Source organism: Castor canadensis, chromosome X, assembly GCF_047511655.1.
Source record: "Castor canadensis chromosome X, mCasCan1.hap1v2, whole genome shotgun sequence".
NCBI lineage: Eukaryota > Metazoa > Chordata > Mammalia > Rodentia > Castoridae > Castor > Castor canadensis.
The window spans coordinates 130,308,476-130,452,654 of record NC_133405.1 but is presented as its reverse complement, the minus strand read 5'-3'; the positions used below and the strand labels follow the sequence as shown (position 1 = coordinate 130,452,654).

At 37.4% G+C, this 144,179-nt stretch overlaps 2 protein-coding genes and 1 pseudogene across 5 annotated transcripts; 1 reads left to right on the top strand and 2 right to left on the bottom strand.

The window, feature by feature from the left end:
* Positions 1-28,942: 28,942 nt before the first annotated feature.
* LOC141419739 (ATP synthase F(0) complex subunit C1, mitochondrial pseudogene) lies at positions 28,943-32,514 on the bottom strand (annotated as a pseudogene).
* Positions 32,515-32,598: 84 nt separating this feature from the next.
* On the bottom strand, positions 32,599-63,764 carry Fancb (FA complementation group B). 2 transcript variants are annotated; one of them, XM_074062560.1, is made up of 10 exons: positions 63,511-63,764; positions 58,574-58,768; positions 56,765-57,786; positions 53,502-53,651; positions 52,678-52,770; positions 48,603-48,731; positions 46,450-46,616; positions 41,122-41,444; positions 40,662-40,899; positions 32,599-40,080 (listed from the first exon to the last, which is right to left on the bottom strand). In XM_074062560.1, exons 3-10 carry the CDS (start codon positions 57,695-57,697, stop codon positions 39,681-39,683), a joined length of 2,433 nt encoding a protein of 810 aa, XP_073918661.1. In that variant the 5' UTR covers positions 57,698-57,786; positions 58,574-58,768; positions 63,511-63,764; the 3' UTR covers positions 32,599-39,680. The 2 variants fall into 2 exon arrangements, with proteins under 2 accessions (XP_073918661.1, XP_020038903.2); XM_020183314.2 differs by having other exon boundaries at positions 41,014-41,444; positions 63,511-63,763.
* Positions 63,765-63,866: 102 nt separating this feature from the next.
* Mospd2 (motile sperm domain containing 2) lies at positions 63,867-107,484 on the top strand. Of its 3 annotated transcripts, none has more exons than XM_020183313.2 (15): positions 63,871-64,086; positions 64,239-64,308; positions 79,453-79,608; positions 81,242-81,328; positions 82,877-83,031; positions 85,787-85,847; positions 88,448-88,486; positions 91,386-91,510; positions 94,616-94,792; positions 95,688-95,800; positions 98,257-98,353; positions 99,599-99,695; positions 100,129-100,258; positions 104,075-104,177; positions 104,867-107,482. In XM_020183313.2, the coding sequence occupies exons 1-15, from the start codon at positions 64,078-64,080 to the stop codon at positions 105,002-105,004; spliced, it is 1,557 nt and encodes a 518-aa protein (XP_020038902.1). In that variant the 5' UTR covers positions 63,871-64,077; the 3' UTR covers positions 105,005-107,482. The 3 variants fall into 3 exon arrangements, with proteins under 3 accessions (XP_073920026.1, XP_020038902.1, XP_073920025.1); XM_074063924.1 differs by having other exon boundaries at positions 106,557-107,481; XM_074063925.1 differs by lacking the exons at positions 85,787-85,847; positions 88,448-88,486; positions 91,386-91,510 and having other exon boundaries at positions 63,867-64,086; positions 104,867-107,484.
* The last annotated feature ends 36,695 nt before the right edge of the window (positions 107,485-144,179 follow it).

Sequence of the window (144,179 nt, the reverse complement as noted above, 5' to 3'; positions counted from 1 at the left end):
ACCTGAGGTCAACCATAAAGTTGGTGTCAGGAAGTGTTATTATAGGACAAGGTTTCAGTCTTATCTATTGTCTTGAATTCCTTTTGCCACTCAATATTTTTAAATGACATATTTGTTTCTTCACCAATGAGGAAATTACTCTTTGAAATGTCCTTTAGAGGGAAAGTACATAATAATAACTCTGGATGCAGATTATATGCTTATGTTTTTTTGGGGGGGTGGGGGTGCAAAGGGTGTTAGAGAGAAGAAACTCCTGCCAAGTTTTTTTCTAGTGGGAGGGAGAAGCATCATGTAGACATCAACAAAGTTAAAAGATGAAAATTCATATCAGAAGTGAAAATTTAGCAGATGTTCTGGCTTCAAATACCATGCATGTGTTCTACCCATGGCATGCAGAGATAACAAAGGTATAATTCGGCTGATGTGGATTAGATTTTATCCTCTTTTTCAAATTCATTACTCACTTTGATCCCTTTGCAGATTGTCAAATACCTGACTCTGCCAATTTTGATGGCATACCTGTACAAAGTAGAACAAACTCCAAATGCTGGAGCCGGCTTCACAGCTTCATACCACTTAACAGAGCTAAGAAATCAAGGGATGCAGTTTAGCAAATGAAACTAGACTTATGTTTACCTAATCTATACCTCCAGTCCCGGTATCACCCAAGCTCCCATCCTGATTTTTCAGTGGCTTTTGCATATGTCCCCTGAGCATGACTCACTCCTACAGAATTTCACATGCTTGAATTGTATTCATTGTCTACTTCTCATCCTACTCACCCCCACCACTTCTCCATTTTGTCCCTGTACCCATAGTTTCTGAATTTTTTCTATTCCCCAAAAAGTAGATATGTGAGCCTCACTCATACACTACGGGATTCATTCTTAAACATCAATTTTTATCATTAATTCATGTTCACACTTTAGTGATGTCAAGACCCTCAAGAACATTCAAAATCAAGTGTGTTAAATCTGGGCACTAGAGCCTGAGGGTTTATAGCTACCTGCTCAACTTCTTTAAAAAAAGTCTTACTAGCTCCTCAAATAAACCTCAGGCCTAACTGAATCCATGATCTCCTTCATTCCCACCCCAAACTGCTCCTGCTTCTTGTTCTCTTATGTCAGAGAATGAACCATTATCTCCCTAAATTGCTGAAGCTGGCTTCATCCTTGTAGTGTCTTATTGGCCCATCCAGCTACAAAGCTCCATCAATCTTACCTCAACAACTGTTGAATCCATTTTCCTTCATCACACCTACTCTGCCTTAGCACAGTCATTTAGCATGTCCTTTTGAACTAAAAAATTTAATAACTATTCTCTCTGACTCTATTCTAACTGTGGCCAGAGTGATCTTTCTAGAGTATTTTTGAGTGTTATGCTTCTTTGTTTTTGTCCTTATTCTTGAGATGAGGTTTTGCCTCAGCTTCCCTCAAACTCACAATCCTCCTGCCTCAGCCTCTTGAGTACTGGAATTACACTACACATGGCTGAGCATAATACATCTTTACAACTTTCAACACCTTCCTTCTGTCCACAGGATACTTCCCCAAATCTTCAATTACATTGTATATTCTGACCACTGCAATCCCATGGCCTATAATATAACAAGATTCCTGTACTCTCACGTGCTACTCCTGTCCACAAAACAATCTACTTCTTCTTATTCTTTTTGGCTGCATTGAAACTTTATTTTTTTTTCATTTTTCTTTTATTATTCATATGTGCATACAAGGCTTGGTTTATTTCTCCCCCCTGCCCCCACCCCCTCCCTTACCACCCACTCCACCCCCTCCCGCTCCCCCCCTCAATACCCAGCAGAAACTATTTTGCCCTTATCTCTAATTTTGTTGTAGAGAGAGTATAAGCAATAATAGGAAGGAACAAGGGGTTTTGCTGGTTGAGATAAGGATAGCTATACAGGGCATTGACTCACATTGATTTCCTGTGCATTGAAACTTTATATTGCTTCCTCCTTTTTCTAAAAACTTGTGAGTAGGCGTCCTATTTCTAATGATGTAATCATATTAAGGAAAATGCTAATCTGAAGTATATGCTTCTAAAGGGCATCTAACCAGAGTAGATGGCTCTGGCAGAATGCCTGGGTGATATTCATGAAATGAAAAGGTAAGACCAGAGTTGAGCTCAAGATTGGGTTACACAAATTACACAAGATACTTGAATGTGGGGAATGAGGAGAGTTTGATAGAGAGGGAGTGATGGCCCAGAAACAGGAAGGAAGGGAATTTTGTGAAGGGAGTGTGAAAAGGAAAGAGAGCCCAGTACTGTGCTAAAATGCTGTGGCTTAAGAAGGAAGACATACATGGAGAAATTTTCAGAGATGAGGATTCTAGAGAACTAGAAAGCCTATAATTCAATTTACATGGCTTTTTCTGACTATTCTGAGTTGTGAGCTCCTCTTGGACCCCTACACCTTCTGTGAAAATCTGTTACAATGGCAATTTGTGTTGGTTAAGAACAGTGCTCCACGACAGAGGTGATAAAGAGTGTGGAGAGAAGACAGTAGCTGCCAGTGTCCAAGGAGTGACAGAGAAGCAGGCCACAGTGTGGCCCAATCCTTAAAACAGTCAGATGTACAAAGCTAACCAGCTAACATCTTGGCCAGCACATTTGAATTTCTACCATCTGAGAGACTGTGTCTCAGGGTACTTTATTGGACATCGGGAGAAAAGGAGATTCAACTCTTCTAAGACTGAAAGAATTAAGTATTTCCAGGCAGGTGACATTTCAGTTATATTTATAGCCCATATCAAAAAGTTGTAGAAGTGCTATGAAGTAGATAGATACTTTTGAATAGATTAATATAACAATCACATAAAATATAAATTAAATGATTATAGAAAGGGGTTGGTAAAATCATACTAGATTAGGGATATGAAGTAACTTTACAAGATCACTAATGATAATTTAAAAAGAAAACACAGGTCTGTATTCTCTGGCTCCTTAATTTACAAAAAAGTTATATTTTTCCAATGGGTCAGAGAAATAATGATGTGGTTATGATTCAAATTAGGGTGAAACATGATAAAAGCGAGAGCACACAAGGGAGGGGTGAGGATAGGTAAGACACCTAAAAAATTAGCTAGCATTTGTTGCCCTTAATGAAGAGAAACTAAAGCAGATACCTTAAAAGTAACTGAGGCCAATAGGAAAAGGGGACCAGGAACTAGAGAAAAGGTTAGTTAAAGAAGAATTAACCTAGAAGGTAACACACATGCACAGGAAATCAATGCGAGTCAACTCCCTGTATAGCTATCCTTATCTCAACCAGCAAAAACCCTTGTTCCTTCCTATTATTGCTTATACTCTCTCTACAACAAAATTAGAGATAAGGGCAAAATAGTTTCTGCTGGGTATTGAGGGGGGGGAGAAGGAGGGGGCAGAGTGGGAGGTAAGGGTGGGGGTGGGGGCAGGGGGGAGAAATGACCCAAGCCTTGTATGCACATATGAATAATAAAACAATAAAAAAATTAGGGTGAAAGACAGGGAGAAGTATGTAGAAGAGAAGAGAGACAGGTTGATTATAACTGTCCTAGAGTTTTCCTGATTTCTTATCCAGAAATTCAGGAAACTAATTCAAATTTCTATTACATCTTACATAAAAGATTTTACATAATAGGTAGGTAATCGTTGTCAAGGATGAGCTGTCATAATTCAGGACATATTTTAATGCCAACATAAATAATTTTAGACATAAAGTATATTTCCAAAGCTTAAAAAGCATTCCTTCACATGCAACCCCAACAACTATATGTGAGAACATTTGATACTTACTGAAGACTCACTGGAGCTTTATAGAAGCTAACATCTCTCCAGGACCTCTACGTTAATCAGAATTTAAGAAAGCAGTGTGAATCAATATGTATGTAACATTCTGATTCCCAATGCAGAAATATCCCAGAAATTTGTGGGGTCCAAGAACTCCAAAAGTTGCTGCTAATTAACTTTAATATATTATGCAGGGTAAGTTAGGATTTCTATAGTGATGACTCCTAAATACTTAGAGATGTATCACAGCAAAATTATTTCTTTCCCCTATAAAACCTTTAGTAGATCTAGGAGACTGGACATGAGCAGTGTTTAACACGTATTGACACGGTTTTCCATGTCACTTAGATTTTATTGTTCTCCATATTAACACAAATTTCCAGTGATTATGAATGAAAAGACTAAGGGTAACAAAAGAGAGATTATATTCTGAGGAAAGAAAGAGAAGAGCATTGGAAAGCAAGAAAGCAGTGACAGAACAACTAAAAAGCATGGAAAGAAACAGAAAGGCAATGCAGAGAAAAGTAGGAAATAGTCCACAGATCCAACCTCAGTTCCACGAGAGAAGGGGAACTGGAAACCACAAACACAAGGTAAGTCAGGTACTGCTGGCAACAATAGACTGGCAGTCAGTCTTACTTTCAGGAGAAACCAACAGTTCTCCCAAGCCTTAAATTTAGCATAGGGACATAATTAAGAGAACAAATTTACAAATGTAGAAAAAGGAACTGAGATACAGAGTAAACACAAAGAGAAACTATTCAATGAAATTATAGCAGGACATTTGACAAACCTAAGGAAAGGAATGAACATTCAACTACAGGAGGGATTTAGAATTCTAATTACACATGACCTGAAAAGATCCTCTCCATGTCATATTACAGTTAAAATTCCTAGACTACAGAAGAAAGTATACTGAAAGTTGCTAGAGAGAAGTGCCAAGTTATTTACAAAGGCAAATCTGACATAATAATAGCAGTAGACATCCCAGCAGAAAACCTAATGTCAACCAAAATTGTCATATCCAGGAAAGTTATGTTTTAAAATGGAAGGAGAAATAAAAAGTCTTCCATGATAAGCATAAACTAAGGCAATTCATGACTACTAAGCATTGCAGAAGATACTTAAAGGAATAGTAAATACAGAAGAGAAAGAAAGATCTATCGAGATCTATAATTATCAATGAGACAGGAGCAATGATGGTCTCCAAACAAAGAAAAGCTCAGGACTGGATGGATTCATTGCTGAGTTCTGCCAGATTATTAAAGAATAACTAACACCAGTGCTTCTCAAATTATTCCATAAAATAGAAAAGGAAGAAACACTTCCAAACGCATAATATAAAGTCAGTATTACCCTAATATCAAATCAGGATAAGGATAAAACAACAACAACAAAAAACTACACAACTTTGCTTGATGAGCATAGATGCAAAAATCTTAATATTTACAATCCAAATTCAATAATACATTAAAAAGATCATACATCATGATTATATTGGTTTCACTCCAGGAATGGAAGGACAGTTAAACATATGCAAATCAATAATGATAATACAGCACATAAATAGAGTCAAGGGCAAAAATTATAGAATTGTCACAATAAATGCAGAAAAGCCTTTGACAGAAGTTATCATCCCTTCATGATAAAATCCCTGATGAATTAGTAATAGAAGGATCATGTCTCAACATAATAAAGGCTATATATGACAAACTTATAACCAACATTATTCTGAATGAGGAATAACTGACAGCATTGCCTCTAAAATCAGCAATGAGACAAGGGTGTTCACTCTCTCCACTCTTATTCAATCTCATTATTGAATTCTTAGCAACAGCAATAAGACAATAAAAAGAAAACATGATATGAACAGGAAATAAAGAACTCAAATTATCTCTATTTGCAGATGATCTGATCTTATACGTTAGAAGACCCTAAAGGCTCCACCAAAAACTTTCAATAAAGTAGCAAGATACAAAATCAACATAAAAAAATCACTAGCTATTCTATATACTAATAATGAACAGGATGAGAAATAAATCAGAAAAACAATTCCATTCACAATAAGCCTAAAAATACCCTTAGGAATAAACCTATTAGGAGGTAAAAGACCTATACAATGAAAACTATAAAACACTGAAGAAAGAAACTGAAGAAGTCACTCGAAGATGGAAACACTTCCTCACATACACACTATACTCATGGATTGGCAGAATTAATACTGGGAAAATGGCCATATTTCCAAAAGCAATTTATAGATTCAACGGAATCCCCATCAAAATTCTAATGACATTCTCCACAGAATTAGAAAAAGCAATTCTAAAATTCATATGGAAACACAAAAGGTCCCCCAAACCCAAAGCAATCCTGAGCAAAAAGATCAATGCTGGAGGTTTCACAATAATTGACTTATACTACAGAGCCATAGTAACAAAAACAGCATGACACAGGCACAAAACTAGATATATAGACCAATGTTCATCTAGGACCCAGAAATAAACCCATGCAGTGACAGCCATCTGATTCTGAATAGAGATACTAAAAACATGCAAGAAAGACAGCCTCTTCAACAAATGGTCCTTGGAAACCTGGGTATCTGCATGTATAAAACTGAATCTAGATCTCTATCTTTCACTCTGTACAAAAATCAATTAAAATGGATGAAAGACCTTAATGTAAGACCTGAAACTTTGAAACAACTAGAGAAATACATAGCAGAAAAAAACCTTCAAATATAGGCACAGGCAATGACTTTCTGAATAGGATGCCTATAACCCAGGAAATAATAGTAAGTATTGACTAATCAGATGGCATCAAATTAAAAAGCTTCTGAACAGCAAAGGAAAAAATGATCCGAGTGAAGAGACAGTATATAGAATGGGAGAACAATCTTTGCCAGTTAATCACCTGACAGGGTATGACAGTTCTTAATCTATAAAGAACTCAAAAGATTAACAATCAAAAGAACAAAAATTCCAATTAATAAATGGGCAAAAGAATTATAGTTTTCAAAAGAAGTACAAGTGACCATTAAAGACATGAAAAAATCTTCATTCATCAGGGAAATGATAACCAAAACTACACTGAGATTCCATCTCATCCCAGTCAGAATGGCTATCATAAAGGAAACAAACAACAACAAATGCTGGTAATGATGTTGGGGTTGGGGGAGGAACTCTTATACATTGTTGATGGAAATGTATATTAGTACAGCCACTGTGGAAATCAGTCTGGAGGTCCCTCAGAAAAACTAAAAATAGAACTACCATATTATCCAGTTATACTATCTGAAAAAATTAAAGTCATCATACAATAGGGATACCTGCATACCCATGTTTATTGCATTTATCCATGATAGCCAAGTAATGGAATTAGCCTAGGTACTAATAAACAGGTGAATGGATAAAGAAAATTGGCATATATACACAATGGATCATAGTTTGGCCATAAGGAATGAAATTATGTTATTTTCAAGAAAATGGATGGAACTAGAGATCATCATGTTAAGAAAAATAAGCCAGACTCAGAAAGACAAAGTTCACATGCTTTCTCTCATATGCATAGTCTATATTTTTAAAAGACTTGAAAGTAGAAGGGGGATTATTTGGAAAAAGGAAGGGGATGAGTGAGAGGAGGCAGTGGGAAAGAGAGGGTAATATGGGAGGAATATGATCAAATAATATTATATACATGTTGAAAATGTCATAATGAGCCAGGTGCAGTGATGCACACTTGTAATCTCAGCTATTTGAAAGGTGGAGGCAGGAGGATCACAAGTTGGAGGCCAGCCTGGAGAAAATAAAAACTACATAAAAACTAAATGCTTGGGGGCATAGTTCAAGTGGTACAGCACTTACTTAGCGAGTGTGAGGCCCTGGGTTCAATTCCCAGTACCACAAAAAATGTCACAATGAAACTCATTATTCTGTATAATTAATATGTACTAATTTAAAAATCATTTTAAAAATACACACTTCCACAATTACAAGTTAGCCTTTAAATGCATCTATCTGCAACTAATATTGCAGGCACATGACCACACCCAATTTCAAGAAAAACATGTACACTGAAAAAAATATATTTAAGTTGATCTATGGTGTGAAATAAGGGTCCAAATTCATTTTCCTGCTTATGGATATCTAGCTTTCCCAGTACCTTTTATTTGAATGGACAGTCACTCAAACATTGTATGTTCTTGGCACCTTTGTGCATTGTATATTTCAAAATTGATGAGAGAGTAAACTAGCCAGCATTCTCCAGTGAAACAGAATAGCATTTATTAGGAGACTGGTTCACAAGATCACAGAGGCTGAAAAGTCCCGTGATAGGCCATATGCAAGCTGGAGAACCAGAGAAGCCTGCAGTAGTATGAGTCAGTCCAAGAAGCTTAGTGCCTCAGAACCAGGAAGGCAGATAGTGCAGCCCCTAATCTGTGGGTGAAAGGCTAAGAGTCCCTGTCAGGCCACTGGTGCTAGTCCCAGAATCTAACCTGGAGTCTTCTGCCTATAACAAGAGAAATGCATCCTGCTTCTGGGAGAAGCCAGAGAGACAGCATCCCCTTTTTTTCTTTCCCATTCTATCCAGCCCCTACTTACATTAAGAGTGAGTCTTCACTACTCAGTTTGCTGACTCACATTCCCGTTTTCTCTGAAACACCCTGACGGACACACTCAGAAATGATGCTTTACCAGTCCTCTGGGCATCCCTCTATCCAATCAAGTTGACACCTAAAATTAACCATCACAAGTAAATTGATGGATTTCTTAATCAGCCCAACTTAATCATTCTACATTGTAAACATGTATCAAAACACCACATTGTACCCCCCAAATATATAATTATCATTTGTCAATTAAAAATAAAAGTGTAAAAAATATAAAACAATAAAATGATACTTATAATAATTTTAAAAAGGAAAATCAGAAATGTTGGTAAGCTGTGCATAGTGGCATGCACCTATAGTTGCGGACCCCAAACTTAATAGCAGACCCCAAACTCTGAAGTTAGTACAGGAAAGAGCAGGAAACACTCTGGAAGTAATAGGTATAGGCAAGGACTTCCTCAATAGAACCCCAGCAGCTCAGCAACTAAGAGAAAGGATGGATAAATGGGACTACATAAAATTAAAAACTTCTGCCCAACCAAAGAAATGGTCTCTAAACTGAAAAGACCACCCACAGACTGGGAGAAAATATTTGCCAGCAATACATCAGACAAAGGACTGATAACCAGAATATACAGGGAACTTCAGAAACTAAACTCCCCTAAAATAAATGAACCAATAAAGAAATGGACAACTGAACTAAACAGAACTTTCTCAAAAGAAGAAATTCAAATGGCCAAAAAACACATGAAAAAATGCTCACCATCTCTAGCCATAAAGGAAATGCAAATCAAAACCACACTAAGATTCCACCTCACCCCTGTTAGAACAGCTATCATCAAAAACATCACCAACAACAGGTGTTGGGAGGATGTGGGGAAAAAGGAACCCTTGTACACTGCTGGTGGGAATGCAAGCTAGTGCAACCACTCTGGAAAACAATATGGAGGCTTCTCAAAAATCTAAACATAGATCTGCCATATAATCCAGCAATCCCACTCCTGGGGATATACCCAAAGGAATGCGACACAGGTTACTCCAGAGGCACCTGCACACCCATGTTTATTGCAGCGCCATTCACGATAGCCAAGTTATGGAAACAGCTAAGATGCCCCACTAGTGACAAATGGATCAAGAAAATTTGGTATTTATACACAATGGAATTTTACTCAGCCATGAAGAAGAATGAAATCTTATCATTCACAAGTAAATGGCTGGAACTGGAGAACATCATTCTGAGTGAGGTTAACCAGGTTCAGAAAGCCAAAAATCATATGTTCTCCCTCATATGTGGACTTTAGATCTAGGGCAAATGCAGTAATGTTGTTGGACTTGGGTCACACACTAAGGGGAGAGCACATACGGGAGGAATGGGGAAAGGTAGGAAACCCAAAACTTGAAAGTGTTTGACGTCCCCACTGCAGAGGAGCTAATACAGTAAACTTAATGCAACTGAGGTCACTATGGGAAGGTGAGAGTAGTCTGGTAGAGATGAATCAATTCGGGTTGTAATACACTTGTTCATGGAAGCAATGCTAGGAACCTCTCTGCATAGCTATCCTTAACTCAACTAGCAAAAACGCTTTGTCTTTCTTATTATTGCTTATGTCTTCTCTTCAACAAAATTGGAGAAAAGGGCAGAACAGGTTCTGCCTGGAAGCGAGGGGGGTGGGGCGAAGAGTGAGGGAGTGGGGGACAGGGGGGACAAATGGCCCAAATAATGTATGCACATATGAATAAATGAATAAAGAAAAAAATGTTAGTGTGACCCCATTTCAACAAAAATGCTGGGCATGGTGTTACACTCCTATCTACCAAGCTACAGGGGAGGCATTAGAAGGAAGACTGTAGTCCAGGCCTGTCTGTATAAAAAAGCAGGACTCTACCTGAAAAATAGCTGAAGCAAAAAGGGTTGAGGATGTGACTCAAGTAGTAGAGCTCCTGCCTAACAAGCATGAGGCCATGAGTTCTAACTCCAATACTACCAAAGAAACCCAAAAAGATCAGAAGCAAAGCTTAATTAAAAATTAAAAATTAAAAAAGAGGAAATATTTTTACTACAAATACATAGCAGACTTTTAATTTCACTTGTATTCCTACAGGAAAAATAAAATTAAAATGTTTCTAGGTATTTTCAAACACCAAAAGTTGTTGCCCACCTCCCTTCTACTTCTTCCTTGTTTCTGTCTGTTATAAACAAGAAAAAAAGGGAGAAAAAGTAGACTTCAAATATGTTCTTTATTTTAGTCATATCCACATCACTAGTGAGGAACTAAAAGATTTTTCTAACAGGGATTTTCAACTATAGCATTATTGGGATTTTCATCTAGAACATTGTTAGGCACTGTTCTGTGCATTATAAGATGTGTTAGAAGCATCTCTAGCCTCTATTCATCAAATGCCAGTAGCACCTCCCCCACTCCAGTTGTGACAATCAAGAGTCCCAAGACACTGTGAAATGCTTCTAGTAAAGTCAGGGAATTACACTTGGTTGGAAATCACTTTTTTATTTGCTTCCTTTGGCCACAAGAGGAGTATAGGAAGGGTTAAAATGATCTGCCACATGAAATTACCCAGGATAGAGGTCAGGTAGAAATAGACCAAAGATGAAACACATATTCTGAAATCTACCACTTATTTCTCCTATGAATTTGGGCACATTTCTGTACCCTTCTTTACCTTGTCTATAAAATGGGAAGAACAACGTTACCCAGTTCATAAACTTATTAAAAGAAACCAGTAAGACACTTTAAAAACATCTTTTTTTTTCTGTTTTTGGAAACTTCTGCTATTATATCCTCAGTCCTTATATATTCAGGAGTTTATTTCTGGACTTTCTGTTCTATTTTACTTTTCTCTTTTCATATTTCTATGAGAGCTCCTCACTGTGTTCCTTAAACATTGTTAAGACCTCTATCACCCATAAATGACTTATCTGGGTAACTCAGATATCAAGAAAGGGACCAGAAACAGAGGAGTATAAAAATGGCCTGCAGAAGCCCTGCACTAAAGTTTGGGTACATTTCTCCCTGTAAAGCTCCTGAAAGTGATTAAGATGGTTTATAGACCTTGCACTATCCTGTCTCTTATACACAGGTATAGGCACCTGATACATGGTTGCTAAGTAACTAAATGGGATGATCTAAACAATGTACAATATAAGCCTATTTGGAATTGTCACATGAATCCCCCTGTACAATGAATATATCCTAACAAAAAATAATTAAAAACAAAGAAAATAAAATCCAATAAATAAATAAAAATAAGCTTAACATTGACGGGTTCCTCCACATCATCATAGGTTTGAAGTCCCAAATTAAATGGGATAGGGACAAGGAAGGTATTCAAACAGGCAGGACTGATGTTAGTTGTAAGAAGTGACAAGTAAGAGTCTGACATTAAAAGAGGAAATTAAAGGGCAGGTATTAATTTTAAAAGAACCACATGCTCTGGAGAGTAAGCAGCTATATACATCACAATAGCCCCTTAGCTGCATTATACTGTCAGTGAATAATAACGGACATTCCTAATAATGACTTTGACATTTTTTAGAATGCTAATTTCTGTTCAGCATGTTCTATTTAAAAAATCCAGGGTAGTGTATAAAGAATTCAAGAAATATTTCCATAATTGATATAGAAAATATGTGATTTTCAGTGTAGTTTTGGGCTTATCTAATCTATCTTCTAAATAAAGAAAGTCAGTCCAAGAAAAGTGAGGTGTACTTACATCGGAGAAGCAGCATTAAAATAAAAGCCTTAGTTTGTTGACTCCATGGCAATTGCTTTTTCCACTACTGTGCATTTTTACAAATATATACTTTATATTTGGATTCACAAATTTAATATTAAGCCAACTAAAAAGAGGTATACTTAACTATATGGAATTTTTCCCTCACTGAGTTATTATTAATCAACTGGTCCTTACTGAGCCTTTATGATGCTCAAAGAAAAAAAACAGATCTTATGGGTATGTCAAAGAAGGAAGAAAGAAATTTCTAGAAGGAAGAGGAAGATTTACATGTAAGAAGTCAGAGTGACATAAAGCAACACAAGTGATGTGTCAAAGTGTATGGCAACTTACTCTAGGTAGTCGGGGAGTTAAGAAAGAGAGGAAACAGCAACCTATGTCATGTGGTCAAGGAAGGAATGGGCATGTGGAAGAGGGAGGCACTAGGATTGGGCCCATGAACGGGGATAGGCTTTGTAAAATAAAACAAGGAAGTTTTGGATCCAAAGATCAGCATGAGAAGGCACTAGAGGTTGGGGCTGCAGTGCTCAGTGGTAGCGTGCCTACTTAGCACGCATGGAGCCTGAGACTCTCAGTTCAATCCACAGTACCACAAAAATAGAAAGAAAAAAGCCACTAAGAGGTTGTAGAAACTTGTATCATATTTTCCAAAGTATTCATGCAAACATGTCATTTTATAAGATGAAGTTATTTATGAAAATTTACTGGTCATATAAGAAATATTAAAATTGAGCATTCCCTGGAAAATCAAGTTGAAGGGATGAGAATAAGGAAAATAGCACAACTGCTGTAGATAAGCTCTGCCTGACAGAAATATAATACAACACATGTTAATTTAAAGTTTTCTAATAGCCCCATTCATTAAAAACTGAAAAATCTCCCACGCTCATCAACCCTGGGGACCACCACCACCATTGCTAAAAGCCCCAGCTTACAAGTAGTACTCACCCTTGTGGGTTCTCTGAACATGTCCCTACTTCCCACCACACTTGCTTGGGTGACTAGACTGTCCCAACCCTCAATTAGTTCTCAGAGATGGATTGGCTTTCCTATACTACCATCAAATGTGCTGCACCCAAAGTCTTCAAATATAGCTGAAGAAGCTATTGGGAAACTATACTATGGTTCTCAATTGAAACAAAAGTCCACATAGCCTACTAAACCAACTCACCAAGACACATCTTTGGATGAAAGTCTTTTACTATGAAAGCTGCTTTATAAAATTCATAGAGACAACTGATCTATCAGATGCAAAAATATCAATATAGGGATGCAAGAGGTATGAAAAAGTAAGGCAACATCATAGTTCCAAAGGAACACAATAACTCTCTAGCAGCAAACCTCAAAGAAAAGGCTAGTAACAAAACATCTGATAAATGAGAATGCAGACAGAATATTCAATGGAATTAGGGCAAACAATTCATATGAATTAAAAATCTAGGAAAGAGCAATCATGAATAAGAACCAAATAGAATTTGGGGATGAAGAACTCAAAAAGTCCATTGAAAAAGAAATTAGAAAGCTCAAAAAACAGACTAGGTTAAGTAAAAGAATTTCTGAACTTGAAGACATGTCTTTTGAAATATCCCAGACTAAAAAAAGAAAGAAAGAAAAAAACGGAGAATGCCTCCAAGACCTATGAGAAAACTTTTAAAATAACATTCAAATTACAGATGTTCCAAAAGGTGAAGAAAAGGATAATGTAGAAAAAATATGGACATCCCAATGGAAAAGGCCCAAAGAACCCAAATACATTTAACAAAAACAAAAAATCCTCACCGTGGCATATTATCATCAAATAGGCAAAGAGAGAATTCTAAAAATAGTAAGAGAAAAGTTCCAAGTCACATTTAAGGGACCTCTCAGACTAATAGCAGACTTCTCAGCAGAAGCTTTACAGGCCAAGAAAGGTATAACATATTCAAAGTTCTGAAAGAAAAAACAAGTTTCCAGCCAAGAATATTATAACCAGCAAAGCTATCCTCCAGAAATGAAGGCATAGTAAAGACTATCCAAGATAAGCAGCAACTGGGGGAATCCATCATCACTAAAACAATTCAACTAGAAAGGCTTAAAAGGAATCTTAGATCTGGAAACAAGAAAATGATAACCACCATAATAAAAACATGTGAAAGGATAAAACTCACTAGCAAGGCGGATATACAAATAAAAAACAGAAAAGAATCAAAGCCATTAAAGGATGAAATCTTGTCATTTGGGGCAACATGGATGGAACTGGAGGATATTATGTTAAATGAAATGAGACAGGAACAGAAAGACAAATACTGCATGTTCTCATTCATTCGTGAAAGCTAAAAAGTTAATCACATAGAGAGTAGAATATACATAGTTCACTAGAAGCAAGGAAGGGAAGGAGGGTGGGGGAGATAGTGATAGCAGGAAAACTAGTAGCAGATTTGAGTAGTTAGAGTAAAATAGTTCTAATGTTATACAGTATAATATGGTAATTATAATGTGCAATAGTTAACTATAAATTTTAAAATAGCTGAAGGGGAAGATTTTGAAGTTTCCCAACATAGACATGATAGTAATATTTGAGGAGACAGAAATGCTAACTGCCCTGATTTGATCATTCCACATTATATAGACGTACTGAATTATAATAATGTATCCCATAAATAAGTACAAATACATGACAATTAAAAATACAAAAAATAAAATAGAAACAAAAAGCCACAGGTGACATTCATTTTATAATACATTTTAACTAATTCAATAAATCCAAAATGCTATTATTTCAGTAAGTAATCAATATACAAAATTTTTTGAGATAAAGCCTCACTATATAACCTAGACTAGTCTGTAACTCACCATATTGCCCATGCTGGCCTCGAAATCAGGATCCTTCTGTCTCATCTTCCTGAGTGCAAGTGCTGGGATTACAAGCATGTGCCAACACAAACAGCTACAAAACTTATTGAGATATTTTATATCCCCTTACATGTATGAAGTCTTTGAGATCTAAGATACATTTTACCCTTGAGCATATCTCATTGAACACTAAGTTTTCATCAGAAACATTTTATCTACATTTCAATATTGTAAAACTGACAACTGAAAAAGTAAATTCACATACCCAAGTTGTTCTTAACACACTTAAAAGTAGTCCAGCAATCCAATCAGATACCAAAAAGTCATTTTTCATTAATATTCACTTCCACACTGACAAAACTGCCTCAGTTTTTAAATGTAAATGCCAATTAATTAAAAGATCTATTCTCAGGGCCAGTTGTGGTAGTGCACATCTGTAATCCCAGCTACTTTGGGAGGCAGACATCATGAGTATCACAGTTTGAGACTAGCACAGGGAAAAAGATAGTGAAACTATATCTCAACAAATGATCTGGACATGGTAGCCTGCAGATTGCCATTCATGGCTTGTTCAGGCAAAAACATGAGACTCAAAAAAATAACAAAAGCAAAAACCAAAGTTTAGCTCCCCAGGACCTTAGGGAAAAACTTCAAATATTCAATCATAGATGTGGCTAGTGGCTATGCATCAAGCAACTCAGTGTATGGAAGGTGGGTTTTGGGGGTGGTAAGAAGGGTTGTCTTGTGACTTAAGGCCCTTAGAAGGCAGAGCTAGAGTACCTGGAGGGAGCCTACACATGAACTAGTCCATAAAACAAAGCCATTCTACACTATCTAATACTCAAAGGAGAATATCAAGCCAAAACCAGATTTCTAGGAAAATCAATCTAGAAAAAAAAAAAAAAGAAAAGAAAAAAACAGCCAGGGAGACCACTGGGCACTTTATTGTGGTAAACAAAATGTGAAGTAATGAGATCGTGCACCAGAAGCAGGAAGGAGAAATGGAAGGGAGCCAAGGATCTGACATACAGCTGGATGGAAGAACTGACAAGACTGTAGATACGATGTTTGCTTCTTTTGGTTTTAATTTGGGTTTTTATTTCTGGGCTTGTTTTTTCTCTGTACTCTCTTCTACATGCATTTTATGGAGAAAATTATATAACCAAAGGAATTCAGTAAAAGAAGATCTGTTTCAAGGATGCCACCTGTCAAGAGCATCTCAATCGGTTTCTGCCTTAAGCAGCAATCTATTACACAAGCACTCACACAGTTCTGCCTTTTTGGATGTCATAATATTTCTCAATTCCAGTTACTTGCTTTGCCAGGCCTTCTATTTCACCTGGGTTATTGCTCCAGCATCCTACAGCAGCCTGTTTGGTATTGATCCACTTTCTAAATGGTAGCCAGGGTGCTATTGCCAAACACAAATCAGAATATGTCACCTCGTCTTTAAAGCAAGTCAGAGGCTTGTGTATAATAAGAACTCTGTCATTTTTACAACTCTTCAGATGCAAATCTAAAATGGTCTCAAATTTAAGTCTTTTAAAATGCTTTTTATGCATGCATCCTCTCCCTCTCAGCTATGTAATCCCCTTCAAAAAAGGAACTTCAGAAAAATTTCAAGCCAAAAGAAGTGAGAATATGAACATTTTCCAAAATAAATATTGAGGATTTCATATAGATACTCAGAGTGCCTAAAATATTCTTTTCATTGCATTACTAAATGTGTCATGATGAGTTTGGTTTGTTACAATTTTCTTTTATTGCTTGAAGATAAAAAACACAGAAAATTAAGATTATTTTTTACCACAAACATCTTTGACTCTAAATATTCCATATAATGCCTATAATGACTAAAATACTATTTTAGTTAATTTAGTTGAAATGCACTATAATTATGTCACAGTTCAGTAATAGGTTATGTGTTTCAATTACAGAAAAACTTTATGAGGAAAAAATTATATGAAAAGCAAAGCCCAATGCTGAGAGTATAAGCTTGATAAAAAGCCAGTTAAGAAGGGGAAAAAGAGTCTAATTTAATTTAAAAATATCTGGTTAGAAACGCTGATCTCTAAACAACAAATCAACCCATAGCCATATTGCAGGCAAATAGTTATGACATGTGACATGACATAGAATCTAACCAAACAAAACATTTCATCTAATTTGTGACACATATATATCCTAATTTTTTAAGCAGATGATTATTCTGGTTCTCTTTTGGACTACTACAAATTCATATGCTGCTTTTCTTCTTGTCTGGGGAGTCCTGTTAAGACCCCAAAGCTGAAGCCTATGATGCAGATTCCATGAGAATAAACTGGTTCAATAAATACTACCTACCTTTAGCTTAGTTAGGAGAAACTCACAGACATTTTAGAAAAAAAATGAGAAGAGAGGCAATTCCTCAAAGTGAGAATAAATGAGAGCATCTGGCATTTTTGTTTTCTTGTTCATGAGGATATACTGTCCTCCCTCAAATAGGCTAATGAGACAGCAAACAAATCCTTTGTCAGAAAAGAAGGGCATCTCACTCCACAGCTGATGCCGCTGTACCATACACAGCCACAGGATTGCCCTGCACTACCACAGTAGAATGCAAGAGGGTTCTTGAGAAGCCCTGACAGAAACCTAGGACCTTTACAGAGCACCAAGACTAGTGCCAGGTTGTCCTTCAAAGGGGTCTTATACCTGCCACCCAACAATTGGAAGAGAAAAAAGTGGTGGAAGTAAGTGTACTTCTAAGATTAGTGGGTACAAATGTGATACTTCCCTGTAGGCCAAATAGATTATGTGGAACTAGAGCCAACTAGCCAAATATAGACATTTTGAAATGATCTTGTCTAAAAGGGCTGCCTGCCAGAGAGAAGTTTGACCCAAGAGATATAAAGCCAAAGGACAGGAAATAAAGGGAAGTCATGAAATGCAATAATGCAAGGCCTCTAACAGGTCTCTGAGGTCAGACAAGCCGTGAGATAAAGAGCCTGCAGCTGGGCTTCTGCTACTATGACAGAGCTACCAACATCTAGATAGTGCCAGGGAAAATCAACAAGGATTGCTGTTTGTCACGTCTCTACCTCAGGAGCCAGCCAAGAGCAGTAGAGGGAAGTCCAGAATACAGCAAGTTCCCTTTAACAATGGCTGCTCTGCAGAATTTGGGGCCAGGCCTTAGCTAAGAGGGGGAAAGGTTTTAATCAAATGGAAATTAATTTTGTAACAGATTAAATTTTAAAATGTAAATGTATTCATCTTCTTCTGTTGTCTAAAGCCATCAAATTTTGTTAATTTGCTACAACAGAAATGTATTCACTCAAATTTCTAGAGGCCAGAAGTCTGAACTCAGTATTACTGTGCAAAAAGCAAGGGGCTGGCAGGGCCATGCTTGCTCCAGAGGCTCAAAGGGAGAGTCTGTTCCTTGCCTCTTACAGCTTCTGGCAGCTGCCTGAATTCTTTGACTCACAGCAGCATGGCTCCACTCTCTGCCACAATGCTCACACTGCCCCTTCCTCTTCTGTGTGTAATCTACTCCTGCCCTTCTCTTATAAGCATACCTGGGATAGTATTTAGAGCCCACTCATGTAATACAGGATAATCTCTTAAATTTAATCATACCTTTTACCATTAAGGTAGTATTTATATAGGTTCCCAAGAGTACGAAGAGGATGTATCTTTGGGAGGCATTATTTAGCCTATCAGCACATATCTCCAAAAATAAACCAATGCAAGCATATAGAAAAGTACATTCATGCTTTTTCACTTTCTTACACAAAAAGTAATTGATCGTACACTGTTCTATATCTCGATCTACTGATCTAACAATATATGTTGAAGCCATGTGTAATGCCAGTAATTGTGAGGCTGAAGCAGGATTGCAGATTCAAGGCCAGCCTGGGCTACACAGAGTTCCAGACCAACCTGGGTCTCATAGTGTAAGTCAGTCTCAAAAACCTAAAATAAAGCTGGGTATGGTGGTGTATGTCTGTAATCCCAGATATTTGGAAGGTGGAGGGAGGCCCACGGTTTGAGGCCAGCCAAGGCAAAAGTTAGCAAGATCTTACTTTAAACAAGCCTGATGTAATGGTTCATGCCTGTAATCCAAACTACTCAGAAGGTGGAGGTACCAGGATCACAGTCCAAGACCAACTGGATAAAAGCACAAGACCCTATTTGAAAAACAAGGTAAAAGCAAAAGGACTGGGGACATGGCTTAAGTGGTGGAGCACTCACTTAGCAAATGTGAGGCTCTGAGTTCAATTCCACATACTGCAAAAAATTTTTAATTAAAAAAGAAGAAACACACACCAATGGAGATCTTTCTACATCTACACATAGAAAAAATACTCCATTTTTATTCTGTACACCTACAGAATACTACTGATGGACATTTATAATTTGTTTAACTAGCTCCTTTCAGTTATTTTCATTTATTTGCTATTACAAACAATGGCAATGTAAACAACTTTGAATGCATGCATACACATATATTTGCAAATATATTTTAGTATAATTGCCCAGAAGCAGAATTTCTTTGTCAAAGGGTATAAGCACTTGTAATTCTGTGTAGTTATTGTCAAGTTGCCTCCCTAAAGTATCCATTGACACTCCCGCCCATAGAGTATGAGAGTTTCATTTTCTCCACATCCTTGATGGCAGAATGCACTGTCAAAGAATGTGTGGATTTGTGCCAATCTTAAAGATGGAAAATATTATCTTGGTGGTTTGTGTATATGTGTGGCTATTATTAAGAATTGCAGGATATTCTATCCTATGAATGAAACAAATTCTAAAAGCATTTTCTTATAGTCAGTCATATTTCATTTTTATTGTTTGAAATAGTACAGTGATCATCTGTAAGCACAGATCTTTTCCCACATATTTGACTGCTTTCTTACATCTCTAGCAGTGCATTTGCAGAGTTGAGTATTGAAACTCCTTGATACATATTACAAAATAGCCTTGTAGAGAAACTTTACCTGTTCTATTCTCACCAGTAGCATATGAGAGTCAGATATCACAATTTGGATTGCAATCATTTATAGGGATTGCTTATAATACTAGTAAGGGGTTTTTGGTCAGGGATGATGATGATGATAACAATAATAATAATATACACATTTACTGGGAGCTTATTCTGTGTGGGTATTTTCCTAAACATTTTATATGCATTTTATCATTTATGAACCTCATTTTATAGTTGAGGAAATTGAGAAGTATAGTTCCTAGCCAAAAATCTATTTATGTGTGAGTTTTCAGGCCCAAGTATAGGGGATTACAAAGGCTTCACTTGGTAGGCATCATAGGGAAAAGGAAGGCTGCCCTTCCCAGACAGACAGTTTGCCGGTACACTGCAGGAGTTGTACTGGCAAAAACGCTCAAATGCCTTTATCTGTGGCCTTTGGAGACCTCTTTACCACAGGGAGAAGAGAACCCTGAAGACCTTTTTATTGATATTTCTGCTCCCAGTACTCTCCCTCCTGCTACCCCTGGCCCATGGCTGCATAAAACTACAGTCCTTTGTTTAGGTTTACCTCAGCAGTGAGATCACTACCACCCGTGTGCTGAGTCTCCTGGTCCTCCATGCATGCGCATGCTCTGCTTCATGGGGTAAAATGGAATAGGGAGGAGCTGGCTCTTTCTCAGGTTTAGCCTTCCCTTAGATTATACAGTAAACACCTACTTGAATACTCCTTTCATTTTGATTTGTCTTAATCAGCTATTCTGAAACCAGGCAACTCAGTTCTCTCCAGCTAAAATGAGCTCCTGACAGAAACTAAGGCCAATGAAGGTTAAGAAGCTTGCCTAATATTCCTAGCTAGTAAGTGGTGGATCTCAGATTTGAACCCTGGCTGGCTATTTATAAAAAGTATTCTTTATAATATACGTGGAATGAGCCATTCCACGCAGAGTTCGCAAAATGGTATACTCTAAAATAATACTTGTTAATTGTTGCAAATAATATACAGGTGGCTGGTATGAATTTTTAATCTGAACTCTCCTGAAGCCAGGTGTGTGGCTGAGGAAAATAACCTTCTCCTGCATCTATAAATTCTAGAAAACTCCCATATTTCTAGATTTGCTTCCCTCTAATGACTGAAAAATATTGCCTGCTCCTTTTATATGAAAAGTTTTTTTTTACACTCATATGAAACATGCTGGTTTTTCATTGTGAAATGGGCATCCCATTATATTTGGCATTAACATTATATTCTGGTGTATTCAATAATTTCTAAATAAGATGTAACCTGAAACATGATTCTCCTAGTACTGTCTGCAGATTTAATGTCACTATGTTAGTGTTGGGGTGTGGCTGACTGGTAGAGTGCTTCCTAGCACACACAAAGCTCTGAATTTGGACTCCCAGCACCACAAGTGAAAACAAAGATATAAAATTAGGCTAGCTTGATTTGGTTTAAGTTTTGCACGGTATATTTTGTCTACCCTAGTAACTTCCACCTTTCTGTGCTTTACTATTTAAAGCATTAGGGCTACAGGCATGGCTCAAGCAGTAGAGTGCCTGCCTAGAAAGTGTGAAGTCCTGGAATAAAATCCCAGTATGGACAAAAAATATTTAAAAAAAAAAGTATCTCTCCTCTATATAGCACAGAAAAATCGAAACTAAGGAATATAAGTAACTTGCTCTTTTTAGCCTGGGATATTCAGTCCCTTCACATTTAATGTAATTACTGATATAGTTAGGTTGAGACTTGGCTTATTTTGTCTTCCTTTCTTCCTCTCTTCCTTTCCTTCTTTCCAATTTATGTGCCATATAATTTAATTATTTAAAGTGAACAACTCACTGATTTTAGCATATTCAAAAGTACATAACCATCTCATTACCACAATCTTTCTCTCTTCCCTCCTCGCTCCCTTCCTTTTCTTTCTTTCCTTTCCTTTCTTCTCTTTCTTCTCACTTTTGCTCTCCCCCTCCCCCCTCTTTCACTCTCCCCCCTCCTTTCTCCTCCCTCCTCTCCCCTTCTCTCTCTTTTGCTCCCCCCCTCATTCCTCTTCTCTCTCTCTCTCTCTCTCTCTCTTCCAGCAGTACTAGGAATTGAATTTATGACCTCACACTTGCTAGGCAAGCACTCTACCACTTGAGCCATGTCCCCAAGTCCTTTTGTTTTTTTTTCAAATAGGGTCTTGTGCTTTGGTCTGGGCCAGCCTTGGACTTAGATCCTCCTATCTTCACTCCTAGAATAGCTGGAACCGCAGGCATGGGCCACCAGGCCCAGTTAGTCTCACTAACTTTGGCTTGGCATGGTCTCAAGCCACAATTCTCCTATTTCTGCCTCCTGAGTAGCTGGGATTACAGACACTACCATGTCCACCTTGACTCCTTTTTGATCAATAACATTATTGCTACTTTTTCCTTACATTGACATTATGTCAACAACTTAGATAAATTTACATAAAATGTACAGATTTTAAAGATATAGTTTGATTTTTTGACAAATGTATACACTTCTGAAACTACAACCTCAATGAAAACAGAACATTCTCTCAGCCCAGTTTCCATGCACTTTTCTGGTTAAGACCTTTTCCAATCATATATTAATTTTACCTGTTCTTCAACTGCATATAAATGGAATCATAAAGTACTTATTCTTTTTTGTTGGAATGGATTTGGACTCAGGATTTTAAACTTGCAAAGCAGGTACTCTAACATTTGAGGCACACATCCAATCCATTTTGTTCTAAAAATTTTGGAGATGGGGTCTTGCAAATTATTTGCCCTGGCTGGCCTCAAACTGCAGTCCTCCTGATCTCATCTCCCAAGTAGCTAGGATTACAGGCATGAGCCACCAGCGCCTGATAATTCTTTTTATTTTTTCATATATTATGTCTATGACATTAACCCACAATCATTGTTCCTTTTCATTTCTGAGTAGTATTCCATAGTATGGATGTAATACCACAATTTGTTTATAGATTCTATTATTGAGGGACATTTGGTTTGTTTTATTCAGGAGCTATTATAAATGAAGCTATCATGACCATTGGTGTGTGTTTCTCTAGACAATTTTTTTCATTTACTAACTAGAAGCTTCTATTAACTTAATGTTAAATTTATAGATTACAAGGCAATTTTTGCTTATTATATCCTAGTACAATTTTTTTTGTTTTTCTGATACTTCTAGAACTTAGTAACTCTTATTAAAACTCATTTACCCTCCTAAATTGCTTTCATGCATTTTTGTTCTACAAATAAGTTAAGACATAACAATTATCTTGTACAGAAATTATCCATTTATATTTATACATTTTCATACATTCATTTCCTCTTGCATTTCCATGTTCTATCCAGTATCATTTTGTTCATGATTGTAGAAATTCTTTTAATATTTTAGAGGAGACCTGCTAGAGAGGAATTTCCTTAATCTTTGCCTGAAAATTTCTATCTTACCCTTTATTTTTGAAGCATATTTCTGCTAGACCTACAATTCTAGGTTGCTATCTTTAAATAAGCAGTACTTCCACTGCTTTCTAGTTTTAATTGTTTCTAACAAAACATCTGCTGTCAGTTTCATTGCTGCTCCTTTGAAGTAATGTATTTATCTTCTGTACCCCTTTTTAATATATTCTTAATTAGTTTTTGTTTATTAGTTATTTATCCATGATCTGGTTTCTTATTTTTTCCAACTTGGGATTTTGTAAACTTAAATCTTTCGGTTAATGTCTTTTCTTCAGTTTTAAACAAATTATCTACTATTACCTCTTCAAATACTGCTTTTACCTCATTCTCTTTTTTTTCTTTTCTTCTGAGACTTCAAATACATTTTCAGGCACAAATGTTAAGCTATTTGAGTATGTCTCACATATCTAAATCTTTTTACAGTTTTTTTTTTAGTATTTTACATTGTCCCCATATTCCAGTTCACTAAGTGCATTCTACTATGTCCCATTTGCTAAACTCATTCAGTCTTTAACTACAGACATTGCATTTTACAGCTCTAAAAATTCTACTTGATTATTGTTTAAATATTCTAATTTTTTTATATTTTTCATTTTTTGTCCTGTTCCTCTATTGTGGATATCCTATTTAAAATATTACCTGAAAGTTATGTGCTAATTTCAACATTTGCCACATCTATGGATCTACATCTATGTCTCATGATCATTACTAATCTTTCCTCATTACATATTTACAATTATTTTATTGTGTGCCAAGTAGTGAATATAAAAGAATCATAGATATTTAAGACAATTTTATCTTCCAGAGAGTACTGTCTATTTACTTCATTAAGTGGTAAGGATGAGTAGCTAGTAAATTCAAATAAGAAATTGTGTTTGAGACTAGGTGCAGTAGCTCACACCTGTAATTTTAGATACTCAGGAGGCAGAGATCAGGAAGATTGTGGTTCAAAGTCAGCCAGGAGAAAAGTGACAACCTATCTCAAGAAACAAGCCAGGTGTAGTGATGCACACCTCTAATCCCAGTTAAGTGAGAGGTGTAAGCAGGATTGTGGTCCAAGGCCAGGCTAGGAAAAAAACACAAGACCCTATCTGAAAAACAGCTGAAGCAAAAAGGGCTAAGTGCATGGCTTAAGTGGTAGGGTGCTTGCCTAACAAGAGCTAGGACATGAGTTCAAACCCTAGAATCACCAAAAAAGAAAAAAAATCCTATCTGATCGGGAATGTATTGCAACTTTAGTAACACTCAATCTACCTCTGACATGTTCCTGTTCCCAGATCCTGGAGAGTATAGTATATATCAGCTCTTAAAGTAAAGACAGTTTTGACCTTCAGATGTTTTCAGTTTATCTCTTTAGGCTCTTACATCATTCAGTTTCAAATCCTGGTAAATGTCTTGAAAGGGAAAACAGCCAGTTGTTGTAAGTAAAGATCCTCCCTGTCAGCACTGTTAAAATTTATAGATTTCAATCTGCCTTTTAGACATTTTGGAGCTAGCTACTGTATTTCTTAGGTAGCCACAGAATTATGAAAATATTCCAAAGCGAAAAATCTCTGAATTTAACCCCTCAATATTTCAAATTGTCACTCTGGCACCATGGAACTGCTAAAATTGCTGATTTCTTTCCTCAAGCAGATTTTTTTTGTTTTTTGCCTGGACCAATACTAATTCAAAAAAACGAAGAGATGACAATTATCAAGTAATTTTAAAACAATTTTCCTTTCACTATAACTTTAGTTTATTTAATCCTTGTATCTACAGTTCTCTGATGTCTTTAAAATGATTTGTTTTGGTGCTAGGGATTGAACCCAGGGCCTATATACTCTAAGCTCATCCTCTAATTCTGAACCACATCCTCAGCCTCAGAATGACTTTTGTAATGTATCCAATTTAGTCTAGTGGTAGAGTGGGTCTGTGAAAACCTATTTCATTTTCATTTTAAGTGAGAGTTATTTTTTTCAATGCAATTTTAACTAGCATTTCACTTCTGAGAAGTTGCATGTATCATTAAATGTTTACTTGCATCTCCTTTTCTGTTAACTATTTTGTTTCTTTATCCCTTTTTCTATTGAATATCATTCTCAAGACATTTTCTCTGTGAAGAGCCACTGATTTCAGATGTGAGTCACTAATATTTTGCCAATGTGTATCTTGTGTTTTGACTTTTGAAATTTTTTAATGAAGATATTTTAACTTTTGTTTTTGTTTTAGTGCTGGACATTGAACTAAAAGCACACACTCAAATACTGAACTTCATCCCCAGGCCTTGACTTCATTTTAAATGTAACTGAATTTTTGCTCTGAAAAAAGGCTCACTATGGTAGGTCTTGAAATTGTGATCTTCCTGCCTCATCCACCCAAGTGCTGTAATTACAGGTATGCACCACCACACCTGGCAATGTGATCCAACCTTATCATGGCTGGATTTTGGTGACATAGGCTAGTAAATCTTTCCCACTCTAAGTTAATAAGGAAATCAATCCCTTGTTTTCATCTAAGTGTTTCTTTCTTTCCTTATATTTGAAACTTTGATCTCATATTGATCTTATTGATAGGCACATTCTCTCTTTTGTCCCCCAGATGGCTACTTGGATTTCATAAAACCATCTTTTCCTCATTGAAGTGAAGTACCATCATGTAACAAATTCTCAAATGTAAATTGTCCTATTTCTGAACTCTCTATTCTGTTATGGTGCATGTCTATCTGTGCACTAGTAATAAGCTTTTATTAATTGATATTTTACTATGTATTTTAATACCCAGTAGGGTGGATGCCATTCCTCCCATGCTTTTCTTTGTTTCCATAGCTTTTCTGATTTGCAGATTTTTCCACCAGAATTTTACAATGAGCTTGACTAATTCCTTAGAAAGTCTATTGATATTTTTACTGGGATTGGATTAAATCCACAAGTGAACACAGAGAGGACTAACATATTAGTGACATCTAATTTTCCTATCCAAGATTATGGTATGTATTTCTTAAGTCTTTTTGGAATTCTTTAATAGTGTTTAAATGCTTTCTTCATTTAGATCTTGTAAATTTAGTTCTTGTTATGGGCATTTTTCTGTTGTTATTGTCATTATGATAATTGCTTTCCTCTATAGTCTCATTTTGAAGACAATAGACTGAAATTTTCAATATCTGAAAACAAAATTGTTTTGCAATAACTAATAAGTACCAAGGAAGCTGTAGGGATGAGCCAGAATTACTGTTTGAGAGTAGAGAAAAAAAGATTGTTTTCACTGAGTTCATTCCATTTAATGAAAAACTGTTCTCACAAAATGAGATATATTCATTGAAGGAATTCAAAGTATTTTTTTTCCAAAATCCTCTATTACCACTAATCCAAAATAGAAACTAGAGTCTTCCTTGCCTACTCCCTGTCCTTCCATTGGTCATCTATCCATGGTTTTTAACTCAGGGTTAGAATCTGTTTGTAACTTTAAAAATGCACATAGCCAGGCTCTACACTTGATGATTCTAGTTCAGATCTAGAGGATGATTAGGCATAAAGTATGTGTGTTTCTGTATATACACACACACACACACACACACACCCCTCACCCTGTAGGAATCACTAACAAATTATAAATGAAGTCAATCATACATCTTAAGTATCTCTGAAACACATTTCTTAATCTTCAGAAGATTGCTAAAATTTAACTCTACCATCTTGCATCTAGATCACTCTAACAATGTCATTTGCTCCTTACAATCCTGCCTTCAAACAGCTTGACAAGACCATCTATGTAGAAAAATATGAACATGCCACATGCCAACATAAATTCTTTCAAAATTCACATTCATGATTACTAAACATTGATTCACTAAATAGAGTCAGTTCATACATGTCCATTGGTGGGTTGCACAATGAGACTGAGAAAAATATTTAAGGTGTGATTTTTTTCCCTTGAAACCAATTTGATTTTAAATGATGTTTACGCATAATTCTGTATTTCCTATCAATATATTGTTTAATTAAATGATAGTGGCAGAGTTGCCACTTTTTAGTGTTCTGACCTGAGAAAACAAAAAGTTGTGAAGTCTATTTTTAAAAAGTATACCTAGCTGGGCACCAGTAACTCACACCTGTAATCCTAGCTATTAGGAAAGCTGAGATTGGGAGAATCATGGCTTGAGGCCAGCCTGGAGAAATAGTTCAGAATTCTCCATCTCTAAATTAACCAGAGGAACATGGACTGGAGGTGTAGCTCAGCAGGTAGAGTGACTGTTTTGCAAGCTTGAAGCCCTGAGTTCAAACCTCAGTACTGCCAAAAAAATTACAAAAAAAAAAACTATACCCAGCCACATCAAAGTCTGGAATCACTGATTGCAGAATGAAGTACAAGCTCCTTACCGTGATATGAAAGCCACCCTTCACCCCTTCCACTATCTAAGGGCAGCTTCTTACTTTCTTAAAACTATATTTCAGGGCTAGCAGTGTAGCTCAGTGGTAGAGTGCATACTTAGCCTGCACAAGGCCTGGGTTTCATCCCAGTACCAAAGAAAAAAAAAAGAAACTACATTTCATTCATTAATGCTTCCTTTAAAATATTACATTGTTAGTGTAATATGTGCAATATACTGTGCTAGATGAAATAAAAGGGGAAATCAGAATAAAAATGGGCTCTGCCCAAAAGGAAATTAGAGTACTGGGAAGTTTATATTTTGGAATAATAGTTGTGATTTCAAATTGGTATTAACTATAGTACCTACTTACAAATAGTTAACTATTGAATTGTAGTTATGATCACTAGAAAGTAGCAAAGTGTACTACAAAGTGTATTCCAGGGGGACTTGACCTGGTTTTGGAGGATCAGTTTTCCATGAGGAATGAATAATGAACTGAGCTATGAATGATGGATGGGCATAGAACAAAGTTAATGGTAAAGTAGGATTAGAGAGAAAGCAGTATATATAGACGATGGAAATAGCACATGCAGAGTTTTGAGTAAAAAAGTAAAATTCTGTGCTTGAAGAATTGATCGGATGTCGACAAGGAATAGAATCCTAGTGAGGCTCATGATATAGGCTTTGACACAGTATGGAACATTCTAAAAGTAATGGGAAATCACTGAATGAACACTGAAACAGAGGAAAGACAATGAGTGGCTTTTCAGCAGTGGATGACTAGATTTGTGCTTTGACAAGACAACTGTGGCTGCTGTTTGGAGAAGAGAACTGAAAGAAGGCAACAGTAAAAGCATGACAACAGTTGGGAAGCTGCTGAAATAGTACAGGTAAGAAATAATGTAGCATGAAGTAGAGTTAGCAATGAAGGAAACTCGATAGAATTTAAAAATAGCTAGGAAAACGGAGTCCTCAAGAAACATCACGCTGTTTCCCTTCTCCCAACATACCCTTGATTTTCTCATTTTTAAAACTAATATAATGTATGATACATGTTTTATTAGTTTTATAGAGCTGCTGTGACAAAATACCAAAAACTCAGTAACTCAAACAACAGAAATTTGATTCATAAATCTGGAAGCTGAAATCCAAAATCAAGGTGTTGGCCAGTCCAGGTTCTGTCTGAAAACTGTATGGAAATCCTTCCTTGCCTCTTTCTAGCTTCTGGTTATTATCAGGCAATCTTTGGCTTGCAGTTGCATAACTCCAATTGTCACATAACTTCATTACCACTGTGTGTCTCTGTACTCATGTGACCATCTTCTTATAAGGATATCAGTCACTCAATTGAGGGCCCACCCTACTCCTGTGTGACCACATCCCAACCACATCTGTAGTGAGCATATTTCCAAATAAGGTAACAATGTGAAATACTAGGGATTAGTGCCTCAACATACCTTTTGGCGGGGGGAAACATATAATTCAAACCACTAACACCTACATAAAATATTTTAGTAGTAAATGGTAAAATGTGATGTCTCCCTCTCCATCTCTAGGTCTAAGCCAATCAATAGAGAATAAACAAGTTGTCACAGGAATTAGTTTCTGATTGAATGTGTAAAACATGAGGGGAATTTTTCTTTTGGAAAAGAAGGTTCTTCATGCTTTGGTAAGCTCTCCTCTAGATGGAGTCATGTGTAGACATGTACACTGGAAGTGTTTCAGCTTCTCTGTACCATGTGGGAAGCTAATCTTAGAATGAAGCTGAGTATATCCTTGAGATCCTGCTGAACTGGTGAATCAGAATGACTCAACCTTTAATATCTTCCAACTGTTACAATAACGATTATACCTCCTTCATATGTAAATTGTTGAATTGGGTTTTCTTTCAGTGTAATGCCTAATGGATAAAGTGTGTCATCAGGCACTGTATAGTCATCATCTTCACATTGTTTTGGTATTCAGAGTAATTTTTCATTTTAGGAATTAAAGAAAGGATTCCCTTCCATAATGACTACTGATATAAGGAATGGAAGATAACATAAGTGATAAAATGTCAAAGAAGAGAAAATTTAATCATATCTATATTTTGGTCTTCCTTTTATCACCACAGATGTCAGAAAACAGTTGGGGATGTAGCTCAGTGGTAGCATGCTGGCCTAGAATGCATAAAGCCCTGGGTTCAATACCCAACACCATAAAACAAACAAAAAGACATGTTGGAAGATAGATAATACAGGGCAATACTTTTGTGCAAAATTTGTAACAATCAAAGTGCAACAACAGCAAAGATGGAATGCCTTGTATCTATCCATTCAGAAGATAAGGAGTTTTTGTAATGATAACGAGGCTCTATTTGAAAATCTGAATTTTCCAGAACTCATAAGCCTTGACTTTGGTAGTGCTGTTTATAACCACATCTCCCAAAACTAGTCCATCAACCAGCACCATCAGCACCAACTATGAGCTTGTTAGAAATGCAGTCTCAGGCCCTACCCTTGACCTGCTTAATCACAATGTGGAGCTCAACAAGATGCCCAGGGGATATGTAAATACATGATTAAAGCTTTATACACACTGGCATATTTACATAGTCAGGAGAAAGACAGCCACTTACATGAAGTCATGCTCTCTGAAATGGTCAAGCTGATTTGCTGCATACTATAAAGCAGTGTCTCTCAACCCTGGCTATGTATCAGAATCACCCGAGAAGCTCTTGTTTGTTTTGCTTTGTTTTGTTTTAAAGAAATATTGTGTTTAGTGGTAAAGCTTAGCACACACCAGAACCAGAAATGGCATGAACATGGAGCAGCATGGGGTGACCACCACGTGAAGAGGATGAGAATACGAACATCAAATAGAAGAATCCCATGATCTCAGACAGGGAAAACCCGGAATGGCATAGGAGAGGAGCTGGAAGAAGAGAGGAGTGCTGGCATAGCCAATGATCAAGCTGATAGACATGGTTCTAATGCCAGTCCTTGATCCAGCCACACCAACTGTGGCAGCCCCACTACCAATAAACTTAGTGGCTATGTCAATGTCTCAGGAGACAATATTGGGTTCCAATTCCTGTCTGACCACCTGGAGTGGGGTGCTGTTACAGAAAGGCTGTTTAGAGGGGGCCTATGGCCTACTCAAGAGGAGGTAGATACAGGCCTGATTAGACCCCTGGATAACAGTGGATCAGAAGTGGGAAAATGAGCAATTGCTTGGTACTCTGCATTTTTCAGTCTCCCAGCTTTAGCCCTTGGTGTTCAACTTCCCCACCCGCATCACCTGAGGAGCTTCTAAACTAATGCCAAAGCTCAAGGTAGAACCTTGACCAAATAGACCAGAATATTTTCAGTAGGGCATAAGATCAGAAAAACATTTTAAGACGCCTAGGTGATTCTTACATATAGCTGTCACTGAGAATTATTAGTGCACATGAGAACAATCTGGAGCACTTGTTAAAAAGCAGATTACTAGGCCCTACTCCCAGCTTCTAATTCAGAAACTCAGGGGTAGGGCCCAAGAATGTTCATTTCTAACAAGTTCCCAAATGTTGCAGATTTGTTCCTTTCAGAACCACACTTTGAGAACTGCTGATACAAAGAAAGAAAATTGAATTGGAAACTCACGTGGCTACCCAGGGTCTCTTTAACGCAAAATAATTTATCACGTCACACCCACTAGGATGGCCACTGCCAAAGGAAGGGAAAATAGCGTTGGGGAGGATGTGGCAAAGTTGAAACTCTTGTGCGATGTTGGTGGGAATGTAAAATGGTGCATCTATTATTCAAAAAAACTGTACAGAGGTTCCTTATTGAATTAAAAATAGAATTACTATATGATCTAGCAATCTCACTTCTGGGTATAGAGCCAAAAGAACTGACACAATTCATAGCAGCCAAGAAGTAATTTCTGTGAATAAACAAAATGTGGTATATATACACACAATGAAAACTTATGCAGACTTAAAAAGAAAATTCTGTCACATGCTACAACATGGATGAAATCTAAAGGACATTATATGACATGAAATAAGCCAGGCAGAAAAGGACAAATACTGTATGATTCCATTCATATGAAGTATCTAAAGTAGTCAAAATCAGAGAAACAGGTGGTTGCTAATGGTTAGTGGAGGTAAGGTTAGAGTGAATTAATGATTAATGGGTACAGAGCTTCAGTCTCACAAGATAAAAATATTCTCACTCTTCAGTAGTGAGATATCATAACACTTATATATAAGTGTTATATATATAACAAATATACTTAACATCACCGAATTATGTACTTCAAAATAGCTAAAATGGTGAGTTTGCACAATAGCCAAGTTATGAAATCAGTCTAGGTGCACATCAATGGATGAACAGAAAGAGACGTTACGGTATATATACACAATGGAGTACTATACAGTCATAAAGAATGAAATTAGGCCATTTGCCGGAAAATGGATGGAGATCATCATGTTAAGTGAAATAAGTCAGACTCAGCATATGCATGTTTGGAAATATCACAGTAAAGCCCCTTTGTACAATAAATATACACTAATAAAAAATACGCAAGACACACTTAGAAAGACAAATATGTTTTGTCTCACATGCAGAATGTAGATCCCAAAACAAACAAACAAAAAGACATGAACATAAATGGGAACTATTGGGGGGTAAGTGGAAGGGGGAGGGAGACAAGAGAGGGTCATGAGGGGTAAATATGATTAAAGTATATTGCACAAATGTATGAAATGTCATAACAAAACTTGTTATTTTGTAAAATAAATTTAATGTTTGATGTTATGTGATTATAATAAATATATAAAGCAAAATACTCCAGGTAACTAATTTGAAGAAGTTATTTGCTTTAATATATACGTGTTACTTTAATTTTTAAACAAATTTTATTTCTAAAACAGTTTGAATATATTTTATAGGTTCACCAATGTAATAAAGCTAATTTTTCAATCAAGAAATACTTCAAAAGCAGGCTGGGGTATAATGCTCGGTGGTAGAGTGTGTGATTAACATGCATGAGGCCCTGGGTTCAATCCCCAGCATACAAAAAAGAAATATTTCAAAAGTATGATTTATAAGTATTATACCCTTTATGGTGTTCAAAGTGCTTTGGTTTGAACTTCTTTCTTTGTGTATACATTTCTTTCTGTGATCCTCTGTGAACCATGAAGTAAAATAGCACTCTATTATAATACCACTTCAATCTTAAACACACCTCCACCACGAATATCCTTTAGCTTTTATCAGATCCCAAAGAATCCCCTTACCCCAGATTAAGACCTTCTCTCTCTGACATTGTTTCTACTGGGTATAGTTCCCTTTAAAATTGTTCTCCTGGAGCCCCTGAAATACTTGTAGTATATACTGTGCCACTGTTTCTCCCATTAAGATTGTAAGCTTTTTAAATGTCAAGAAGCAGCTTATTTGTCTTTGTATTTCCAGCACCTACACATGAACAACAATATAGTCAATGAAACCTCAAAACTATGACTGAATGACACATGTCTGTATCTCCTTCCATTTCACACCACTGGTATTTTCAAAGGGGTGACATGGACATGATTTCTACAGGCATATCATCTGAAGGATTAGAGTGGGCAAAGGGTGAAAATGAAAAAGCAGAAATCCATTTCCCTTTCTTTTCAAATAATATACTACTCATATAGAATAAACATGTGTTCTAGAGCAGACAGCTCACAACATTTCCTGAAATTCTGTGCCTTCTATCATAGTGATGACCAGCCAACAAAAAACACTTCACAACTTCACAAGACCTACATACCTCAAAGACAAGCTACTTAAGAATTATTTAGAAAATTGACATTTTTGTTTAAGAAATCCCCCCAAATAATAATGCAATAAATATGGAAAGTACAAGTTCTAAGAAAGACAAGTGAAAGAAAATGGAGAACTATATTCTCTATAGTATTTAGGTACTGCTGGAAGAAAGTAAAGAGATAAAACTCAGCTCAAGAAAACTCTAAGAACTTGACCATTACAGGACAATGTTTTTCCTGATATTTCAATTATATTAAGAGATTTTTGCTTTTAGAGGATTTTATATTTCTTGTATGTACTTTTTCTTAAGTAATGAATGTATTTTGTTAAGATGACACCATCAGGACATGACATTATTTTATTATGAACTGACTTAATAAGAAGAAAGGCATAGTGATAAAAGAGCAAAGGTTCTGGAGCTAAAATGAAGGATGTGAATCTTGGCTCTATTCCTTATTAGCTACGTGACCTTGAGTATATTATTTCACTTGTCTGGGTCTCAGTTTCTTTGATTAGTAAGAGTCAATTAACAGTATACATCTTAGAGCAGCACTAATAGAATTTTCTGTGAAAATTTCTATGAACATGTTCTATTCTGCACTGGCCAAATGATAGCCACTAGCCCCATGTGGCTACTGAGCATTTGAAATATGACTAGAGCAAATACAGAATTAAATTTTTTAATTTCATTCTATTTTAACCAATTTAAATGTAAATATAAATAGTTAAAAGACTAGTGGCTGCAATCCAAGAAAGTAGTTTTATAGGATTATAAGGATCATATGGGCAAAGCACTTAGATCAATAAATGTATTACCCAACATGTCAAACTATAGAAAAGTGGTATGTAAGTATAGGTTACAATTTTCTTCAACTCTTCCTAAATCTTACGGACAATTATTTTTCCTACTATTTATAGTTCTTGGCTCATTCTATCCCCTTCCACCTAGCACTGGTTTCATGAAATGCTAGATTAGGCTGCATACCAAGCCTCATCTGCCCCTCCTGAGCCCAACACATGTATTGCATATTTAGACTTTTTTGAGGATTTTGCTGCCTCTAATACATTTAATCCTGGCTTCCTTCACCACTACACAAATACTTTTACTACTTTTATTGGAATCTTTTAAGTGTTAAAGCATATCAATTTCCTGTTTTGATAACTTGAAAGAGGATATCATTATAGCACTTGACATAACCAAATTACTCAGTCATTCTAAACCTTAAAACATCTCATCAAGCTCACAAAAACCACCCCAAAATTACCATCACCTTGTTTTTATGGCAGGATTAGAAAGGGTTCTTTCACTCCCTAGTACATGGCTCATATCTTTGAAAAGGCTATGAGCTCTAAATTAATAATGCGGTGCCTCTCTTTTGATATAGCAGTATCGCTCTATTTCCCTAAGAGTCCTATGTACCAAGTCAGTTTTTTCTAGTACAGAACCTCCTAGAACAATAAAAATTGGCAAAGATTTCTTCATCTTCATATTGGAAAGGATATAGCTGAGAATATTGGAACAGTTGTCATAAGAAATGAGTCTGAATTCTTCAAATATCTAAGAAGCACTAGACATATGGTCCTTGTATTTATAATTTTATATTTTAAAAAAGGAAATACTGAGAAATAGGTTAAGTAATCTGACATACATCTCTAACCCAATGAGAAAGGCAAAAGAAAACTACTGTCCTAGTGTAATACCAGAGGGAAGCTAAGGGGCAAGTGTGGTGGTATATGCCTGGAATCCCAGCACTTGGCAGGCTGAGGCAGGAGGAACGTGAGTTCTAAACAAGCCTGAGCTACATAGCAAGATTTTGTCTCAAAAGAAACAAAAACTTAGAGGCCTGGGGGTGTGGCTCAAGTAGTAGAGCACCTGCCTATCAATACCACTAAACAAAAATAGAGAAAAGAATATAAATAACAGAAAATGAAGCTTTTATTAAAAAGTATATACTGTTATCATAGCAAGCAGTTATAGGCAATTACATCTGCAAGTAACAAAATCTTTCATTTCTGTTACAAGGAATTTTTTTCTCAAGTAACTAGCATTCCAGGGAAAGAGTAGAATTTAGTTTTTATTCAGAGGCACAAAAATAAAAATGTTGTAGTCTACTTTCAAATTCATTGTAAGGCTTAATATCTTTGTCATTATAAGATAAATCTCAACTTTTTAAATTTAGGGTGACCAGTAGGACATAGAGAGTCTTTTTTTCTTGACAAAGAGCCAAGTTCTTTCTTTCAGTCTAATGAGGCCCAATTCGGTGGTCTTGTACAGGCCCCAGAGCAGTAATGGCTGCCAAGGAAAGATCTCACATTTATTAGCTTAGAAAGAGTGAGGACTAACCTCTGGAACTGGAGATGAGATTCACCTCCCTAATCACATGAAGTGGGAAATTTTCCTAAACAAAATGAAAGCTCTGGTATAAAAAAGAAGGAAATTGATTTGGAAAAACAACAAAGCGCACCGTACTTCTACCTCCTGAATGACCTGGTACCTGGTGCTAAATGTCTTCACCAATTACTAATGGCACATTTTACTGACCATAACACCACCTATATTTTAAACATGAAGTTAAGGACGGTTAAGAAACTTCCTACATAAACCCAAGACCATGATGTTGAACCACAGTTACATACACAGGTACTTTTATCCAGCACAGCTGCTTATAAGTGCACTGTATGTGCTTGATTTACTGCCCTTATAAGAGTTCAGTACCTAAATTTGATCTGGCATCCAACTCAATAAAAAGCAAGACAGGATTATTGAAATAAGTACCTAAACTGTGACCAGACTAAGGACTGAAGGCAGATAACTTTCATTTTAATGGAGAATGTTATGAGCATTTAAAAAGTAAAACACATATAGATGATAAACAAAGGCCCTTTCTGTAATATTCCAATAAAAACTATAGGTACTTTGTATTTATCAATAATTAAGTACAAATAAAATTCAGTCTTAAAAAAAGTAACCAGACTATTCACATTAAAAGACTACTCACCACAAAAGGATTTTATAGGCTATTTTGCTAAGGCCTTAACCAACTCAAGTAACAGATATAGATAACCCAAAAAATGGAAAACAGAACAAACCCTTGAAGAATTCAATTAAGTATACTGCTTATGTGTCAGAATTTTTTCCATTGGACAACACTGCCTTTGGAGGAAAAAGCTTCAAATTCTTCTGATGGGGTTGCTCAAGAAAGAGCATTCACTCCCAAATTCTGAGAATAGGGAGTAATGTTTCTGTAATTTAGAGGACAAGGAAGAAAAAGAATTCCTCTCAATATCTGGTATTGTCCAAGAGGAAGAGAAGAGAAGGGAAAAAAAAGGAAGGAAGGGAAGGAGGGAGAGAAGAAGGAAGGGAAAGCTTTACATTGGTTTCTGTCATAAACAGTTCAATTTTTTATTTTTATTGGGGAGAAGAGGTAAAGATACAAGTTAATTTCTTTTCCTTTCTGGGACTGGGAAAAATGTACCCAATTCTAAATGGTATAAAGAGATGCTGTCAGGATAATAAAATATCCCCTTACATTTATTAGAATTCTTAAAGTATCTGCTAGTGTAAAATTTACAAGTTGTTTTTGTGGATTTCCTTAGTTTGGTTTAACTTTTTTTTCTTGTTGTGAACATTAATAACTATACTTCATGAGTTTCTGTGAAAAGTTAACCATATGTACAGATATACATATGAATGTGTATGTCTGTGTGTTTTGAGGTTACTGTTTGCCATATAGCTTGCACAGACAATAAATGTTATTTCTATTTCACTAAACCTGATCACTGAACTGAACAGCGTCACATCTTAAGCTGGTATGAACATATTCCTTAGTTAAGGGTCAAGAGGTCAGGGACCAACAGATAGTGCTCTGTTCCCAAACAAAACTTGTTTTCAATTTAGTAGTGTGGATTTGGGAGGACTGTGTTTTTTAGGGGAACCTTGAACTTGTGACCAGGACAGTGGTCACTGGAATTTACTTGCTGATACTGACAACTGAATCATAAAAGTGGTGACTGTCTTTTCCTCAAACTTAGGTTTTTCTAGTTTGTAGTAAATAGGGAAAACATGCTGTAAAAAACTCACTTGCAAATACATTATATGACTTATATAAACACTTTCAGTTGTGGTTGTATTTATAAATAAAAAGTCAGTAATGTGCCAACAATTTTTGTATCCTAACTCCCCTTATAAACTATTACAATTAAATCATGCTTAGTCAGTTGACAACGTCCATTTTACAATTTAGTTACTATATTTATACTTGGTTGTTCGTTCAGAACATGTCATGGGCAGTTTCAAAAGACAGCATGTGGCACACACGGTTTCCAGATTTTTACAAGTAATCCAGAATATACTCTATTTCCATTTGAAGAAAGTCTGTAATATTGCCCATTGACATTTTATAGATATAAAGTTGTAGAGTTCTACCTCAATTGGCAACAGATTGCTAGAAAAAGAGGTAGCATATTATATGGACCATCATAAAAAACAAGACAAGAAACTAATAACCTATAGTCTCTAAGAACCACTTATATCACCAGATATTAGGTACAAGCACTTCTAAGGCATGGGGGAAACTAGCACTACTTAGCTGCAAGCCTGAGATGCCATTTTCTGTAATCAACTTCATTTCTTTCGACTGAGATGGAAACTTCCATCTTACTTAGGGATTTTAGAGTAAGAAGGATCAGGAACATTTCTTTTTGCCTATATCCTTTTTGTCCTTTTCCCTCTCCTGACACTCTGTTATTAGTCCGGAATTCTTTCTTTTCAAAAAGGACTAGGTTGAATTTTTTATCCCTTTGAAAGTTTTCTCACTGAATCTCTTATAAATCACTTCTTTACTAAAGTGAATTTTCACTTATTTTTAAATTTCTCAGTCCTAAGGAGCACCATATTCTTTAAGCTATTTTAGTTATAATTTTATATTTTAGTTCTTCCTAGAGTTGGCCTTTTGAAATAGATGTACTTTTCAGAAAAAATGCCCTAAAATTTTCACATTCCTAAAGACTTACGCAATTTTAGAGCAGCTATCTAATAACTTTTAAATTAATCAGGGTTTTAAAACTGATCTCACTCAAACACTGCCATTTAAGTTTCCAGAGGAGTTTGTAATTTACGGATACTTGTGAACCCTGACTGTCTTGCTTAAAGTTATTCATTTGAAGTTGTTTTTTACATGAAAGGTATTACAAGCAGAATATAAGATAAAGACTGGTCAGACAGGGTGACTCATGACTGTAATCCTAGCTACTTGGGAGGCAGAGATTGGTTGGATCACAGTTTGAAGCCAGCCTGATCAAAAGTTAAGTGAGACCCCCATCTTAATCAATAAGTTGGATGTGGTGATGCTGTGCCTGACCAACTATGTGAGAAGTTGAAGGTAGGAGGACCACAGTACCAGACAATGACGTAACACCCTACCTGAAAAATAACTAAAGCAAAATAAATAGTTTAGCAATGTTGCTCAAGTGGTAGAGCATCTGCCTAATAAGAATGAGGGCCCTGAGTTCAAACCCCAATACTGCAAAAAGAGAGAGAGAGAGAAAGAAAAGAGCTAAGTTTTTAAAAAAAGATTTAGATTAAAATATTATTTCTGTCTTCACTTAAATAGTAAATCTAAGACAGGATTTTTAAACCTCTGAATTACTGATATTTTGGGCTGGATAATTATTTGTTGGGTGGGGTCAGGGGGTTGTCCTGTGCATCATAGGATGTTTAGAAACATCCTTGCCACTTCTGCCTACTAGATGCCCATAATAACCTCCTACTCACTCCTAGAGGGAAGAGGAGGCCACAGATGCTGCTAAACCTCCTACTATGCACAGGACAGCCCCCACAACAAAGAATTATCCAGCGTACAATGTTACTAAGACAGGTTATTAGTTTCTTATCTTAGTTTTTTATGATTGTCCATATGACATGCAGTCCCTCAATTCTGACAACTAAAACATGATCCAGACATTTTCAAATGCCTTTTGCAGAGGGGGAATGAGAACAGAGACAGGCAAAACAGCCCCACATGAGAGTTGCTACTCTATAAGAAATACTACTTTCTGCAAGCATCAAAACCAAAGATTATAATAGACTACAAGCCTCAATCTTTATTTTTACAAAGGAGGCATATAACAAGTGGCAATGCATTTCAGAATATGATCAAATTGAAATTGTAATTATAAATGGGTCAGTTTCTTTGCAACAAGGTCTGATTTCAACTGAATCTCAGTTAATTTCAAAGTCATCTCTCTATAAGGGGCACCACTCACTTTTAGGTTTATTTTCAACATTTTCTTCTCTCTCTGAATTTCATTTCTGTATAGATGGATTTTGTGCTCTCTGTCTGGTGAAGTAGTTATGGCACTGCTTGCTTCACACCTCTGCACAAAGTTGTTTTCAACCTCAGCTAAGGCAAAGGTAGAAACAGAACTAAGGATAGCCAGTTCCTGCTCCAACATCAGTGCCAAATGATTAATTAGGAAATCCTCACTTCCTATTTTTAGATTTTGGAGGAAACATTTTATAGGGAGAACTCTCACAAAATTATGAAGGCACTGGAATAAAACTGTTTGATTCCTGAAATAAAAAAAAAGCAAACATAATATTACAAAATTGGGACAACACAAAGCAGTTACATACAAAATACTGTAGTAACATTCGTTTATAAACATTATAATCATGAATTAAACAAAAATGCAAGTGATCACTGATAAAATTCCAAATACAACAATCGAATATATGTACTCTAACGATTCAGTTAACATTAATCATGCTGCTTCCTTAATAAATTTCTTTTGCTGAGTAGTAAGATCATTCTAACATTTTCTTACTTTTTTGGCAGTACTGGCCTCACACTTGCTAGGCAGGAGCTCTACCACTTGAGCTACTCCACCACCCTGTTTTTTTAAATTTCACTATGGAGAAGTGAAATTAAAGTAATTAGCAGGCTCTTAGAAAGAACAAGACACAAAAAAATTGAAGCAGGTATCTCCAGTTTCTAAACGAGGCCACACATCCAATTCACACTATACTAGGCATGGCTAGTATATGTCCTACAGTAGCATAGAACCCACATGGCAATCACTCCTGGGCCATACGTTCACCACATTCATACACACCAATTTCTCTTGACTGATTCTAATTTCATGTTACATTACCTGGAATATATTGTTAAAATTCCTTCAAATGGTGTTCTTTGTTTCCAATTGAAAAGTGTCCCATAGATATTACTTGGCTGTTTACAAAAGCACATTTCTGGAAATTCTTTGATTATTTCACATTTCATGTATTCTAAGAGCCACACCTTCATTAAATTCAGGGAAGAACCAGGTGATGTGACTTGAAAACAAGATTTGTGCAACACTGCAAGATGTGCAAAAAGATCTTCTACGTGTTCTACAAAAGAAATATGTCACAAGTTCTATCATTAAAATTGTTCATTATCAAACAGTTTTTAAAAATGTTCTGATTCAGTTAAGTATATGATTAAAAACTACCCACAAAAATTACCTATTGGATTCTTCTTTGGAAATGTCAGTAGGTATTTCTCACTTGAAAGATCTTCCAAACTTATAAAAAGTCTGCCACATGGAATACAGCGATCTTCAAGATACTTACCATTTTCTCTCAATCTATGTTGTAGCAGCACAATGCAACAAAATTTACTGAATATTAAAAGCGGTGAAAGAGATGTTACACCAGTAATTATCTGTATACACTCTTTCTTAGATGGTCCTTCACAAACAAAGCTTTTCTCTTCATTGCTATGAGGGGTCAACTTGATCCTTTTTGCCTCTGATCCTATTTCATGTGGCATCAGGTGTGTTGCTGAGGAAGAATATGTACTCAACTTAATCACTTTATTTTCACATTTAATAAGCCGAAAAATGGAGCTATATGCTCGATCCACTAACAGTGATAAAGTCACATCATTCATGGATCTGTGAAAAATACAGAGTTTGGTTTATTATAAATATAAAATATTTTTAAAATCAACTAGATGATTAAACACTTATACAAACAACAAAATTTTATTCTCTCCTTTCTTAGAAAACATCTTTTCAAATGTAAAATATATCAGAGAGTGAAGAGTAAAACCCAAACAAAATTTTAAAGATCCTATAATAGCACTTCCCTTAAAAATAGGCAGACAAAGGCACTGGAAAGATGCTAGACTTTCAGAAAATAAAATTTAAGATAAAGAAATGGTAAGATAATGCCCAGATTTTATTTTTTGGGTAGCTTTCCACTCCTTCTTTTAAACAAGAAAAAAATACTAATTTTACCCATTTTTAACAGTTTATTTTATAATTTAGAATAAAAATACTCTAAAGTAAAAACTGTATCTTATATTCCCCTAAATGAGTGGAATAAAATCTGCTTTTTAATATAAAATATTGTTTATCTCTCAGAAATTATTTCTAGATTTACATTTCTAACAATTAATAAATATAGTAAGGCTTATTTTACTATATTCTAACAATGTCAACATCCTCAGTATAAGAATGGGAACAAAATCAAGGAGAGGACTTTATTTTTTATTTTATTTTATTTATTTATTTTTATTCCTTTATTCACATGTGCATACATTGTTTGGGTCATTTCTCCCCCCGCCACACTCCCCCACCCTCTTCCCCCTTCCCCCACCCTTTTCCCCTTTCTCCCCTCAGTTCCAGGCAGGTTCTGTTCTGCTTTTATCACTAGTTTTGTTGAAGAAAAGAGACAAGCCTAATAAGGAAGACAAAGCGTTTTTGCTAGCTGAGTTGAGGATACCTATACAGAAATATTCCTAGCATTGCTTTCGTGTACATGTGTTATGACCCATGTTGATTCATCTCTAACTGATCTTTACCCTGGTTACTGATCCCCTTCTCATGATAACCTCTGTTGCTTTAAGGTTTCTGTATTAGCTCCTCTGGAGTGGGGACATAATACACAGCAATTTCACTGTGTATCTATGACTTATACTAAGGATTTTAAGAACTTAAAAATATTCATTTTTAATAATCATATTGTTTGTTGATATTGTTCTTCTGTAAATATTATATACAGATTGTGGAATGAAGCAAAATGAGTTGATGCAACTATGAACAGGAATTTTCAGCAAGGGAGAAAGAAGACACAGATACAAGATTGGTGGTGATAAGACCCTGAAGTCCTTGAACTGAGCTGGAAATATCAACATGGGTTTATGTTGTATTTTATCACTAAAGACACAAAATCATAATTAAACAAAAATATCTCCTATTTCTGCCCACTAAAAAGGCCTAGAAACAACAATTTCCTCAGGGGCAAATGAACACCTTCTATGTCCAAACTTTGGTTTCTAAATCACACACTATATTTGAGGGTGTAACAAAGTAACTGATGAAAAAAAGTTTCTCTTTATAAAAGTATTTAGCTAATAAATAAAGCAAGCAATAATAAAATTATCATTTATTAGACTTTATATGCCTTCTGATGGAAGAAAGCAATATTATCTACTACATATTCTCTCAAAAAAATCAGACATTAATCTTACCTAGCCTTTAGATGAAATATAAATAAAATATAGGAAATTTAAATGAAATATAGGAAACAGAAACATGTTAATGTGAGGCCCTGAGTTTAAACCCCAGTACCACAAAAAAAAGAGCTTTGTTTGTTGTGGGCTGATGGAGTGACTCAAGTGGTAGAGCCCCTGCCTTGCAACTGTGAGGCCCTGAGTTCAAACCCAAGCAAAACCAAAAAAAAACGAAAGAAAAAAGTGAACACAGAAAAACATGTTAAGCAATACCACAGGATGAGATAAGCAAAATCTAGTCTATAGAATTTCATGAGGCGAAGTGCTTGTTTTCTTCAAAATATACAAGAAAATATACATGCATTCACATACACATACACACAACACAAAAGGGGTATGTATAGATTATTAGGGAGTTATCAGTCAAGTTGGATTTATAGATCTTATTTGGCCAAGAACTTAAAAGCATTGTTTTGAAATTGCAAAAAGTAGGAAATATAAACATTTACTAGGAGAATTACAGTCAATTTCTGGCAAGTAAGTAAATACATTTTGAAAGTCCTTGTTTTCAGACACATATACTGGAATAGTTACAGATAAAAATAATATGATGTCTTTGCTTCAAAATAATCTGGGGGTGGGGGTAAGGAGTGAATGGAGGTACATATGAAACAAGATTAGCAATGAGTTGAAAATTATGAGAATTCAGTGATGACCAAATGGGACTCAACATACGGTTCTCTTGGTATGTTTGAAAATTTCTATGTATAAAAAAATTTTTAAGTAGTTCTGTTTAGCATATTAAGGAAATAAGAGATAAGTGGAAAGTACGAGACAATAAAAAAATGACCAGGCAGGTCTGAAAAAGGGCAAATAGAACTTAAAATAACCATAAATAATAATAAAAATTAGAAACTCAATAACTGCTTAAATAGCTGAATAGAAATGAAGATCAATTAGCGACTAGAACACAGATCAGAAAAAACTTCTAGGATTCAACAAGATATGAAGAGAGAATATGAACAAGAGGTTAAGAGAGAACAGAATGAACAGGCTTAACAGGACTTTCTGGACTATGTGGAATTCCATACAGAGATAAATGTTAGAGAAAATCAGAAACATAAATATGCAAAGAAATAATAATTGAGAATTTCCTGCAATACCAAAAAATCAATTCTCAGAGCCAGAAAGTTCAACAATCTAAAGCAGAATAGAAAAGAAACTTGAATCTAATCACATCATGATGCAAAAGAAAAAGCGTAACAGAATAAGCCTGATGAAAGTAGAAAGAAATAATAAAGGATCAAAACTTAAACAGGAAATACAAGTGATCAACATAAAAATTATTGGAAAGGCTAATAAGATATATGGCTAAATTACTCAAAGACTAATGAAATTTTTTTGGCAAACTTATTCAAGAAAAAAAGAGACAAAAAGTTTGGAATGAAAAAAGAATTACTAACTACAGTTGACAAATATCTAAGAGTATTTTAGAAATAGCTTAAACTAATAAATGTGACTTAAATTTCTGGAAATAGGAAGCAACGTGCATTTGAGAATAAATAAAATCTGAATAATCTTACAACTCTTAAGGAAATTGATCAGTGGTTAAAAATCATCTCACGAAGAAAATACCAGGTTTTCACTACTTTCCAGGTCAGTACAATCAAATGTCAAAGCACAGATAAATCTGAATTTATAAAAACTTCCAGAGAACAGGAAAAAAGGAAATAGTCTTCAACTCATTTATAAGATATTATAAACTGGGTACAGTGGTATACCTCCATAATCCCAGCTACTCGAGAGGCTGAAGTAGGAAGATGACTTGAGCCCAGGAGTTCCAGTCAGACTGGGCAATCTACTGAGACTTGACTCGAATGAATAAATAAACAAACAAACTAGTATATCCTTGGTACTGGAAACAAGGAAGTATCATTCAGAAAAATTTCAAATCAATTTCACTCATAAATATAAATGCAAATACTCTTGACCAAATGTTAGCAAACCAAATTCATCAATGTACCAAAATGATATAATGAATCTAGGTTTGTGAGACTCAGGAATGCAAGACTGGTTTTATAATATAAAATTGATTAATATAATTCACCACATTAAAGAAAAAGACAAGTATGAGGCCCTAGGTCCAATCCTCAGTACTGCCAAAATAAAAGACAAAAGACAAACCAGGCACCAGTGACTCACACCTGTAATCCTAGCTACTTGAGAGGCTGAGATCAGAAGGATTGCAGCTCAGGGTAATCTTGGACAAACAATTCATAAGACCCCCATCTGCAAAATAACAAGAGAAAAATGGACTAAAGGTGTGGCTCAAATAGTAGAGTGCCTGCTTTGTGAATGCCTGCTTTGCAAGCACAAAGTCAAGTTCAAACCCCAGTGCCACCAAAAGAGAAAGAAAAAACCCTATGATCAATCAGCCCAAAATACCTTAGAAATTCACAGAAACAAGTCAGGCATGTTAGCAAATACCTGTAATCCCAGAACTAGGGAGGATAAGGCAGGAGAACTGCAAGCTCGAGGCCTGTCTGACCTACAAAGTGAGGTCTAAGCACCAATCTCTGGGCTATATAGCAAGACCCTGTCTCAAAAAAAAGAAAAGAAATTCACTGAAACAAAAGAGTAAGTGTGTACCTCAAATCCACGAGACAAGTAGTCTGAATTCCTTTGTTAAGCTGCTCAAATATGCTGCCAGTATCTCTCCACCTATTAAAGACACTACATGGTCTATCTCTGCTTGTACGCTTGAGGTTCAAATGTGGTATTGTAATACCTGTAGCTAACCTGTTTGGGTAAAATGCTGTCTGGCGGGAAACAGGCAGCATAGATACTACTGCCCTACCAATGATTTCAATAGCCCAAGAGATAAAGTCCTCTATTATCAGCGAGGGACTTTGTTACTTAACTAAACTTTCACCAATCCATGTTAGCTAACAGTCTCTAAATGTTCCTAACATTTCTAAATGATTTTGGTAGTTCTGTGTGCCTTTTAATTATCTCCACACTGAGACCATCACATCTTGATTTCATAAATGTCACCCTCTCATATTAACTCAACACATTTGTATAAAAGATACTTGTAGACCTCTACTGATCAAGACACATATGGCTACTGAGCACTAGAAACGTGACTAGTGTGAGCTGCAACATGTTATAGATGTAAATTAGAAACCAAACTTTAAAAATAGTATGAAAGAATAAATCCAAAAATCTCATTAATAATTTTTATATTGGTTACATGCTGAAATGATAATGTCTCGGATATACTGGGTTAAATAAAACATTAAAATGAATTTATTTGCTTCCATTTCCACTTTTAATATGGCTACGAGGGCATTTAAATTTTGCCATGTGGTTGGCATGAGTTTCAATTGGACAGTATTGGTCCAGAGCATCAGCATAGCGTCAGCATGTTAGTAGTTACTTACAGCTTCAGAGAAGATGTGGTTTTCACTCCGACAACTAACTTATCATCCATCACACGATACCATATCTTCTCTACTAGCTGTTCTGAATCTTGAAAAGTATCTGGCAACTTTTCATCACAAGTATGGACACAAGTTTCTTCATCTCCACAAAAAGGAACAAGACATTCCTTATAGAAAACATGTTCCAAAAACTGATTACAAAAACGTACCAAATGTAGCAAAACTAAAATAATGTAAATCAGCTTTTGGTCAGGCTTTTTGGCCTAAATATTTTTAAATCAAGTATATGTTATGCTATGGATTCTACACATAATTTACCAAAATAAAATCTAAGAAACATACATAATTAACTATCTATGAGATTAAGAAGCAAGCCATGACGAGTACAAGATGACACAGAGCCAGCAAGGATGTAAACCTGGGTCCATTTAAAAAACAGCCTGACAAAATGTGCCCCAGGTATACTGAAAACAATCTAGTCTGCATTTTATCAGACTTGCACCAAGTGGTTTTCATTAATAAATCTAATTAAACTATCTTTGGACTGCTTGTAAGTTTGGGTAAAATTTTATTCTTGAAGTCCAAGGCCATACTCAGCCATTTCCACACACATACAACTTATAATAGAGAACACAGCAATAGGAGGAGGAGGAGGAGAGGTAATAAAATATGCAGTATGAATTGAGTGCTTACTTTATGTCAAGCACTATTCTAAATGCTGCTCACGCGAAAACTCATTTAACTCTCACAATAGCCTTAGTACCCTAACTTGGTTGTATTATCATCTACATCTTACCAACAAGGAAAATGAGGCACAGGGAGGTTAAGTAACTTGCCCAAGGTCACACAGCTAGCAAGTGGCAGAGCTGGGTTTCAACTGAAGCAGACTGCTTCCAGAACCCATGCCCTAACTTAACCATTACTCTAACTACCTCTCCATGTACTAATTACTTAAAAAAGATAGGGGTACTTACACAATAGAGGACTAACATGTTCCTAGGAATCTGACGATTCTGCCGGTAGCTGTGAGATCTGAGGCAGGCTATTCATCTGAAACCTGAGGAAATTGTTACTACCTGCCAGGCTTGTTTTTATAATTAACAATGTAAAGGGCCCAAAACAGGGCATTGCACATAGTGGGTTCAATATGTTAATTTCTGAACATTCTTTTTCTTTTCTAATACTAATGAAAGGACTGACGTAATATGGGGAAGGGAATGGGAAGACATCACTTTAACAACTGACTTTCGTGAGATCTCCCAGGAAATTAGAACAGCAATGTGCAAATGCGACAGTACGTGGGGTTTTATGCTTCTTCATCAGTAGGATCCTATTTTGGACCAAACCCCTCACATTGCTAAGACTGAAATATAGACACAAGGCATAGACCAATTACTAGCCAATTTACAGGACGTCAGAACTAGGCACTAAAGTGATTTGAGAAAATAAAATGCAAGAGGAAGTTTCTCTATGTTCAGATTTTCTTCATTTATTTGTAACTTTGCTAATCTGGTCTTTTTCCATATATATTTTTTATGAAGTCTGAACAGTTTTTGCTTCCTTTCTTTATTACTCTAGTGGCATAAGTAACTGAAATGAAGAGATTCTTAAGGTAGTCAGCCACAAGGAAAAAGAGAGCAAATTTATAAAATGCAGATAGAAGGACTTAGAAAACTAACAATTTAGGGACATTTACTGAAGGAATAAGTACCTTTAGACATGAACAAGGTGACTGATTAAAAGAACAATTAGCATACTAATGATAAAATTATGTCATCACCAATACAAGGTTAAATAATGCTCAGTATATTCCACTCACAAATTCAGGAAATACATCATTTAGTTAGGAGTAATGTCTATCCAAATCATACAAATAAGTTTAATTTTTAAACTTATTGGCTTATTTCTCAAGGTTACTGGTGTTTAATTGAGATTTAATCTCCTATAGAATTATATATAAATTGGTAAAATACTGGCTCCCTAAATCAAATATTTTTTCAGTATCATAAAAGTCCACTATCAAATTCCCTGTCACTTTTATTCTTGATCTACCAAGCAGCATTTTCTACTATTCTCCAATAGAAATATCTCTTCAACGGTTTGTAAATTTTCAATTCATAAAAAAGGTAAAATAGCCACATGATTAATTTTACCTCGTCTATACTTGAGGCACCATCGTCTTTCCCTTGAATCGAGTTTATTAAAGCTTTCCAAGATTTTGAAATAATTTTGTCCTTAAGCAAGAGATGCTGCTGTAATTCCTGAACTGAAGCCAAACCAACCTGTAAAGTAGAAAGAAAAATAGTGGCCAGAGACATTAATTTCAAATGAAACCAGACAAACCATTAATTCAGGAAGTATTTTCTCCAAATGTTCTTTTTAATTCATTTTCTACTGAAAAGCAGAGATTACTTCTCAGAGCAAAATTGTTTTATTTATAGATAAGTCTCTATTACAGAAAGTATTTTCATTCAAAGTAAAATACAGCAAATAACTACATTATAGAGTTTATGTATCAAACAAGAGAACACCAATGCATTAGTTTCCATTTCACTATTAAGTTAAAGAACTAGGAATCAATATCAAGTCCTACCAACATACTCATCTTTATGAAAGAAACTTATTTTTCTTGTTGAAACAATTTCTGCTTCAAAAACAATGCATCCACATAAGCAAAGGCATCATCATGAATAAAAATGATTGCTTTGAATTTGAGAGTTTAAAATTCTGTTACTATAACCTTTACATCAAAAATTTAGATATAATACAGAACAGTCCCCAATCTGTTGTAAATTTACTTTTGTGCTAATAAACTCAGTGTGAGGGTCAACTCTACTGAAAAAAAATGCTAAAAGATACTGAAAAAGATACAAATTTAGCTTTGAATTGGGCCTTGGGAAATGCCCACCTTTCATTAGATCAGATAAATAGATTTCAACACAAAGGATGAAACATTCATGGAATACATTTTGCTACTGAAAATTTAAAGAGTTGTGTCACTGAACTGATAGAAGTTGTTTCATATCAGAATGGATATCTGAGGCTGTTTAAGTATTAATCTGGCTTTTAATAAAACATGTTTTTCTATATTTAAAAAAATTAATTCCCTTTTTAAAAATTTCTTTCTTTTAAATTACATTTCTTAAGACAGGCAATTTTTGTTTTTATTAATGAACAGAAGTTGAAGGGTAGACAGAATTATTTCTATATCTTACTTCATTACACAAAGTACATAAAATGCCTAGCTAATATTTTAAAACTTGTGTTGGCCTAGTTCTGTGGGCCCCACGTATTTCACACTCCATCACTCATTTGCTCCATAAGTGTAACTTGGGTGGAAAGAAATGCACCCAATCAGAGGTATATAGCCAAATCTGAGATGCTGGGTGGGCAGGAGCATAAGAAAGGACTATGTGGGTAGAGACTGAAAATGAAACCTCTCATCCCTCCTCTCCTCAACACAACCCTTCTCCAGGATCAAATAGTGAATCACTAGACTAAATAATCTATGTTGTAAAATAAGTATACTGTAAGAAATTTAAGGAATATAAAAGTACCTCACCTTCTTTTCCTAGATACAAAATACCATTTGCATAGCCAATAGATTGTTTACCTTTCCAGAACTTTCCCATGTACTTGTTAAAGAATGCTTGCTTTCTGTTCCTTACAAGCAACCAAACAACAACAAAAAACACCCCACCTAAAATCCAATATAGGAACATAATGCATGGCATGACAGTGAACCTTGCTTGCTTTTGGGTTATTATGAGCTCTATCACACATGCAGAGAGTGCACAATACAGAAAACAGCTTACAGATTAATAATGAAGTCAACATCACTGTAACTATATTCAAGTTGAATGGTAGCATGCCAGGAGCTCCTTGTGAGCCCTCCACAGTCAAAAACCTCCCTTTGTCCCCTGGAGGCAATATTACCCTGGCCCCTTTAAGATAACTTCCTTGCTTGTCTTCATATTTTTAGCATCTTTCTGTGCATTCTTAAAGCATATTTTCATTTTCTGTGTTTTGTTTCTGAATCTCTTCCCATGTTACTAGTATCTGTAGATCTTTTATTGCCCCGCAGTATTCCATCCTGTGACTACCACAATTTACTTCTCCACTCTGCTGCTGGACATTTGGGTATGCCCAATTATGGTGGAGTAGACAAACAATACTGGTATGAACATCCCTGTAAGCATTCCCAAGTTTCACCAAAATCCTGCTCTCCCTGCTTCCCCTGCAATAACTGACTAGAAAACAAATTTCATAGGAGAAAGAACAATGCAGTGCAATGGACTCTAGTTCCAGAAGTCATTTAAACTTTCTAGGTCTCTGTTTCCTCATGTGTAAAATGGGGAGAGGTAAACTGGTTAATCTCTAAATGGCCTTCCAACACTTGGAACTCTATTATCTACATTGACAGCTACTGTTAACATGTGGATACCTAAAGCAATACACTCAATCATCTCTTACCTCCCACCTCCATTCACTCCTACATTGTTTAAAACTTTTCACATTTTCCTTCTTTGTCTCTATGCTACCTTCTAAATAATTTTTCTGACATGCTAATTTGCTCTGCACCAGTTTCATTTCTTGGAGTTAACTATTAAAGGCATCTGTTGAGTTTTTTATTTCCATGTGTTTTTAGTTGACAGAAATGCTACTTGGTTATTTTCTGTGAATAGTTACTCATGATGCCTTGTTTCATTATTTGCTTAATTATTCTGTGGGTAGTTCATTTTCTTTTTAAAAAAAATCACTTGTGAGATTTCAAGGAGGCCTGGGATAAATGTGTTTTCCAGAGAGGGTTTTATGCTTATTTCTACCTAGTACCTGGAACATTTTGCTGTAGGTTCAGTACACATGACCCCAGGGCAAAAGGATCAGCAGTATTCTGCTTATCTCACTGGATTTCAGCCTTGAAAGCTTATCTTGATAATTATTCTTCTGTTGTCGGCTTTATGAAGCTTTGAAGAAAAATTTGAAAAATATTTCACCTATCATTTCAGGTTGTCTTAAATCAAGAGATGTGGTCCTGTTTCATAAATAAAACATTGTTTTCATTGTCTCACTATTCTATAAGGAATGTCAATGAAATGGCTAATCATGATTATTAACTTGACTGGACCAAGAGATACCTAGCCTAGTAAAGCATACCTGTGAGTATGGCTGGGAGGGTGTTTCCAGACATTAGTAACAAAGAAGGTAAGACCCACCCTGAACGTGGGCAGCAACATGCCATAGGCAGGGGGGTCTGGATAAAATAAAAGGGGAAAAGGCAGAATGCAGGCATTCTTTCTCTGTTTCCCAGCTACCAGGTGAGTTAGCTCTGCTCATAGTCCCACTGCTATGATATTCTGCCTTGCCTCAGGGCCTGAGCAATGGAGCCACCTGACCATGGGCAGCAATCTCTGAACCTGTGAGCCAACATAAATTCTTCCTCCTTTAAACTGTTTATGTAGTGTTTCCTATCACAGTGATAAAACCCAATACCGTGCAATACTCTTGGTACATCTGGGAAAAAACAAAAACCCTTTTTTTAGGGAATATTTTTGGGGTGTTTCTTGAGACAGGGTATGTCACACAGGTTGACCTGGAACTTACTAGGTAATTCAGGCTGGCCTTGAATTCTCGATCCTTCTGTCTAAGTCTCCCAAGTGCTGGGATTACAGGCATACACGACCAGCCTGACATTTTTAGGGAAATTTTTGTAGAAAACTTAAAAGTACACTGTTCATGTCTGGAACATGTTATGATTTAATCATATCTGCTGCCCCTCTGAAAAGATACTGTGGCACAGTCTCCCTATAAACCAGAAAAATGCATTTCAAAAGTCAGCTTCTTATATTTTCTCTTATGTGGCTTACTAAATCTACCTAATCTTACTACCAGAAGGTGTCATTTTAGATGATATATTTATAAGTAATGCCATAATAGTTCTCTTTCTTCTTTGAAAACAGGGTCTCCCTACATAACCTAGGCTGAACTGGATCTTGCTCTGTATCCCTGGCAAGCCTTGAACTTGTAATCTTCCTGCCTCACCTGGGGTTACAGGCCACACTTGGCTTCGTAATATTTCTTACAGAGTGCCAAAGAGGTAAAGATTCTTTAAAATATAATTTTTACCCAAGCACTGAGTTGTTTATACTTTAATCACCTTTCTTTCAGTGTTCTTTCTTCATTTTGAATAGCATTAATCAAAAAGGAAAAGGAAATACAGACACTAACCTTTATTCTTCTTTCCAGAGGTGGAATCACCAAGCACCGATTCTTATGTTGGTCTCCAAATAAATCATCTTTCTTACAATCCAAGGGCTCACTCTAATGAAATAAAATAAAAACTGAAGCTTTAAAATAAATTGAAAATTTATAAGGTTAACAAGATACAATTACAGTTTATACAAAGGACACTTTCCAATGTTATACATTATTCCGTTAAAGGCAAAATTATGTATTTTGCACATTTCTTCATAATTAGAAAAATTACTACGGTTACTATTATTGCCACCTAAAATTTGTACATGGCATTACAAAGTATTAGCTCATTAGTTTTCTAACCCTAAAATCCCTTAACTAGAGAAAAAAAACTATCTTCATTTTACAAATGAAAAAAAAACTGGAAAGATTTTACATAGACCTGAAATTTCAGGGGCATAATTTCTTTTGTGTTCAAGATTTCAAGATATTTTGAACTGTTACTTCTTATAAAAACCAGTTTCATTTCATCTTATTCTTTAATTCAGATTATCATGTTTATCGATGTAAAATACGATTTTTCAGAAGCAAATAAAGATAATTTATCAAATTTCTGTCAGTTGAGTGACCATTAGACACAATATATTCCAAATTTATGTTAAGAACACAGTTAATTTGTATTAACATTTGTTGAAAGATTCAATGTATATATTTAAAGATTTGACTTACATATTTTTGAAATTTTAAAGTTTAAATATGAAATCACAAGTACTTAAATGGTGGGTCAATAACTTTTAAGTACTTAATTTTTCTAAAATGGCTCTTAAAATAATATATAATAAATAAATAGAACTTACTGAATAGTTTATTTCACCAAGATCAGTTATTAGAAATGAAGTCAGGCAATCTGAATTTGGTGACTCCTTAAGAAGCAGGGCTTGTTCACTTCCAGTTCCAATAAAGTCATCTATTAGTACTAAGCTAACTTTTTCCCACTTAGCAGCAACCTGAGAGAAAAAGAGTATTAAAGGAATAAAGAAGGAAAGAAATCAGATGTGAAACAAGTGAATAAATCCTTTTGTTTCATATAGTTGTAATTTGTTATCCTCAAACTTACAAATGAGTAATGAAAACGGTAGTGTAAAAACTAAACTAAAATAAATACACTGGAGGATCAGAAAATACAAGGAACTATAATAAATTTACTGATAGCAAGATACTTAGATTTACTACTTTATTATTAGTGTTTTCTAGGGACTATCACATTCCTAATTCTATATTAAAATCTTATAATCTGTTTATACATTCTCACTCTTTTCATAACTAAAGCTTTTGGAGACTCTAACATTTATCATGAGTAAAATTCTAGTGAAGAGCCCTTCTTTAGCATGGTTAATTTAAGGATGACCCTCAATCCCATAAGCCTTAGTGGAGATGTTGGTTATGATCAGACCAATTAGGGAAGGAATTCAGTTGCATTAGGTAACTAGAAGGTACCAGTACACACTTTAAAAGCTCTCAAAGCAGAATAACCTATAACTGTATCAAGATGAACTTAATAGCTTAAACCCTGGTGGAGGTGGCAGATGGCATGGCTATTATAAGAGATGCAGAAGGTGAGGGATTCTAACAGTGGGACGCCTAGGAGCATCTTAGTTTAGTGGAATAATCTGGCAAGTTTATACCAGAAAGGAAGATGCCTAGTGTAAACTAGAAAACTTCTTAAAAGTCCATAAAGCCAAAAGCCTCCAGATTGATTCCTTGGAAAATTAACACTATAAGGATCAGATTCTCCTCCTTGAAGCAGAGAAGCTAAAATTCCCACTCAGAATCGCAGGAGTACAGATATTATATCATCTAGATGATACAGGACAGTGGCTTGTATTAGGGCAAGAACATAAATAAGGCTCTTTAATCTGCATAACAAAATATCAATCTTGCCTCTATAGGGCTAATTTCTAAAGCTACAATTCTTCACTTATGCAGGAAGGCAGCTTATTGCAAACCCATAGACTCCCCCACAATTATAATGGAATGTAATGAGCTATGGGAGGAAACATTAATAGTAAGAATATGCTTGGTATGCGAACATCACAGAGCTGTGCACATGTGTGCACACACATTTGTAATCTATACCTTGAGAATGATGTTACCCAACACAAATACAGATGAGTCACAAAAGCACAGCACGTACATAATTTTAATCTTTCTAGTGGCAACAAAAAGGTGAAATTAATTTTAATATATAGTCATCCCTCAATATAAGTGGAGGATTGGTTCCCCTGAACGCTCCAAATGCTGTGGATGCTCAAGTCGCTTATATAAATCATCTGTAGATTATTTATATCCAATACAATGTAAGTCCTATGTAATAGTGGTTATACTGTACTGGTTAGAGAAGAAGGATGAGAAAAAAATGTCTGCACGTGCTTAGTACAGACCTAATTGTTTTTGAATATTTTAAATCTGCGTTTGGTACAATCTGTGGATGCAGAACAGTTGAATACAGGAGGGCCGACTATATTTAACACAGTATTTCCAAAATATTACCAATTCAATATAATCTGAAATTTAAAATATTTTATTTATGTATTATTGAGTATTCTCTTTTCTTTCTTTTCTTTCTCTCTCTCTCTCTCTCTCTCTCTCTCTCTCTTGCTTCCTTTTTTGAGACAGGGTCTTGCTATGTGCCCGAGGCTAGCCTCTAACTCATAATCCTCCTGCCTCAAACTACCAAGTGCTGGGATTATAGATGTATACCAACATGCCAGACTATGAAATCTCAACTACATTTGATATTTGTAACACAGTTTAATTCAGATCAGTCACAATTCAAATACTGAATAACCACATATGGCTAGTGGCTATCACATTAGAAAGCACATCTGTAGAATATATTAACCTTTTACTATTGATGCATACCAGTATCTAAATTCAGGTATACCTGACAATGACTTCAATTTTGAAATGCCTGCTACATAGATTCTTGTCAAAACTCACAGAGACAATTTCTACTTGAGAAATCCTAAGAAAAGAAAAATTAATTGTGTATTTCTCTAGTCTCAGCTCTGGTTTTTAAGTCTGATCACTGAATCAAACATACACCTGGGACTTTTAAGAAGGGCTGATCTGGGAGCACACTGACCTTGATTTTCATTATTGACTCTGAGTCATACTTGTTTGTATTTTACTTGTCTTTGCAAGCTGCCTTAATTCATTCTTGGAATGAGGTAGTAAAAGGATAGGTAGATGGATTCGTAGCCATTACAAAGAAAGCTTGCTTCTGTTACCTTTTGTTTGGGGGCAAAAATGCCCCCAAACAAAATAGACAAAATAGACAGCGTTTATTATTTAGTAAGATATTCATTTTATTATCCCAAACTTCTCACAAGTCCCCTCAGAACTCAATGATAGAAAAAAAAATTCCCTTGTAGTATGGTTCATTTGATTATAAAACCTGGCATATTTACTGTTTTATCTTAACTAGTAAGCTAAATATAATTGCTCAAATGTAATTCCTATACCTCCCTTAACATAGATTTTCTGGCATGATTTCATTAATAAAAGTTAAAATATTTACATTAAAAGACAAATAAATATATAATCATTCTGGATACAGATTTGTTCATGTATTTCCAACCTCAAAGGTTTTATAACTCAAAATAGTAAGAGCAAAAAACCATTATCAGGTAGTATTCAGATAACTCCAAGAAAAAAGGAGCAATGTAATATATGTAATTTCAGTAGCAGCACCAAAAATTAACTTGGAGAATAAAATGCCATGATGAAGCATAGGAATGCTTAAAAGGTCTAAGAACAGGCAGGCATGATAGCTAACACCTATAATCCCAGCACTTGGGAGGCTGAGGCAAGAGGATCATAAATTTGAGGCCAGTCTGGGGCACACAGAGGGTTCCGGGCCAGCCTGGGCAACATAGAAAGAACCCGTTTCAAACCCACATTATTTTTTGGTGGTACTGAGGCTTGAACTCAGGGCCAACCATTCTACTACTTGAGTCACAGCCCTAGTCTAAGACACTATTTCAAAAACGAAAACCAAAACAAACAAACAAAAAGTCTAAGACCACCAACTGAATTATTACGAGGTTAAACACTGTACCTGAAAGTTCTTTCTCCAAACAGCACAAGCTTCACTGGACCTAAATGACACAATGAAAAAAATATTTCCTTCAACTGAATCCAGAAGTTGAACTGCATAAGGATCTCCAAATGGAAGCTGGCATACTCTTTTAGGAGTTCCATTTTGGAATGAAATGAGCTGATTTTTTTGAGTGAGGGCTAGCAGAGACATCCTTAACTGGTTGTTGACAATCTCAGTTGCACAGACATGCACATAAGCTATCAAATTACTATAAGCCGGAGGGATAATGTATGTATCACTTAATATTTCTTGACTTTCAAGAGAATATATACAAAATTTGGTATTCCAAATTTCATAATCTGATATTGAAAGCTTTGGGGTACATTCTTTCTGTGGTAAATAAAATTCTGTTAGTCCCAATAAAACTATACCTAGATTTTCAATCTCACCTGCCCACTCAATAGAGGAAAAGTTAACTGACACACTAATGATTTTGCCAGTTTGGGAAGAGATACAGAAGAATGTTTTTACATATTGCCATAAAACTAAAGGGCCATTAAGGACCCTTATGCTGTCCTTCAACTCATAGTCTAGTTTAAAAGTCAAACACTTTTCAAATTTATTAGTGCTGTGAAGAAGCAGCAAATAATATTTGAAAACATTATTAGCTTTTGTGCATTGTATCAAAATGCAAGGGAGATTAATTCCAGTTCTGTAATCTGACACACAGTTGCAACACGTAAGTTTTAAACAAGAGCTTTCCTCCTCTAAACTAAAGACTCCAGTAGACTTCAAAACAAATTTTCTTGTTCCTCTATCAAATACCATTCTTCTGACATGTAATATGGATGTCTTTGCAGGCATTTTATCGGCAAAATTTCCTTTAGACAACTGGAAAACAAGGACCTCCCCATTATAACACAAGAGTCTTTCTTGATCATTAAATGACATTGCTTGTTTGCTTGTTATTCCACAATGTCCAGTCTTTGTGTTGATCCCAATTTTCAAATGCAAACTGATTTCAGTTGATGCTTTTAATCCTAAAAAATAAATGAGAAAACTGTCGTGAAGTAGGCAGAATTGAAAAGAAAATACGTTTTTCTATCAGAGAACTAACACACAGGTAACACTAAATAAGTAAACATTTTCAAGCTTTTTATACTATTGTGACAATGTTTCTTTTTTCATTTCTTTTTTGAGGTAGGCCTACACTGGCCTTGCATTCACAATTACAAGTATCCACACCCAGCAACAATGTCACTCTTATAGAAAAAAGAAATATATTTCCAGCCAGGCACCTGGCTCATGCCTGTAATCCTAGCTACTCAGGAGGCAGAGATCAGGAGGATAATTGTTCGAAGCTAGCCCGGGCAAATAGTTTGCAAGACCCTATCTCAAAAGTACTCAACACAAAAAGGGCTGAAGGAGTAGCTCAAGGAGTAGAACGCCTGCCTACCAAGTGTGAAGCTGTAAGTTCAAACCCTAGTACCACCAAAAAAAAAAAGAAATATATTTTAAATATTATTTCTGTACATCTCCTGAAAAGTATGTTGCTAACAATGTGAATAACTAAATATAAAAAAGATACCCAAATGTGTTAACAGCACATATTTAAAGCTTTAAATGTTTTATAAAAGTGATTTCAGGCCAGATGTGGGGTGCATACTTATAATCCCAGCACTTGGGAGGCAGAGGCAGGAGGATTGCGATTTCAAAGCCAGCTTGAACTATGTAGTATGTTCCAGGCCAGCCTGAAAGTGACTTCAGATATTCATTCTGGTTCAGGGAATTTCTTATGGACTGTACTTCTTTCTGTTTCAAACTTACCAACTCTAATATGGTTTCACCTTAGACCCTGTAGAATGACAATTCAGTTAAATCCATGATTTACTTGTCCTAAAGTTCAGACTCTTCTCCACATACAGTGATTTTTGGAATTAGACTGCTCCTACAATCCAGACATTTTGGCTTCTGCTTCCTGGAGACAAAAGCTTGTAGAGGCTCTGTGACAAAAATAAAACCCTAGAAATAAAAATAGGAGATGCTAAAACAAAGCTTAATATCTCTATGGGAGTAATAGACATAAATCTTACTTTACAAACAATGCATTTTATGACCTAAGGAGAGGAAAATTATAACGAATAGAAGAATTGAATAATAGCAATCAATCATTCATGCTTAACTACCTGCCAGGTGCAATACATGCATTATTCTCTTAAAATAAGTATTCTTATTGTCTTTTAAATGTAAAAACCTTATTTTAACAAAGGTTAAGAAAATTTACCAAGGTTGTAACAATAATCCACACTTAAAATACGAATCAACAACCGTGCTAGATTTGGCCCTCTCCTTCCTGAGCTACACTTTTAAACACCACACTGGCATGCATTTCCTTACTCCAAATAAACTGGTTTAGGAAAGGCAACTTGAGAGAATTGCTAAACTAGAATAAAAATCAAAAGAACACCCTATAAATTGAGTATACACACAATGAAAGATGCTGTTCTCTCTATTCAGTGGCTGTACATACTGAACCACTCCTTTAAGTATTTAGGAGCACTGCTGAAAGCTTACCATGTGCCAAGCAGAGTGCACTTAGTCAATAGGAATGTTGGGTCTACCTTTTACTAGATATGTGACTTTAGGCAAGTTACTTACTCCTTATTCTGCATGTCCACATCTATATAATGGAGTGGAACAATGTACCTGCATCACAAGATACTAGGACTAGATAATATAAAGCACTGGCAATACAGCCTGTCACATAGGAAGTACCGCAGCCCCCCATCAACAGTTTTACAATTTAATTATCCATAGTTGACTGTGGCCTGAAAACATTAAACAGAAAATTCCAAAAACAACTCATAAGTATTAAATTGTGCCCTGTTCTGAGTAGGGTGATGAAATTGTACACTGTTCTGACTCTTTCCCATTCAGGATGGAATGTGAGTCATCCCTTCGGCCTGTGTACCTATGCTGTATATATTTCTCTCTGGTTAGTCACAAGATAGATGCCTCAGTTATAAGATGGGTTGTCAACAGTATTCAAACACTTCCATTCATAACACTTATTTTACTTAATAACAGCCTCAAAGCTCAAGAGCAGTGATCTAAGGGAGGTACCAGGGCATAAAACAAGGGAGGACAGGTTAACCCTGGTAGTATATGGCCAAGCTGCTTAGCATATAGAATAAACACACTATATATGGGGCTGAGTACCACCTGTGGTTTCAGGCATCCTCTATGGCTCTTGGAACATACCCTCTGTGGACAAGGGGGATTACTATACTAAATATATGATAGCTGCTACATTTTTGACATTGTAATCGTCATCATGATGGCCAGCTGACTCATATAGTATCTACCCTTAGACACATCGAAAGAATAGTTTCATACTTAAGAATACAAGTATCTATTAGTTGTCCAATTAGAAAAATGCCATAATCTACAAAGTTAAGTTAATTTGGCCTGCACTTTACAAGGACTTTAGTTTACAGTGGCAATTCTACTTAACATCAGATTAAATTAGCACTTACTTTCAAGTTAGAGATGTCACATCTTATTGTCTAATATCCAAATACATCACTTGTGAGCCTAAAATATATTCACATATTATCTGATACTCTTTCCATCACTTAAATTGGGCATGATGCCACACACCTATAATCCCAGCACTCAGCAGGCTGAGGCAAGAGGATCATAAACCCAGGACAGCCTGGGCTACATAGCAAGACCCTATCTCAAAAAAAGGAAAAACGAAGAAAAGAAGTGGCACTTAATTGTTCTCCCTTTGAGGACTGGACATTGCAATTAGCTTCTGGTCAACAGAATATGGCAAAAGTAACTGTGACTTCCAAGCCCAGGTCATAAAGAACACTGTGGCTTCCTTCTACTTCTTCATTAGATCACTTGCACTGGGGGCAGCCACCTGCCATACCATTAAGACACTTAGGCAGCTCCATTGATTGTACATATAGCAAGGAACTATGACTTCATACCAAAAACCAGCAAAGGACTGAGGCCTTCTGTGAGCCTTCTCAGAATCTGTCCTGGAGCCCCAGGGCAAGCCCCTGAACCAGAATCACCAAGCTAAACTATTCCCAAATTCTTGATGCCCAGAAATTGTAAGATAATGAATGTATGCTGTTGCAAGCTGCTAAATCTTAAGAGTACAGTTGTCCCACTGTATCTATGGGGGATTGGTTCTAGGTTCCCCCCTCCCCTCCTGCAAGTGGATACTCAGTCCTTTGAGAGTTCAAATGCATTACACAAAATGGCATACTTGTATGTACACTCAGCCTTCCACATCCATGAGTTCTGCATCAGTGGATTCAACCAGCCATTGACAGAAAATATTCAGGAAAAACAACTGCATTTGTACTAAACAGGCATGCTTGTTTTTCTTGTCATTATTCCCTATATACAGTATAATAACTATTTGCATAGCATTTATATTCATGTTAGGGATAAGTAATCCAGAGATGACTTAAAATACACGGGTGGATTGTAAACTCTATGTGAATATTATGCCATTTTATATAAAGAACTTGGGCATCCACAGATTTTGATATCTATGAGAGTTCCTGGAACCAATACCCCAGGGATACTGGGTGATGACTAACCTATGCTAACATAAATATAGTAGGTTGGCAATAAATATTACTCTTATCCATTCTTCTCCACTACCCCCCCAGTAAACATGGTATTCCCTTTAAATGGTTAAAGATTAATTTTGGTACTTTATATTTCAAAACTCTTTAAATAAACTTTCAGTGTGGCTCAGTAAGATCCTAGAAGAGCACTATAAATGTGCAGATGAAATTCAAAAATGTCTGTAAGAAACCACATCAATCATGACCAAGAAAATGTATCTTTGAGAAAAAAAGGTAGAATTAAGATGCCCAACTAAAAATTGTGCCTAATAATTCTGAACATATACTTATGAACACAATACTGATGTCCTTTTTTTCACTGTATATTATGTTGTAGACTTAGGTAAATTATCCTGGCTACAGAATAGGTCCACACTAAAACTTTTTTCTCCCTACTAAGTAGAAGGTGTTTCTTAGGAGTCTACCTAGAATTGATCTTGCCTCTTCCATATTATCCAATATAGCTGAAATGTCAGTGAATGTGGGGGAATGGTTATATACTAAGAGAATTAGGTAAAATTAAGTTAAAGATTTTCTATATTACACTAAGAACTTCTTTCTCCTATAAGCAATGATAATCCATTGAAAGATTTCAAAAATAGAAATCACAAAATTGTACTCCTGCATTATAAAGATCCTAGTGGACCTCAGATGAGTCTGGAAACAAAGCTAACTATTAGGAGATAATTATGAGTACTTAATTGGAGAAATAACTTTGGAAGGTAATCAAGAAATAAACTGAAATGCATATATTCAGGAATTTCATTTCTAGACATGAACCCAGAAAAATAGTCCCACATACACTCAAGGACATGGCTCTAGGATATTCACTGCCCTATTGCTTGCAACATAAAAAAAAGTAAAAACTTCAATGACCACCAAGAGGAGAATGAATAAATACAGATGGAATGTCATTCAGTAGCCAAAACGAATGTATTAGATCTACATATGCCATCATGGCTAGATTTCAAAAATAAATGAAGTTAAAATTATTTATATAAATTAAAACACATAAAACAGCATTATATATTTTCTGTTTACTTACAATGGCTACATTCCCTGAGTGCTTTCTCAAGGAATAGTGCCAGGTACTTTTCTAAGCACTTTGGTTTAATCATTTATTGTTCATGACATCCTTATACCATAGGCACTACTAAGATCCCATTATAAAGATGGGGAAACCGAGGCACGGAGTTTCAGGATTTTCTGGAAGGCTTACAGATAAGAAATGCCAGAATCAAGTTTCAAACCCAGGCAGTCTAGTTCAAAATAAATAGGTAAAACTGTAAAAACTTTATGTCAAATACTGAATGACTGCTGATTCTAGACAAGGCGATGGATCTCAGGGTAGTGGAGTGGACACAGAGGGAGACATTAGTTAGAACTTAAATATTTCAAGATGTAGTTAAACAAATTTTAAACAATGTGTTCAATTTGTTCCCATAAAATTGTAAACACATAAAAAGAGTCTGGAGTAAATGATACTAAAGTGTCATATTACCATGACTGACTATGGATGGTAAACATATGAAGACTGTTGTTACAACTTCTTTGTGATTTTTTGGTATCTTTTTTTTTTAATCTATCTTGGCACTGTTGATATTTTGCACTGTTGTGGGTGGTCCTGTGAAGAGCAGGATGTTTGGAAGCATCTGACTTCTACCCACTAGAAACCAGAAGCACCCTCTTCCCCAAGCTGTGACAACCACAAATAACTCTAGAAAATGCCAAATGTTCCCTGGGAACCCTCCTCCTTCTCCCTCCCCCACCCCCTACATACCCGCTTGAGAGCAACTACCTTAATTAAACCGAAAGACGCTTTTCGTTGTTATTTTGAGTCTAAAGATTTCAAAGACATGTTCCTTTTAAGCATCTCACACTCCAAATGCAAAGGATGTTGAAGGGAGGAAGAAAATCTCAAGAGAAATAATCCCCAAATGTAGTAAGCACTTAAAACTTAATTATTCCACAGAATGACAGATCCGGGCCCCGGGACCGACAGTTTCCCGCTGTCCCGTAATGAGGGGACAAGGAATGCAGTCCAGCCCGACCGCTCCCTCCGCAAAGGTCCACCAGCAAGGACGCACCCCACCCCCACCCCCAACGCCCTACCTGGGCCAAAGTAGCCACGTTCCGGAAACCCCACCCAGGTCCAGCGTTCCGGGACTCCAAACTTCCCGCCACCGCGGTGCATCTTGGGAGACTCCCCCGCCCGGAGGCTCCTGCGCGGAGGAGGCGGAGCCTACGGAGCGGGCCAGATGCTGGCTGCCAAGGGAAGCTGAGCGAGCAGAACCCCACACCCTGGGTGTTGTGAAAGGAATGGCCGACCGAGCCCTGTAGGGCGGAGCTCAATGGGGAAGCGCTCGGCGATCTCACTGCTGGCGGGGGCGGGACCGCAGAGCGGGGGGGGTGGAGAGGTACCTTGGAGGGCGGGGCCCCATCGACAAGCGAATGGGACCCAAGCTGAGAGCCTAGTCTCGCCTTCAAGCCCAGGCGGCCGCCTCGGATTGGACCCTGCTGTTGTACTTCCTTCTGCCTTCGAGTGTCACGCGACCGCCTTCCCCTCCCTCCCTTCTCTGTCTACCTCTGGGCGGGGCTGGTGGGTGATGAGACACTCGGGTGTCGGTGGTGGAAGGGGCGACGGCTAGGACAACTGCAATCACATCCACGACTGCGATCATGGCTGAGGTGAGGAATGCAGTGTATCACTGCTGGCCCCCAGGACTCGGAAACCGCCACCTAGGCCCAGGGCCCGCGCGACGAGGTGCAGGTGGGCTGGGCGGAGGGTAAACTGGGTGATGACGATGAGTATGTAAGATCCTGTTGTGTCTCCTATCCAGAATCACGCTCAGAATAAAGCCAAGCTCATATCCGAGACTCGACGGAGATTCGAAGCTGAGTATGTGACAGGTGAGCGCTGCGTTCTTGTGGTTGAGAAAGGTTTGCGATGAGCATCACCAACTTTGCTAGGGCGTTTGTAGGTGCCTCTTTGGGAGGCGTTGGGGACCCTTTATGCCCTCAAAGGAACGATGCTCTGCACATTTCAAAGGTTTTCCTCCATAACATGCTGTGTACTCTGCTCCAAGTGAGCAGATGGTGTGTCCGACACTTCCTTTAAAGAGTTAATGTAAGTTAGAAATCGGCCAGTTTCTACAATCTATCTACTCGTGTTTATGGAACTTGCATGAGACTTTTTAGGCCCACGACACAGTCCATTCCATGGTTCCTGTGCTAGCTTTTCTTCAGCAAAAATCGAGAAAATGAACCTGAAAACTGCTATAAGTACTATTTATGTGTAGTTAATTGGATATGCCAATTCCTTTTATATTTTGCCTAATTACACTTCATGCAACCCAAAATGCTACCCACAGTGTAGGCCTTCCAATGCTAGAACAACTTGTCTTTCACTCACACTATACCTACCTAGCAAAGTACCTATGTGTCTACAATTGATTTACTGGTTGAGCATTATTATTATTAGGTTTTTTTTTGGCGGCACTGGGGTTTGAACTCACTCGGCCTCACACTTGCTAGGCAGGCACTCATACCTCTTGAGCCATTCCACCAGCCCCTGGTTGAGCATTCTTTGTCCAGATGTCAAAGATACTTGAGTTGTTAGGTACTTAACTGATGATTTAATACTTGTACAGTAATTTTTAAAACATGCAGAATAAGTTGTCATCAATGTGAAGTTTATAACATATGTATTTGTTGCCTGCTTTAAGACTGATCCTAACCCTTCTCTTGCTACTAAATAGCTTCTTATCTATTCCAAGCCCCTGTTTCCATAACTTTGAAATGCAAATAAGGTTAGGAGAATTAAATAAGGAAGCATATATCAAGTTGTCTAGTATGGGCTTAACATATCCTAGGTTCTCAATGAATATTTTCCCTCAGTAGTCATTTTGGTTTCTGTGAAAGGAGTTAAGCGTCCTCATCTTGACATTATTGTTCAATAGAAGTTTCCTGCAACTTTAAAGTGGCCTAGATTATGTATCAGTTCATGACCTAGAACAAATAAGGAAATCTCCAAATAGCCTGGTCAGTAAATCTTTTTATGCTTCCTTGCCAGTTTTCTTCACACTCCAAACTTTGCACCAGAGAAAGCATTTGATTCCCTTTTAGCCCAGATACCTCATTTCTAATAACATAATTAATTCTTGTACAGAGGTAATTCTAAAATTGTTTTCTATAGAAATATAGCTCATAGTTATCTGATTTATAATGTTTAAAAAGTAACTCAAAACTAGACCTAATGAATGGCTCGCCCTGCAATAGTCAGTTACTTGTGCCCAAAGGAGGAAGCAGAAAATAGGCAGAAATTTAGCAATAAGAAAGGTCCTAAAGGCCACCTTAGTTCAACCTTCTCATTTTTAAAATGAGGAAAATGAAGTATAGAGGCATTAAGCAATTTTTCTCTAAATCCCTGGTGTCAGTGACATGGCCAGGCCTCGCAGTGCTCAGGCCTTCTGGATTTCACTATAATTATCTTTTGGCAACACCATGATGAAAATTAGATCATGTCACTTCCCACTTGAAAAACTTTCATTGCATTTCCACTGTATTTAGAATAAAATCCCAATTTTTCATTGTGGCCTACAATACAACGTCACATATGATCTTACTCTTGCCCACCCCTCCATCCTTACCTGTTACCTGTTCTCCTTGCTTAATACAGATTGGATTACTCCCTACATTAAGAAACATATTATGCATTGCAACCCAATACACACGTGCACACTCACATAACTGAAGCAAAAGTTCATTAAGAGTGCTTATTCTGAAAACATGTGACTCTAATGTTTAACTTCCTTTTAAAAATACAGTGTCACACAAAATTGATACCACAATCTAAAACATGACCCACAGTTTGAAAAACATGACTACACTGCCTCATTTGTGTTCTTCAAACAAAACGAATCTGTTTTGTCTTGGGCACTTTCCACTTCTTCTGTCAGCCTGGATGGCTTTTCCCCCAGTGATTGTGCATAGCTGGGTCCTTTTTTGTCTTTTCAAGGTTTAAATGTATCTAAAAGGCCTTCACTGATCATTAAGTATCTTTTCTGTGCTGCTTATTTCCCCTCCCTTACAACTGTTACCATAATCTGTAATTGTCTTGTTCATGTGTTTCTTTATTGTTTATTGTTCATGTGTTTGTTTATTGTTCATTTCCTCCACTAGATAATATATGAATTCCATAACAACCTGTAGAATTTGAGGGCAAAAGCCTTGTGTATCTTACATATCTCTGAACACCTAGCACGAGTATAGCAGTATTTAAATATATGCATTGGAAGGTTAGTTTAATTCCAAGGTAAGAACTGTCCTAACTGGCTTCCCTTTCCCACCAAAATCTGGCAAAGAGCAGCCTTACAATATAAAAACAAGCATTATTTCAAAGGAAAGCACTGTATATGGCATTAAGTAGAAGAGGGTTTTGTCCTTAAATGTACACACTTGGCTGTCAGTTTGTGTGTGGGTTATCTACGTAGCATTTGCAAACAATAGATACTTCTGTGGGAAAGGAAAATAGAAACCTGAAAAGACTTTCTCACCTAAAAGCTTCCATTATTTCCTGAAATATAACATCTGATAAAGGTGGAATTGGACTGTGGTTAAAAAGAATTTTTAATTTATCCGTGTTCTTTTAAGGTTGCTTTCTAGAGATTAACTTTGGTGCTTAGAACATTCACTTTACTTCTTCGTCACAAAGTCTCTCGTCATTAATAATGTTTTGTTTCATAAGGGGCTTAAGGCAAACTTAAGCAAACATGATGTTTTTCCTAAAGAAAAATGTTTATTATCTGCAAATTCAAGCACTGACTGTACTCCAAAAACTCTTTTGGCGGTAGATTCTTGGGAAATCCAAGCACATTTTTGTACCCATAGAAATTGTTGCAAATTATGGATAGATTTTTAGCTGGCAAAAGAATAAAACAGAGGTCCATAATTATAATACTTTTTTCTCATTGTTACTATGGGAAATCCCATGCTGAGTCGCGAATGAGAGACACTTCCCATTCTTTCTTCTTTCTCTTTGTACGTAAGACAAGAGATTAATCTCTTGTGGCAATAATTTATTCAGTTCTTTGAGTGTTCATTATATGCTTAATTCTGGGAGGCAGTGTGTCAGTATTAGAGAAAGAGCTGAAAAGGGATTAGAGCCCCTTTGTGAACTACTACAATTTGAAAAAAGGTATTAAAACAGAGATAACTATTACATTTAAGGCAAATTGTATTAAGAGTAATAAGAGTGCAAAAATGTTTCCTGTAAGAGTCAAAGACAAGGAGAAATTACTACTAGTTGGTGATTGCATGAGCATGGTTAGAAGAAACTTCATAGAACAGGTGGTGCTATGGTTTGGATAGCTTCCAAACTATAAAGGTTTGCTCCCCAGCGTGGTGCTATTTGGAGGTATTGGACCCTCTAGGAGGTGGGACCTAGTGGGAGAGCTTTAGGTTTTGGGGGATGGTGCCCCTGAAAGGAACTGTGAGGCTCCACTCCTTTCCTCTTCTTATTGCTCTCTGGCTATGAAGTAAGCAATTTTGTCCTGGCACATGCTCCAGCCATGACATGCTGCTTCACCACAGGCCCAAAGGCAACCAGACCAACTGGTCATGGACTGGAACCTCCAAAACTATGAGCCAAAGTAACCTTTTTGTGTATAAGTTGTTTGTCTCAAGTGTTTGGTGTAGTGACAGAAAGCTGACTAACCCAGATGGAATTTATCATGAACTTGGGAACATGGTGGAACTTGGCCAGGTAAAGAAGGTGATCCAGGTGGGTCAAATAGTCTGAGCCCAGGTCCTGAGGTGAAAATGTATGGAACATGTTCGGGAAGTGGTAGAAAGTCCACTTTGATAAGCCTTAAGGAGAGAAATCACACATGGCTAAAACCACTGGAAATATAGTGTAGAGTGCCTTGGACACACAAGTGATGTATTTGTACTTCATTGAGTGTAGAGAGCCATTGAGAGATTTGTGGTTTGTCATTTTAGGTTTGTTGTCTGACTTTATAAATGTTTGGATTCATTTACATGAATTTGGTTGATATCAAAAAGCCTGAAGAAGCCCCCTTAAGTTTGCCCTCTAGAGGTAACTCTACTTACAGTGGATTGATGGATAGATTTTTTCCAGTCTTTTTTGTATACATTTAAGAAAGCAGACAAAATAAAAGTCAAAAAGAAGAAAAAGAAAATAGACTTAAAAGAGTACTCTGTATATAACTTATATGTTACATGATGTTATTTCCCCATCTTTATTAATGTAAACCACATTGTATATTGCCATTTAATGTTTAGGTCTATAAATAAAAGATCTTTTTTATCTTTTAGTTTAGGTAACCCTTTTTTGAATATTTAAATTATTTCCAGGTTTTTCTTAATAAAAATTTTTGTGCAGTAGTTCAGATTATTTTCTTTAAATTCATGCCAAGAAATCAAATTATTGTTTACACAAGTGAACATTTTCGGTGCACTTGGTAATATCTATTAACTTTCTTTCAGGTAACTTACAGCAACATTCATTCCTACCAATCCTGTAGGAGATTGTTGGTCTCACCATATCCTTATCAATACTTGGTGTCATCACTTCTTAACTGATAGTTCTTTTAGTTTGCATATGATTAACAGTAAGGGTAAACATATTTTCATATGTTTACATTCATTTGTAGTTTAAACTTTTTCACTAGTATGGCTTTAATAATGCTATGGACTTTTTTGTTTATGCTACTTTTACTTTTTTGTAGTTTTATAAATTATATTCAGAATTACCCATTGCTTTGTGGTATCTTCCATTAGTGTTAAGCTCTCATTCAGTGCCCTTTTTTTACTTGTAATTTTTGTTTTGGTTTGATTTAATTCTCATCTTTAGGTACGGAATGTATAAAATGTAAATACAGTAAACAACCATATACTTAATAGTCAGGGAAAGAACTAGAACCCCCCCACTACCTTAGAAGCTTCCCATGTACCCTGACATTCAGTCAGAAGTTACTTTTCCAGCATTTAGGGTTATTCATTCTCTCATTTTTCATTAGTTTTAACACCTATGAAGTATTCCTCACCAACGCTTTATTAGATTTCGCCTCCTATTGAACTTTATATAAAAACTAACTATATATTTTCTATGATTTGCTTCTGTTCAGGATTCATTTATGTAGTGAAATGAAACTATTCCTTTTTGTACTGTACACTAGTTCAAAGAATGGATACACCAGTTGATGGATTTGGAGTTGTTTCTATTTACCACATACAGTACTGTTATGAACACTTCCTATACATGTCTGGTGCACATATAAAAGAATTTCTAAGGGTACTGGTTTTCATAGTTGCTCCAGGAACTAGAGTTGCTTAAAGACCATTTCAAGGAGTCCAAGAGGTCAAAACTACTTTCATAATAGTAAAATTTCATTTTCCGTTTCTCTGTGTTTCTCTCACAAGCATACAATGGCACTTTCCATGGGCTACATGGTTTGTGATGATGTCATTGTTCTGACAGTTGACAGTGTGTGCTGTGTGTTCTTTTCTCGTGTTTACATTTTTTTCTCAATTTTAATAACTAATACAGTAACTAGTGATAAATATAACTTGTGTAAACAAAAAAGCTCTTTGGGGGGTGGTCATCAATTATTTTTCACATATAAAAGAGGTCCTGAATCCAAAAAGTTTGAGAACTGAAGCCCCAGGTTTTATAGCCAGCAGTGAAATGGGTAGGTCATAGAAAAGCGTATGTTTAACTTCACTTGGTAATGCTGAACTGTTTCCCAAAATGATTGTACCAATTTTCATTTTAACCAGTGGTATTTGAGTGTTGTTTTTCCACATCCTAAAATGTTGCACTTTAAAAAGAACTTGCTAATCTGATGGGCAATCTCACTGTGATTTTTTAACTTGCATTTCTTTGAATACCAATGAGGGTAAGCAATTTTTTTTCTTTATGGGCCATTTAGTTTCCACTTCCATGAAGATCACTTCTTCAGGTTTTTTTGTTCTTCTATGTGAATTTTAAAACTGGCTTATGTTTCTGCACAAATGGGATTTTGACTGCAATTGGACTAACTCAGAAGATCACCTTTGAGAGAGTTGACATTATCATGGTCAAACCTTCCTAACCAGAAATTTAGGATATCTATCTACCTGCCAAAGTCTTCCTATTTGAAAGACATATAATTTCCTCCATAATGGTTAACCACTTTCTGTTGTATTTATTCCGGTACTATATGTGTTTTATTTTTGCTATTCTTATTTAAATGGCATACCTTAAAACTTATTTTCTAAGTGATAGTTGCTGGTTTATAGTAAATGCATTTGTCTTTTTTTTACATTAATACTGAATTGTGAAACCTTATTAACTCATTCTGATAATTTATTTCTATGTTAATTTGAGATTTCTATATAGGTAATAGAATCACCTTAAATGGTAGTTTCCTTTCTAACTTCCCAATTCTTACATCTTTCAATACTTTTCCTTTACTACACTAGATGGAATCTTTTGAACACTGTTGAGTAGAAGAGACAAGAGCCTACTTATCCTGACTGTAGAAAGATAGCTCTGAACATGTCCCTACTAAGCATGCTCTTTGTAATTAGCCTTTATCAAAATGAAGTTTCCTTCTATTATTGGTTTGCTGGTTTGGGGTAGGGAACAGCATTGTTTTGCTCCAGTCAAGACTGGCGATTGAATTTTACTAAATTCTTCACTTCCTGCACACATTTATTTATCAGATGAAATTTTTACTAGGGTTTTCTCCTTTAATCTTTTAATATGTACATTATTTGGACATTAATAGTTCATTAATAGCTCATTAATAGTTCATTAATAGTTTGTATCTGTATTCTAAAACTGGCCTGTAGTCATCTTTTTTATATATTTTTCTTGTGTTCTATTGAAATTTATTTATTGTAATTTGTTTTCATAAATTACAAGGGTTTCTTTTCTATTCCTTTGTTTATCTCTAATCTGATTCCCCAAATTTGCTACCTCCCCCAATTTATTATTGTTTTATCTATCAGTATTTCTCTACTTACCATGTATTTAGTAATATTTTGATTTATCATTCCTTCTTCAGTTCAGATCTTCTATGTGGAATATCATTGTTTCATCTAAAGTACAGTTCTCTTAGTGGGGTCTCTGTTGTAGTAAACTCTTCGTTTTGAAAATGTCTTTATTTTGTCCTTAGTTGTTTTAGTTTCGTTTTGTTTCTTGAATTAAGCAATTAACCTTGAGGAATACCTTCCTTTTATTAGATTGAAGGAGGCAAAATGGTTAGAGAACCAGGAAACTTAGTGTCATAGACAACAAGAAAGGAGAATTTCAAGTACAGGAAGATCAACATGAATGGAAGGAATCCCTATTGGTAAAGAACTTACATAATGAGGATTGTCCTTATTGACTGCCCTCTGTGGAAAGGAAGGATGGAAGGAAAATTGTACTTTAAATGTAACTATACTATTGAATAATTTGCACAAGTGTCTACATTATGAACCATCCAAAAGACCAACTCGGGCTTTGCTTATCTTTGCATCTGTAATAAATAGTTCTGTTTGGGGCTAGTGTAGAGTGGGTGATCACAAATTAGTCTTCATAACTAATGAGTTATTATTATCCCCAAGGAATGAAGCCTTTAAAAGATAGGCAGACACTTGAATTTACTTCCTTTTAAACACCCTCAAGGTTAACCTTTTTAAAGTTGTCATAATTGGATAAGAGTTTTTAAAATTTATCAGATGAATATGAATTGATAAATAAAATGTGCAATTGACAGGATTTCCTTCTAAATAGTATTCATTTGTGTCACTTGCAACACCTGGATGAACCTGGAGGCCATTATATTAAGTGAAATAAGCCAGGCACAGAAAGTCAGGTACCATATGATCTCACTTATATGTGAAGTTTAAAAAAGTGAAACTCAAAGAAGTGGAGAGCAGAATTGTGGTTGCCAGATGGAAAGAATAAGTTCAAGAGATCTATTATACAACATGGTGACTATTTTTTGTTTGTTTGTTTGTTTTTTGGAGGTACTGATGTTTGAGCTCAGGGCTCTGTGCTTACAAGGCAGGGACTGTACTTTTTGAGCCATACCACCGGCCCTTTGCTTTGATTATTTTGGAGATAGAGTCTCGCTTTTTTACTTAGGCTGGCATGAGTCATAATGCTCCTATTTTACATTTCCTGCCATTGTTGGGATGACAAACACATGCCACTTCACCCAGCTTTTTTCAGTTGAGATGGGGGGTGGGTCTCACAATTTTTTTTTCTGCCCAGGCTGAACTGGCAGGAACCAGTTTTCCTGATCTCAGCCTTCTGAGTAGCAAGTCGTTGATACCCACCTGTGCCTATTGTAAATAACATCAATGTATACTTCCAAATTGCCAAGAGAGAGATATTAAGTGTTCTCACTACAAAAATGGTGTGTGTGTGATGTGTGTATTAATTAACTTGATTTAGCCATCTACAGTGTGTACATATACCAGAACATCATGTACACCATAAATATATAATTTTATTTGTCAATTTAAAAATTAATTTTTATCCTTAATACTTATCTAAAAATATCAAGTCTCTGCTTTAGAGAATATAAGATTGTGCCTTCCATCAGAGACTTGAGTGATAAATTTGTGTTGAGATAAAGAATTGGTAGACCTGCTTATTTTTTAATCTTTATTTTCAGTAATGACTTTTTATAGTACCTAGCAAATAGTCTTAGCCCTTTATTTTCCTTTTTATTCTCAGTCTTTAAGTCATTGATCTCTTTTCTTCAAATACCCTCACATTCAGAACGTTTAGTGAGATTTGCCATTTTAAACAATTTCTTACTAGAATACTGTTGTTTCTAGGAGATCAATTTTCTTTTAGTCAGTCATTTGAAAAGCTTGCACAAGGAGAATAGTCTGTTTTCCAAATCTACAGTTTACTTTTATTTTGCAGTGCCAAGGCCTCAGTCATGCAAAACATGACTCTGCCACCAAGTTTCATCCCCACTGCTACTCTGTGCTCTTGACAGTAGAATACCTGAATGATTTTTCATTATTGAAAAATTAATTTCTGACAAGATTCTTATTTGATAAGATATCTAGAAGATTTAAGTAGAGTTCACAGAAATTCCTAAAGGACTTTTTCCTCTGGTAGCCATTTTACAAGAGATGAGAGGACAGAGAATTTGTTACATTTTAATCAGAAGTATTGCTAGCTGAATTTGTGTTGACTATACAATTTGGCATTTATGTATAGAATGCTTTTATATTAGTTACTTTATCTAGCTGGACCATGATTTGCAGAAACTTTTGTTTGCCCATTAAATTGCTATACATTTGTGGATAACAAGTTTTTTGTTTTGTTTTATTGGCAGTACTTGGGATTGAATTTGGAGCCTTGCTCCTGCCAGGCACGCACTCTACCACTTGAACCATGCCCCCAGCCCAAATATTGTTTAAAGAACACAATGTTTTCTGATACAGTTTTTATACAAGTACTTAACTCTCTCTAGATCACTGGAGAAAAATGAAAGGAAACATATAAGAGAAAATAAAAGACTTGAGAAATCCCATATACATTTAGGAGAACTTCCAGAAGGAGAAAAATAGTCAGTGCTGTTAGAAAGAGATAATAGTTGACGATTACCCAGACTTTAGAAAAAACATCAAATCCTCACATTAAAGAAACAATAATCTTACCATCATAAAAAAGAAAATAATCTCAAGGCATATCATAGTGAAACTGAAAACACTAAAGACAACGAAGAAATGTAACAAGCAATGAGAAATGACATGATCCATAAAGGAAAACAATCAGTGATACTTAATTTCTCATCAATAACAATGGTGAACATTTTTTTAAAAGGTCAGGGAAAACTACCCCAAAAATAACTATTGAAGATCTGGGCCCTGAGGAACACAAGGTCTACTGGGGACAGACTTGTATAGGACTGGCCATTCAGTAACAAAAATTTAATGTATACTTGTGTGTGAGCAGGATTTGGGACATATTCCATTCCATAATGGCTTTGCCATTACAGGTGTGATTTGAGGAGCTGTTCCCTTAAAAATGACTGATCGTTTTCCAAGAATACTCTTAGCATATGGCTTTAATGAAATTGGGCCATCATTCTTCCATTTGACCAAGAAGAGCTAACTGAAAGATTGTAGATAGTGTGGTCACATGGAGGCCTCGAAGCAGAGTTCATAATTTGTAGGAATAGACAAAGTCGATTATATCTAATTAGTTTGGGTAACTGGCTGGTGACTGATGAGGACCTAGAGAACGGTATTGAAAGTTTCATTTTTCAAGCTCAGTTCTGCTAAGGATTCTAGGTCTAGAAAGATATCAACTGAAACAGAAAGCACTCCGCTCCATACAATTCACCAGAGATCAGCAAAGTCCTGTTTTTGTACAGCCCTCGAACTGAGAATGTTTTGTATTTTTAAAGAACTGTTAAGCACGCACACACACCAAGGAAAAATCAGCAACACAGGACATCTGTGGTCCTCAAAGTTTAAAATACCTAAATATTTACCATCTGGCACTAGACAGAAAAGTTTTCCCAACACCTGCAGTAGAGCAACAGTTCTCAGAGTGTGTTCCCTATATCAGCAGCAGCAACATGAAGGAACTGGTTACAAACTCTGATTCTTGGATTCCACCCAGAATTAAACATCTAGATGTAGAACCCAGTAATCCATGTTTTCACAGACCCTTCCTACAGGCCAATGGCTTAATCTTATCATAAAAGGTCTCCTGTCATTCAGTCTTGCTAGTAGCTTCACAGATAAGTGGAGATTCGAGGTAGATTGTGACCAACTAACAAAGGATGCTCTTGAGGGAACATTTTGTTATTTTGTCCTGATCATTCCACTTGTTGATACTTAGATAGTCCAGCCAACAGAAATAGTCCATTCAATATAAATGCTCTTCCAAGGCTCTATCAAGACTTTCAGTGGATCCATATTCAAGAATCATGGAGAAATAACTCAGAAGATGTCTTTAAACTACTATAGTGATCTAAAGTTGTATGATTGCTACTTTTGAACATTGTGATGCCCAGTTAATAACTGTTCTCTAATTTTCACTATCAGGATACATTTATATTTTCATAACCTTTGTATGAAGTCTAGGCACATTTGTGATAACTACAATATACTTCCAAAATTTTCTCAACTTGTTAGCTAGTTGGTAAATTTAAATTTAGTCTTCCTATCATGGTTAGCATTGTACCTTATGCTAATAGGAATTCATCTGTGTAGTGTTTAAATTTTTCAGTGTTCATCATCTTTGACAGACTATGGGTAGGCGGTCCTTATTTGCATTTTAAGAGAAGAAAATAAGACCCAGAGTGACTTGCTCGGTCTCTCTATACATGATAGCAAGAGTCTTCTGAATCCATCACCCTACCCCATATCCTGAATGTGATGAGAAATTTCACACTTATTAACCTTAAAACATAGTTTCTGATGTCACTGTAGGTCATGTCACTCTTTTACAAATAAGAAGTACAGTCTCTTTATGCACTTACATTTTAAAGAGTGTGTGCGTGTAGGAGAAAGATGAAAAGCTGGGGGAAATAATCTTTACCCTGGCACATTTAATGTCTGCTCCTAGAGGTGACTCACCATTGCCATGCATCTTTAGTTCTTTCTTTGCCAAATTATGGACTTTACAATTTATTTGGTGGGAAAGCCCTTGTATAAATATAAGACCAATTTACAGAGCAAAACGTTTATAAGAGCAAATAAACAGTCAAAAGGGCCAATGAACTATTGGTATGCTGATAGTTCAGTAAGAAGATTTAACAGAGGCGAGGCTAACCACCTAAAATTAATTTTGATTTGCAATGAAGTTTCCAGTGGTCCACAGCAAGATGAAAGTAATAAGGACAAAGTATTATGAACGTATATACAAATACATACCTACATACATATATATATAAAACTAAGCCCTCTTTCACCTCTACACTTTGATTATTCATAGGTAAATTCTTTCAAATGATGTCCTAGCTGTGTATATGCACACTTGTTTTTTTATGTTCAGCTAGCTTTTAAGCACACATCTTTTATCTTGTTCCCACAGCATCTTGTCTTAGTCTGTTTTGTGCTGCTATGACAAAATACCTGAGACTAGGTAACTTATGAAAAACAAATTTATTTTCTCACAGTTCTGCGTGCTGAGAAATCTGAGATCAAGTCTCCAGCATTGTTGTCTGGTGAGGACTTTTCTTGCTATAGTCCTCACATGGCAGAAGGCGGAAGGACAAGCCAGCTAATGCTCTCTGAAGTCACTTTTATATGGGCCTTACTCCCTTTAATGAGAGAAGCCCTCAGAGCCTAATCAGCTCTTAAAGGACTCACCTTGTAATACTAACACATTGGTGACACCTGAATTGGAGAGGGGGATTCAAACCATAGCACATCTGGACTTACCAAAAGACTGGTTTTCTGAAATCTCCCAATCACTTAAGGGCTCAGTTGTCTGAGAGCTGTGTTTGAAAGCAGGATATGTTATTAAGGAAATTTAGATATTTCACAGAATGCAATAGTATATGAAAACAGGCGATGTTGTCATAAGCACACTTAACTATGGCCCTCTGGCTTGTGGTAGGCCACGTTGTCTTTATCTTGAATGTTTAGTTTATTTCGTTTTCTCTTTTCTGCATCTTCTGTCTGCCTTTGCCTCCCTCATTTTTTCTTCTCTGTCTTATTTTCTCCTTCTCACCCTTTTTCTCTATCCTCTTGTTCTCTGTCTCCTTCTACCTCTAATTTTCTCCTGCTTCTCTGTCTCAAACCCCACATAGTCCCCTCTCAAGTCAATTCCTTCTGGTATCTTTTTTCCTTCTCTGATTTCATTTCCATTTGTTCAGGAAAAAATGATTAAGAACCAGCATTTCATGTGTAAATACATGTCTGTTAACAGTGATAATTAATCACCTTAGTATAAGTGGAGATTTCTAATCCCTGAAATCTACCAAAGGGCAGTGGGCTTTAAATTTCTTAGTATTGGGCACTCTTTTATGTTCTCCCTAGTGATAGCACTATCAGTGGTAGTAATAATGTTAACAATTACAATAGTGTTTTTATTTTTCTTATTTTATTATCTGATAATGTTTACAGAGTTTTTACCACTTGCCAAATATTATTCTAAGTAAGTAATTTTCAGAGTGTAGTCTAGGACCTTAGCGGACACCCAAGACTTTTTCAGAAGCCTGTGAGGTCAAAACTATTTTCCTAATAATTTTAAGATACCATTTGCCTTTTTCACTGCATTGACATTTGTACTGATTACATGAAGCAATGATGGGTAAAACTGCTGAGTCCATGACCCGAATCAAGGGGAGTATCATTGCAGTCTTCAGTGTCAGTGAAAAAATTCACAGAGGAGAAAGAGCCAATTTTATTTTACAAAGTCCCTTATAATACAGTAAATTTTATTAAATCTTGACCTTTGAGGACATGTCCTTTTAGTATTCTGTGTGAGAAAATGGGGAAGTACACATAAAACACAGCTGCATACTAAATATATTTGAGTTGCCAGCTGAATTCATCACATTTTTCATAGACTACCATTTCTATTTGAACGAGTGACTGGTAAGTAAACTATTGTTATGCAGACTTGTGAATTTGTCAGAAATTTTCTTGGAAATGAATGAAGTCAACCTATAATCTCAAGGAAAATGCTTTTTTGGTCCAGTAACCCAACAGAATGGTCCTTCCTCAGGGGACAAGAGACTATATGAGCACCTGTACATCCATCTTATTCTTATTACTGCTAGTTATAATTAAAGAAAAAATGAGTTTTGACTATTGATGAATTTTTTAATAATAAAGCTTTAAAATTTTTTGCAAGGTTTAAGGTACTACAGAATCACTCATTTTATAGGTTAGAAAAATAGAGCCCAGACACTAAAAATCATATCTAAGATGATACTCTACAAGTGTATGATTTATGGTCTCATAGTATTTTAATTTTCCAAGTCCTTTCATATGTACTTTTTCATCTGATCCTTATACAGCACTGTGTGTATGTAAAACAGATTAAAGATAAGGAAATTGAGACTCAAAGAATATAATTCTCAGAATACACTTTATATTCTTTGCCCTTTAGGCTGTTATCTTTGAGGACCTGAAATAAAGGCAGTACAATGGAGAGGAGGTAGAATGTATAAAACTTGGCAACTAACTAGATGTGAAAGAAAAGGAAATGAAAGAGCCAGGGAATTTTCTGGAGCTTTCTGCTTGGGCCCCTGAGAGAGTATGTATAGCTGAAGAATTGAAAATTGAAACAGTAGATTTGTCAGCAAACGTTTACCAAAGACCTTTGCATTGGGACTGACATCTTTTTGGAGGATTCTCAGGGTAAATAGAGTCTGGGCCTTTACTGTCTGTTTGCATGCCAGTAATTATAATTCAAGGTAAAAACTGGTAATTGCCTTAAGAAAGGCTTACTTCAAGTTTTGTTGGTGGTCATAAGAGGAAAGAAATTACTTCTGGACACAGGAACAATCTGAGAGGAGTGTTGCAGCATGGTAGAATTTGGATACACATAGGTGGTTGAACACAGACTAGAAGAGTCCAGCTACATAAAAATAGAACTGGGCATGCAAGGAGGACTATCTGGTATAGAGGTTAGTAGAAATATAGCATATGTAGGCAAATTATGAGAAATTATTGTAAATAATTACTCAAAGTATTGAAAATATTGTTCTCAGAGTCTGAAAATAATAAATCCATAATATTGCATATTGTGGTTTAGATATGAACTGTCCCCCCAAAAAGGCTCATATGTTGAAGAGTTGGTCCTTAGCTGTTAATACTATTGAGAAGTGATTGGATTACGAAGGCACTAATTTCATCAAAAATCTGCAGTCTTTGATAATTTTATTCTCCTATTGCTTAAGAAGTCCATCAATCTTTTAAATTCTATTTCATCTAAATTGCATCCCTATCTCTGTCCTCAAAAAGCTTGGTCTTGTCTTCCATATCTTTCTTCTCCTTTGGCATTAGTGTTTGTTATTTTTCGCTGCAGAATTAATCTTACTTGGATGTTTATTACTGTTTCCCCCCTAGATAAGTCAGAAAAATATGATCCACGTGATGTTGAAAGGCTACAGCAAGATGATAACTGGGTGGAAAGTTACTTATGTTGGAGACATAATGCTGTAGATGAAACACTGAAGATGCTTGATGAAAGTTTTCAGTGGAGGAAAGAATTTTCTGTCAATGGTAAGCCCTTCAATTTAACCTTGACAAGGTCATATCACCAGCATAAATGTCACTGCTTTATATTTATCTAATCATGGATTTGCACATATTCTTGACAGTCATAAATACCAGAATATAATTATTTTTAAAGACCCAGTAATACTTTCATAGGAACAGCTTATGAAAAAAATCTTATAAGTAGGCTCACTCATAAGGAAATCAGATCACCAGGGGGGAGAATCAAACTCACATTCTTCCATGACAGTACAATCACCTAATCTGGGTTGGGCCATTGTCACAAAACAGCAAAAAGATGACATCTTCGATACTAGGTCTAGAAATAAGGAGGTACCATTTTCCTGTTTGTCCCAGTTGTTGCCCATGTCTTTCCTTATCCCCAGGGTTCCTTATGCTTTATAGGTGCTTCATATAGCATTGCTCATTGAAGGGGGACCCCAGAAAAGCAAGCTTATCCCCAAGGATGCCTACTATAACATTCTCTTAAATTCTTAACTTCTACATCCACTACTAGGTTGAAATTTATCCCAAAAATGGAAGTCTTATAACATTCTTCAAGTATATGACAAACTCTACACAGGAAAGGTTACCAGTTATCTGTCTCCTAAAAATTAATGTCAAGAAGCCGGCAGAATTACCAGTTTCAATTAAATATAAAGGATCTCCTGTCCTTGAAGATTATAAACTCTGCAGTGACTAAGTGTAAAGATGTAATACAAAATAGCCAACAAATAGATGCTCTCCTCACTCTTCATACTTGTAAAACGAGTCCAGGAGAAGGGCAGTATCTAGGAAATAAAGTGACTGGAAATGCAAAAACTGTAGGTAATTTCAGCAAACAGTGAAGCATTTGTTAATCAAGCAAAAAATATAAATCTGGTATTTTAAGTAATTTAAGTACAGAAAAAACTTTTAAGCTCAACTTCTGGTGATAATAGCAGAGATATGATAAAGTCCAAGGAAAGGAGAGAAATTTCTGAAATTTCTTGGAAAACTGCCAGTGAATAAAACAAAAGCCTTGTCATGTACTGACTTGCATTGGTCATCAGCCTCCCCAAAGACTGGATAGTAGGTCCTTTGTTCCTCCTGATAAAAGATCTTGCATTTTTCTTGAAGGATTTTCTTCCTACCCCAATGTTATAAAATGCATTAGAGTCTACTGGGTATCAATCTTTGTAGAAAAATACCATTTTACTAGAAAACCAAAGTGATTTTTTTCACTAATTCTGTTCTGAAGTTATGTGAATATTTACCATATTTTCTGTTTCTTTTCCTTTCCTTTTTTCCCTTTTTGTGCCTGGAATTGAATCCAAGGCTTATAATTGTCTAAAAGTGATGTGTATTTGCAAATCAAGTCATGTGAAATACAACCAGAATGTAGAAATGTATGAACAGAAATAATGGCTGACATATCATGTCAAAGGAAATGAAGTTTTTCCATTTCTGTCACCTGTCTATCTTTGATGGTTTGTTTCCTCAGTAGGAAACACCATTTTTTATTACCAGAGCTTTTTTCCAGATGTTTAAATAAGTTGTATCTTTTTTATCTCACAACTACTATCATTACCTTTACATTAGGAGTTTTATTTTTAAGTCCCTAAATTACAATTACTGATCAAAGTTTATCACTTTTTAGACCTTAGTGAATCCTCCATTCCCAGATGGTTATTAGAAATTGGTGGTATTTATCTCCATGGTTATGACAAAGAAGCCAACAAATTGTGTAAGTATGTTTAATTTATACACTGACTTTTTGAGATTTTTGAAGTGTAGGTATCTATCTCAATTGAATTAATAATCAGTAGAACTTTCTCCATGTGTAGCACACACCAAGTCTCCTGTAATTAGGGATCTATCCTTAGGGCTGCTCTTTGCATTTTAATAAAGTAGGCAGTAAAAGCAAGTAACACATCCTGTAACACAGCTAAAATAATTGGATTCAGGCTCATTATCTTCTTTCTAATTTGTTGTTCACACTAGACCCAGTATTATACAGAGAATTTGTTTTTGATAGTCACTAAATGTTACTAAATGTACTTGTTGTCCTAGTCTCCCACAGTCTTCTCCCCTTAGCTTTTTCATCTCCATTGTTTACATGATTCTCTTGTCCTTCCCTCCCACTTGCCTCAAATCTAGCTTGGTTTTGTAACAAGGGTGGGAAGACCTTGCTCATCTTGCTTGCTTTCTCTTTAGCTTTCGATCTGTACTGCATTTGGATAATACATGGCATTTTCCTCTTATCTCTGCTTCCTTCTTTTCAACATTCTTTTCTCAGAGCTTTTCTGTGACCTATTCCTTAAAAGTGTTTTCCAGGCTTCATTGTTTTCTTACCCTCTTTTGCTTTGCAGTTCATACCATCTCGGGTCATGTCAAACACATTAGCTTCAGCCACCTCCCCCTGCATGGTGGGGATCCCAGGCAATCTTGAGGCCACAAGGACATACCCAGCTACCACTCACTGGTGCCATTTGATTGTCATCTGCCTTCAACACTACACACAACTCAACATTCACATCCTGCCACTTGCCCTCTTTCCGTATTGCCCATTTCAGTCCAGCTCACTGGCTCTTCCTCTAATGTAGCTTCAATTTGGCCCTTTTTCCATCTTCACCAGCCCCTTCCTCAGTTCAGTCCCTGCCTCCCATCCCTTTGTTCTCTATCCATTCTAAGGTCATAGCCGGTTAGGTTCTCTTCCTTGCCTCTTCTACCCTCTGTGCCACAGCCCAAGAGGTGTTTTGAAATAGGAAAATCAAAATGTCTTTGTAATTCATTCAGAGTCCATCCCCTGTCTTTATTCAGTGTCTGCTCTTGCCACTCATGACATTTTGTCTTAGAAGGGTTTGTATACTCCACTCCCCTTCACAACACACTCCTAAGCCCCCACTATACCTCTTTCAGTGTCTTTCCTATGGATGGAACATTTTTTCTAGTGCTTGTCAGAACCCCTGGCTTTCTTTTTAGCACACTAAAAAGTACTTTCAGGTTATTACCAAAAAGCGTTTGTCCACCTGCATTTTCTTTTTGCCCTTACTTAAAAATGAAGTGTGTTTATTTCCTAAGGGGGAGAAAAATAGTTTACCTCTCTGCTACTCTTTAATTTAAAAGTCTCAAGTGCAACTATTTCTCACTTAAAAGAAGGAAAGATGTTTTTAATCTGTGAAACAAAATGAATTATAAATGAAGAAACATGTCCAGGGAAAGGCTATATATAAAAAGCAATATTAAAATGCCATAAATCTTGTTCTTATTTTATCTTTTGTTCTGCTTAAAGTCTGGATCAGGGTGAAGTACCATATAAAAGACCAGAAAACCATATTGGACAGAAAGAAGCTCATAGCATTCTGGTTGGAACGTTATGCTAAAAGAGAAAATGGGAAACCTCTAACGGTGATGTTTGATCTGTCAGAAACAGGACTAAATAGCATAGTAAGCATTTTTCACTTATCCTAAATCACTGTTTATCCTGGCTTCGTCTCTCTTTCCTGTCGTGCTTGCCAACCAAATACTGCCATAAAACGGTACTAATCAACGTATGTTTGGGATTTAGTTTTTCCCCTTATGAGTGAAGCCAAACAGAGAATTAAATTTGCTTCAGTATTTGGCATTGACATTTCCTAGAAATGTCTTATACATGGGATGGAGAGGTAAGATATCAAGATTGGTGGGCATGAGTCTATGTGATAACAGTGAATGTTTCTATCATGGCTAATCTCCTATAGCACCTACACCTGTGCCTGGTACATTCTGTTAATACCAAGTAAACACATCTATAATCTCTGTAGCATTATATTTCATATTATATTTTGCAATTGCAAGATGTTCACATGAATTTTGTACACACAGTGCTTTGATTTTGTTGGCTACTTTTGTTTGCTTATTTGGATGTATTTGTTCGGTTTAATTCGCTTTGGAAACCAGTTTTCTTCAGGTGATTTTACTAAGCTTAAAAAAATAAGTTAAACAGTGAGGTGCAGTGGTGCACATACCTATAGTCTCAGCTACTCAGGAGGCCAAGGCAGGAATGGATTGTTTGAGCCCAGTAGTTCAAAGCCAGCCTGAGCAACCTGATCAAAAGAAAGAAGGAAGGGAGGAAAGTCTAACTCTTTGCGAAATATGTTAAGAACCTTAAAGTCTTTGTATTCATTCTCATCATAGTAACTAAGTACTGGAAATCTGTTCTAAAAAAATAATCCCAAGTACAGAAAAAAGCGTTGTGTATCACAGTGTTTTTCAGAGTGTCATTTAAAACAGTGAAAAAATTAGCTAGCATTAGGGTGCATGCCTAAAAACCCAGCATGCAGGAGGCTGAGGCAAGAGGATCGTGAGTCCAAGGCCAGCCTGGGCTACATAGTAAGACCCTGTCTCAATAAAAGTGAAAAATTAGAACAATATTAAAATGATAAATTATGGCATATCTAAGTGGTGGAGTATATGTAGCTATATAAAATGGTTTTCAGAAAGAATTTGTAGTAATATTAGAGAATACCTTAGATAATGAAAAGTCTGTATTACTACAGTATGTGATATATAGCCCCAAAAAGGAAATCTTAGGTTCATACAAAAAGCAGACTAAAGACAACTATTATCAAGAGGTTTTTGGGGTAGTGGGGCCACAGAAATTTTTTTCAAGTTTCTATTTCTCCTTATTTTTTAAGAATTCAATGCCCTGGATTTTTCAACCTGGTTTCCATGTGAATGGGTTGTAAATTACAGAGTAAATCATTTTAGATTGAAAAATCAAAATCAAGTTACCTAGATAAATAAGTATTCTATAACGATAAATCATGATTCTTTTATCCTTTGGGTATGATAATTGCCTGTTTATTAACCCACGATCATGAAAAATAAAATGGTAAGTTTTCTAGTACCAAATATAGGGGCAGGGAATTGATTGGAGTTGTCTAATTTTTTTCAAGCTACTTACATGATAGCTCATCAAAAAGGAATGCACCCTGTTACAGAGCAATAGTTTTTAGGAGGTATTTTATGTAGAACCCACTGACATACATATGCCCTTGGCATCCTATCAAATCCACCTAACTAGCATTAACTCAGGATTATATAAGCAAGGATATTCAATTAAATAACTGATGATAAGAATATTAGAGGAAGACTAGGAATAGTTTTGGGGGGATCACAGATTATAAACTAGTTAACCAAAATTTTTTATAACTAATTCTTCACAGCTTTTCTTCTTTGACTGATAACTACAAATTATGAAACTATGCACAGTGGACATAATGGTTATTTATAAAAGTATTAATATATACCAGGATTTATTCCATAATAAATACTTAAGATGCAGATTCTGAAACTCACATGCTAGGGATGACTTTATAGATTTCATCTCTAGGAATCCTGCCTTCAGTAATTGCTTGGTAATGTCTTTCATCCAACTGTCTTAGTAAGGTAGTTGATCAGGATTAAACAACCCGTGACCATGGAATAATAAGGCATGAAATATGAATAATAGCCCTAATGACTTAATTTCCTGTTGTTGTGCTCAAAGCAGTTGAACAACCAGCTAGCTGTGTTTATAAAGTCTTTCAGAAGTTGGAGTCAATGAGCAACACTTGAATATGAACTAAAAAACTAACCTGAGGTCCCTAAATAAAGGGAAAAAAGCCAGAAATAAAGTAGATACAGAAGGTCACTGGGATCAGATCAGCTGTTATATAAAAAATTAATAAAATAAATATTTTATTGAAGGTATTATGAAGTATAAAAATTAGAGTTAGAAAGCAAATGCTATACCAGAATTTATATCCATACATATTATTCCAAGTCATCATTTAAAAACTGTAGGTCTACTTGTCTCAAAATTCTTCAGTTCTTCTGGAGATTTTTAGAATTTCTCTGTAGGGATTGCTTTTATTTCCATTTTGTGCCCTATTGCCTTAGCAGCCTGAAGTATGTAACTAGTTTGAGGTAACATGAATAATTTAAGTACACCACTCAGTATCTGATTTCTCCAAGTCAATTTTAGGGCTAATTCTTATAAATAGCTTAATGACCCAAGGATTAAGGTTAATCCTTATGAATCTAGATATTTATGGATGAGCTCATTTTCTTAAGAACTTCATAATTGTCTCACTTGTATTTAATAGTTTGTTACCTTTAGAAATGTGCAACTTAAAGTTCTCTAATGTGGACAGTCTTAAAGATTTAATCTTTATTTTAGGACATGGACTTTGTACGCTTTATCATCAACTGCTTTAAGGTTTATTACCCTAAATATCTCTGTAAGTAACTTACTCCTTTATAAAAATATAATCTATTGAAACTGTAGAGAATGTCTGAGAATTATAAAGCCTTATATTATTATAGACTTCCATACCGAAAACATTGTTTTCTGTTGAAGAGCTTTAAATGTGTTCATAGATAGACATGTAAGTACATATCATAGTAGGTACAGGGGAAAAGTTTATAAGTAGTCACTGTTCTTTACAGTTCTAAGAGTTTAAGTTCTAAAATATATAGCATCCTGTAACACACACACACACACACACACACACACACACACACACACACACACACACACACACAAATGCATACCAGTACACATTTATTTACAAGAGTAGCCAATTTATATCCAGGTGTGGTGGTATATGCATATAACCCCAGATACTCAGGATGCAGAGGCAGGTGGATTCAGAGTTCCTGGCCAGTTTAGACAAAGTTAGTAAGATTCTATCTCAAAAGTAGAAATAACAAAACAAAGGGGTAGAGACGTGGCTCAAGTGGTAGACCTCTTGCCTAGCATGTGAGAAGCCCTGGGTTCAATCCCCAGTACTGCAAAACAGTGACAACAAAAAGATTTGCCCATATGTACTGATCTTTCAGTTTAGTAATTCATTAAAAATAGCAAGGAAGTTCTTATATGGAACTTCTTGTCTGTAAGAACACATAAGTAATAATGAGAACATACACTTGTTAGCAATATTGATGTGTAAAGTAGAGTCTGTTAATAATTGCTATTTTTAAATGTCATTAAGAAAATACTTGGCCAGAATACACTACATTTGAATCTGGCATTTGGAGTTTTGTTTTTGTCTTGTCTTGTCTTGTTTTCTTTCACAAAAACCCAGGGCCTCACCTATGCTAAGCAAGTACTCTACCCCTGATCCAATACTGACATTCCCAGCCCTGCTTTTTTTTTTTTAATTGTAACTCTTCTGTTAATTATTGGAATGAAGACTCCTAAACCTTTATATACTCATTTTTGATTTGTTGGATGTATATGACAGGTTCCCTTAAGGAAAACAAGCTGTCAGCCCACATAAACAGTCAAATACATTTAACCCTAGTGAGTTAAAAGTGAAAAGACAGAAGAAAGGCAATAGGGACATGAAAAGATGGAAATTCACAGATCTGCCTAGCATATTCCTGGCAAATACTGCAGTTAGGGTCTTTTGGGACTTATGACTCAGGTGACACTAAAGCACAGAAACACCTAAATCATCTTACATTGGCATGCTTTCATATTATCGTTAATAGAAAGTAAAGAACAGACAAAAATCATAATGGACATTGAGAGGCAGTGCCACCCTAGCCCTGTATTCCAATCTCTTTAGAGAAAGTATTTGTGAATGTTTTTAGAGAGAATGACCAGTAGTGGCGAGGCTGGAAAACCTGTAGTGTCTACTGTTCCTTATGAATTCGTCCAGGTTCTGGCATGTACCCTGCACTTGTTGAGCAGTGCAGTGAGTGGTTAGCAGGGAATCACTATTTCATGGTATTAGCTTCTCTTACGGACAAAATGGAAATAAGATACTTGTTTATTGAAATATCTAAAGGAATTTGCAAAGAACCACAGAAATAATAGAAATGTCATGATTACTTTGTAAAACTTGTCCAAGATTCTTTTAAGAGAACTATTCATAAATTCATGGATCTATATGAACATAAGTTGGAATGCTGTGCATTTCAGTTAGCCCCAGATAATATGCATATCCCTCCAATATAGTGTAGTTTTTGCATACATGAAATTTTGTGGAATGTCAAATTGATTTTTCTTCAAAATCCATCATGAAATATAACCATTATATCTTAAGTATATCCTAGTTGAACACTGAAGCATTAGCACCAGGACACATCTTTACTGATACCTTGTCCTTTTTGTGTACTTTACATAATATAACCACTCTAGGAGGTTCTCTGCTTGGGAAAGAATGAAATTACATATTGATTCATCTGGAATAAAGGAACGAATTGAATATCGAAAATTCCCTTTGTGGTTTCTAGTTCTTTCTCACAATTGTTGAAATGGCTGTTTAATATCTTCGGCTCAATGCATAAATAATACTTCTATGTACTTTAGAAAATATTGGCTTCCTAGAGCTCATAATATTTTTTAAAAGAAGTAGTCATCTTTGTTTCTTAATACATAACAATTTAATAAAAATGGAGAGGACAACTATGAGACTAGTTTAACAGTGTAATTTCTAGAAAATTCTGATTGGAACCATAAATTAGACATGGACATGTTTTTAAAAATTCAGTGGCCTTCAGCCCTAGTATGACATGCCATATACAGAGACTCCACTTACCCACTTAACTATTTTCTTTTATACCTTTCTGCAAGCAACAAAAGCAGAAAGTGACCAAAGATATAGGCTATCTGGCAAAGAACAGTGACAGAGCATTTTTGATTTCCTACAAGCCATCCTCCTGAGCATTGTGAGCTAATAGTTCAGTCCCAGCACCACTAACACTGCCCTGAATTAGAACTCTGTCAACCAGCTCAGTTTTGACTTAACATTTTTTTTCCTAGGCAGGTATAAGTGACATTACTATGGAGGTACTAAGTTGCATTCAGTGAATATTTTTTTTCATATTTCAGCAAAAATAGTGATCTATGATATGCCTTGGATAATGAATGGTGAGTATATTATTTATGCTTTCCTTAAATACAATATCTGATTTTCCTTTTTCTTACTTTTTTTTTAAAAAAGTTTGGATGGTACTTAGTGTACATTCTTACAAGGCTTGAACTAGAATATGCAAAGGTCATTCCTAAGCAAATGGGGCTGATGTTCTGTCCTGAGACTTCGAGGTACCCATTAATCTTTTCTAAAACCAGCCTCGAAATAGTGAACTATTCAGGTAATGAGAAGCCTTGATTTGTTACCCACAGATAGGGTATGTCACAGAACACAGGTTCTGGCTAGGTTTTCTCATGAGCTTCAAGTACTGAGGAACAAAATCAGATAAATCTGAAATTTACCATAAATCACTGTAATCAAATGGCCCTTTCGACAACCATATTTTTGGTAAGTTTTTTTTAAAAAGCCACTGTAAAGTGTTTTGCCAAGTTTAAAGCTATTGTAAATTTAATGTTATTCCCCAAATCTGCATTTTATTGGTGTTTATAAAAGTTAATTGTTACATAGAGAGCAGTAGAGAAAAATCAACAAAACTAAACCTTGATTCTTTGCAAAGTTCAACATAATTGACAAACCTTTCACTAAATTGATAAAGAAGAAACACATAATTTGTTCAGAAATTAAAAAGGATTATAAGGGAATGCTATAAACAGTTGTATGCTAAGAAATTAGGTAATCTTGATGAAATGGATAAATTCTTAGAAAGATATAAAATACTGAAGCTGACTCAAGAAGGATCAGAAATATAACAAAATTGAATTAATAACCAAAATCCTTGCCACAAGGAAAATTCCAGGCCCAGATGGCTTCATTGGTAAATTCTACAAAATATTTTAAGAAGAATCAATGATAATCCTTTGTAAATGATTCCAAAAAGTAAAAGAGCTGGGAATACTTCCCAACTCATTTTATGAGGCAAATATTGCCCTGACACCAAACATCACAGAAAAAGTACAAACCTTGTGAATATAGATGCACCAGTCCTCAACAAAGCACTAGGACTGGGGGTATAGCTCAGTGACAGGGCACTTGCCTAATATGTGCAAGGCCCTGGGTTCCATCCCCAGCACCACCAAAAATAAGTACTAGCAAAACAAATCTAGGAGAATATTAAAAGCATTATACACCATGACCTACTGGCATTTATCTTCAGAATGCAAAATTGTCTCCAAATATGAAAATCAGTATAATCTGTATTATTAATAGAATGAAGGAGGAAAAACTACATGATCATCTCAGTAGACACAGAGAAAGCATTTGACAGAATCTAGTACCTTCTCATGATAAAAGCACCTAACAAACTAGGAACAGAAAGTATAAGAATGGAACAACCACAAGTTAGGGTACCACAGCAATCTATTAAAAAACCACCCTCACTTCTGACATAAACTGTAAATTCAAGAAATTCCCAAAGTCACCCTCAGATTTGATAATTCACTAGAAGGACTTGGAACTTGCTAAAAGCTATTATACTTACAGTTTATTACCCAGAAGGAATTTAGATTAAAATTAGCCAAAGGAAGTAAGATATATAGAGCACATTACTTTGCTGGCATCATTACAGGATATTGTTACATTGCCTTGTGGCAATGCAAATGGAGTACTGCCAACCACAGAAGCTCACACAAGCCTCGGTGTTCAGTTTTTATTGGCACTTCATTACATAGACATGAGTGATCACTTTCTTGATTGATCTCAGTCTCCAGTCTGGCCAGAGATCTACTGATACAGTGTGACCCAAATCCCCCATCTTATATCACATGTTGGTCTTTCTGCCATGGCCAGCCCCCACTCTAAATCATATTGTTCCAGCATAATCCAAGGGCCCCAAAACAAAGACCACCCTACCAGACATGAAGATTACCTCCCAGAAGCTGAGGGCAAAGACCAGACCTCTCTGGGTAAGGCTAATTCTTCACTACATGGAAGAGAACTTCCTTGGCCTCATAAAGGGCATCTATGAAAATCCACAACTAGCTTCATTTATAAATTATATCTCAATAGAACTGTTATAAAACTCAGATTTAGCAATTTAATTTCAGTAGCATAGCTTCAAACCTGTCAACTCACAAACTTTTAAAATTGGTATCAATGAAAAATTTAAATGTTATGTAAAAACACTTATAACAAGCCAAAGTAAAATATAAACTTCTGAACTACTATTTAATGTTTATCATGCTGTTCTTTTCTGTTTTTTTCCATCGACAGTTTTGCAGTATTCTGCTTTTAGTTTCTTAAAAATGTGCTTAGAATGTCACATTAGAAAAGAGGTTTAAAAATTAAGTATAAATAAGAAATGGCATGACAGGACAAGATTGTAATCACCAAACAGCTGTATTTGATAAGTTTATTCTTGTAGATAAGTTCTTCCATGGTTATATAAACTGCGGAGCCTGGGAAGAAGGCAGAGAAGCTTAGCATCAGGAAGTCTAAGGCCAGTGCTCACACATATAATGAGAAAAGCTACTTCCTTCTCTTCTTGCCTTGTCCTTGAAAGTTTTTCATATTGAGAGTTGGTCAGAACCATAAGGTAAACAACTCTTCAAACTGTTGTGCACTTGTTCCCTGAATCACATGACAGTTTGGCTCAGTATCTAGTAGTAGTAGTAGTTGAGATCATTGATGGACATGTTCAAAGGCTAAAACCCTGATAAGCTTATCAATAAACATCAGGGTAATTTAATCTTCATGGAACATTTGAAACCTGTAAGGGACAGTCACATTAGAAACACCTACAGGAATTAGAGAATGTTAAAAGTGTCATGCTGTGTAAAGAGAAATATTAATAGATTATAGCCCATAATAGTTTCAGAAGACCTGGGTTAGCAAATACAACAAATTAATTGATATAGAGAATGAAAAAGGATTTTAATGAAATGACTGGTTTTTTTTCAGCTGCTTTCAAAATTGTGAAAAGCTGGCTTGGCCCAGAAGCAGTGAGTTTGTTGAAGTTTACAACTAAAAACGAAGTCCAGGAGTATGTCAGTGTAGAATACCTGCCTCCCCACATGGGTGGAACTGTAAGTATAGTCCTTGCGACTTACTTATGAAATAACACTGGATAATGGCACAATAGACTGTATTCTTTCCTCAAGGAAAAGCAATATCATAACATCCAAAGAAAGATGACAAATAACCCCCAAAATAGGAAGCAAGGGTAAAGAATTTTTCATTTAAGTTTTAAACTTAAATTTTTATTTTTTGAATCACAGTAAATATTTACATGGTTCTAAACAGAAGAGTATTCAGGAGAGTGTGCAGAAACAAGTCTTCAATAAAATGTCTCCTCCTCCTCTTATCCCAACTACCTTGTTCTGGTCCACAGTTGCATTTCTCACGTTACTTTCCAGGGATGTGTATTGCATATTTAGGCAAGTAAGTATATCTAATTCTTCCAACTCTTTTAAACAGGTAGTGTATTTATAGACAATTGCACATGTGGGTTTTTTCTTCACAGTATGTCTTAGAGATCATATCAATATGCAGCAAGCTTCCTTACTCTTGTTTATGGTTGCATGGTATTCTGGTATCTAAGATGAACCAAAATTATTGAATTTCCTTTTGTTGTGTCATTAGTTTTCTTCCAGTTTTTTGTTGTTCCAACTGTCTTGTCAATTTAAAAGATACTAAGCATATGCTGTCAAGGCTTCAGGGTTTTTTGTTCATTTCTTTGTTTTATTTTTGTGTTGGTATGGATCAAGCCAAAGGGCTCATGCATGCCAGGCAAGTGCTCTACCTCGACCTATAAGATTTTTTAACTGATTTTTATTATTTACAAATAAGAGATCAATAGTATGTGGAGACATATAAAACTTTAAAAGTATAGTTGGATGTGGAAGTACAAATCTGTAATCCCAGCCAGCACTTGGGAGACTGGGACAAAAGAATTACAAGTTTGAGGTCAACCTGGGCTACAAAGTGAGACTCTGCCTCAAAAAAATTAACATTACATAACAATGAAACTTATTGTGATGTGATTTTTAATAAACTGTAACGCCTATGACTTTGGTATGTTTTGGGTTAACTTGATAATATTTCACTTATTTGATTTTATCAAGCTACTTTGTATACTGCCTGTCTAGCACAATTGTATTCAACAAGAAGCAAGCACTAGCAACATGAAAAGTTTTGGTGTATCCTCCTGTTTGTTTGTTTCCTTTGATTAGAAAAGACTTGAACCAAAAATTTTAATTTGAAGTCTGATGTTTTCCTCTTCTGAGGCTTTATATTTTACATTTTAACCTAAAAAAAAACTTATTCATTCCAAGTACTACACATAGTATGTAGTTCTAAAAATATCTCAAAATTGTAGTAGCAATTTTATTTGATGTGTCATTTTTAATAATTTGCTCTTAAATTATACCATAAAATGAATAGCATTTAGTGAAATTATTTTTATTACATGTGAAAGGTTATTTTATTTCAGCCTTTCTGTTGTTAGTGGTATATATTTTGAGGACTGTATTCAAAATGGTAGTAGGGATACTATTTTTTAACATAATTCAATCTTCTTTTGAAGGACCATTAGTATTTTCTAATCTTCTGCCATTACTAATACTGCTACATCTGGTATATGGGTACAGCAAGTACATGTACAGGTTAAAGTCCTAGAAGTAAAATCAATGGATCAATGGTATATTTAGTTTTTAATTTTGGTAGCTATGGCTAAATTCCCTTAAGGACTTTGTACCCATTTGTCTATGAAGTATGAAAACACTTCAACTATATCCCTGCTAGAACCACATATTCTCAGTTTTGTAATTTTTGCCAGTCTTAGGTGAAAAATACTTTATTATGTGTTCAATTTGCATTTCTTTTAGTATAAGAGATGTTGAATACTTTTTCATGATTCAGGAGAAAGTGTTTATCTATGAATGCTATACCAGCTTGTTTTGGTTGGTTGTTAGTCTTTTACTTGTTAATTTGTTTACATTATCAAAAGCTGTCATTTCTTTCTGATATGTGTGGAGCATATTTTTCCATTTGTGGCCTTTAAAAATAAAAACTTTATGCCTTTGTGTTTGTTTATTCTTAGTGGGTTTTTTTGTTTGTTTTTGTTTTTTGTTTTTTGCTTTCATTTTCTTTTTTATTTTTGGTGGTTGAACTCAGGCCCTTGCACTCACTAGGCAGGCACTCTGCTACTTGAGCCACACCCCAAGCCCTTTTTGCTTTTCTTATTTTTTAGTACTGTTTTTTGCCCAGGCTGATCTGAACCGGGATTCTCCTACTTACATCTCCTGCCCACCTAGCTTAGATGAATGCACACCAGCACATCCAACTTTTTTTGTTGGTGGGGGGGGTCTCACTAACTTTTTGCTCTGACTGGCCTTGATCCATGAACTTCCCAATATCCACCTGCCATGTAGTTTGGATTGTAGGCATGAGTCACTGTGCCTGGCTAGTGGGGTTATTTTTGTTGGTGGTCATGGTGGTGATTGATTGATTAATTGGGGTTTGATTTGGTTTTATAGTGCTGGGGATAGAACCCAAGTATATAAGGCAAGCACTCTACCACTGAGCTATATTCCCACCCAATTACTATTATTATGCCTTCTAGCTTTCGTGCTATGTGAAGAAAAGCCTTCCCTACTTAGAGTTTTTTGGTTTTGTTTTGTTTGGCTTTTTTTTTCCACATAGGGTCTCACTATGGGCCTAGGCTAGCTCAGACTCACTATGTGTCTGCCACAGGCCTGAAACCTACATTCCTCCTGCTTCTGCCTCCCAAGTGCTGGGATTATAGGAGTGAACCATAATGCTCAGCTCCCTACTTAGGTTTTTTATTTGTTTGGTTTTTGTTCTTAATCCTCTGCTATTTTCTTCTAGTGTTTTTATGGTTTTAAAGAATATACACACACATTTAAAGGTTTTAACCATCTGAAATTATTTTTGGTATGAAGAGTGACCTAAAGACCTAACTTGATTCTTTTAGATGGATAGTTTGTGATTGTCCTACACTGCCTACTGCTCTTTCTATTTCTGGTTTGAAATGCTTCCTATATTTTAAATTTCACTACCTAATTAAGTCTATTTTCTCAGCAAAAGATGTGAATTTTAATTCTACTATAAGGGAATTCTTTCTCTACCTACCTATTAGCAGGCTGATATAAAAATTCTTTTCTTTTTAGGATCCATTCAAGTATAGCTATCCACCACTAGTGGATGATGACTTCCAGACACCCTTGTGTGAGAACGGGCCTATTACCAGTGAGGATGAAACTTCCAGTAAAGAAGATATAGAAAGTGATGGTAAAGAAACCTTGGAAACAATTTCTAATGAAGAGCAAACAGCTCTTCTTAAAAAGGTAATTTTATGGTTAAAATAAATTGAGTCAAAAGCTGTGGTCTAGCCCCAATTCTACCACTAGCTGGCTACAGTATTTTGGATAATTCACTTTACTTGCTGCCCTTGTTCACCCTTGTGTGCATAAAGAAAACGGAAGAATGGGAGGAGTGGATGAGAGGTACTGCTTCTTTGTAAGAAAGGCTGAGCCCATACTTTGTATAAAACTTGGCAAAGTACATCTGGAAGAAATTGTTTTGTCTAAAGTGTTTTTTATTTGTCCAAAATAAAAAGTAAAAGTGATTAATTTAAAACTTTACCTTGATCTAGTTCCTCTCTATCTCATTTTTTTGGTGAGACTATAGTTTGAACTCAGGGCTTCGTGCTTGCAAAGCAGACACACTACTGCTTGAGCCACATCTCCATTTTGCTCTGATTATGTTTAGAGATTGGGTCTTGCAAAGTGTTTGTCTGGACTGGCCTTGAGCTACCATCCTCCTGATCTTGGCCTCTCAAGTAGCTAGGATTACAGGAGTGAACCACCAGTGCCCTGATCTATCTCATTGTCTTAAAGTTTGCTTAGTTGTCATTCTTTTTACAAATTTTTGGGGGGTTGATAGATAGATATAATGCTATAATTTAGAACAAATTTAAAGACTCTTAGGGAAAGGATCATGTTATATTTTCAACAGTGACCTGTTTATAATAGACACTCAAATATATGTTCATGATCATGTTAACATATGCGAAATCTATCATTTAGACATGACAAATCTATGTTAAAGACTATAATTTGGATTGAAACAAAATAATGTTTATTTGTTGGCCTAATGACCTGGCTAACTATCAGTGTGAAACTAAAATGTCTAACTTTTCTCGTTTTGTCATTTTATTTTGTTTTGTTTTTTAATCTTTAGACTAATCCAAGTGAACCTACTTCCAAAGCAGATGAAAATGAAAAACCTGATTCCAAGATCAAAGCTTTCAAAAAACCACTGAGCGTATTTAAGGGTCCCTTACTACACATCAGGTAATAGTTATAGGTTTTATTAGCTATACTGCTGTAACATATCTTGATCATTATGAGGGGGGTACAAAATTGAAAACACTTCTGTACTGCTTTGAAATGGTGGAAATGGGTTATCTGAAGACTCTCCTTGGTTTCTAGACATAGTGGAACCATACATTGTGTGTGAAAGGCCCTCATCACATATTAGATAATAAAAGTGAATATTTATATATTAATAAATCCAAGTGACATATAATTTTCTCATTTACTGACAACTGACACAAGTAGGGGGTGCCAGAAATGCCACTGAAAGAGATATTTATTGATTTGACCTTCTAAAAGCCAGAATTGAACTAGAAAAATAGATTTTTCACTAAAGCCTCACTTCAGCACATCTCCATATCTGTTGTTAGTTATTTGATCCAAAAGACATAGAATTTGGATCTGAGGATGTAGCTCAGTGGTAGAGTGCTTGCCTGGCATGTATGAGTCCCTGGGTTCCATCCCCAGCATTTGAAAAAAAAGTAGATTTAGGATTGTTTCTTGTATTGTTTAAAGACCTCTTTCTCAATGATGCTTTTGGTTAGTAAATCTATTTAGCCTTATATTAATAAGGCTATTCAAACCCTCATTAATGATGATGTAATGTAGCATTTTCTGTCTACTTACTTGAAATGTTCCTGTGTAACTCTGTTTTAGGTATATCTCATATCAACAATACAACTTTTTAGAAAATCTGATTCCCGTGTTTTTCTCTTTGCCATCTTCCCCCTTAGGAGTTTGGGTTTTATTTGTTTGTTCTCATTTTTCCTCTACTAATTAGGAAGTCATCCATTCCATGTTTTCATGGGAGGCCTGTCAAAAGCATAGGTCCTAGTCTACCACCATTGCAGTTTGACAAGAGAGAAACTAGGAAAAAAGCCAGGCTGGAGCAGGACAGCTTTCAAGGCTATACTTTGGCTCTGACCTCATTGGTTGCACCCCCAGCCAGATCACAGAGCTGCTCCTACATGTGTACATGGACCCAACTGGTGTCATTCTCCCCAAAGCCACTCATAGTTTTTGACAGCAACTCTGAGATCTATAACCTTGCTGTCTTCTCTGTGGTTTATTTAGGATTGGGCTCCAAAAGGAAGCCATCAGCCATGCTATTTTACCACATTATCCCTTCTGGGACAGCTCTTCCTTAAAAATATGTATTCTCTAGATTAATGAACATCCCTGAGGAGCACACACTGTTTATGTAAAATGAATCAGTTTAAAGATGTGTCTCAAAATCTATAGTTGTCTGAACATTGAGTTACTTAAGTCATTGGCCTTTTTTAAAATTATAAGTACTGTATTTCGTCTAGAAGGTACGATCTCTCAGGGGTTTCATATTTCAAAAAGCTACAATCAGTGCTGGAAATATGGCTCCAGTGCACCTGCCTTGCAAGTGCAAAGCCGTGAGTTCAAACCCCAGTACCATGCAAAAAAAAAAAAAAAAAAGCTACAGCCACATCATGCTGAAAGTACATAAAAAATAGTAATAGAACCAAGTACAGTTGTGCACATCTTAATCCCAGCTACTCAGGAGGTGGTGGCAAGAGGATCATGACTTTGAGGCCAAACAGGCAAAGATAGCAAGTCCCTTTCTCAAAAACAAAGTCTCAAAACCCAAAAGGCATGGAGGCATAGCTCAAGTGGCAGAGCACTTTCTTGACAAATTTGTGCAGCCCTGGGTTCAAATGTCCTTTTTATTTAAAACAAACACCACCCAAAAATGTACTTCCATTGCTTTGAAGCAGCTGATGCAATTGGACTAACGTGATTAAGCTACACAAACTTTGTTCATGTCTTTAAATTTTTGTTTTAGGTCATGGGTGTTACAGTAGCCAGTAGTAGTAAAATTTGAACTTTGAAGCTCAAGCATTTTACTGTTTAATGTTCTTCTTTCAGCTCCTACCCCAAAAATATTTCTGTGTGTCTTTCTCCTTCTCTGTGACATAGAAAGGCCATTGTATAGTAAGAAGTGATTCTGTTACTTAAGGGCATCCCTAATGATCTTTCTTTTAAGCTATGCTCTTCTCTTTTGGTGTAAAAATATGAATTGTTCTAATCTGTGATTAGGGAAAGTTGAAACAGTGATACCTTCAATGCTTTGATTCTAATCTATAGCCATTCAAGAGTTTAAATAAATGCACCTTAAGATTGTGTTAATTATAGGATTAACTCAGACTTCCCCTAATTCTCCCTCTGTTCTTTCCTATTTTGCTTTTGACCTTAGGGAAAACCACAAGTCTTCTTAAGTAGCATGTATTGGATCAGTAAGATTAAAATACGGAATTGTGTTGGGTAATTGTTTTATAGTCTTCTTTTTAAAGGAAATCTCTTTATACAAATGAGCATAAAATAATAACCAATTTTTTTCAACTAGTGCTTAATATTTTCATTTATTCTTAGTAATGCAAATGCCTTATGTTTTTGTCACCACCTAGCCCAGCGGAAGAATTGTATTTTGGAAGTTCAGAATCTGGAGAAAAGAAAACTTTAATAGTGTTGACAAATGTAACTAAAAATATAGTGGCATTTAAGGTAACTATCTCAAAGATATAATAAAAATATGTGTGAAAATGTGATATGGGAAGTGATTTGGAATTGAACAATGAAAGATCTCCTGTAAAGACTGGACTTGCACACAATGTTTCTATTTATGATATTTTTAGGTATGTTATACTGCCTTCTCGTTCTACCCAAGCTTATCTAAAATTTTCCCTGAGATCTACATCTCAGTCTTTAGTGCACAGTAATAGATTACTGTCCAAATTAATATAGAGGTTTAAATTTTGTTGTAAATAAAAGCCCAAGAAAATCACTCTTCATTATATGAATAATTTATTTTACAGCAACAGTGAAAGATAAAATGATAAAATTGAAAGTGCACTTTTCTTTATGTGCAGTATATTCTAGAGTGTAGTTTATTTTGAATAACTAACCTGATAGTAGGTATTATTTGAAACAAGGGCCAGGCATGGCATCACATGGCTAAAATCCCAGCTACTCATGAGGTAGAGACAGGAGGATCACAAGTTTGAGGACAGCCTGGGCAAAGTTAGCTGGACCCTATCTCAAAAAAAAAAAAAACCAACCAAAGGACTAGGGCAGCAGCTCAAATGGTAGAGCACATGCCTAGCATGCACTAGGTCCTAGGTTCTATCCTCATACCTCAGAAAAAATAGTGTGACAGGAATGAATCCACCACCACCCACACAAAAGTTATTCCTTTCTTTAATCTCCTATTTAATTTAAATATAACTGCTAAAATGTTCTGGTATGCTCTGATTATGAACAGTTTTTAATTTCTGAGTAGTAATTCAGCATGTTATCTAATGTTCATTCTATTTTGTGAATTTGCATCATTAAGTTCAGACTGTTAGCAGACAGGATAAATATTTAATAGATCACTTAGTTTTTTTGTTTTTTTTTTTTTTATTTAAGAGGAAGTTTACGTGACAGTATTCAAAAGAGAAAAATCAGGCTGGTGGAATGGCTCAAGTGGTAGAGCTTCTGCCTAGCAAGCATAAGGCCCTGAGTTCAAACCCCTGTACTGAAAAAAATCTAATTTGAGAAATATCTTTTTAGGTAGGTGTAGATGCTTTTGTCCTGTTGGTAAGGACAAATACATTCTCTACATAGCCACCGAGCTTACTTTGTAGACTGTTCATTGATTATTAACTGCTGTGTTTTTGGTCATTCTTAAGCCACTGCCTCTCCCACAAAAAAAAAACATACAGGTCATTATCATACAGGTTGTTGTGTGACTACTGTGTTTCTAAACAGGTGAGAACAACTGCTCCCGAAAAATACAGAGTCAAGCCAAGCAACAGTAACTGTGACCCTGGTGCATCTGTTGATATAGTTGTATCTCCACATGGGGGTGAGTTGTCACTTGGTGGCCACAGCAAGTGTGGTGAGGGGTGGGGACCTGGGACTGGTTGCTGAGTTTGCAGAGCTTTCGGGCTAGACCTTAGAAATCAGCGGACTATTAGGACGTCACCTTGCCTCACTCTAGACATCAGTTTCCTCACCTGTGAAAGAGATGGTCAAAGGGGTCTCCAAAGCTCTCTCCAGAACTAAAATGTAATTATTTTTTAATGAATGAAATTGTTTAAACTGACCCTGATTGGAATTGGATTCCAAAAAACTAAAATTTCTCAATTAGGACATTTTCCATGTTTAACGTAGTTCCCTTTTATTTTTCCTTCATGTTGTAGTCTGTAAAAAATGCCTTAAGCCACATATCCAACCCCTTTTGGATAAGATATAATAAGATTCCTGTTTATATGTTCAATTACCCTTTTGGAATACAGGCTTAACAGTCTCTGCCCAAGACCGCTTTCTGATAATGGCTGCAGAAATGGAGCAGTCATCTGGCACAGGGCCAGCAGAATTGACTCAGTTCTGGAAAGAAGTTCCCAGAAACAAAGTGGTGGAGCATAGGTAAGCTTTTTACTCACAGTCTCTTGGGTGTGGTGGAAGGATCAGAAAGATCCTTCTCTCATCTGGCAGATACTGGGGATGCCCAAGGAATCAATGATAACAGAAACTCACAGGCATGCCAGCCTAAGACTGGTATGTCCAAGGTGCACATGTACATCTCTGTCCTGGAAGTTTCCCTTGTAGGAATGCTCACTTTGTGTACTAGAATGTTTGTTGCAGTACTGTTTGTAATAGTGAAAAATTGGAAAGGACTTAAGTGATCACCACTAAAGCAATAGTGAGATACATTTGAATGTATCTATGGTAACAGGTACTCTGCAGCCATTCAAAAAGTACAATAAGTCCATGTACTCTGACCTGAAGAGATATATCCATGATATATTATTAGAGAAGAAACTAATAAAAGAAAATATGTATGGCAATATCCTATTTAAAAGGGAAGTGTATAGGTATATACATGTGTAAGGTTGTAACAAATGTTTTGAAAAGATATAGAGAGAGAAAAGAAGGAGAATAGAGAAGGCCATTTCACAGTTTTGTTTTACTATGGTTGCTTTTTTATTGGAACTATGATTTGTTGGAGTGTTCCCACTTTTGTTCCCCCGAGGACATCTGTCAACGTCTAGAGACATTTTAGGTTGTCACAACTCAGGGACGGGTGCAATGGGCACCTAGTGGGGAAAAGACAGGGATGCTATTAAACCTCCTGCAGTATGCAGGACAGCCTCTACCCCCAAAAAATCACGTTCCCCCAAATATCAGTAGTGCTAAGGTAAGAAACACTGGTTTCTAGTGTAGTTAGGGAAGACTACTCTAATGGCACTTTGACTAGGACCTTAAGGAAATGAGAGTAATCCACATTGGTAATGTTACAAAGGGCTTTGTGGGGGAGGGAAAAGCAAAAAAGGATGCTTGGCCTGTGTGAGAAATAGCAAAGAGGTCCATGTCCCTTGACAACAGTAAGGAGAGGGGTAGGAGATGGATCAAAGAAATCGTCAAACACTAGGTCATTGCTACTGAAGACTTCTGAACTTGAGAGGAGAAACCATTAGTTGGTGCAAAGCAGAGCCATTAGCTGATGTGACTCATCTTCTTAAGTGATCCTTCTGGGGCCGTGTAGAAAAATATATAGTGAGCAGGCACAGCAGCAGCCATGCAGCAGAGGTCATGCTTGCTGCATGCCAGCATAGTTCTGGATGCTTTATTTTCATTCACTCATGGATTCATGAAGACTGTTAGGGTCCGAGGATCCTATTCCTTTGAGAGACAGAGAGTCACACGTGAATGCAATCCACAAAGCAGAGTTTATTGGGCTGGCAAGCCAGGGTCATGCTCCCACACAGACACACAGGTCCGATTGGGCAGACAGATCCCGAGCCTCTTTGGGGAAAATCTTATGTAGGCCCTCACTGGCCGTTACAGCAAAGCCCGTGCAGTACATAGCCAATGAGTTTGTAACACCACATACACCTTTAGCCTATCCTTTTAAAAGCACATTACTTTTTAGCCTATAGATTCAAAGGTCAGCACTGGCGCGCGCGGTTACATTTAGCAAGCAGGCAGGACACGTCCTGCACGTACATCTGGTCGTCTTTCACAACCCGCCCAGCCCACATTTCATGTGCCCCCATCCTGTTTATCTGGTCCTGCACCTGCATCTGGGGTGGAGGGACATCTTGTATTGGCTTTACTGATCTCTACTAGGGGGATCTGCTGGGGCAAGCTATTCATCTTTTCAAAGACCACCTTAGGAGAAAGAGGGGGACTTTCCCCTTTTAGAGATGAGAATCTATGAATCCAACTAATGGTCACTTCTAAGGAAAATCTTCAGGAAAGGGGTTGAAAGGATACAAGAGTGGCTGGAACAGAAGAGTGAGATGATCCATGGTAACAAAGAAAGTGGGAGGGGCAGGAAAGGGCCAGGGAGGAGCTTCATCACCATCACAAATCCAGCAATACAGCACAAACCCCATCTGACCTGCCTTTAATAAAAGATCACCCTGTTGGTGATATGGTTAATAGAATGGAAGAGAACATGGTGGGGGTGGGGGAGGAAGACAAGTGTTATTTCAGTTATCTCAGCCAAGGGGAAAAGTTAGACCTAGCCTGGAGGAGTAGTTCATGGTCAAATGGAGGAGGACAATCCAGTAGCAAGTTACTAAGGAAACCACAAGTGAGTTGTCAGGTCATCAAAGCCCAGGGAAGACAGTATGTCACTAATTAGGAAGTGACCACTGATACCAAACATTGCCATGCTGGTAAAGAAGGATGAGGTGTGGATAATGCCCAGTGGTGGTGACCTCACAAAGTTAAAGATGACCTTACAGAGAGAGCACTTTCCCTGTGGCAGGAACCACACAGGTGAGAGGAACCTAAGCTGAAGAGAAGAGGCAGCAAATCTGCACTAGAGATGTGACTGGGTAGGGTGTTTGAAAGTATGAATGTGGTGTTGATGAATGGGGGGCTTGTCTTTGGGGTTTTTAATATAAGACATTTGAACACTGTTGTAAAAAACTGGCTGGGAGTGTTATCTAAGTGGTAGAACACTTGCCTAGTATGTGCAAGCCCTGGTTTCCATCCCCAGCCCTGCAAAACATACCAAAAGCAAGCTGGGTATGGGAGCACATACCAGTAATCCCAGCACTCAAGAGGCTGAGGCAGGAGGATCACAAGTTTGAGGCCAGCCTAGGCTACACTGTAAGACCCTGTCTCAAAAGAGCAAGCAAAATAAAAGGGTTCTAGGACCATTAGAGGACTGAGGCCAGGCTTACAAGGTAAATCATTGGCTGTGCTCTTCCTAAGAATGCTGCAAGGGATGAACCAGATTCTCTGAATTCCAGAGTGGCAGGGAGGAAAGAATGAGGTCAGAGTCCAAGCAGACATTCTACTTGTATTTACATGAGTTAAGTATATACTTAAAATTTCAAATTATATTGTTGGAAGGCCTAATTTTTGTTCTGTTTTGTTTTTAAGACAGAGTCTCACTATGTTAGCCCAAGGCTAGCCTCAAACTTGAAATCCTCCTGCCCTGAATTTTGGGGTTGTGAGGATGCACCTCTGCCACCACACCTACCCCATTTTTGTTTTTATTAAAGAGTTTTTGTGGTGGGTTTTTTTTGGGGGTCAAAAGTATGGTTATGGGGAAATTTTGAAAGGTTAAGAAACACTGATATAAAAGGTATTTGAGATTAATTTGAAGTTTTTATGAAATAGATCATCAAAATGAGGATATTTGTTTTGGTTTTATTACATATTCATTGCTTTTCTTTACTTTGGATTTTACCAGTTCCTAATAGCTTACTTTTCTATAACTATCAAGAGGGGATCACTGTTCTCTCCTAGAAAGTAGGAGGGAATCCTAGTGGTTTGGTACTGAAAGCCCAAGTAAAGCACCGTAATGCGTTGTAGAAAGAATGGCTGCCTTCACATTGTAAGGTATTTGGATTACTTCTACGGAATCCCATATAAAATCTTCCCATTGAATCCCATGGGGTATTGAGCAGTAGCCACAATCTCTTGTGTTCTTTATGCATGCATTAAGAAGCTAGAAGAGGGCTGAGCATGTAGCTCAGTGGTATAGTCCGTACTTAGCATGTGTGAGGCTCTGGATCCACCCTAGCACCACAAGAAAAGAAGTTGGGAAGCAAACAGATAAATACATACTGAGCTGCTATCTTAGTTGGAACTTAGAGGATTGAGGCCTTTTATCTCCATTACATAGGCTCCTGTGTTTAACTTTTTCCATTGTATATTGTACTTTCATAAGAAAATTCATTAAAGCTTTTAAGCAGTTATGTTTCCTTTGGATTTCCATAGGTTAAGATGCCATACTATTGAGAGCAATAAACCAAACACTCTTACGTTAAAAGACAATGCTTTTAACATGTCAGATAAAACCAGTGAAGACCTATACCTGCAAGTAAGTGTGCTTTCATCCCAACTAACGCAAGTTGTGAATGGTAATCAATACTGAAAGTCCATTTTTTTCCACTGACATAAGGGAAAACCTTTAGCATAGAGTGCTCTCTTTGTGAAGAGAAGCCAAATCAGAAATTCAGAAATGGTAAGTGGTGGGTTGCTTTTGGAAATCTACTGACCTTTTAAACGTTCTGGCCATTTTAATTTGGAATAGTGACCAAATAGCAAAGCACAAGGTACTTTGGTGAGTATCAAAGAATTCCATCTTGCACAAAGGGGTACTAAGTAGTATATTTAAATTTGAAAGAGACTGGGCATGTAGCTCTGTGGTAGAGCACTTGCCTAACATGGCAAGGCCCTAGGTTTGATCCCCAGCACCACAAAAAAAAAAGAGATCAAAAAAAAAAAAAAAGAAAGAGAGAGAGATACCAGAGAATATCTGTACCTCCAGAAAGTCATTCCTATGCTTCTATCTAACTAGAAGACTGGACCTTTCAAAGTAAGAGTAAGTAGAGACACATCTATCCACCAAACAAATCAAACGTCTCCTTGTATTTCTAGCCCCCAGCCTTTCAGAGCAAATGGGCCCCATGACTTCAGTGTTTGGATTTCTAATATTCCTGTTTGTCATTCCCATGATTAATGATTGTTTTATTGATCAAAATCTTCCATCCCTTTTTTCCTCTTCAGCTCAATCGTTTACTAGAAAGCAATAGGAAGCTTGAAGACCAAGTTCAGCGTTCTATTTGGTTCCAGCAGCTGCTAATTGCCTTAACAATGCTCTTGCTTGCTTTTGTTGTCTCTCTCTTTTATTCGTTGTACAGTTAAAGAAGTGGTGCCTGGTCAAAAACAAGGCTTCTTCATCTGTTATTTGGAAAAGTGACAGATGCAAAACTTCTCAACCAAGCTACTAAAAATACTGCACATCTGTGCTTCCTAAAACAAAATAGGCAGCACATAGAATGGTGCCATACATACCTGTCTTCAAAATAAATTGAATAAAGAAATGCTGGACAGATTATTAGAGAGTATAGCTAGTTAGGAAAATAAGTAAAGGTATATGCATTGTATAAATTAATAGTTTAAATATAATTTATTCTTTCTTTTTGATTTAAGTACATTTAAAGCTTAAGTTTTATCATGTAAATACTTAGCTGAAACTGAAAAGTATAAGTAACATGCTTTGTTCTGCCAAAAAATGTAATCTGCTTTTTTATGATAGAATTATTATAGCTGAGCCAACTTACTAGCTTTTCTATACTATGTATATAAAAGAACATGTATATTAAAAAAGAAAACATACTTAAACAGAGTTATGTAATCATGACTTTGTAATTTGGAGAATTACTTCCAGATGATAGTCAATATTCTTTTGGAATGTAAACCTATTTAACACCAAACCACCTTAGCCTTTGTTTCTCAGTGTTCCTGAACAGCCTGCCTGCCTTTTATTAATCCTGGACTTTTTAATGAATACTCTCATTTTGGTAGAACGTGGAAAACAAAGTACAGTTGGATTTTCTTGGAAGTCTGTTAGTTGTGCCCAGAAAGAAAGTCTCTCCAATGGTCCACCTTTGCCATCAACTCTATGCAGTATCATGTTGTCCATTATGACTGGACACTGAACTTTTTGCCTAATTTTTTAAAATGCCTGGTTCTCCATTGTTCCTTACCCTCATTCCATATCAGGGGAGTCTCTATGTGGACCACAAATTATACCACTTTCACCCTCATTTCCAAATAAAAGCCATTAGATAACATTTTTGTGAGTCAGTTTTTTTGAGAAAAGTCAGTATAATGAATTTATGGTTCAAAAAATCAACCATGAGAAGGAAATGTACAAAAGATTAGAATATCTATAAGGGTGAAAAGGAAAAAACCAAATCCTAGAAGCTCAAGTGCTAGGTCTATGCTTAGAGAATGGAAAATAGAACTCGTAATGGACTGTAAAACTGTCAGATCAGGGCCAATTGGCTTACATGATATTCTGCCTTTGGTACGATAATACCCACCCGCTATGGTTCCTAAATTCCTAAAAAGATGTACCTTGCAGAAGCAGAGGCTAATGGAGGTAGTTTGTTTCTACATTGATAAGACCAATTTCAGTACCTTTTGGTTTAAGTGTATATCTACTTTTTATGAAAATAAAAATAGTTGCCTGTAAAATAAATTTTGAGTTCCAATTGAGCCATGTTTGGAGATGTATTATTATTCTGAGGTAAGTGTTGTTGGTCGTTGGCTTTCACCTTGAAGAATTTGATTGCAAAACTGAGGTATGAAGAATGGTATAATAGAGTTCCTTCAAGATTGGCCTAGGAAATAAAACCTTAAAAGGACACTGGTGTGTTACTTGGTCTTAATTTGGGTTTTTCTGTTTCAGTTTGCCACCTCCAGATGTGAAACGTACTGCAGTCCCCCCTAAGTACTGTGCACGGTATCTCCCCGTGTGTGTGCACAGTGACTTCCCCTTACATGGTAGATTTGGAGCCTTAATATAACCCAGTCCCAAAGTACTTGTGTATGCTCTTCGTTCCTCATTAAATAAATGAGGAATTAATTGGCCAAGATTGGAAATGTATGTCCTAACAGTGTCCCTTTAATGTTTCATATGTAAGTTATGTTGATTCACTAAAATATCATTGCTTGATGTCTGGTTAGTTGAATTTAGTAACATATCTTGTTAATATTTGTGTGTCTGTTAAATGTGACTAACCAGAATTACTGAAAATTAACCATAAAATCAAAAGCATCTAACCTTTTGTACTTGTCTTGATTAATAATATATATTTACATTTGATTTTATTCTGTCTTCATTTGGTTTTATTTAATTATATTTGAATGATTATTATGATTGGTACTTTGCTCAATAATTTTATTTTTAATTATGTCATTACCTGTTCATGACCAAATTACCAAGAACTTTTGTTTAGATGTAGATTTTTGTTTCCACTTGAGAATGGAAATTAATAGATTTTCCATGAAAACATTAATGAAATAACATTAGCTTGATCTGCAAGTAGCCTAAAACACATTTACTGATGAACCTAGCCTCAAGTTTCATAATGCCATCACTGTTTTTATATCTTGCCATTAATTTTGACTGGATTTAATAGCACTTTATTGTACAATTATAAAAAAAATATATTCCTAGAATTTTTGCCAGTGTAATTTCTCTAATGTTCTGGTGCTTTTCATATATTTTCAGTATTTTTATTACTATATTGGTATTTTCTTTGTATAAATTGACCAAAAGAACATGTTTTCTATTTTAATATGTTTTAGAAAAATAATTACATTTATGAAATAAATATCATCAGGAAAAAAAAAACTTCTGGTCTCTAATTGATAAAGCATTATAAAGAAAATCAATGTTAAGCTTCACTCTGACCTTTTAAAGATTGTAGAAATTCCTTTTGGATCTGCTTTGCATTTTTATAAGGACAGTGCTTCGGGCTTTGAAAGATGCAATCCCATGTCAGCTGTGCCTGGCCTGTAGTGTGTCCATTTCTCCTCAACCCTGTGTCCAGTTTGGTTGCCCTTCAGTGCAGTTCTTAGCATTGGATCCACTATCATGGCTTGGGGCTTATTACTGAACCCATCCCCAGAAGCTGCAGTGAGTCCAAATTGCCCCCTGGACACCCCCCACATCCTAGTATCCACATACCTTCCTGCCTCATGGGAACAAGCATCCTGCTGGCTTCCAGGCACATGGAAGAGGTCAGTGCAGCACTGAATGTTCCCAAATCAAGTACAATGGCCCAGTCCAGAGCACAAGGATTGCTGGTGAGAGAAGAAGCCCTCAGGGTTCTTGATGTTGGTTCCCAAATCAATGGAGGACATTGATTCCAAAAGGCAGTTGGCTCTCCATAAAAATAGGACAAGTCCTTCTACATTGAAAAAGAAGTGTAGGTACTAAATCAGGTGGGTAAAGAATCCAATCCTTCAACAAAACCAAAATAGAACTATAATGAACATTAACCTGTCTACCAAGAAACTACCAGATCAACCTGGGAGAGAAAGTGATCTTTCCTAAAGGATAGTTTTCTAGGAAACAAGCTCCTCTGGGGAAAGTGTCCTCTAGGAAAGGATTGATTATAAGAATCTTAAGCTCTCTCCCCTCAATTTTCACCACCAGCTCAAGGATTCCTGACATCATGAGCACTATCAACCCCCAGAAGCATAAGACTCCCCTCTGCCTAACCCAAAGGGACAGACTGGAAATCTTCCCATTTGTTCCAACTGAGACATTGGTGGTTACGAGTGAGGGCTCTTAGTCCAAGTCACCTCTCTGTCACTTACTGTGTGGGTGATTTGGGAAGAGTAACCTGCTTCAGCCTACTTCTCCTCCCTATGTTATGATCATAATATAGGATAGGTGTGAGAATGAGAGGAAATAATGCATTTAAACCACCCATTGAGGCTGGCCTTGCTCTACTGATGCCTTCCATCCCAGTTTCCTAGAACTTGTCCTCTTCCTCAACATCCCACCTCATTCAGAGCCAAATGACCCTTCTCCAAACTTCCCTGCCTTGTATTCCTACCCCTGCCTTCTTGGCACCTCAGTAAAATCACACCAGATCTTTCACATCTATGTCTTAATTTTGTCCTTATATTGAATAAAAATGACTTCCCTATAATGCCCAGAGTCTTGTCCCCTGCCATAAAAAGTAAAACTAATCTTTTGCACTTGTTAAAATATTTGAAGCTTAGCTGGGCGCCAGTGGCTCACACCTGCAATCCTAGCTACTCAGAGACAGGATTGTGGTTCAAAGCCAGCCCAGGCAAATAGTTGGTGAGACCCTATCTCAAAAAAAAAAAAAAAAACATCGCAAAAAAGGGCTGGTGGAGTGGCTCAAGGTGTAGGCCCTGAGTTCAAGCCCCAGTACCAAAGAAAAAAAAAGCTTAACTGGCAAGAATATAGAGGGATATCTGCTTTGTCCCTACAAAGTATGCACAATTTGACCCTTGGCTGGAAAAGTCAGTTTCTTGGTTTTCTAAGCCACAGACAGACTTTCCTTTGAAAATGGTTTGCAACACACAGGTTAAGGTAATGTTTACTGTGACGGAGCAGTTGGCTGCACACCATTAACCTTCAAAGAGGTATGCTCATTTTCCACCGAAGGGCATCCAGTCATGAGTTGTCTTTGAAGTCATAGTCTAGTAGCCTGAACAAGTTGCGTGCATATATTAATCTCCTATTGCCATATAACAAAATTCCATAAACTTAGCAGCCTAAAACATCACAAATTTACTGTTCCCCAGTTTCTGTGGGTTGAATCCACCACAGCATGACTAGGTTTTCAGCTCAGTGTCTCACAACTCTGAAATCAAGATGTCAGCTGACTCCTTACTCCCCTTCCCCACCAGAGGCTCAAGTAGGTAAAGATTCACTTTGAAGTTTCTGCATATTGTTGGCTGAATTCACTTCCTGGTGGCTGTAGGACTAAGTTTATTGATTTCTTGCATGCAAAGAAGCTTGCTCTCTGCTCCTGGAGACCAAATCTGTCCTGTGAACTCCACCATAAGCAGTTCACAACATAGCTGTTCCATATCCAAATCTCTTCCTTCAGGAAGGGCCCAGTTCCCTTTAAAGGTTCACCTAATTAAGTCAGGCCCACTCAGGACAATCTCTGTTAGGATTAACTCAAAGGTAGTTCATTTGGAGCAATAATTACATCTGTAAACTTTTCTCTTGTTATAAAGCATAACCTAATCATGGCATTATATCTCATCACATTCAAAAGTCCCACCCCCACACTCAAGGAGAGAAATTATACAGGAGGTGTGTTGGAGGACCTGCAAGTTCATCCAATTCAGTCCCACAAGAAATAGGGTCAGAATGCAATCTTACCTAGTCTAATTGAAGACTGAATTCAAAGATGTTCCACACCTGAAAGGAAGAGTCGAGCTGGGTTAGACACTGAACGGCAGACTTGGGGACTGTATCAGTATATTTCTATCCTGATTGATTTGTCTAGTCTCATAGCTTCACTTCACACAAATATTCAAACTTTTCTAAATAAATTGTTAAGAGAAAGTATGTGTTCCTGTTTCAAACATTTATTCCATTATAAAAGTACCCAAGAAAGATTCTCAAAATAAAGCCAGCCGGATTCTTAGCTATTCAGGAGGTGAAAGCAGGAGGATCCAGAATTCAAGGCCAGCCTAGGCAAAGTTAACAAGACCCTCTCTCAAAAACACAATACAAAACAAAAAGCTGGGGTATGAGTCAAGTGGTAGAGAGCTCCACCTGGCATGGGAGAGGCCCTAGGTTCAATCCCTAGTACTGCAAAAAAAATTGTCACAATGCTAGGACAAAGGGTATTTCTGGTAATTGGGTGCTTTTATAAATGAAGCACTAGTGAAAACAATCCTCTTTTAACTTTCCCTTTCAAAATAATCCATTCACTTCAGCTACTTTACTAGTTTTCTTAGCCATAAAGATGCTCTGTGAAAATAAAAAGGTTTAAACTGTAAAAAAAAAAAAAAGAAAAGAAAAGAAAAAAGGGCTCATATCCTTTTCTTACACAGACCTGCATTAGATTTCCAGCATTCATAATGTCTAATTTATTTTCGATCAATGCTGGTGCCTTAAAATCTACTATTTCAGAAAATTCACTGCATATTTTCAGTTTGTTCTGGAGCTAAATACATAGCTATATATGTTGAAAATTTCACTGATTTCCTTATTCATTTTTGGAAGTCCTCTATATGTATTCTTTTTTTCTTTTTTTTTTTTTTCCTGGTGGTACTGGGATTTGAACTCAGGAGGGTTCATGCTTGTTACACCGGAGCTGTATGACTTGAGCTATACCTCCCACCATTTTTGCTCTCATTATTTTTGGGGATAAGGTTTCACTTTTTGCCCAAGCCAACATGGACTGTGGTCCTCCTATTTTATGCTTCTCACCATCACTGGGATGACAGGTGCATGCCATCATGCCCAGCGTTTTTTTCTGTTGAGATGGGGTCTCACAAACTTTTTTGCCTGGTCTGGCCTCGAGTTATAATCCTAACCTCAGCCTCCCAAGTAGCTAGGATTACAGACATGAGTCACTGGTACCTGTCTTGTAGGTATTCCTAGTAAGCTTCTGACTGTAAGAAACTCCCAAAATTCCTCCTGTTTGCCTGTTTTCTTTCCTTGCTGGATCTGAGACTATAACAACCTAAGAAGTGAATCATTTATCTTTTTCAATGCAATAATTATCTTTCTTCTTTCTGTACTAAGCCCTCACTCTAATACCACAGCACAAATTATTGAGTAAAACTTGCTATTTGCAGTTCGATTTGCCCTAAACTGCTTTCACCCATTAACATGCAAATGTGGTTGAGCAACTTGAATCAAATAGCAAATAACTGCTCTCAGTCATAAACTAAATGTCAAAAAATGTGCTTTTGTACTTCAGTATTCTAACTCTGTGACTCCGACTACTTCCTTTTAGTGGGAGTGGAGAACATAAGAGGTTATCATTAGGGGATAATAACAATAGTATGACACGGTCTAGAAAACTTAATATTTTTAATGTGACTGAACTGATAAATTGCTAAAAAGGAAGGTTAAAAGAAAAATGACTTAAAAAGCAAAGCTTCTTTGCAAATTCGGTATTTACTGCTCTGGGATTTTTTAAAATTTTTATTAGCATAAAGTAAGTGGGCATAATCATATCTATTTTTACATTTTTATTAGCATGTAGTAGTTGTACAGGGGGTTTCATTGTGACATTTCCATAGGTGCTTACAATGTGCATTGATCAGAGTCACACCTTCCATCATTCTCCCTCATGCCCTTCCCCCATTTCTTAAAACAAGTTCAACAGGTTTTTTTTTGCATGTTATAGATAGGTGGTATTTAATTTTCTAGAACTAACCCAAGTCAGAAACATTTTTTTACAAGATGATTGACTGTATGTTTTATTTTTTCTCTCCCCTCCACCTCACCCCCTTCCTTACCCTCTCACACAACAGGTTACACTGTTCTATTTTCATACAAGTATACAAAGTACATCAACCATATTCACCCTCCTCCTTCTCATCTCAGATAGGACCTATTTTACCTTCTTTCCTTCATTTTTTAAGTGAATATTCATTGTTCAAAGGGGTTTTGCTATTATATCTCACACATGCATATACTTTAATCAGATTAACCCTCTCTATTACTCACTTTCCCCATTATTCAACAGCTTTCAGTATATTTTGTTATGCCATCTTTGTATACATATCCATTGTATTTCAGTATTATTCACTCTGTCATTCTTTTGTCATCTCCAGCCTCCCCGTAATCCTTTCAAACATTCCCACTATTATAATCACAATATATTATATATATATTTATGTACACATTTATCTTTTAGGTTTAGCTTCCACACATGAGGGGGGAAAATGTAACCTTTGTCCTTCTAAACATGGCTTACTTCATTTAACAGGAGGTTCTTCAGTTCCATCCATTTACCTGCAAACATAATTTCATTTTCCTTTATGGCAGAATAATACTCCATTATGTGTATATATAGACGGTTGCAGGATACTCAAAGACATGGAAATGGGACACCGAGGTAGTTCAGCAGGAAGCAAAGTTTTACTGTGCTGGCATAGACTCAGCAGACTCATGTCCAAAGGCTGAGCCCCAAGAATGGGGGTCTCACCTTATTTACCCTTGCAAGCAGATTACAGAAACAAAAAGCAAGGTTTAGCCCATATATGGTTGCATGCAACTCTATTGGCTACTTCACCCCCCCACCAGTGCTGTGTGACCTTCTTCACATTTAGATTCCATCCCCTCCCCTGTTACATTATCAGACCACAGACTTGCTTGCTTCTTTTCTGGCCCTCCTCCCTGCTACGTTATTCCCCTCGTTGATGCTCAGACCCACCTAGGGTCAAAGAGCATTATCCTGATTTAGAGGTTTGGGGATCCCCGAGCAAGAAACTAAGTTTAACAAAAGGAAAGGAAGTCATCCTTGAAGAAAGGAGATGATTCCTCAACCTTTTACTGTGCATAGACGAGTCAGCTTCCAGAGTGACTAGAGCAGGGCTGTCATCCAGTTGTCCATGGTCCTCTGTTATTTCCTGGGGAGCAGAGTCCTGCTGGGGAAGGGTGTGGGTGTTCCAGAAGGTGATCTTGCACGGTGTGGCTGGGTTAGGGATGCATTCCCACTCAAGAGAGGCTGGCTTTACTCTGTTGTGGTGGATTCAAGGAGCAATCTCTGCAACTTTAACTGCTGCAGGGGTAGACAAAATAACACAAAAGGGCCTCTCCAATGAGGTTTTAGCAGTTGGACATTCCATTCTTTTATCCAGATGGCATCCCCTGGCCTATAAGGATGCATGGGTGTTGTCAGGCTGACAGGAAGTCTCTCCTGGACCCAGTCATCGATTTTTGAAAGAGCCATCCCAATGGCCTGCATCTGTTGCCTCAAGGTAAGGTCACCTATTTCTTTGAGGTCCCCCCATATGCCCTTGATTAAGGAGGGAGGGCATCCATAAAGGACTTCAAAGGGTGAAAGTCCTGTCAGCTTCATGGGACTAGACCTAATCCTCAGTAATGCTATGGGTAGTGATTGATCCCACTGCAAATGGGTCTCCTGACATAGTTTTCCCCAACCATAATTTTAGGGTCCCATTCATATGTCCCATTTTTTCCTGAACTTTGGGGGCGGCAAGCCATATGCAACTTCCAGGTGATTCCTAAGCCCTCAGCTACCAGCTGCACCACTTTGGCCACAAAGGCTGGCCCATTATCTGACCCAATAGACACAGGTATTCCAAACTGAGGGATGATTTCCTTTAGTAGACATGTGACCACCTCCTGGGCTTTTTCAGTCCACGTGGGGAAGGCTTCCACCCACCCTGAGAAGGTGAAAACAAACATCAACAGATATTTGCATTCTTAAGCTCATGGCATTTCAGTGAAGTCCACAATCAAGTTCAAGGGGAGTTCCACCAATGCTCTGTACCTGGGCAGGTGCCCTTGGCCCTTGCTGAGGGTTGTTTTTGGCACATAGGCTACATCTTTCACATACTGCCTTATTTATGCTGGGGAGTTTTGGGACATAAAAGTGCTGGGCCAGGGTGGTCTTGAGGCTGTTTGCCCTAAATGAGTTCCTTCATGGAATTGCTTGACAAATGTAGCAGCCAGTAACTCAGGAATAGCAATGACTCCATTGGCAAACTTCCACCATCCATCTGATACAAAATTTCCCTACTCAGTCTTAAACCAAGCCTGCTCTTGTGGTATGTATTGTGGGTCTCATTCAGCTAAGGGGCATGGGAACAAGGCAGCTGTCAGGACAGTTGGGGCTGGTCCCCTCATGAGGGCTGCTTGTTTGGTCTCCCTGTCAGCTTCCTGGTTTCCTCAAGCAATTGTTGCATATCCCTTTTGGTGCCCTCGGCAGTGTATGACTGCCACACATTTAGCATACAGCATCTAGCAGTTTGAAGATTTCCTGACAATACTTGATACTTTTTCTTCTCAACTTAGAGTCCCCTCTCTTTATTTATATAAGGCCCCATGGACATAAATGGTTGTGAAGGCATATTTAGAGTCAGTATAGATGTTTACCCACACTCCTGCAGCAAGCTGGAGGGCCCAGGTGAAGGCGACAAGTTCAGCCTTTCATGTGGAAGTTCCAACCTGCAGCAGGTGGGCCTCAATGACTGAATCCAGAGTTACCACCACATACCCAGCAAAGTGTGCCATCCTGGATAAAACTGCTGCCATCTGTGAAATATTCAATGTCTGAATGGCTGATTGATAGATCTGGCTGGCTCAAGAAAACCTCATCCATAGCCTCTAAGCAGTCATGCTCTGGGGGGGAGGGGGGAGGCCCAAATCTACTGGCAATAGGATGGCCAGGTTTAAAGTCTTAACAACCTCCAGCTGGATGTGTGGTTTTTCACATAGCATAGCCTGGTATTTGACCATCCAAGAGTTGGTCAGCCAATAATTTCCTCTATACTCCATGAGAGTCAGGACAGAATGGAGAGCCTGAACAGTGAGTTCTTGCCCTGGGGTAAGCCTGTCTGCTTCCACCATCAGGGCAGCAGTGGCTGCTAAGGTACACAGGCAAGGTCGGGAAATGGCATCAAGTTGTTTTGACAAATAAGCCGCCAGACGGTGCCAGGAGCCTAGTAGTTGAGTCAGGACCCCAATAGCTGTCCCCTTTCCCTCATGTACATACAGGAAAAAGGGCTTCATCACATCCGGCAGGCCTAGAGCAGGGACATTTGTGAGTGCCCTCTTAATTTCTTTAAAGGCTTTCTTTTGTTCTTCCCCCCATACTAAGGGTTCCCATTCTCCCCTCATTGTTGCTTCATAGAGGGGATTAGCCAAGAGGGAGCAGTTAGGGATCCAGATTCAGCAGAAACCTGCAGCTCCCAAGACCTCTTTGATTTGCTGGAGGGTCTTGGGGGCTGGAATGGAACAGACAGCCTATTTCCTCTCAGGGCCAAGTGTGTGTTGCCCCTTGGACAGGTGAAAGCTGAGGTATTTGACAGTGTTTCGGCAAATCTGGTCCTTTATCTAGAGACTTTGTATCCTGCCTCCCATAAAAGAAAGGAAGGAAACAGTGCCTTCCATACAGTCCTCCCAAGTTGGTCCAGCCAGCAGGAAGTCATCCACATACAAGAGGAGTGTGCAGCCATTCTGGTTAGCTGAGAAAGCTTTGAGATCAGATGCCAAGGCAGTTGCAAAGATAATGGGAGAGGTTTTGAAACCTTGTGGAAATCAAGTCCAGGTTAGTTACCTCTTTTCTCCAGTATTGGGATTTCCCTCAGGGTTATAGAGCCACAATTACTCTTCTTGTGCAACCATAAGGATTACAGTCTTTGCCTCAGGTCCTCCCAACATTAAGGCTGCTGTGCCATCTGAATCAAAAGGTATCTGTGCCCTCAGTTTGCATAATAAATACCTGCCCATCAGGCCCACAGGGCAATTGGGGAGATAAAGGAGTTCATGCCTTACTTCATGACTCCTAAGATTGCATCATCTGGACACTAAGAAGGGGCAGAAGGCTTGGTCCCCTATAGCCCCACTGTTTGGGTCACAACTGAATGCTCTATGCCCATGTCCACCACGAGATCAATGGGATTGCATCTTACCCTTATTCAGACCATAGGCTCCTGGGGGCCTAGTAAAATGAAGCCCAGTGTGTCCTATTTCTCCTCATAGCCTTCCAGGGCTGCCAGTCCTACAATGTTTTCCTCCCATGGACCAGCCTCCCTGTAGGTGGTCTGATACTTTCCCTTAACAATTTGGCCTCTGCTCTGGTCTGGGGGATCTTCTGGGAGTTCTTGGCCCATTGGGGGACATGCATTCTTCCAGTGCCCTTCCTGATGACAGTTGGCACATTGATTTTGCCCTAGCTCCTCCCTAAGGTGGGAGCACCCTGGGGGCATGGGTCACCATCTGTGGTGATTGCTTCTGTATCTGCCTAGATTAGCCCTCCATGGTCTGCCTGACTGTTAAGCAAGGGCTGCTTCAAGGAAGTCCACTTTCCTTTTCATCTTTCTGTTGGCCTCCCATCTTGCCTCCTGATCTTGATTGACAAAGACCTTTGTGGCCACCTCCAGAAGCTGGCTGATGTTCATTCCAGTGAACCCCTCCAGTTTCTGCAATTTTGCCTTTTGTTCCCCTGGGCCTGGCCAACAGAAGTGGCATTAATCATTCACTGGTTTTCAGTGGCTTCCAGGTCAAAGGGAGTGTACAAGCACAAGGCCTCACACAAATGCTCATAAAACTGGCTGGGACTCTCATCCGGCCCTTGGAGGACCTCTGATGTTTTGCTTATGTTCATGGCCTTTTTCCCTCCTTCGTTCATGCCCCTTAATAGTGCCTCCTGATACCATTCAAGCCTCTGGTAGCCTTGGTCATCATTAGGGTCCCAATGGGGGTCTTCCTCAGGGAACTGAGTCTGAGCATAGGCTTAGGTATTTAGAGTGCCCTCAGGGGTATGAACTTCTAACCATTTTAGATCCACCATGTTATACAGCTCGCTCTTCTGTATTGAATAGAGTCAGAAGAAGCTGTTGACTGTCCAGGTGGGTTTATGAGTCTGGATGATAGACTGCATCAAATCAATCAGAGCCTGAGGTTTTCCTGTGAAGGAGAGTGATTATGTTTCCAGTTGAGGAAGTCTGTGGTGGTAAAGGGCTGGTAGATGAATGTTCGCCCTCCTCCTTGTATTTGACCATCCTGGTCATAATACATTGGGCCTTGAACCTCCCTCAGGAGCATCTGCAGGGCTGCAGGAGAGAAGGGGTACTTGCAGAGACTGGTTGGATGCCCCCAATTGAATAGCAGATGTGGAGTGAGAACTGGCAGACTCAGAGTGGGCATGGGGTCCACAGGACTTGGGGAGGTCAAGGGAGTTGTGGCCCTAGGGGCTTCTGGGCCGGATTTTACAGGTGTGACTATCCCTCAGGCTCTTCCATCTGATGTTGAAGGTGAGGGTGCAGAACTGGGTGTGGTGTCAGAGGTGGATAAAGTGACACATAGAATGGTGGCATTTCCTCAGACTCCATGGCCAGTATAGGCACCTTTGGCTTCTCCCTACACTTTGAAGTTGCAGCTACCCTAGCTAATCCTACAGGCCTCTTCCAGACAGGGCCTTAGCAACAAGGGCTGGCTGAGGACAACATCTTGCCAGCAATCAATATAGGGAAACTGATCTGGTTGCCCAGGATTCCCTACATTTATCCTATAAACTTCATCAACCACGGTTTTGTCTAGTGACCTTTCCAGGGGTCATTCTACACAAAAAGCAGTCAAATCTACTTCACAAAGGGATTTAAGCTTATTAGGTGTTAACTCCATAGTTTCCATTAAATTCCCTTTTAAAATGTTAAACCATACACTCCAAGGGAGTGTTTTTACTCTGATTTCCACCCATTTCCTCCCATTACCAGACATTAAGACAGACACGAAGGGGTAGAGGTTTTGGAGGAGAGGTAACAGTCTTCTTCTCTGACACACAAGGGAGAACAATATGTGCCCCTTATTGGTGACCTGGACATGGTTGCCCGGCCAGGAACTGCACCTACACAGCATCCTCACTCACTTAGTCCATCTCCAGCTGCTCCCCTGTAGGGATTTAGGCGTCTCTTAGCTGTAGTGAGTCTGTGTAATCTCCAGACCAGAGGCCCTGTTAGGGCTTACCCTACACCATATGAGTTTGCCAGAGACCTGCAGATCAGGACTTCACACTTGCTTTGTAGCCAAGCTATGTCTCATTCACACGTGTTCACAAGTAGGCATCCAACGTTTCTACCCAGCTCCCAGTGCCTAGGAGTCACAGTTTCGCTTTCGCTCAAAGCTACTCGTGTGACTCCAGGAGGTGATCAAGCTCCCCTTCTGCAACTTAGGGACAGGCCTAATATCTGAAACCAGGTTCTTACTGGTCAGATGGGTGGTGCTCCACTCACTGGTTCCTGTGCTTCACGGGGTTCTGTTGTGCATCCAAAGCCCTCACCCTGACACCAGGAGGATGAGTCCTTCTTTTGATCAAACTGTCTGTTGGCACCTGGTGGGATCACTTCTCCCAGTGGTCCAGGTCCAGATGTCCTGGCAACAAAGGAGGTAGAAAAACACTGTCTCTGAATCCCAGACACAGCCCCCAGAAACTGCAGGATACTGAAGGACGGGAAACAGGACACCAAGGCAGTTCAGAAGGAAGCAACATTTTATTGTGTTGGCATAGACTCAGTGGACTCATGTCCAAGGGCTGAGCCTCAAGAACAAAGTGACCTTACCTTATATACCCTTGCAAGCAGGTAACAGAAGGAAGAAGCAAGGTTTGACCCATATATAGTTGCATGTAACTCTATTGGTTACTTCACCCCCCCAGTGGTGTATGACCTTCTTCATATTCAGATTCTTTAAGTTTTATCTCCCTGTTATGCCATCCATTCCCCCCTGCTACATTATCAGAACACAAGCTTGCTTCTTTTCTGGCCCTCTTCCCTGCTACAATACCACATTTTCTTAATCCATTCATCAATTGTAGGGCATCTGGGTTCTTTCCATAGCTTGGACATTGTGACTATAGATCTCTGAAGAAAGAAATCAAAGAAGACATTAGAATATAGAAGGAACTCCTGTGCTCATGGATCAGCAGAATCAATATTGTGAAAATGGCTATACTACCAAAAGCAACCTATATGTTCAATGCAATCCCCATCAAAATTCCAATGACGTTCTCCACAGAGAGAGAAAAATCAATCTTAGCATTCATATGGAAACACAAAAGATCTTTATTAGCCAAAGTAATCTCACCAATGTACAATGTAAGCCTATTCAGAATTGCACAATCAATCCCCCCATACAATGAATATATGACAATAAAAATGAGGGGTTCATGGAGTGTTGGTAGAGCACCTGCCTAGCAAGTATGAGACCCTGAGGTCAAACCCCAGTCTGTCTGTCAATAAAAGAATATCCCTAGCTAATAAAAATGAAAAAAAGGACTCATTTAGTACAATAAATATATGTGGTATTGTTTATTTATTTAGTTGTTTGCTTGTTTGTTTAGTGCTGGGGTTCAAATCTAAAGTCCTGTGCATGCTACCATGCCCCATACTACTAAGTCACACCTTTAGCCTGGTAGTGTGTCTTCAAAACCAGATATTAACAAGATTCTCTTGCTTTAAGAGGCACAAGGGAATTAAGAATGAACGAAAAGAAAGCATTCAATAGAGTAGACCTTCTTCATCTAAGAGTTGAGGGCCAGATATAAATGAGATTGCTCACATACTTTGGGGTCAAAGTCATACTGACATCTAATCTTCCTTTTACACAAATCCTGCTTGCATTACCTCTCCTTGTCTTTTCACTCCATTCTAGAGTCTAGTTCCATCATTCTAGCAAAACAGTAGTTGCCAAAGAGCTTGTTGCTTAGTCCAATGGAGCTGCTTCAGCCCAAATGTGAAGGGAGTTTTTGTTGCAGCATGTGGCTATATCAAGCACTAGGTTTCTGAGACAATATACTATTGTTTTTCTTTTCCCACCGACACCCTTTCATTTCCTATACTGGTGCATCTTCATCCACCAATGTCTTAAGATACTTAAGTTAGAACCTGACTCTCCTCTCTCTCCCTAGGTGAACTTCTTCATACCCAGGACTGCAAATACCATTGGTAAGCCTTGTATATTTATTGTGTATTTATAATCCCTTGTATATTTCTAACCCAGACCCCTTGTTCTAAGTCTAAACATAAGTATCCACTCTCAACTCAGGAGTTTGAGCTTTCCATCACAAACTATGAAAACCAATTTATGATCCACCACCTGAGCTCACCTTTAAGTTCCTATCTTAATGGATGGCAGCATTCTCTATCCATTTATACCAGCCAGAAGCTCAACTTTCATCTTTGTCACCACAGAACCCACCTTTTCTCTGATTCTCTCTCTCCTCTGCCACTGCTTCTTCAAGGCTTTTCTCACCTGGACTTCTGCAATAATCTCAAGTGGTCTTCAGAGACCATGTCTGTAAAACTCTCTCCATATTGATTCATGGAAATTTAGAACACAATGAAACTGCACAATGGATCAAATCAGTTCTTTAACTAAAATCCTCAAATGGCATTCATTGCTTTTGCCCATAATTAGCTTCCTAACTTTCCCTACATGGCCCTGAGTGATCAGGCTTTTGCCTACTTTCCCAGACTTGTTCCCTCACCCCCATCCCAAGACTCCATCTTTATGGTTCAGCCCCTTTCTCTGCCTGGAATTTTACTCCATCACAAATTTCAATCCTGATCCCTTCCCAGTGGCTCTCAATTCATCATTGTCTCACAGAAGGAATCTTTCATCCCAAAGATGTATATGGTTAAATCTTCATATTTGATGCTCCCATAATACCACCATGTTTTCTTCACAATGCTCATTATAGCTTATATTTAAATATTTATACAATGTTTTAGTAATACTTTTCCCCTCATTACATTATAAACTCCACAAAGGGAGGGAAGATGTTTATCATCAAATCCCCAGCATGTAGCATAATAATTGCTACATGGGTAGGGCTTATCCTATCAAGGAAAAGAAATCCTGGAATTTATAAAGTAGACTATGCTTAAATTCTAGGCTAGGATTTCCCTTCCTCGTTCTTAGCTTTCCTCCATGTACATCAATCAATTAATATTCATTAAGCACAGCTTTAGATATAGTATATAACTTGTTGCTGTAAGGAAAAAAAACAAGTATAAGAGAAAGTCACTATATTCAAAGCCATAATCAGAATAATAGGTCATTAGGACCATTGTGTTTCTAGAACTCTCAGAGACATTTCTTCTGCAATGAACTCACTTGAACTGAACAGTGTTGGAGGTTACCCAAAGATTTAATGAGGAAGGAGCCTCTCCTAGCTTTTCTAATCCTATTCACATCACAGCAGGAACCACTAGGATCCCTGTAACATGATGCTAGAGCAGTTCTCCAGGTATCGTTTCCTATCTCTGTAGGTCTGCAATTCTTCAAATAAGTCCTTTACGACACTAACTGCATAATGTACACTGGGCCAAAAGGTTTCTATTTTCATATAATGTTTGGAAACATCCCACTAAACAAATCATTTCTCCCTGATAGAATTTCTCAGAATCTTTTGGTTGTGGTGATATGCTGCTAGGAATGGAACCCAGGGCCTCACAGTACACCAGTGCTAGCACCAGTGCTAGGCTGCTGCTCTACCACTAAACTACAGCCCTAGCCCAAATTTCTCAGAATATGTATTCTATTAATGCACATAACAAATCTGAGAATGTTGTGCATTTCTCAAATGTATAAAACCACGTGTTAAATAAAAATTATAGGTTGACCATTGTTTTGTCTTTATCTCCTACACTAGGTCCTAATGGATGAAACTAAAAACTGGAGTCACTCAGACTAAAATTACACCACACTAAACTGAAACAAAACTTCTTTTCTACACTAGCAAATTGAGATTAACAGATGCCAGCCAAATTTTCTAAACAGACCAATTGCACTTGGCATGATAACCAAATTCCTGCTACTTTAATCTTTACATGAAAGAAGTAATGTGAAATAACTTGATGTTAACTAATCAATTCTCTTCCTACTGTTCTGTCTCCCTTTCCCTACCTGACCAGGAAAGTAACTAAAATGACCAGTTCACCTAGGCCTACTGCCAACCTGCAGTCCCAGTACTAGGGAGGCTAAGGCAGGAAAAGGCCAGCCTGGGTGATATAGTGAGACTTTATTGAGAGAGAGAGAATACAGCTTTCTATTTTTGTTTTTGCTTTAGTTCAAGCCCTCTATATCTATAAAACATAGCTTCTTTGCTCAGACTATCAGAATTCTTACTCTATTTTGTAGAATGAAGTATTGCCCGATTCTGGAATAAAAAATAAAACCAATTACAATTGTTAAATGAAATTGTTATAATTTTGTCCTTTGACATGTGGGATACCCTTTTAAAGTAGTATATGTCAGGACTAAGTATTATGAGAACACACTTTGGAGAACACTGTGTTGGGGGTTTTAACAGTGTTGAAAGGTCCCTGTGTGCCTGTAAGAGCGGCCTGCAAATGGAATGGAAATCAAAGCTGAAGGTGATGGTCAAAGTTAAAATTCCATGGCACTCTTAAATAAAGGAGAGCTAGATCTTTATATTCTCTTTTTCTAGATTCCATTTATAAAATAAATTAGATGTGAGAAAGTGTGCATTTTTACTAAAAGCCACGTGGAATCTCAAAGACCTTTCTGTGGATTCTCAATTCTGTGTTTCAATTGACCTCCTACAGCAGTTTATAGTTTAGTCAAGGCCAGATTGCAAATGTATGGCTCTCTCTTCCTTTTTATCCCTATCTGGACCATCTTTTGTCTGTTATCTTTCTATGAGTTGGTTAAATACATGAAAGGTATTTGAAACTCACTGAGATTGAAGGTCATCATGAAAGCCAACAATTACTGCTCTCTAATCACTGCTTTGTAGGACTTTAGCCAAGCCACACAGAGTCAGGGCTCAACCTCCCAGCCGTTAGGCAGTTTTTAGCCTATAGGAAACATAACTGTCTTTGTTTGGCTTTCATTCACTGAGGGTAAAGTCAGTGAATGACTTCATTACAGATAACAAATGCAACATATGATAATAATTGTTTAAAATTAATGGTGTTTTCTGAGTGTTGGCACAGGTAGACTTAACTGCATATAATCCTTTCCTGTCAGCCTACCTCTCTGTGTATTAATGGCATTTCTTTTCTTGCATTTTCTTTCCATCTTGATGTTTCTCTGAAGTTAGAAATTCTGCTGGATACTTTACCTCCTTCCAGTAGATTTTCTTCTTCACTTACATCTTTGAATTTCAATGGTTCTGACACTGATCTTTGGCTAATTGTTCCTATTAGCCCTTCTGTTTTATGGCTTAAAATCAATATATATTTTTATAAAGTCTCAGGAAAAGAAGTGAATCTATGAGCTTCCTATGTAAATGCATTTTATTTACCCCAGGCACATCTTTCTGCTACTTATTGAATCTAATGTTCTTTAACTCGATTATAGGTGAAATTTCCACTTCCCCTGTCTAGCCCACGGGATTCATTATTTAATATTGTATTTTCCTGCCCTTCAGTAAACTGCATGCATAATAGTATTAGACTGTTTGCTAGGCAGTCCCTGAACAAACATGGCTTGAGTCAAATGGACTGAAAGTTCAAAGTTTCAAAAAAGTATGAAGGATAGAAAACTGCATTCTTATCCTTAACAATAAACTTGGAAAAGCCAATCAATCATAGTGGATATACAGCAGCATCAAAGAAAACATCACCTCTTAAGCAGGGCCAGGTAACCTCGGAGAGAGATCAATAAGGAGGTCTTGGACCTTTTCGAAGAGGTGTTAAAAGGAATCATTGAAAGAGAAGTCAGAATGCCACGAAGAAAGGATGGGATTGGGCCAAAGATTCTGCATTTCTAACACTCAGGCCATGCAGTGCTTAGACCATGCTTTGAGGAAAAAGTCTTTAGAAATGTTAGAAAAGCCCAATCTCAGGGCTTACCCCAAGATCTGCAAAGTCAGAATATGCATAGTCACAAGATCCCAAAATCCCCAGGCCATTCATATGCACATTGGAGTTTGAAAAACAATCATGACAAGGACTCCCACTTTTTCCTGGAAAGTCCTTTTTTCTAAGGGCCTTCTCATTTTACTTGGCTATTAAGCATTTCCTTGCCCACAACAGTTATGGTTAGAATCTGTTAAGATCATCTGCAGATTTTGCTAACCAAACAGTTTATGATCATTTATAAATGGGCTATGTTATGCATCTATATGCTTTTACATAAATAAAACAGTTGTTGAATGTTTTCTAGATGCTGAGTACTGCATTAGGCAGTGTTATAAAAAGAAGAAAATGTAGCCTCTGTCCTCAGGGAATCTCAGAGGGACAGTGGGGTGATCCTGGTCCAGATTTAACATCTGAAATATCTAAGTGCTGCAAGGAGGAAGGGGAAATATCACTTATACAAAATAAGCCATTTTTATTATGAGACATCTTCATTTTACAGTCTGACAATTAAAAGGATATTCCAGGAGCCTGCATATTTCCAGGTGAGTTTGTTAGAGTCAGGAGACAATGGGAAAGAAAACAGGCCTCCACCCCCACATTTGAGACCTTCCAAATGTAACAAGCACCCTGGGTTTATGATTAACAAACACCTTCTTACAGAGGCTCCACAACCAGGCAGCCTGTACACATACCCTGGCCCATTCAAACAGAGTTTAGAGTGTATCCAAGAGTTCTCACTGGCAGATTTCTCCCACCCCCGTTCCTCACCAAACACAAAAGAACAGGACAGCAGTAATTTGGGGACAGTTGGGCTTCTCTACCAAACTACCCATTTCACATCTTTTCAGAGACATATTGTCACTTTTAATAAAAGTGTCTTTCTGTTCACAATAAAAGTCTCTCTACTGCACTTTTCTTTTCCTGCTTATTCTCCTTTCTCCATGACTTTTAGACACTGTATTCAAAGAACTGAGGTTATTACAATTCCATTACACCCAGGGACCACAGCTAACCAGTAACTGTTTCACCATAACTAATCATAGATAAACTTGGCATATTCTGAGAAAAGCATTCCACAGATAAGGACTCCCAACAAGCAAATTCCATCAGTAAATCCAATTAGCAAATCCACAAGGAGATTTGATCAGGTCATTTCTCCTTGTTGTGTCCCCAGGGTGGGAAAAGCTGGAAAGCAGACCAGCTGTCAAACTTTTCCGTTTTATTTGCATAGATGTGTCATTCTGGGAGCTAGCTGATGATGTGAAAGGTTTTGAGGATGAAATCGTCAAAGGGGGAAGAACAAAAAAAAGATGTTTGTGTGGAAAATAACTCATCTTAGTTTAACAAATGCATCCTGGAAATGTAGTATTTGAAATAGGATAGGAACTCAGTAAATGATGAATAAATGAAAATGCAAACCAGTTTTAGGGTAAATAGCTTGAAACACTAATTGATTCATAACACATTCCTGCATTGTCTTAAAGACATTAATGACTAACCCACTTTCACACTGGTGGGAGCACACCAGTGTTCAGGGTTAACAAAACACAGTAAAAAAAATGGGTGGTATATCTTGATCTCTTTCTGGCAAACACCAGTTATTAAGACTGCTGGTATGATCACTAGTAATGAATGACACTGTACTTATTCTCATTTGAAAAATCACTTGGACATTCACCTTTACAAAATGAATTCAAAAGTTTAATGCTCTATTGAGAATTAGCAAATTTGTTTAAGTTTAAGACCCATGATCAAAACAAAGCTTCTTCTAGAGACCAATTATTCAACATTCAAAGGCTCTCCAGAACATATAAAAAAGAGACACCTGAAGAGGTACCATTCACAATGCTTTTTTACACCTGAACAAGTATGGTTTACATCCTATCACATAAGATGGTCCTTGGAAATGGAAAACACTGCCCAAACTCTCTCCTGGAAATCACTCTTGAAAGAGTAATAATGTCGCCATTTTGTGAATCGTCCAGAATTCTTGCACTCTAAGACAGCCCCACCTCTACCAGAGACTACCACGCATGCACTAACTTCCTTAACCTCTCCCTTCTATAAAAGCCACGCCTGGCCCGGAGTCTGTACTGTGCTATCTTTCCCCAGCCAGCCTGGCGGTTTGAGCCTGCCATTAAACTTTGCTCTTGGATGTGAGACTTTTCTCATGAACTTTCTTTGTGAGTAGTGTTTTTCCAAACATTTTGGTGCTGTGACTTGGATTGGCATGTGCTCCCAGCAATGACCTTGCTCTCCCACCCTTCCCCACCCCATCCCGCTCTCTCTCTCTCTCTCCCTCTTTAAACTCCCATTTCCTTCCTCTGGGATCTGAGCTGCTTTACCGGGAAACTCGATCCTAGAAAGTGCCACTCCCTTACTTGCTCACAGGGAATTTCCTCCACCCCAGTGTGCCTCCAATTGCCATCCATCACCAGCCAATCTTCCCTCAAGGTCCCCTCTCAGTGAGTCCTTCTCGCATGCAGAGCCGTGATCTCTTTCTCATTTCCCCAAAATCCTAGTGCTAGGTTTCGGCTCACTCCCATCCCTGGGAACTGGGATCCCTAGCACTGTGGATCCCCGTGGTGAAGATGTTCCTCCCAGGTGTTCTACATTTACTCTCTCCTGAGGAACTGATATTTCGGGGATGCCCACCATATCTCTCCTCAGGTCAGGCCTCACCATGGAGATTGGACCATCCCAAATTCCCTCAGACTCCCCATTGGGATGTCTCCTGGCCAACCTTGGGCCCCTCTGCCTAACAACTGATCTTAAGCCACAAAAGCTCATTTTTCTCTATATTCAGGCATGGCCCCAATACCTATTAGACAATGCCTCCAAATGGCCACTTAATGGCACTTTCAATCCCAATATTTTAAGGGATTTATACAATTTCTGTGAGCATGCTGGTAAATGGAAGGAAACACCCTACTCCCAATCCTTTTCCTATCTCCACACCAAACCCTCCCTCTGTACTTCCTGTGCCCCTGCACAGGTTCTATTGTCTCTAAACCAGCTTCTAAAAGAACCAAATCCTCTCCTGAACCTCCTCCTTCTCCATGTAAGCAGACTTCTTGTGCTGCTCATGCTGCCTGTCTCTTCCTATCTTCCTGAGGGACTTTCCCATCATGGTGTCAAGCCACTCCTTGCCAACTTTGGCCTCAAGATGATTCCAGCTCTGGGAGAGCTCATGTTCCCTCCCTGTGGGCTGAATAAACCTGAATAAACCAAGCCCAGGGTTTATTCAGGTATGCCTTGTGCTACATTGGGGGAGTCCTGATTGATTATGGCACTTAATGTCTGCTTCTCTTTACCCCCTTGTCTAATGCCCCTTTTTCCTGAGACAGCAACTGGAGAGTGGAGGTTTCGTGTTACTGAAAGTTTTCCAGTACCAGTCAATGGGAGCAACCTAGAGGCACAGGTGATGGCTAATCCCTCAGGTGTGTGTCATGCCTCCAGGCTCTGCCTTCCCCTCCCTTACCTAAGATGTCAGGACAACTTTTCTGCTTCCTCCATGGTCTCACCACATGTCCTTTGTCTCTGTCTGCCTTCCCCTCCCTGGGCTTATTGGGACCCTGCCTCCCATGAAAAACTTGTAGCATGGTACCTTATGACTTAAGTTATTCCAACTAGTTTGCCAGACTTCTCAGTCTAAAGTAACTTTAAATCAACTGCTTTACAAAAGTGCTTACAGAACTGCAGCTTCCATGCTCATGCCCTAACTCCACCCCCACAAGGGGAGGAGGGAAAGCAAATAGGTGTGCTTGTGCACAGCAGGAACATCTGCCATAGCTAAGAAAATACATGGGCCAACTCAACACACATCCTAAGCCGCCAGCCACACATGGCAGTGGCTGTAGCCCACCGCCAATCCCCTTAGAATAAACATGTGCAGAGTACACAGGAAGGGGGTAGGGGCAACGGGCCGCAGGATCAGGCCTAGGCAGTCAGGCTCGCTTGTCCTGGGTGTGTATGGAGGGCGTCAGTGCCTTCCGCACACCCTGCTCCTAGCTCCACCTCACACCTTGGGGCACTGAGCCAATTGTTAAGCCAATTGTCAGGTCATGCTTCTATTAGACCAGACTCTTTCCTCATTAGAAAAGCAATGGATTCTGGCTCAGGTTGCTCATGTTGGAAATGATTACCATTTACAATAAGCCCCAATACTAGCGGCACCTAGAAATGAGGTAATAAATGTGCCTACCTACAGGGGCACAGGCAGTCCCCTTGACAGATCCACACTGAAAGGGGCTGGTGAAACAGCTCAAGCAGTAGAGTGCCACTTTGCAGGCACAAAGTCCCGAGTTCAAATCTCAGTATAGCCAAAGGAAAGAGAAAAAGTGTTTGAGGATAAGGATGTAGCTCAGTGGGAGAGTGTCTGCCCAGCATGTGCAAGGCCCTGGGTTCAATTCCTCTGCATTGCTAAATAAAAAAAATGGTAAGGAAGATAAGTGGCATTAATGTCACTTCAGCCGTCTCATAGTGGAAGAAAGTAGTTTAACCTAGACCAGATCCCTCATTCTTCAAATGAGGAAACTGAGGCCCAGAACAGTTCAGAAACCTGCCCTCCAGAGTATCAGGTGTCAATGTGAAATAACAACTTTGCTTTACAGCAGCATCCTGAAGAAAATCCCCTTACCTTTCTGCAGCATCTTAAGGATGCTATCAGAAAGCATACCACAGGGGACCCAGAGTCACAGGTGAGAGAGGTTCTTCTCAAAAATAAATTTCTAACAGTCAGCCCCAGATATTTGTAGAAAACTCAGTCTGTGGCTGAGGGAGAAAAGTCATTGAACCAAGTAATACAACTAGCCATGTCTGTATGTATAGCTATGTCTGTATGTCTGGGACCTTACTAACAGGAGAGAAAAAGATAAGAGACACCATGGCCTCATTGCTGCTCTCAGAGAGGGCCCCACCCACCTGGGGCCTGTATCCTGAACTTGCTACCATGGTGGACAGGAGGGGCATTTCTGCAGAGGATGCCCAAAAGGGGGGACAGCATGGGAGACAGCCCTGCCCCCAAGCGGGACCCTGCCCTCTCTGCAAAGGTAACCACTGGAGGTCTAAGTGCCCCCAGCTCCAGATGGAAGGCAAGGTGCCACCTCCTATGGATTGATGGGTCCCAGCCCCCTGTCCACACTCCACTTCTTGGCATCGATGTTGAGGAGCCTTGGGGTAGCCTTGATGGCAGATAAACAAAGGATCATTTTCCGGCTAGACAGTGGAGCTCATTTCTCTGTTTTACCTTTCTCTCTGGGTCCCCAGTCCAATGACAAAAGTTATCATTCGGGGCAAATCTGGCCAGCCCTTAGAGCACTAGTTTATCCGGCCTCTGGCCTGCTCTTAGGGAAATCTCCTCTTCTGTCACCTTTTCCTCATAGTTCCTGAAACTCCAGTGCCTCTGCTGGAATGGGATTTACTATCTCAATTAAAAGCTCAAGTTCTCCTCCCCTCAGGCAGCTGTCTCTGCTGCCCCCTCCTTCAGGAACAAGTAGATCCCACAGTGTGGACTGATGGGATGACTGTAGCGTGAGCCTGGATGGCCCTCCCTATTCAAATAAAACTCAAAAATCCCTCATAGTTTCCACACCCAAAACAATATCCCCTCAAGCCTGAGGAAGGATGAGGCCTTATGCCTATCATAACTTCCTTAAAACAACAAGAGCTACTAATTAGTTGTTCCAGCCCCTATAATAAATTTAAAACGCTTACAAAAGTTAATTTTAAAATACAAGTTACAAAGCAAACAACTGGAAAGGATATAGGTAGGTAGTGAATGTATTTTTTGAGAAGTTAAAGGAAAAAGGAATGTTTTTTGGATGAGAAAGGATTTTTGTAGAGAAGGGTTTGTCCTAAAGATTGTTTCAAATAGGAGGGATAAAGACAAGCCATCAAAGGGTTTAGTATGTTATATAAAGGTCTGAGTCAGTTTTAAAAGTGTATAATAAAAAGCTTTGGTGTGTAATAAAGTTAAAGTTGAGTATAATCTAAGAGTTGCCTAAAAGATTTTTAGGGTCATGTCAAAGTAAAATCAAATTTTCTATGTCTATAAAATAATAAGGTTATCTTAATATTGTTCTGCTCTGAGTAACATCTACAAAAAACCGTCACAGAGAAAGATTTTATCAAAGAAATTACTTGTGTTTTCTGCTGATCTTGTCAAGCTTTAAGTATACTAAATCAGAGTTCATTTACATATTTGCTTATGTGTCTTTAATGACCACCTTGTAGCAGTGTTGTGTCTATACCTTATCTAAATATGGTACAAACATTTACAAAGTTAAAAATGTCAATTTATATAAAATAATGAGCTAAAGCTCCCTTTTATCCAAGAGCATTGCATTTAAATCCTGACAGCCCCTGCCTCCCACAGGTCACCTACCTAAGTGTGGCCTTAAAGAGACAGACTTACTTCCTGAGTCATGAGTGCATCAACCCAATCTTCCATTTCCCTCTCCCCCATACCATAAGGCAGCTTAGAGCTTTCTTGGGAGGTACAGGATTTTGCAGAATCTGTATCCCTAGATATGCAGTCCTTTAGCAGACACCTTTTATGCTCCTTCTAATAAACTTGCCTCCAACAGACTCTGCTCCTCTGGCTGACTATCTACCTTATCTTAACCTTCTCAGGGAACTTCTCAGACAGCATGCAGACCAGATCCCGCCTCACCCTATAGCAATTTCTGTTAAACCAGGGGATCTTGTTCTCCTAAAGGATCTTTTACCCTTTCCATTGGGACTTCAGTGGACCAGCCCTCATCTGATCATTCTCACAACACCCACTGCTGTCAAGCTCAATGGGAACCCCCAGTGGCAACACCTCTCAAGAAACAGAAAAACAGAGAAAGGAGGTGGAGGACTCTTGGAATCCTCTAGGGAACAACACTTCACAGTGGTTCTCCTGGCTAATGCCCATCGTAATGCCTATGTTTCTTGCTCTCCTACTCTTAAGCTTCCTCCCTTGTATCATAACCAGTTGTACCTCCAGGGGTATCAATCTCTCCAAAACTGTCCAGAGACTGCTATGAGGGCCCCCACCAGGACACAGGAGTCTGAGGATCTTACCCCATACAACACCCCCTGCCAGCAGGAAGCAGCTAAGAGGCCGGTACTTCACCCCAATTCCCAATCCTCAGCCCCTACCTCCATCATTATTAAAGAAAAAATGGGGGAATGATAGAGTAATAATGTTGCCATTTTGTGAACTTGCCAAAATGGCAGCCCTGCCCCTTAACAGAAATTCCCGTGCTCTAAGACAGCCCCACTTCTACCAGAGACTACCACACATGTGCTAACTCTGGACACCTGGCCCAGAGTCTGTGCTGCACCATCTTTCCCCGGCCAGCCTGGTGGTTCCAGCCTGCCATTAAACTTTGCTCTTGGACGTGAGACTTTTCTCGTGAGCTTTCTTTGTGAGCGGTGTTTTTCCTAACAATTCTTATAAAGTGAGTGCATTTCATTTAGGTGCTAATTAAATGGATTTTGCTTTACTGGATCTGTGAATCAATCCATATCTTTTTTAGGTCCTTTAAAAAAATAATAAATCTACTAACTTGTCTCCTTTTATCTTCGTTCTATGAAAAACATGATTCCTTAATGTAGAGCTAGCTATCGAGGATCCCTAGGATGGGAGAGAAGGGCAGGGCTTTTATAGGAGGAGTTGTTGTGTTTGGCATAGCATCTTTGCCTGCCACTCCTTTTTTTTTTTTTTTTTGATGGTACTAGGTGGCAAGGTCTCTACCTCTTGAACCATGTTCCCAGTCCTTTTTGTTTTAGTCAATTTTGAGATAAGTTCTCGCTTTATGCCTGGGCTGGCCCGGACAGTGATCTTCATGTTTATGCTTCCCTGTGTAGCTGGGATGAAATGTACACACCACTGCTCCCAACCATTTGTTGAGATGTGAGTCTCCTGAACTTTTTTGTCCAAGCTGGTCTTGAACTACAATTCTTTTGATCTCTGCTTCCCCAGTAGCTTGGATTACAGGTTTGAGCCTGGCAGTCTTAAGGTGGGAATAAAAGAGCAAGTTTGCATCTACAAAAATACTCATTGAATGGAATCAGCACCTCTTGTGGGTTTTGCTGCCAATGCAAAGATTAGACTCCTTGTTCCCAAGTGAAGTGGTGGGTTGTACTAGGAGAGGGCTCTTGTCTTCAAAAGTCCTTTGAGTAGATGGTGGAGATATTATGCAAAGGTTCCACCTCTATAATTAAGAAACACAGTGTTATTGGAAGTACGGGGATCGTATCAGGTTCTTGTCCAGGGTCGAGATCAAAGAATTGTGACAAAGAGTGTGTAGCAAAGCAGTAAGGTGTATTAAAAGGAAAAATAACATTTTTAAGGGAAAAAAAGGGGGGGTGGATCAACGCAGTTTAAGAGTCCCATGTCTAGCTTTTACATGGTTTGGGTCAGCCTGATCATCTTTGAAGGTGGGGCTAGGGTGATTGGCAGGTTTGATTGACAGTCAGATGTTCTATAACTTAGATTTCTAACTGCACATGTCCCTTCCCATAAATCACTCTGTTATAATTGTATTCATGGCATGCAAGCAATACTTATGAAGTCTTAAGTAGGGAAAAAAATGTCCAAAAGGTTACTAAATGTGGGCTACACTGAACATGCCTTCAAAATTGGTTGGAGCCTATTTTCTGCTACATCCCTTTCCCCACTTTGCATGACACAAGGGACTACAAGAACAACAGTGTTTATGGGAAAGGGGTGTTTCTAGGTGGTCTGAGGAGATTCAGCTCTTCTTTCCCCTGCTAGTCTTCACTTTCACCCTGTATGTCCTGGACCCCTACATCAATAGGACCTGCAAAATGTACACATTTGCAAATCCAAGCACCTTTCATAAATCTCCAGGATGATTCTGCACTCTACATGATGCAACAATCACATAATGACAAAAATATTGTGATCAAATGTAAGTGATGAAAACAGCATATATAATCACTTGGAAAGTATAATTTAAACAAAATCTATCCCTTCAGAGGCAGGAAAACACGAAAATACACTGAATTAATAGCAATGGTTTATAACAGGGTTTTTTTTCTGTTTACCATTTTTTCCCTTTTCTCATTTTTTTCTGGTATCAGGGATTGAAGTCAGGGCCTTGTACATGCTAGGCAAACAATTAACCACTGAGCTACATCCCCAGCCCTTTTTTCTCACTTTTAAAATAAGTTTCTGATGCCCCTATTTTTATAGTTAAATTTTAATAAAAGCATAAAAGAAATTTTTAAAAATTGTAATTTATGTAGTTATGTAATTTTTGTTTGATACTTTCAAGATATTTTTAATATGTTTTTTTTTGTTGTTGTTTTTGTGGTACTGAGATTTTTTAACTCAGGGCCTCATGCTTGCTAGGCAGGTACTTTACCACTTGAGCCACTCCACCAGCCCCTTCAAGATATTTTTAAACCAACATAAGAAAGCAAAGTTAAAAAGAATTTTCATTGAGTACAAATAAGTAGATACATGCTTTTCTAGCATAGTGTCTTTCACATCTTAGACACTTTTTGTTTCCATGTTCACTCTCCTTCCTTTTCAAATGGACACCCAGTCTCTCTTATCAAAGCCAAAATCTCAAAACCTGGGTTATTTTTTCTTGTTTAGTCAATGGACCACAAACAATGATTGCCTGAAGTCTCACTAGAATACTCCCAGGGAAACTTGATTTTCTAGACAGTGATCTAGTCACTGTTTAGGATTTCAGGAGTGGTCTGCCTATTCCAGCCAGAGTTTTATCATTTGTGTCTAATCCCCTGCATGCAACAATTACCTACCTACCTTTTCTACCTCTTTATTTCCCTTTACAAATGCCTGTTTTCTCCAACACTATCTGATATCTATTGGAAAGGAAAAATGAGAGTACCTAGGGGTATTGTTGACTTAGCCAACCTTCAGTGCCTAAGCATCTTACACTAATTACCCATAGACCACAAGATACTCCAATTATTTAGCCTTTGTATGTCTTAGAGCAGTGCTTCCAGCATCTACTAAACTTAAGGATTCTCTGGAGCTCTTGTTAAAATTCAAGTTCTGATTCAGTAGTTATGAAGCAAAGCCTGAGATTCTATTTTTACCCAAAGCCCTAAGGTAATGATGGTGCTGCTGGACCTTGGCACCATACTTGGTGTTGTAGTCTGTTTTTTGTTGCTATAACAGAATATCTAAGTCTATAAAGGAAGGAGGGAATTTATAAAGGAATTTAGTTCATGGTTTTGGAGGCTGAATCTGGTGAGGGCCCCTTGCTGCACCATAACAGGATAGAAAGCAGAAGGGCAGATGGACAAGTACAAAAGAGGTAAAACAACATGAGGGCTGGCCTCGATTTATAGCACTTCTTTTTTATGTAACTAATCCATTCTCCCGAGAAAGACAGTAATAAAACAAACAAATATCCAATTCTTTCTTATTTCAAACAACAAAAAATCCAAGAGCCTATCATTTCTTATAACAAAAGAAAAAACAAGCAAAGAGAAAGATATTAATCCCTCTTAAGTACCTCATCAACTCAGAACCCACTTCCTAGCACTGCCACAATGGCAACCAAATTTCAAATATGAGTTCTGGAGGGAACAAACCATATTCAAACCATAGCGCCTAGCATAGGCTGATGAGACAAGATTTGGTTCTGCATTATCTCTCAGCCTCATCTTATGCCTCTTCTCCTCCTACTCACAGCTTTAAAGCTATATTTTTCTTTCAGGTCTCTGGAGGGATGATGATTCATCTGCTGAGCATCTCCTAAGCAGTACCCTCTGCTTGATATTCTCCCTCAGCCTCCTCTGCCTCACTCCCTGGATTGTTACTCATTCCTTGGGTCTAAACTGAGGCATCACTTCCTCCAGGAAGATTTCTGGAATGGCACTACCCTTCCTTGTAGGTGGAATTTCTCTATCACTGATCTTTGGACACCCATCACCCCTACCTAATTCCTAATATACAATGGGTTGTTGAATAAATACATGCTAAATTAATTAAACAATCAATCAGTCAATTGAAAATGATATAGTACCTAGAAGCCAAATGCAGTATCTTAGTTGAAATCTTTATAGCCAGCATTCCTGTGGGTAACAGCTATATATTATCATGTTTTCCCATGGTCATTTACTTCTTTTAAAAAATTATTAGCTTGTCAACCAAAACCTAACTTAAATAATATAATTTGAAGGTGACAAAAAAACTTGAGCAAAATGTAAAGAATGTGAAGACTCAAGAATTGTTTACTATGTGCAAGTATTACTTAATTTAATGCATTTTTCTCTCTTTAATTTCCTTCAAATTAATGCTACTGAGGACCAGACTAGTCATTGTTCATTATTATGTGAAATGAGAATAAGAGTTGAGAGTGCTTGGAAACTTTTTTGTCAACTTTAAAAAATAATTTGTTACTATATTTTAAGTAACCTCTTTAAAGTACAATTTTTTATATTTTGAAGATGTATAGGCTCACAATGGATTACAAATTCTTTAACAATCGATTTTCTCTACTGTTAATTTGGGAAGCATTGCTCTAAATCTTCTCAATGAGGGATTTTGCCCCCACTCCAGGGGACATTTGGCAATGTCTAGAGACATTTTGCAATTTTACAACTAAGAAGGAGAGAATATCCAGCCTCAAGCATCACCAGTTCTGAGGATGAAAAACCTTGATCTAATATCTAAATTTAGAATGTTAGGGCCAAAGTCTCTCCCTTTCTTTATTTCTCTCTCTCTCTCCCTCTCTCTCTCTCTCTCTCTCTCTCTCTCTCTCTCTCTCACACACACACACACACATTTTCAGTTCTTCCCAGCTGATAAGTTGCTCCTTCCACCAGAACCACAAACAGAAAAACACACACTAACGTGCTTTACACAGATTTGATAAGAACCTTCTGCTTCTTTTCTTTGGGTCTAAGATTCCTTCCCTCTTCCTCCTGACGCCCTGGTTTCTTCATGGCAGAGCAAAAAAGAAGATGACTATTTTGCTGCAGGAAGGTCTCATGACTTTTTCTCTTTGTCATCCATTTTTCTGACAGCTCAAGTTTTAGCTTCTCAGGCCTATATTTAGAAGAGATTTCAGCACTAATTTGCAAACAATGTTGAGGCATTCCCATCCCAGAGTCTTCTCTGCTGACCCTTCTGGCAACCATCTCGAACAGGACTGAATGAAAACTCTTTTCTTGTTGGGCTTGAAGTTGCTGTTAAAGATTCTTGGAAAATAACACTGAAAACACATGTAAAAAGACTTTACCAGGTGCTTCTAAACAATAATAAGTTGGAGCTAGGGATGTAGTTCAGTGGTAGAGCTTATGCTTAGCATACATGAGGCTCCAACCCCTCCAAAAAAGGAATGATCACAGACAAAATGAGTGTGTCTCATTGATTCAAGTTTACTTAAGAGTATAAGTACCATACTCAGAGACTGGCTGTGCATATTAGACAAGCACTGAGTCACTGAGATATACCCCAGCTATTTTCTATTGTTCTGACTCCATGTCCCTGCCTGGCAAGCAAAGTAACTTTGAAATGGCCAATCCACTTTGTTCTTTTGTTTCTGCTTTCTCCAGCCTTTCCCTGTCTATAAAACCAACCTCTTCTGTTCAGCTCATTGGAACACTTACTCTATTGTATGGAATGAAGTGCTGCCCGATTCTAGAGTAAAGAAAATAAAGCCAATTAAGATTGTTAAGATAAATTGCTGCAACTCTGTTCTTTTTTTGTATCATATTATTGTTATACTGGGGGTACATTGTGACATTTACAAAAGTTATTACAATATATCTTAGTTGAATTCACCCCCTCCATCGTTCTCCTATTCCCCCTCCCCCATTCCTGAAATAGTTTCAACGGGTCTCATTTTTCCATTTTCATATGTAAGTACATAATATTCCACCATATTCACCCTCCTACACCCTTTCCTTATGTCCTCTCCCCTCCCACTTGTGCCAACCCCCCAGACAGGACCTGTTTTACCTTCTGGTAAAAGACATTTTTGTTTGTTTAAGATAGCTGTATGGGGGGGAGGGAGAAATGGCCCAAACAATGTATGTACATATGAATGAACGAGAAAAAAAGATAGCTGTACAGGGAGTTTCATTATTCACAGTAACTAAGCTATGGAAATAGCCAAGATGCCCCACAGCTGATGAATGAATGAAGAAAATGTGGTAATTATATACAATGGAATTTTATTCAGCCATAAAGAAGAATGAAATTTTGTCATTTTCAGGTCAATGGATAGAACTGGAGAACAGCATCTTAAGTGAAGTTAGCCAGGCTCAGAAAGCCAAAGGCCACATGTTCTTTCTCATATGTGGAATGTAAGCCCAATGCAAATGCATGTAATTTTGTTCTTTGACAGTAGCCCCTCCCACCCCTGTGGCATTTGACAAGCTGCAGTCCCACATCTATGCTGGGGTCTCTTTCATTATCTCTAGTCAACTGTTCATCTCCTTGGGGAGTTGAAGTTCAAGGTAGATTAAATTACAAAATCTGGATTTGTCTTCTTGTTCAGCACAGGGATGGGAAGATTTAGGCTTCCCTTTCAGAACAAAAGGAGAACAATACTAAAGTTATTGATTCCTTCAATCCTCTTTATTAATTTTTAAACTTTTGGGAGGGCTTCCTAGCCATGTTCCAAGCATACCTCCCCTTACTGGTTACTTTTGCTCTGTCTATTGTCTCTGTGTATATGAAACATGCTTCTTGGTTTAATCAAAGTTCAATATGCCTCAACCCCCAGCTTTAACCCGTATATCACTTGTAATCATGCATGCATTCATTCATTCATTATGCAGGGATGACTATAATAATCAACAGAGTCACTTAAAGCACAAAGACCTCTAATAAAAATGTCATTTCCTGCTTTGGAGAATTGGAAAATCTTTATGAGTGGGATTTTGAGCTGCTCTTACAGGATGAGAAGAAATTCATCGAGCAGACATAGAGGAACGTTTAAGAAGATAAATCCTATATCAAAGATTAGATAAAGAACCTGACACTATTTCAGTATCTCGAGGAGTCCATAGTATTGTGGCCTGGAATCAAGGGAGGATTTTCTCAATGACTAAAGACTGTCACAAGCACTTTTAGAGAACATAATTTCCACCCAAGAGGAAAACGAGTTGGAGCATGTAACATTCCATAATATTAAAGGAATGCTGTTACTCATGTAAAGTTTTAAACTTGTCAAAAAATAAATAAATAAAATGGAGAGAGAGAGAGAGAGAGAGAGAAGGGGAAAAGAAGCCATCATTTCATGATCTAGTGATTCTCAGCTGGGAATGGTCTTGACTTCCAGAGGACATTTGGCATTGTCTGGAGATGTTTTGGTTATCACATGTGGCCTGAGAGTGTGGACATTGGAAACCAGAGGTGATGCCAAACATCCTATAGTGCACAGAACAGCCCATCACAACAAAGCATAAAAATAAAACAAGAAATCCCAGATGTCAATAGTGCTGAGGTTGAGAAAATGCTCTAGGTTGAGAAACTGTATGGTTAGGGGTATATTCATTTAAACCTGTGTGCTTCCATTTGTGGTATGGAAATCAGCTCTGCTCAGCTTTTGGTTCCTTAGACAGTTTAAATGATGACATAGAAGATTTACCTCATCTCACCTTCACTGCTGCAAAATTCCATCTATAAACAAGGCCCTCATGAATTTAGAACACTGTGCAAACTCATGTGAATTTAATAACTGTAGCTGAGGGGAAATATGCTAAGGATCAAAGCATGTGGGGAGGACATCATGGCTCCAAGGCTATTGGTCCATCACTTTCAGTCCAACATAAATATTTATGGCAGTACATTCCACCATGAGCACATTTGTCTGGAAAAGGATTGTTTTAGTCCACTATAAGCAGAAGCAAGGTTTTCTAAATACAGCATCTCTTATTTGAAGGAAGTAGTCCTACATTTACACCAGGTAGAAGCAATGCAAGAATCTAATATTCCATTAACAAGCATGCAAAGGAACAGACTTTCTTTGAAACTGCACGTTCCAATTCAGTAGGTACTTGAAAGGTTGTGAGTCCACATTGACATGTGCTGTAAATGTAAAATACATACTGAGTTGTGAAGACTTACTCTAAAAGCAAAGAGGCAAAATATCCCAATAATTTGTGTATTGAGTATCATAATGAAACTTCCCGCATAGCTATCTGAAACAAACAAAAATGTCTTTTTTCAAAAATGTAGAACAGGAAAGTAAAAACAGGTCCTGTCTGGTGATTGGTACCAGTGTGTGTATGTGTTGGAGGGAGGATATAAGGAAAGGGTGTAGGAGGATGAATATAGTGGAACTATTATGTACTCATGTATGAAAATGGAAAAATGAGACCTGTTGAAACTGTTCCAGGAAGGGGAGGAGAAGGATAAAGGAGAATGGTAGAGGTGGTGAATTCAAGTATGATATATTATAAGAACTTTTGTAAATGTCACAATGTACCTCCAGCACAATAACAATATGATAATAAAAATTTTAAAAAGAAACGATAATATTTTGGGTATATTAGGTTAAATAAAATACAGTTAAAATAAATTTTAGCCATGACTTTTTATAATCTAATGAGTCTCCTAGAATATTCAAAATTATATATGTGACTTGCTCTACATTTATTTTGATGTACATTGATTTTGTACATTGATTTTGATGTGGTCTAAAACCACATATATGTGTTATTCTCTTTCAGTCTTATTCTGAAGCTCATGAAATGTCCTTAGAGTTCACATTTCTAACAGGGGCATCCTTCAACCATCAGACCATAGGTTCTCAGCCTTGGCTGCCTTTAGAAATTACTGTGAGGAGAGTTCAAAAAAATACTTATGCTTGTATATCCACAGACAAAATTTTAAAAGACTTTAGCTCTAAATCCCAAATCTTATTAAAAAAATGGTCTGAACATCAATACATTTAAATGTAAAATGTGCCTTGCTTCGAAGATGGCACTGAAAATAAAGAAGGAAACTCTTACTCTGCTCAAGATGAAGCCAAGACTTTAACGGCTAAGGATGCAGTACTGAAAGGTGTTCACAATCCAAAAAAAAAAAAAAAAGTTGTATGTCACCAATCTTCTGGTGGCCAAAGATGCTATGGCTCTGAAGGCAGCCAAAATATCCTCTGAGAAACAGGTTTGACCACCATGCCATAGTGAAGAACCCTGTGAATACTGAGTCTGTGTTCCTGGTGGATGTCAAGGCCAACAAGCAATGGATCAAACAGGTTGTAGAACTCTATGACATTGAAGTGGCCAAGGTCAATACCCTGATCAGGCCTGATACAGAGAAGGAAGCATATGTTTAACTTGCTCCCACCTATGAGGCAAGGGATGTTGTTAACAAAACGTATCCTCTAAACTGAGTCCAGCTGGCCAATTCTAAATATACATTTTTTCACTATAAAAATGTAAAATGTGCAAGTGTAAAACTCTTAGAGGAAAACACAGGGGAAGGTCTTAGGATCTAAGTCTAGGGTTAGATTTTATACCAAAAACATAATCCATCAAAAGGCAAGCCAGTAAATTGGATTTTATAAAAATGAAAAACTTTTATTGTGTGAAAGTCTATGTGAAAAAGATGAAAAGACAAACTTCAGCCTGGGAGAACATGTTTGCAAACCCCATATCTGATATAATATCAAAAAGATCTAGAGAACTCTTAAATTCCCCAGTAAAAATGCAATTCATTTAATTAGAATATGGACAAAAGACATGAACAAAGATTTCAGTAGACGGCATATTAAGTGGCAAATAAGCATAATAGAAGATGTTCAACATCAACTATTAGGAAAATGAAAACGAAAACCATTGCTTGTGAATCTGCAGTTAACTCAACATAATTTTCAATTAAAAAAAAAGTACTGGAGCTGGGTGTGTGTGTAGTTCATTGGTAGAATGTGAGTTATGCAGGAGGCCCTGGGCTCAATTCCCAGCACCAAAACAAACAAATAAGTATCCTCACTAGTTTATTTTTTTTAATTTAAAAAATATTAACACCACACCCTCCTACACTCCCCACCGCCTGCCCCTGATTTAACTGGTCTGGAGTGTGTCTTAGGTAGTGAAAACTTAAAGTTTCTCCTTGTGATTTTAATGCGCAGCCAAGGTTAAGAACAATTTTTCCTGGATAAATAGCATAGCTTAATAGGAATTTATAAAATAGAGCCTAAAGGCAGGTGAGGGAAAATGCTGACCTGGGGCTTTTTAATTAAGGGTTATCTTCACATTCAATCCCCAAATAAGAGAATGAATATAGCTTGCTTTCAGGATGGTTGATGTTCCAGCACAATGTCTAGCCAGAGATCCAGTTATTTCTATTCACTGGACAGAACAGAATTTGGGCAAGTTGACTAGGCAGATAAAATTATTACTGATGCCTTCTTATGTCTTTTTTCCTTTCTCCATTGATTTCCCTTTCCACATTTTATATGACTTGTCTTCACATTGGACTTACCTGTGGAGCTTATAAAATGTGAACAGCTCATTCCTACCCTGGAGTTCTTGTTTCACTGGTGTGGAGCACAATGTTTTTTTTTTTTTTAATAATCTCCCAAGGGATTTTAATATGCAGCCAAATTTGAGGACCACTGTGTCAGACCATTGACTCTCAACCCTGCTTATAAGTTGAAATTACATGAGGGTTTTTTTTAAATATTCTGACTCCAAAATCCAACAACTCAGATTTTTTTAAGCCCTTGACTACATCTAATGTGCCCTTGTGTTAGTCAGATTGCATTCTCTGAGACAAATATCTGAGACAATCAACTTACAAGGAGGAAAGGTTTATTTTGGCTCCTGGTTTCAGTTTGTGGTTGACTGGCTATTTTGCTTTTGGGCTTCTGACAAGGCAAAGAACATCATGGTGGGGAGAAGGTGGTGAATCAAAGTTGCTCACCTCATTGTGACTGGGAAGCAAAAATAACAGAGATAGAAAGGGGCTAGGATCCTAATATTCACTTTAAGCACATGTCCCCAATGACCTAACTTCTTCCATTAGGCTCCACCTCCTCATGGTTCCACCACACCACAGGCTGCTGACCAGCCCTTTAGCATATGGGCCTTTGCAGGACGTTTAAGATCCAAACCATAATGGCAGCCAAGATTGAAAAACCACTAGTTTAGGCATTCATCCTGTATTATTTTCAACAGATATATCAATTGTGTTCTTGCATGCTGATGTTTGGCAAACTTTAAGATTGAATGCTTTAATAGGTAGGAGAATGTAAGTTAGAATGGGGAGGGTCTCTGACCTCTAATTTCTTGACTACTTTAGTATCTGTGAGGCTGGGAAATCTTTTACATTGAGCATACTTATGTCCAGTAAAATATTCCTTTTTCCTTAAAAATGTGTTTATCCACCCTAAGTCCACAAGACCCTCCCTAACCAACTACCAGGTAATTTCCCAGTCATTGGTCTCAAATTTTGTAGTACATTACAATCTCCTGGAAATCTTAAAAAAATAGAAATTACCATTGCCTCACCCCCAGACTGTCTTGATGTAATTGGTCTGGGGTACAACCTGGGAATAGAGGTGAAAGACTCTCTCTCACCTGATGAAGTCTAATATTTGAGTCTGAGAAATGAACTGACAATAGGAGGATACATTTCAGTTTATTGTGTGCATGAGGACATCACAGGAAAGTAGGTATCTAATAACTAAATAAGATTTGGGAGCTTATATATATATATACCCTCTTCATAGGGAAGGGGGGAGTGGGGTGATTTTTTAAGGACGCATAAATGATTTTAGGGGAAATAAAACGAGTTCAAAGAATAGACAATACCCTGGGAAAATGTTTGCCAGTACTCTAGGTGTGGTGTCAACTCTAGTCTTCTTCCTGTAACGTGCATCAGTCTTCCCCAGCTGATAGATATCTGGGGAAGGGACTCAAAACAACTGATCCAATATCTTCTGCAAGCTACCCTTCAAGGTAGATAGGGGAACTTCACAGAGAGGCTTTCCCTCCATTTGCTGCTTCCCAGGTACTCCCAGTCTTGAAGACCAAATGACATTATTTTGGGGTATCATTTCCTGGGCCCCAACATGGGCATTGAGATTTCTAGGAACCTCCAGTGATTCCAATGTTCAACTAAATTTCAGAACACTGACCCAAGTGATGTTTTATTTAATGTTAAACTGACTTTCATGCCAAAAGTGCTTAACAAAATAGTTGGTAAGGTAAGAAATAGGCTTGTAGAATATGTTTTATGTTGAAGCTAAGGAGTTGCTACAACATGTTGAAATGTTTTCAAGTGCAATGTATAATGTTTGTGGATGCATCATTAGCAGGAACACCTTATTCCAAATCCAAAGGCCCCCCCCAGCTAAGAGTCTCCTATGTATAAGAGTGCATCAGTGTCTCTTGTGTGAACTATGTGGTGTTCATGGATATGCTAAGTCTACAGACATGCTAAAGGGAAAGCGGCTCTTCTGCAAAACATTGGCTCTCAACTCAACAATTCTCTACCACCTGGTGGGCCAACATCAAATGCAAATTAAAGATAAACTAATTTAAGTACTAACTGCCTCTACCTCATCTCCTGAGGAGGTTGGTGTTTGTGATCACACCTCCAAAGTGGCATGCCACCTGCGGTCTGTCATTTTCATCAGACGTGCATAATTACATAGCTTCGTTTCAAAGATATTTTCCTGCATTCATTTCCAGATTCTATAATAGTGGAAGATATCTTCACAAGTTAAAAAACATCCTCTCCACCCCCATTTAGAGGACACTTTCAAGATGAGCGTCTGAGAGGAGTCACCACACCTGGCAGAAATCTTAAGGGAGATTTGGAGAGAAGTGACATTTAAATATCATAAGAGAGAATTGTGTGTGTTGCACTATGACTAAAAGTCCAATCTCTTGCCAAAAGGGACAGATGCCAGAAATGAGTCACACTAGCAAGGGGAGTGGGATGTTAATAGCAAAAACAGTATGTAGCAGAGGCCCTCTGGACTGTAGCTAAAGTCAGGCAAACAAGTGGGTTGAAAGCTTGTTGCCC

Bases quoted from the DNA above. Each gene is read 5' to 3' on its own strand.
- Mospd2 (XM_020183313.2), top strand. The intron at 94,793-95,687 runs GTAATTTTATGG...TTTAATCTTTAG, and splicing joins AAACAGCTCTTCTTAAAAAG to ACTAATCCAAGTGAACCTAC. The intron at 104,178-104,866 runs GTAAGTGTGCTT...TTTCCTCTTCAG, and splicing joins GTGAAGACCTATACCTGCAA to CTCAATCGTTTACTAGAAAG.
- Fancb (XM_020183314.2), bottom strand. From the start codon at position 57,697: ATGTCATTTAATGATCAAGAAAGACTCTTGTGTTATAATGGGGAGGTC. The intron at 53,652-56,764 runs GTACAGTGTTTA...TTTTTCTCTCAG, and splicing joins TTTGGAGAAAGAACTTTCAG to GTTGCTGCTAAGTGGGAAAA. The intron at 46,617-48,602 runs GTAAAATTAATC...GTTTTCTATAAG, and splicing joins GTGCCTCAAGTATAGACGAG to GAATGTCTTGTTCCTTTTTG.